The 144179-nt window shown below is 41.3% G+C and overlaps 3 protein-coding genes across 6 annotated transcripts; 2 read left to right on the top strand and 1 right to left on the bottom strand.

Moving 5' to 3' along the window:
• Positions 1-34989: 34989 nt before the first annotated feature.
• Positions 34990-37256, bottom strand: LOC132895553 (pro-neuregulin-2, membrane-bound isoform-like). Its single transcript, XM_060936288.1, has 2 exons — positions 35944-37256; positions 34990-35260 (listed from the first exon to the last, which is right to left on the bottom strand). Exons 1-2 carry the CDS (start codon positions 36446-36448, stop codon positions 35172-35174), a joined length of 594 nt encoding a protein of 197 aa, XP_060792271.1. The 5' UTR covers positions 36449-37256; the 3' UTR covers positions 34990-35171.
• Positions 37257-39242: 1986 nt separating this feature from the next.
• On the top strand, positions 39243-49628 carry puraa (purine-rich element binding protein Aa). Of its 3 annotated transcripts, none has more exons than XR_009655769.1 (4): positions 39243-39268; positions 44305-44352; positions 44570-45764; positions 46926-49628. XR_009655769.1 is itself a non-coding variant. In XM_060936281.1 (3 exons), exon 3 carries the CDS (start codon positions 44650-44652, stop codon positions 45508-45510), a length of 861 nt encoding a protein of 286 aa, XP_060792264.1. In that variant the 5' UTR covers positions 39243-39268; positions 44305-44352; positions 44570-44649; the 3' UTR covers positions 45511-49628. The 3 variants fall into 3 exon arrangements, 1 of the variants encoding a protein (XP_060792264.1); XR_009655768.1 differs by having other exon boundaries at positions 44570-46476; XM_060936281.1 differs by having other exon boundaries at positions 44570-49628.
• A 5488-nt stretch (positions 49629-55116) lies between these two features.
• On the top strand, positions 55117-105767 carry zgc:100829 (uncharacterized protein LOC445149 homolog). 2 transcript variants are annotated; one of them, XM_060936280.1, is made up of 8 exons: positions 55117-55250; positions 55856-56198; positions 74217-74364; positions 79080-79197; positions 80508-80543; positions 82304-82345; positions 90152-90356; positions 101651-105767. In XM_060936280.1, exons 2-8 carry the CDS (start codon positions 56024-56026, stop codon positions 101863-101865), a joined length of 939 nt encoding a protein of 312 aa, XP_060792263.1. In that variant the 5' UTR covers positions 55117-55250; positions 55856-56023; the 3' UTR covers positions 101866-105767. The 2 variants fall into 2 exon arrangements, with proteins under 2 accessions (XP_060792263.1, XP_060792262.1); XM_060936279.1 differs by lacking the exon at positions 55117-55250 and adding an exon at positions 55372-55699.
• The last annotated feature ends 38412 nt before the right edge of the window (positions 105768-144179 follow it).

The raw sequence follows: 144179 nt of genomic DNA, 5'->3' as shown, positions 1-144179 counted from the left end.
TTCTACTGTTTTTCTCTACTCACGGCATATGAGCTGATAGCCTCGTAGAAGAGTAGCCAATCAGAGCACGAAATTGCTCATATCTAGTGAATCTGGATAGAATATATATATATATATATATATATATATATATATATATATATATATATATATATACACACATGCACACACACACACAGTGGATATAAAAAGTGTACACACCCTGTTAAAATGATCGGTTTTTCTGATGTAAAAAATGAGACCACAATAAATCATTTCAAAACTTTTCCCACCTTTAATGTGACCTATAATCTGTACAATTCAATTGAAAAACAAACAAATCTGTTAGGGGAAAAAACAAAAAATTTAAAATGTACAATAAGCTGGTCGCATAAGTGTGCACACCCTTAAACTAATACTTTGTTGAAGCACCTTTTGATTTAATTAAAGCATTTAGTCTTTTTGGCTCGGAGTCTATCAGCCTGCCACATCTACACTTGGTGATATTTGCCCGCTCTTCCTTGCAAAGGCACTCCAAACCTGTCAGATTGCGAGGGCGTCTCTTGTGCACAGCCCTCTTCAGGTCACCCCACAGATTTTCAATTGGATTTAGGTCTGGGCTCTGGCTGGGCCGTTCCAAAACTTTTTTTGGGGTCATTGTCGTGCTGAAAGATGAAATTCCTCTTCAGCTTTCTAGCAGACACCTGAAGGTTTTGGGCCAAAATTGACTGTTATTTAGAACTGTTCATAATTCCCTCTACCTTGACTAAAGCCCCTGTTCCAGCTGAAGAAAAACAACCCCAAAACATGATGCTGCCACCACCATGCTTCACCGTGGGTATGGTGTTCTTTTGGTGATGCACAGTGTTGTTTTTGCGCCAAACATCCATCCATTATCTGTAGCCGCTTATCCTGTCCTACAGGGTCGCAGGCAAGCTGGAGCCTATCCCAGCTGACTATGGGCAAGAGGCGGGGTACACCCTGGACAAGTTGCCAGATCATCGCAGGACTGACACAGACAACCATTCACACTCACACCTACAGTCAATTTAGAGCCACCAATTAGCCTAACCTGCATGCCTTTGGACTGTGGGGGAAACCAGAGCACCCGGAGAAAACCCATGTGGACACAGGGAGAGCATGTAAACTCCACACAGAAAGGCCCTCGTCGGCCACTGGGCTCGAACCCAGGACCTTCTTGCTGTGAGGTGACAGTACTAACCACTACACCACCGTGCTGCCCTTCGCCAAACATACCTTTTGGAATTGTGACCAAAATGTTCAACCGTGGTTTCATCAGACCATAACACATTTTCCCACATGCTTTTGGGAGAGTTAATGTACTTTTTTTGAAAAATTTAGCCAAGCCTGGATGTTTTTCTTTGACCCTACCTCATAGTCCAGACATATGGAGAATACGGGAGATTGTTGTCACATGTAGTACACAACTAGTACTTGCCAAAAATTCCTGCAGCTCCTTCAGTGTTGCTGTAGGCCTCTTGGCAGCCTCCCTGACCAGTTTTCATCTTGTCTTTTCATCAATTTTGGAGGGACATCCAGTTCTCAGTAATGTCACTGTTGTCCCATATTTTCTCCACTTCTTGATGACTGTCTTCACTGTGCTCCATGGTATATCTAATGCCATGGAAATGTTTTTGTACCCTTCTCCTGACTGATACCGTTCAACAATGAGATCCCTTTGATGCTTTGTAAGCTCTCTGTGAACGCTGGCTTTTGCTGGAGGATGCAACGGAGTAAATGTCTGAGTTAATCAGAGTCATTTTAATTGACGGCAGGTGTGAACCCAAAAAGACTGAATGCTGTAATTAAATCAAAAGGTGATTCAACAAAGTATCAGTTTAAGGGTGTGCACACTTATTCAACCAGCTTATTGTACATTTTTTATTTTTTATGCTTTTCCCCTGAACAGATTTGTTTGTTTTTTAATTGAATTGTACAGGTTATAGGTCACATTAAAGGTGGGAAAAGTTTTGAAATTATTTATTGTAGTCTCATTTTTTTTACATCATATATATATATCAGCTGGATAGTACAGTGGTAATGCTCACATGATGCAAAACATCATCCAGCAAGACCCCTCATGATATATCAGCCTACCTCAGGAATGAGTGAAGACATAACTGATAGAGTCATACCGGCTCAGACGTCGCCCGGGTCAACAAGGTCTGCGTCAGTTGCTAGGGAACCAGGGCAAACTGATGAGAAATGGGCTACTGGAACAAGACATCGATGGACGAGGACAGAAAATATGGATTTGCTGGAATGCTACTATACAAGCAATCCCAGAGAGAGGGGATACATGCAGCGAATGTGGGACCATTGGATACTTCGAAACCCACAATCAAGGCTAACAAAGAAACAGCTATTAGCCCAGTGTTCCAACATCCATAATCGAAATCTACTATCACAACTAGAGATTAATGAAATACAACAACGATGCTACGGCAAGGGGGAACCAGGAAGACAGGTCAGCGGGGAGATGTCATCATCATCCCCACAACCAGAGATTGGGTACCAGGCCCCAACAGCTAACAGCCTCAACACAAGAGCTGCTGACCTGAGAAGGAAGATCGTGACCCAACTGGAAACCTGGAGCCCCGACGAATACCGAAGCTGAGTTGCCAAGTACCTTCAGAAGATCTACTAGTAGATGTGAATGCTGCTCTGAAGACAATCTTCACAAGAACCATCACTGAGACCAACAAGCTGATACACAGTACAGCAACAGTAATCATGGAGATGCTTGGACACAAGGTGGGCTCGGGACATAACAAACAGTATCCACCATGGAAGAGATGATTAGAGGCCAAGATAAAGGCAGCATGGAGAGAAGTTAGCCAGCTAGCTGAACTACAGAAAGGGAACATGGTGAATAAAGGGGCACCCAGGAAGTACAACTCACTCTCCATACCAGAGGCACTCGAAACTGCCAAACAGCAACTAACAGCTCTGGCCACCCGGAGGGAGGGAGAGGCCAGGAGAATAAACAAGCTGTTCTCCACTGAACCAGCCAAGGTGTACTCTCAGTGGCAGGGGAACAACAACCGGTCAGACCCACCAAGAGCTGAGGTGGAAAAATACTGGAAAGACATATGGGAAAGAAAGGCATCACACAACACCGATGCCCAATGGTTAGTGGACCTAAGAGCTGACCACAGCAACCTCCCAGAACAAGAACCAGTAACCATCTCAATGGCAGATGTCCAAGAAAGAGTGTCAAAGAGCTGGACAGCACCAGGCCCCGATATGATCCATACGTACTGGCTGAAGAAGCTAACTTCACTCTATGAACACCTAGCAGCACAGATGAACCAGCTGCTGAGGGAGGAGACCCACCCAGAATGGCTAACCCAAGGCAGGACAGTCCTAATCATGAAGGACCCCCAGAAGGGACCCATCCCATCCAACTACCGGCCAATTACCTGTCTCTGCACAACATGGAAGGCCCTGTCAGGCATCATTGCGGCAAAAATGAGTAAGCATGTGGCTCAATACATGAGCGAGGCACAGAAAGGGATTGGCAGTAACACCAGAGGAGCCAAGCACCAGCTACTGGTCGATAGAACAGTCGCCCGAGACTGTAAGAAGAGACAGACCAACCTGTGCACTGCCTGGATTGACTACAAGAAAGCCTACGACTCAATGCCACACACATGGATACTGGAATGTCTGGAACTGTATAAGATCAACAGGAACCTAAGGACCTTCATCCAGAACTCAATGGAAATGTGGAAGACAACCCTAGAGGCCAACTCAAAACCCATTGCCCAAGTCAACGTCAAGTGCGGCATATACCAAGGAGACGCGCTATCACCACTGCTGTTCTGCATAGGCCTGAACCCCCTCAGTCGGATCATCATGAAGAGCGGCTACGGGTACCGATTCCGTAGTGGGGCAACAATCAGCCACCTGCTCTACATGGATGACATCAAGCTGTATGCCAGGAACGAGCGAGAAATAGACTCGCTGATCCACACCACCCGGATCTACAGCGATGACATAGGGATGTCATTCGGATTGGACAAGTGTGGCCGGATGGTCTCAAAGAGAGGCAAGATGATCCGGACTGAGGGGATTGACCTACCAGAGGGCAACATAGGTGATATCCAAGACAGCTACCAGTACCTTGGCATCCCACTGGCTAATGGAAGCCATGAAGAGGCCACAAGGAAGTCAACCACAGCCAAATACCTCCAGAGAGTAAGGCAGGTCCTGAAAAGTAAGCTGAATGGTAAGAACAAGGTCCGAGCCATCAACATGTACGCACTACCAGTCATCAGATACCCCGCTGGTATCATAAACTGGCCAAAGGAGGAGATAGAAGCCACAGATATCAAGACTAGAAAGCTCCTCACCATGCATGGAGGGTTCCACCCCAAGTCCAGCACCCAGAGACTATACACTAAGCGGAAAGAGGGAGGCCGAGGGCTAGTGAGCGTCAAGACCACGGTCCAGGATGAAACATCGAAAATCTGAGAATACATCAGAAAGATGGCCCCAAAGGATGAACTGCTAAGTGAATGTCTCAGGCAGCAGAACCCTGATGAGAGCGCAGAGGAGGAGGAGGAACAGACAACCTGGAGGGACAAACCCCTACATGGCATGTACCACCGTCAGATAGAGGAAGTGGCTGATATCAAGAAATCCTACCAGTGGCTGGATAATGCAGGACTGACAGACAGCACAGAGGCACTAATCATGGCAGCACAAGAACAGGCCATAAGCACAAGAGCCATAGAGGCCAGGATCTACCAGAGTAGATCAGACCCAAGATGCAGACTGTGCAAAGAAGCCCCTGAAACAGTCCAGCACATAGTAGCAGGGTGTAAGATGCTAGCTGGATCAGCGTACATGGAGAGGCACAACCAAGTGGCTGGGATAGTATACAGGAACATCTGCAACCAGTATGGAATAGAAGTACCCAAGTCCCAATGGGCCATACCACAGAAGGTGGCTGAGAACAACAGGGCCAAGGTTCTGTGGGACTTCAGCTTCCAGACTGACAAACAGATCCTGGCTAACCAACCGGACATAGTGGTGGTGGACAAAGAGCAGAAGAGGGTGGTGGTGATAGATGTGACAATCCCAGCTGACGCCAACATCAGGAAGAAGGAACATGAGAAACTTGAGAAGTATCAAGGGTTGAAAGAGCAGCTGGAACGGATGTGGAAGGTCAAGGGTTGTGTGGTCCCCGTGGTATTGGAGGCACTTGGGGCAGTAACCCCCAAACTGGGAGAGTGGCTCCAGCAAATCCCAGGAACAACATCTGAAGCCTCAGTCCAGAAGAGCGCAGTACTAGGAACATCGAAGATACTGCGCAGAACCCTCAAACTCCCAGGCCTCTGGTAGAGGACCCGAGCTTGAGGATGACATGGATACCACCCCCCCACCGGGGGTGAGAAGGAGATTTTTTTTTTATATATATATAAATTTTAAAAATCTGATACGACATGCTTAAAAAGCAATGCTGCCACAGCATTATCTCAATTACCAAACAAGCTGCATGTAAAGTGTACACACTGTGCTGATATTTGACTGATCTGAAAATTTACAACTTCTAACTGATCATTAGCATTACTGGTGTCAGTCATATATCATTACTGTTGTGAAATACACGATATATAAAACAAAGACTTTTTTTGTAAAGAGTGCAGCCACTGTTTTGGCATCATTATCAAAAAGGCTATCATTTATCTCTTAAAACCACTAAATGTCTAAAGTGTATGAAATGTGCTTTCTTTTTATGAAAAAGTACATAAATTGACGAGTCAGGATTCAATTTATGCACCAGTAAATTACAGGCTAGATGTGTGCTATACTCTGTACTGACATGTAGAGAGGGAGAGAGAGGGGAGGAGAGAGAGAAGACAGAAAGCAGAGCAACAGAGGCATATACAGAGAGATAGCAGGGTACAAGTGTGAGATATAGTAAAAGAGATAATGCAGAACACTTTGAGAAGGGCTGATGGTCATGTTGATAGTGTTGGGGGTCTGTGGTGGTGATGATGCTGTTGATGATGGTGTTACTGGTTTGTAGTAGTAATGATTGCACTGGTCTTTCCTGGGGTGATAAAGTTGCTGATGAATGGTCTAAGATGAGGTGATAATACTGGTGATGGTGTTAGTCTGTAGCGATGGCTGTGGTGGCAACTGTGGTGGTGATAGTATGGTGTAGCTGATTATATTGAGGGATCTGTGTTTTTTAGGATGGGGTGATTGTGTTAGTGATGACATTAGGGGCTGCGGTGTTAATTATGCCATTATTGTTCTGTAATGGTAGTAATGGGGTTAACAATAGTAGTCTGTGGTGGCCATTGTGGGGTTAAGGGTCTGTGGTGCTGGTAATGAGTTTGTTGATAAGTCATGGTGTTGGTGATGGAGTCTGTGGTGGTGGTGGTGATGAAGATGGTGTTAACAAAAGTTTTAGTGCCATGTGGTGCTGGTACTGGTCTTGGTGGTGTGTTAGTGGCATGCAGTGGTGATAATGGTGTTAGAGTTGTGGTCTTGGTCTATGGTGGTGGTAATGATGTTACTGGTGATGGTGTTAATGGTGTACAGTGTCGGTCATCGTGTTGGTAGTGTTGTAGTCAAGACCACCTAAACCAACACCAAGTCATGACCAAGACCAACATAAATCGAGACCAAGACAAGACCAAGACTTTGAGGGATTGAGACCAAGTCAAGACCAGGATCAGACCAGTGAGTATGAAGAGGGCAGGGAGGGGTGACAACCATTAACAGTAATGAAAATTTCGAATTTGCAATGACGTTATTGGTTACATTTGAACAGGAAGTTTTACATCCAATCACAGTAACAACGTTAATAAATAAATAAATCAGACAATGCATAGACAATTTAGTGATATCCCCACAGTTGTGGTCTTGACCCGTCTTGCAATAAAATCCCGAGTCTCTATGTCCGAGACTGAAATTCCAAGATTCTGATTCTGATTCCGAGATGAAACCGATCCTGAGACCAAAACCAGTCTCAAGTACTACAACACTAGGTGCTGGTAACGTTGATGAGGAGGTATGTGGTACTGGTGATGTGTTGATGGTGTTGGAGATCGTGTTGTTTGAGAGTGGTGGTGGTAATGGTGTTGATGATGTTTTGGTGAACTGTGGTTGTGCTGATGGTGTTCGAAATAGCATTGTTGCACATTTATGGTCTGTGGTCTTAGCAATGATGTTATCAGTCTGTGCTGTTAAGTGAAGGGTCTGTGAAAGTTGTGTTCGGAGTCTGTGGAGGTTGCTCTGATTGCAATGATGGTGTTGATGGGATTTGAGGTGGTGATGGTGTTATAGAGGTCTGTGTTGTAAGCAATATCAGTGGTTTAGTATGGCATGATTGTGATGGTAATCTTATTTGTGTTCAGTGGTGGTGATGGTGTTGTGTTAGTGGTTTGTGGTGTTCTATGGTGATAGTAATGATGTTGAGAATCTTTGGTGGCACTGGCGTTGGTGATGCTGCTGAGAGAGTCTTTGGAAGCAACTGCAGAAAGACGCCACACCTTTTTAAGGCCCAAGTATACTTCCACGGACTTGGCTTCATGCAACAAGGACACACGCATGGGTGTCTCCAAAGTATACTCGATTCTGTGAACACATCAGTGCATAAGCTGAATGCCTGTGCACTTCAACTACTGGATTGGTGTATTACCGTATGATCAGTTTCACATATGCGCGGTCAACGTGTACAGTCTACATGGACACAAAATCTGTGTGCTCTGCAGATGAAGTTTGAAGTATCCTAATACTTGGGCCTTTAGTCTTGCAATGCTTGCCAATCTGTTTGCTTCCGGAATGGCAGCTTCAGTGCACATAGTGTACCGCAGTGGGTAAGTGCAGTGGTGTCTTGATGAATAGTTGATAAGGCGCTTCCAGGCAAAAAGCAATGCATCTATTCACTCACCCACCATCCAACTCCCACTCATCTCCGCCCTCTCTTTATTTCACCTATACTTCTATATTACAATTTAATTCCTTTCTTTTTTTTTCTAGGCTGTAAAGACACCACATCTAATGAGAAGGCTGAGCGCCCATCGTAATGGATGTAATGGATGAGAGGATTGGGCTGAGAAAACTGTAATTCACAAAACAGACTTATAGTAGACTCAGCCAAAATGAACATCCACGTACAGTCCAACAACCCTGGATGGACATGATCCATGTTAAGGATCTTAGGCACCCTGCTCACGCACGTGAGCTCATTATGGTCAGTGATTCTTCCCTGAGAATGAAAACAGAGTCTAGAGATGAGATTGGACTCAGCAAAGGAATAGTATGCCTCTTTTCCACCAAATCAGTTCCAGGGCTGGTTCGGGGCCAGTGCTGGTGCTGGTTCACAACTCGTTCAACTCGCGAGCCAGCTGAGAACCAGTTTGCTTTTCCATAGCTCGCGGTGCTAAGGGAAGACACGTCATTACGTCGCTGTATACATCAGTTACGTCGCCATATATGTCATTACGTTGCTGTATACGTCAGTTACGTCGCTACGTTTGCATAAACCTTGGCGCGAATATCGAAGCAAAAACAACACGGAAGAAGCAGCAGCAGCAACAACAACAATAACAATAATAATAATGGATGACTTCGCGCTTGTACAGCTGCTGCTTCTCATCGCTTAAAAATGGCGATCTTTCATGGTCTTGTTATTGTTGTTGGTCTTAACAACTCCGCCCCCCCGCTGACGTAAGCGGTTCTTTCCTTTGGCCCAGCAGAGAGTTGGTGCTCGCCTGGAACCGGTTTTTCTGGTCCCAGAGCCAGTTCTTTGTCAGTGGAAACAGAAAACCCGGTTCCAAACTAAGCACTGGCCCCGAACCAGCCCTGGAACTGCTTTGGTGGAAAAGGGGCAGTAGAGATGATAGTCAAGGTAGTTACTGAAAACACTGGAGCCACAATAATTACTATTCCAAAATGCAGGCAATTCCAATTGGAGATATGAAGCACTCAGGGAGACAGATGAAACAAGATATTACAATGATGCAAAAAAAAAGTAGCAGTAAGAACAATAAGGCACGACCCCAAATAGACACAATGGACTTGGAAAACAGTTAAGAATCTTCCTACAACAATCCCATTGCAGCAGGATTAAAGTGTGGTGGTTTGTACTGGAGTGATTAGCATAGTAATTTTATAGGGGTGAATTAGAATTCTACATCCATTTTGTTTCCTTTGGAGCTTGTTCAGTCAGCTAGAAGGAAACAGGAAACATGGATAGCACGAGTAAACAGGAAAGACGAACATGAAATTCTGCTTCGGAAAACCACCTCCTCAGCCTTTCGGCAAAACATTTGCATGCCGTGTCCGATTACTTCAATTTCCAGGCTCTGTCATAACGAATATCTGCTCATATAGTTGTTAATCTAGTGTTACATAAGACAGTCATGCTAACCGGGCTTAAGTACAATATGCAACAGGTTTCAACTGTTAAAACAAGAAAACTTCAATCCTGCCTGAGATTTAGTGAGAAAGTGAACAACTGAACCTTGCTGTTTATTTCTTCACTATTATTCATTAAGCTAGTTAAACTAGCCCTAAGGGTCTTTCGGTTTGATCACAGAGATATCGTGATAGAATAAAACGTGCGTGCTACATTGCAATTTTCTCTGTCGCAAGATTTCTAAACATGGTCCATCTGGAGAGTAGAACAGTTTCATCTCCAGCCTTGTGCTTTATTACAAGTGGTTCGAACGGATTAAACGGAAAGTAAATCAATCTGATGAAACTGTCACTCGATTTCAGCATGCCTCACACGCACTTTCTTTTTTGGAATGTTTTGGGGCTGGCCAAAATCCTGTTCATATACTGCCTCTATGTGGTCAATGCGATGCATTCCTCTATTGTTTTATCAAGCCAGAAAAAGAAAACGTACCAACAATAAAAAAAAATAGAGTATAAATTCATTACAATACAATCTTTTTTTTTTTGAAAGGCATTATCACATTCCAAAAGAACATACAGAACCAAATAAATTGTTTTGCACACAAAGAGTTTTGATATAGCTCTACAAATAGATGACTATTTATTAAAATAGAAGATTTATTGGATTATGTAGAAAAAAATTGAAAGCCAGTTTGCATAAATATGTTTTATTCTCTGGCCAGCCACTCACACAAATGGATACATATGACTAGCTTGATTGATTGATTGATTGATTTCATTGATATATATATAAAGAAATGAGCTCATGAGTGGGAATAAGAAGTACATTCCCGAAGGAGGTATTGTGTATGTGCTTGTATGCGAACGCTCCATCAGCCTAATAGTTAATGGTGAAAATTTACAGCTTGTCAATTACAGGGTATTATGCAGGCTTGCCCGAGTATAGCGTCTAATCCCTTATGACCCTTATATAGCTGCTCCACTCCCCACAGACCCAGCCACAGATTTATTACACAACTAAGAGACAAGCACTTTGCTGCTATTGTACTGTAATTCAACAAGGTCATATCCAATAGACCTTCCAATAGACCAATAAAATGGCTCCTTTCTGATTCTTGGTTAAACCAAGATCCTTTGAGAGATATGGACTTTGGAGTTCTCATTGTCCAGGAAAGCTAACATTTGACTTTTGATTTGAGTGATTAAAGATGGACAGCAGTGCATCATTACAAATCTATGATGGCTAGTAAATAAGCCTGGAAATGACTTCTTAATTGTACTATGTTAATATACATATGTTCATTTTTTGCCATATTTATACAATATTTGATTATTACCTCATCCGGCTGACAGGCGATGAGTTTATGCCATCATGTGTTGTCTGTTGTCCATCTGGCGTCGTCTACATTTCATGAAAATCGCTTCTCTCTCCAATTCTTCACAGATTTTTATTCTTTTTGGCAGGAAGGTGGGTCTGCCTGGGGTGCATATACTGTAGCGTCTACCCAAATTTGCCTAATTGCAATTAAAGCTAGACGGCCTTTCGATTTCATAAAATCACTCAAATTTAGTTCCTTCTGAAATTTGGTCATTGTGATATATATTTATTTCTGTAATATCTCAGAAAATATCAGGCCATTCTGTGGCTAGGAAGTTATTTAATTTGAGGGGATTCCTGAGCAAATAATGTCCATGAAATTGCTCGCTTCGCGCAGTCAAGCAGACAGAGGAAGTCCGTATGAGTGTGCATGCGCTGGTTTACCTTTGACCATGCGCTGACAGTTCCATCATTCTGTTGCTAAACAAACAGCTGATCACACCGGGGTGCTCGCTGACCGCCGATATTCATAAGTTTGGTCCTGCGTTTCTTTTCCTTCACAACATAACGTTTTTTCTTCTCGCTTTCCGTTACTGTAGTCGGTCTTTCACGTTTCATTCGCACACTCACGTCCTCCATTTTTCTCTCCTGTTTCAAATTTGTATTCCACAATGACTTGAGCGAACGGGGAAAGCCCACCACGTGATGCATGACGTAGTATCTTGAAATCGGGTCACGGTGAAGCAGGAAAAAATAGCAGAGAATTTAGGGCCACATGGCCCTAAATTCATTAATTGTTCTATTAAAAAAAACGAATAAAATTGGAAGTCTGTGATTCGAATTCAGTAGCTTTCGGTCCACTAAACAAAAATGACTGGGTGTCAGGGAAAACTCTTTTTATGACCTACACTTGAAAAATTTGAAAGGCAGTACAGCTAATAATGAAGATATGGAGTAATTAAGCCCTAACGAGCAGTTTCCACACAAATCGCTTCTTCTCCTTCAATTCTTCACTGATTTTGATTCTTTCTGGCATGAAGGTAGGGGGACCTAGGGTGCATATAACTCCTACCCAGATTTGCTTAATGACAATTATTAATGAAGTTATGGACTAATTAAGCCTTAATAAGCAGTTCAACAAAAATCGCTTCTTCTCGGTCAATTCCTTGCCATTTTGGACTCTTTCTGGCAAATAGGTCGGTATTCCTAGGGTGGATATCGCTTCTATATATAGCTTGTATATAGTGTATATAGCTTGCAACATTTATTGCGCATGGTGGCCCACTTTAGATCGTTCCTTCTGGACTAGACAGGGCTGGAGTGAGCCACGCCATCATTGATGGTCTCATTATTAAAATGGAATAATTGTACACTTTCTTAATTATATTTCTAATTTAAAAAACTATTCTAACTCCTTACATTTTTATTTAGACCTTCAAAGTACTCGTTACAAATCTTCTCTCATCCAGCCAATAGTTATTCTATGCTCTACATCAATCAAACAAACTCATTTTAGCATCCAAATCATTTCCGTTATTATCCCATCAGGTTCATAAACCATCATGAAATGTGCTAATTTGTTATAGCTATCCCTGTGCATTTGAATATGGATAAGCCACTGGATTGCAGTGTTGAATTTGAGGATGGGCACCCCAACCCTACCTCAGTAAAATGTTTCAATATGCTGGAGTAAGCAAAGACTCATATAAAATGAGGATCTCTTTTGCCACCATACAAAGCATACAAAGCATAAACTCCAACTAATTTGAAAAAGCTTGATGTCAGTTTCTCTAATTTGCTAATGTTAACTATTTATATTTAGCTAAGTTTGCCTGTTTTCTTTGCTAATACCAGGTTAGGCATTGATTCCAGTCGCGAACATAATTGGCTCGGCAACAAATCAAATTCTAGTTAATTGGTAAAAACTCATCTTCGACAGCTTTAGATAAGTCATAAAAGTTACATTTATATAAAAATCATCACATTAACTTAATGTCATCAGTTAAAAATTTCTTATTTCATTTCTTGAATACATTTATAAGTAGCAACTTTTTAACATTCACTTGAGGACACATTATCTATGTTGCCACTTAAGGCAACACTACATAGGAATTTTAGCTTAAAATATCAGCTTCAAAATCATTTTGATGGAACATTGACTTGTAATATGGAGAATAGCTTGTCTTCCATGCCAAGTCCCTGTCCGGTTCACCAATTACAGCACTATGTACGTCTGGTGGAGAACTGCGTAAAGCTTTATGGCCAGCTTCCAAAATCAGCCAGCAACACTACCGATAAAAATAAGCTAAACTGGTATTCTCAGGATGGACATCATGGAAGTTGAGGTGAAAAGACCAAAGACGATGCTGCCTGAGGAGGCCAGAAAGACAAAAAGAGAGCGTGACCAAGCAAGAGACTGGACAAGAGTAAATTTTGGACTGGATTTTACTCATTGCTGATTGATAAAAGGCTGCAAGACAGACTCCGAGCTGGGCTAGGTAGTATTATGCTAGCTGCCTTGCTATGTGTTGTGTTGTTGTACTTGCTTGATGTTTGGTTGTGTTAGCAAAGTTGTATCTTTTGATCATAAGCTATCAGCCCATTTTGACAGAGGTTTAGCTCCTAGCTACATCTCAAGGTGATGTTAGCAAACTTCCTCAATATTGGTAATAATTGCTCTTGTGTTGGTTGCTGTTTAGCATTGTTGGCTTGCCACCCAAGTTTGCATCATTTTGTGTCAGGAACTTCCAAGGAGTTTTGTAAGGTTAATTTAGATGACTAGCTGTTCTTTGTCTGTTAGCGTCCCCAAGAATTAGATATGTCTGTGTTAGTATGGTGCTGGATATGTTAGATTAGGGTGACCAGACGTCCCGGTTTTACCGGGACAGTCCCGATTTTACCGGGACAGTCCCGATTTGGGGTTGTGTGTCCCGAGTCCCGACAAAAGTCTGTCGGGACACGGACATGTCCCGGTTTTCGCCACTCGCAATGTTTGCGACTGAGCAGCGTGGGAATCATTAGCGGAGAAATGTCTGCATTTACTATTTTGATGAATTGACAGGAATCGCAAACTTTCCTGGTTACTGCCCCCTGGCCCTGTGGCATGGGTGTTTATTTAGCCACATTATTCCAGACAACAGAACATGTTGCCATGCAACAATAAAATAAACATTAACTGGCGCGAATGTTCTTTGTCTAGCAGCTAGCAGCAGTAATGCCGCAGCAATTATGCCGAAAAGAAAATGTACCTTTTCCAAAGATTTACAGGGCACCTACCCCTTCCTCCGAGAGGTGCAGAACAATGCGCACGAAGCCGACTGCACACACTGTAAGTGTTCCTTCTCTGTAGCCCACGGTGGTAACGCCAATATACAGGATCACATTAAAACCCTACTGGAAAAGATTCACTCTTCTTGTAAATATACGTAGGCTAATGCATTTTGTTTAGGGTGGGTGGACTGACAGTCGCCTTAGCTTTGTTCCTGTGCTTTGTTCTTGTACTGAGTTGGGTAGCCTATGCTGCAAATGCTGTGCGCTCCTGTGGGGGCTTTCCTCGGGCTGTTGCCCCTCTCCTCCTTTACTGCTGTTTTGTTTGAGTGTATATTTATGGAAGCCGCGAGAGGCCCTTCATATATTCTTTTTTTTATTCACCTTATTATCCCGAGATAACGACATAATTAATTCGAGATCTCGAGAAAACAAAATTATTTCATGATCTCAACTGGATCACTGTATCTCCGTCGGTAGAGATGAAGCCGGGGCAGTCTTCTGCGGAGGTGCCGCGGACTAATTTTGAAATTATCCCTTATTAAAAGACTTAATGCAATCTCTCCCTGTGTCAACCCCTGATCAAAATATTGCCTTATTAGGTGATTGATTATTCCAGACATTCTAATGACCAAAGTTGCGTCTATACAGAATGAGAAATAGCCCCAAAGTCAGCATACCACAAGTCTCTTGGCGCACCTGAATGAACCATTTCTCAGCTGTTTTCTCGAGATCATGACATAATTGCTTTGTTTTCTCGAGATCACGGAATAATTGTTTTGTTTTCTCAAGCTCTCGAATTAGTTGTGTTGTTTTCTCGAGATCCTGAATTAATTATGTCGTTATCTCGGGATAACAAGGTGAATAAAAAAAAAGGATTATATCCTCTCTCGGCTTCCATAGTATATATTCTCAAATCACTTGTCTCTTTTTTGTTTCTGTTTAACATACCATTCTGAGTTTATTACTGTGTTGAACAGCTTGTTGCACCTTCCATTAAAGTGTTCACTTTTGTACATATCTTCTTGCTTTATTCATTCAGTTGTGGGGAATGGTTAGTAAGGTTGATTCTGACCTAGGCTATGTTGAGGTCACATATCTACTTTTTAAGTTCATGCTATAGTGCATACAATTTTAGAGATATAGCCTACATGTGCATATGCATTCTTCTTGGTGTTCTCACAAACAGGTGAAATAAATCAGTTTAAATTTGGCCAATGGACATAGCCTGGCCTATTCTCAGCCATTACAAAATCTGGTGTCTGACCATAATTTAACTGATCTGTATACCACTATGCTACTAGATAACAAAATGCTTGTTTGTTTTATTTCATGTGAGATGTTGATAAATGTGAGCTTCAACAAAATGATAAGAGCACCTCTCTGAGTATCACGTTTACGTAAAAAAAAAGGTGTGCGTGCACGAGCATGGTCGCGCGCAAAAGTGTCCCGGTTTCAGACTAGGGAAATCTGGTCACCCTATGTTAGATAAGATTAGATAAAACTTTATGCTACTATTATGTTAGCTTAGTATGCTAGTCATGTGTAATGCAAATAAATTAATTGCATGACAAAATGTTTGGTCAGTCTTTGTCAATCTCATGTCAAATAAGCCTTGAAAGCTTGCAATTTTGCAAACCTATCTCAGCTAGCTTGTAATAGATTACACTCAGTCAAGTTAAAGTCCCTCTCATGCCAGAATCTGGTCTTTCCAGGCAGTCTCCTGTCCCAGTACTAATCAACTCTTTGAGGCGTATGGGTGCGTTGCCGATCTCCGTTTCGACAGCCCTCAGCCTCTTGTCTATGCGACTAGGGTTACAGCAGGGGGCTAGTCCTCTGGTAACCATGAGAGTTTGACTTCCCCACTCGCATCTGTATTGCAGCATGCCTTGCCAGACGGTAGTAGGTACCATGATCTTTGGTATGACCCAACCACGAGTAGAACTCGCAATCTCCCAATCGAGAGGCGGACATGCTAACCACTAGGCCAACTCGCGGTCCAGTAGCTTACACTGCTCAATGTGTAATGTATCATGTCGATTACACACACACTCCACATTCAAACACTTACCAAACAATGTATATGGCCTGAAAATGCAAATACGGTATTTAAGCAAAACTAAAACATTGTTATTCTTTTTGTTATGCTAGTTTTCATCAATGATGTCACAATAAATAAAACTATCCAGTCATATAAACAAAGTGGGCGGCACGGTGGTGTAGTGGTTAGCGCTGTCGCCTCACAGCAAGAAGGTCCTGGGTTCGAGCCCCGGGGCCGGCGAGGGCCTTTCTGTGTGGAGTTTGCATGTTCTCCCCGTGTCCGCGTGGGTTTCCTCCGGGTGCTCCGGTTTCCCCCACAGTCCAAAGACATGCAGGTTAGGTTAACTGGTGACTCTAAATTGACTGTAGGTGTGAATGTGAGTGTGAATGGTTGTCTGTGTCTATGTGTCAGCCCTGTGATGACCTGGCGACTTGTCCAGGGTGTACCCCGCCTTTCGCCCGTAGTCAGCTGGGATAGGCTCCAGCTTGCCTGCGACCCTGTAGAAGGATAAAGCGGCTAGAGATAATGAGATGAGATGAGATAAACAAAGTAAAAAAGTAAACAAATGCACATGCATAGCTATACATGAGGCGAGCTCAAAGTGCGACTTGTATTTAAGTCAGTGGCGTACAAGTGAATTACACTCCGCAACTGTAGGGGGAGCCGGATGGAGCATTAAGTATCATTTCTCAGTACTTTGTCCAGTCTTGCCCATGAAGTCAAAGTCAATGTCAAAGTCCTTCCCGTGCCAGGACCTGGTCTTCCCAGGCAGTCTTCCGTCCCAGTACTAACCAGGTCCTTAATGTGCATTGGACAGCGCCAGTCTCCGCTTCTATAACCCTCGGCCTCTCACTTATACAGCTAGGGTTACAGTGGAGGGCCGGTCCTCTGGTAGCCACGAGAGTTTGACTCCCCACTCGCATCTGTATTGCAGTGTGCCTTGCCAGACGGTCGTAGGTACCATTTTTATGATGGTCTTTGGTATGATCTGACTGTGAGTAGAACTCACGCCTTGTCCATAGATGCAAAACAAATTAACAAACCAAAAAGACAACAACAAACATGCTTGTTGCTGATTGGCTACAGCCCACATCAGTCTGTGAGACCACGTTTGGAGGATGATTTCCATGTGTGTCTGTTGTGTTTTCTGATTTGCTATCATGTTTTTTTTGGTTTGCTAATGTGTTTTGCACTTACAGACCACCATAAAAAGAACACATGGTGCTTTCAATGGTGGCCATCTTCAGTATCAAACTCAGCACTCTCATTCAGTCGTGTCTTTTCATACTGTAACACCACTTCTCATTCCAGATACCCGGTTTCCTCTTGCCCATGTCACTCAACGGAGCCCCACAGTGTTAAATGCTATCACGACGTAGATAGATCATTCCCACACTGCAGAGTACAGATCATCACCCTTGTCGCCAATAAATTACAAATTGTGAGTCTAGACTTCCAGGGGCTGCAGCACCATTAACTCCACTGGATCTTTCCAGTATGGATAATTTAATGCTATTGTTTCAATAGGCATTATTTTCAGGAAATCTCTTTGACCAGTTAGTCATCAGTTCAGCAGTCAGCTGCGTTCCACTTGAAAATGCGTTCTCATTGTGTAGATTCATTATAGAGGTGAGAAATGTTCCTGACTATCGTGGTAGTCACCATGATTCATAGATTTGGAGTAGCGTTAGATTGCATGCTATTATGCTCTGCTGCTTGCTTAAATGGAAACATTATTGTCTTTTAAAGGTGCAATAACACACCGAATTAGATGGAATGCCATTTGGAAATAAAACGTGCAATTAATAACAGTACCCATTATCTGTGTGTGGTGTTTGGACAATGTAATACGGCTCTGTTCCAGCTCAGTCAGATAAACCGAGAGGTCATTGTTGACCAATGAGGTCTTTGGAGCGTGTGCTGGAATGGATCTTTTAAAACAGCACTCAGCCAGATCACACACGAGAAATGCTGACAAGAAAATCAATAGTCACAATTCAAACATGACACAGTGTTTAAAGCTAAAAATAATAGTGAACGTGCAAGTCGTTTCCAGCAGAAGTACTACGCATTTAGTTCCGGTGACAAAGGACCTTCCACATCATGAAACTAATTTACTGCCACTGCTACAAAACTTGTAAATGCTGGATTAAAACCACCCATTTTTAATCCAAGTAAAACCTTTGGTGCATGCCATCAAACACATGGCTCCCTGTCTTACCGTTCGCGTCTTCATTAGCTAATGCTGTGTGATAAAAGAGTACTGTACTTTTTGGAATAAAGAAGGTCAGGGATAGTTAGGTCGTTAAAGTGGCGGCTCGACTGAAGACTGAGTCAGCAACATCCAGACAGGGAGCAGGATATTTCATTCAAATAAAAGAGCTTGTCACCTGGCTCTGATCAGATCTCACTAAGGGTGTAACGATACACAAAATTCAAATTCAGTATAATCCCATACGAAAAAGAACAGTAAAGAACTTATAAGAATTTACCACTGTCTTAGTAATAAATCCTTATAAATATAAGGATAAATCCTTATAAGGATTTATAAATAAATATATATGCCATGTATGATTTACTCCTGAAAGTGGCCCATTTTGCATTTTCCTCATACAAATTTTTTTATGAAAATCTAGTATGTATGAAGTGAACATTGTGCATGGTTTTTACAGATAATGTGTATGATGAATTACACCGTCTTTGTATGCTTCATGTAATGTTTGTAGTTTTAAATTATATTTTACAGTTTAAAATGTACATGCCTTTTATATGTAAATCCAACACAAACATATGTGGATTTACATATAAAAGGCATATACATTTTAAACTGTAAAATATAATTTAAAACTACAAACATTACATGAAGCATACAAAGACGGTGTAATTCATCATACACATTATCTGTAAAAACCATGCACAATGTTCACTTCATACATACTAGATTTTCATAAAAAATTTATAAAAGGAAAATGCAAAATGGGCCACTTTCAGGAGTAAATCATACATGGCATATATATTTATTTATAAATCCTTATAAGGATGTATCCTTATATTTATAAGGATTTACTACTAAGACAGTGGTAAACTCTTATAAGTTCTTTACTGTTCTTTTTCGTATGGGATACGATATGATGGGGTCTCAAAACGATACATTTTTTAAGGGCAAAAATAACCTGAATGTATGTCTTAACACACGTAAATGTGTTTTTTGAGCTGTAAACTAAATGATATGACTGTACTGTAACGAAACACATCAATGTTAGTGTTAATATTGACCCAATTACAATTTTATAAAGGGCGCTATTTTATGGGTTGAAACTGGCTCAACACACCATCTACTGGTTAAAACCATCCTGAAGTTTGCAAGGCCTGTGCTGACGTAGAGTCAACAGCTTGGTACTTCTCTACATCATGAAATATTTATTAAAGCTAGACGGCCTTTCGATTTCATAAAATCTGTGAAATTTAGTTCCCGCTGAAATTTGGTCATTGTGATATATGTTTATTTCTGTAATATCTCACAAAATATCAGGCCATTCTGTGGCTGGGAAGTTATTTAATTTGAGGGGATTCCCGAGCAAATAATGTGCATGAAATCGCTCGCTTCACACAGTCAAGCAGACAGAGGAAGTCCGTGTGTGCACGCGCAGGTTTTCCTTCTTCTTTTGGGTTTTACGACAGCTGGCATCCACAGTGTTGCATTACTGCCATCTACAGGTTTACCTTGAGTGTGCACTGAGGGTTACATCATTCTGTCGCTAAACGAACAGCTGATCACACCGAGGTGCTCGTTGACCGCCGATATTTATTAGTTTGGTCCTGCATTTCCTTTCCTTCGCAACATAACGTCTTTTCTTCTCGCTCTTCGTTACTGTAGTCGGTCTTTCACGTTTCATTCGCACACTCACGTCCCCCATTTTTCTCTCCTGTTTCAAATTTGTATTCCACAATGCCTTGCGCGAACGGGGAAAGCCCACCATGTCATGCATGACGTAGTATCTTGAAATCGGGTCACGGTGAAGCAGGAAAAAATAGCAGAGAATTTAGGGCCACGTTGCCTTAAATTCATTAATTGTTATATTTTTTTAAAAAATGAATAAAATTGGAAGTATGTGATTCTAATTCAGTAGCTTTCGGTCCATTAAACAAAAATAATTGAGTGTCAGGGAAAATTATTTCTATGACCTACACTTGAAAAATATGAAAGGCAGTCTATCTTTAAAATTGTTTACGCCCTCTAACCAAAAGTGGGCAGCCCACCTCCTCCAGACCCTGCAATTGAGCCTTGAGTGGGAGTCTGTGAAGTATCCCTGTGAAATGATAGTGCCATTGCTGCCTTTCCTGAGCTATTATGCTAGCATGCCAGTGCACTGCCTTGGAAAAACAGCATGATTAAGAGAAGTGTGTGTTTTTTAAACCCTTGTAACCTCTCCTAATTGGAGGTAAAAAGGAAGCTACTTCTTCAGTGAAGGGAACATGGGGGAGCTTGATTAAGTTTAAATGTCACATAAAATTTTATAGTGAATAACCTACTTTATAATGCAATCTGATTAATATATTGTTTGATACAAAGGTATCAAATTAAAGCCTTTTACTGAACAACATGACGATACAGTACAATACGCTGTACCGTTATCCTAACCATTAGAGTTAGAACACAATACTTTTAAAGCAATTTATCATTTAGTAACTTCAAATAAGGGCGGCACGGTGGCGTAGTGGTTAGCGCTGTCGCCTCACAGCAAGAAGGCCCGGGTTTGAGCCCCGTGGCCGACGAGGGCCTTTCTGTGCAGTTTGCATGTTCTCCCCGTGTCTGCGTGGGTTTCCTCCGGGTGCTCCGGTTTCCCCCACAGTCCAAAGACATGCAGGTTAGGTTAACTGGTGACTCTAAATTGACCGTAGGTGTGAATGTGAGTGTGAATGGTTGTCTGTGTCTATGTGTCAGCCCTGTGATGACCTGGCGACTTGTCCAGGGTGTACCCCGCCTTTCACCCGTAGTCAGCTGGGATAGGCTCCAGCTTGCCTGCGACCCTGTAGAACAGGATAAAGCGGCTAGAGATAATGAGATGAGATGAGATGAGATGAGATGAACTTCAAATAACAGAAAACAGCCTTTTCTTTCACTTTGTGGACCATAAGGCTATCTACACTCACTGGCCACTTTATTAGGTATACCCATCCATCTGCAGTTCTCGAATCAGCCAATCCCTTAACAGCAGCACAATGCATAAAATCATACAGATACAAATCAAGAGCTTCAGTTAATGTTCACATCATTCAAACATCAGAATGGGAAAAATTGTCATCTCAAAGTGTGACTTTCTTTCACTGTGGTACGGGTGTTGGTTTGAGCCAGATGGACTGGTTTGAGTATTTCAGAAACTGCTGATCTCCTGGGGTTTTCACATACAACAGTCTCTCAAGTTTACACAGATAGAATGGTGCAAAAAACAAAAAACATTGAGTGAGTGAGTGAGTGAGTGAGTGAGAGAGAGAGAGAGAGAGAGAGAGAGAGAGAGAGAGAGAGAGTGAGTTCTCAATGTGGGTAGAAAAAAACGCCTTGTTGATAAGAGAGGCCAGAGGAAAATGGCCAGATTGGTTCAAGCTGCCAGGAAGGATATAATAACTCTTTATCACTCTTTACAACCGTGGTGAGCAGAAAAGTATCTCAGCATGCAATAACAGAAAACCACATTGGGTTCCACTCCTGCAGCCAAGAACAGGAATCTTAGGGCGTATTCACACCTACGTTGTTTGGTCCGGACCAAACGACCAAACGAACCAAATTTCCCTTGGTCCGGACCTTTTGGGTTGGTCTGAATACAAACCACTGAACTCTGGTCCGGACCAAACAAGCGGACCGAGACGGAGCTGCAAGGTCGGACTCGGTCCGGACCAAAGGAACTCTGGTGCGGACCTTTTGGAGGTGTGAAAGCAGACCGGACCTAATCCGACAGTTTTGCTTTTTTGTACCTCGGGAGCTTCCGTCGTTTGTCGAGCATTATGGGAAACAGAGTCTTGACACTCCACTGCAAAGTGCAAACACTGTTTCGGTTGTCAAGGGAACCTTACAACAGTTGTTCAGTCATTCAGACCAGTGGTAGGCTAGACTACAGAGTACAAAAAATGAGTAGGGGGCAAACGTGGGCCAAGGAAGAAACGCGTACCCTTGTGGATATATGGGCAGATGTCCACATATCTGAGCTTTTGGAGAGAACACACAAAAATGCCGACGTGTTTGCTGTATTCAGTGAGAAAATGAAGGAGAAGGGGTTCACGCGCTCCCCAGAACAATGTCGGCTAAAAGTGAAGAAACTCCGTCAGACCTATATTAAAATCAGGGACATTCTTTCAAAAAGTGGCAGTACTAGCGACGCAAAAAATAAATTCATCTATTACAATGGATAAGGTGAATATCCCGACACATACCTCCTCCATCTTGCGTGAAGAGCCAGAACTGTCACAACATGATGTGCGCTCATCAGCGCTATCCTCCGTAGCCTCCTTGCCCTTTGAAGTCGTCGTTGATAAATTACTTGTACAACAGCATAGTAATCGCACAATTGTGAAAACAGTAAAAACTGGAAAAAACATATAGCTTTGATGACATTAAAAAGAATAACAGTACGGAAAGCCTCCATGACTACTTTTGAACTTAACGCTTTGTGCGCGTGTCGTCTCTGACCAATAGCTGAACGACCTCAGGGCGCGTGGCTTTGTTGACAGATTTTGGTCCGCTTACTAAAATGTACAGTGTGAAAGCGAACCGCACCAAAATGAAAAAATAAAAAAAAAAACATTTGGTTCGGACCAAAGCAAGTGAACTATCGAACTATCCTGGTCTGAATACACCCTTAGACTCAAGAATAAGTTCCTATTAAAGTGGCCGGTGAGTGTATATTAAATGGTTGAAAATATGTTTATCTTATATAACGGGCTCTCACAAGGCCTTTAACCTTTAACAGCTCACCCTATCCACATCGGCCCCACATAGAAGTGGGAAAAAAGATGCAAGAAGAAGAAGAAGAAGAATATAATGGACTTTCAAGACGAACAGGAAAATCAGTTTATCAGAAATTTGCACCCTTGAGTGTATGACGCGTGTCCTGTTCTGTTGTACATCTTTTATCAGTGTGGCGATGCATTGAACAGCACAAGCACATCACCCGTGAGGGGATGCAGTGTATGAATCCATCTCCAGAGGAGGATAGTGAACAATCTCCACAAACATTCATCATCATGCATGAGCAGGATCAATACATAGCCCTTCTTGAGTATTCCACAGTTGAGCCACAGCAAAGCAGGAGTTCCAGGAACAGCATCTCAGGCCCCGTTTCAAAGAGAGCCATGGTATGCAAGACTGAACAGAAGCACATCCAAGATAGCCCCTGGGATAAAATAAGGTAGTTTGAGCTTTCCTTTCGAATAACGGTAGATGCAAAGTCAAGACGCATTACAGAATCACTCTGAGGTACACTGTACATCATGAATTACTCATCAAGGAGCGTCAGAGAAGTGCCATTACATCTCTGTAGGACACTGGCTTTGACTTGTACTCTTAATTGATCTTTGGATGACTCTGTGGTTAAAGACCTGGGATATGGGTCAGAAGGTCAGGAGTTCAAATACTTGCACTGACAAGCTGCCACTGGTGGGCGCTTTGGCTTAGCCTTTAACCCTGACCCTGCACTCTGAACCCAGCTTCCTAACAAGCTTGGATATGTAAAGAAAAGAATCTGTATTTATCTGTACTGTTCTTGTTTATGCAAGGAATACAGCACAACAGAGTGGGCTGTTATAGGAAAATTATTTCTTAAATTAAGTGTCTTCTTCTGGAACAACAGCAATTTGCCAATTACATTGTTTTTAAAATATATTTATAGTTACATTTAATGCTGTGTAACATCTGTGAGGCATGTTAGCTCCTGTTATCACTTATGTTATAGTTATACAAACATTCACTCACTCATCAGCTTCTTTTTTCCCTCAGTCTTTAAGTTAATAAGATTTTTTTTAACGCAGATTGTCATTTCACCAAGAAATAAAAAAGCAAACTCCTCTGTTTTGAAGACTTTTCTGTGGTGGAAAACCTAGTGATAGTTACAAAGCACTGACACTGGAGACTCCTTCCATAAAATAAACATCTCCTTAAGCTACAGTCACACTACAGCTCGCGATGCTTTGCGATGGGTTATCGATGACAATGAGGCGTTTTGGTGACAATGCATGGCGATATACAGGGGAGTTAAAAGGTGTGGTCACACAACAGGCGAACACTTAACTGTCACACCTTTGCGTGCTCGAGCGGCCGCGCTCGCTCACAGGACCCAGTTGTTTTTGGAAACACCTCATGCCAATTTGAACACGATCAGCACGTGCAGATAAGGACACAGAGGCTTTGCAAAGTATTATCATTATTGCTGTTACGTTTGTTTCTAGCCATGTTTATGACTCTGCTTTCAGTTTTGTTTGTGGTTTGTTTTTGTAAATGTCATGCCTGATAATAAACACTCTCCCTGCACTTAGATCCATCAACTGCTGTATACCTGACAGAATACTTGTATAAAAACTCTGTAAAAACAGCATCCTTATATGTGCATGCTAATTGCGCTCAAATCAGCATCAGGTGTTTCCCATAGTGACTGGGTCCCGAGAGTGTGCACAATATGTTCCAAAGGATCCCCAAATGTAAATGCACTTCAAGTCTCGGGGAAGGTGAGGCTATGCTGAGCCGCTGTGTTGAGGAGACTCCTGTGAGCATCAGGGACATGGATTCAAGACAAATACATCTCAAGAGGCTTAGCGAAGGTTCCTCAAGCTTCAGGAACTATTCCCAAACTCATCTGTGAGTATTCGCCGCTTAGTTTGCCGACAAAAACATCGCCACCAAATTTGAATGCATGCATTGAAATTTTTTGTGACATTTTTGGTCACTCACAAGGCAGAGACAAACCAAAAAACAACTCGCAAAGCTCAGAGAACGATTGCCGTGTATTGCACAATTGGTGGCGATGCTACCAATCTTTCATCGCCAAGTATTCACAAATCCATCACGAGCTGTAGTGTGACCAAGGCCTTACAGATTATAATTATCCATTAGCCTAAGAATATGAACATTTTCTGCTGGGCAACTCCCTGTGAATACGTTGTTACTATGGAAACAATAATGTATGAGAATAAGCACATTAATAGCGGTGCTCCAGCAGAGCACCATACCTAAGAAAAAATGGTAAACCCATCGAGTCGATTTTTTGTGGTTTGTCCGTGTACGTGTACCACCAGTCATACACACCGCCTAGTGGTCAGTGTTAGTAATTACCAGTCATACACACCGCCTAGTGGCCAGTGTTAGTAATTACCAGTCATACACGCCGCCTAGTGGCCAGTGCTAGCCAGTAAAGAAATAAAACAAAAGAGACTGGCTATGATATAAGAAAATTCTACGTCCCAGAAACAGATGGGAGCGCCGCTTTTAGGCAGTGCTTAAATCTATATATTATGAACCTGTGATTTGAATTCGAGCCATCCGAGCATTTCTTTCAGACCTGATGTTGTACAAAATTAATCATTCAACTTCTGACAAATCAGATTCAACAGTTCAACACCTACTGTGTTATAAATGACAGTAAGATCTGTTGATAATTATCTTCTCTTAGTATGAACTCTTCTTTGAAAGGAAAACTGTGTTGTAGGTTTCTAGATAAAACTTTTATGCATTCTTCTGAAGGACCAAACCCTTCCATAGCCTTCCAGGGTTCCATATTTGAGATTTTAAAAGTAAAATAAAAATGTAAAGAATACCTAGCAGAACTTACGCCCATGAAATTTGCTAATTGGACCTTTGAGAAGTAGATCAGTGGAACTTGAGAAGCATGTTGTTGTTGTTTTTGTCTGAGCCGAGTTGAGAAAAGTACCTTGTCCTGGATATTTGTCTCAACTTGTTCCTATTGACTGAATCAGTTTCACTCTGCGACTGCAATCTGTCTTATGATACACTCACCTGCCACTTTAATGCAATTATTCAATCAGCCAATCATGTGGCATGAGTAAAATGGATAAGATTATGCAGATACAAGTCACATCGTTCATCAAAATGGGAGAAAATAAATGTGATCTCTGTGACTTTAACCATGACTTGATTGGTGGTGCCAGATAGGCTGGTTTGAGTATTTAAGAATCTGCTGATCTCTTTGGATTTTAAACACACACACACACACACACACACACACACACACACACACACACACACACACACACACACACACACACCAGTCTCTAGAGTTTACACAGAATGGTGTGGAGGAAAAAAATGTCCAGTGAGCAGTAGTGCTACCTTGTTGATGAGAGAGGTCAGGCCAGACATGAAGGATATTGTAACTCAGATAAATATGAGTCCATCAATGACGGCGTAGCTCACTCCGCCCCCATCTAATCCAGAAGGAACAATCTAAAGTGGGCTGCCTTGCACAATAAATGTTACAAGCTATATACACTATACGTATATAAGCTACCGTATATATATAGACGCTACAGTGCTGAGCGTAAATGAGTACACCCCCTTTGAAAAGTAACATTTTAAACAATATCTCAATGAACACAAACAATTTCCAAAATGTTGACAAGACAAAGTTTAATATAACATCTGTTTAACTTATAACATGAAAGTAAGGTTAATAATATAAACTTAGATTACGCATTTTTTTCAGTTTTACTCAAATTAGGGTGGTGCAAAAATGAGTACACCCCACAACAAAAACTACTACATCTAGGACTTTGTATGGCCTCCATGATTTTTAATGACAGCACCAAGTCTTCTAGGCATGGAATGAACAAGTTGGCAACATTTTGCAACATCAATCTTTTTCCATTCTTCAACAATGATCTCTTTTAGTGACTGGATGCTGGATGGAGAGTGATGCTCAACTTCTCTCTTCAGAATTCCCCAAAGAAAATAATTTCTTTACACCACAAATGTGAAGGCTACAAGAAGAACATCAAAGCTTTACTTATCAGTCAGAATACTGTAGCAAAAGTGGTACAGAAATTTAAGAAAGATGGAACTGCAACCATCTCACAGAGACGTCCAGGTCGTCCACGGAAGTTAACACCTTGACAGGAGCGCCTTCTGATGAGAAGGGTTGAAGAAAATCGGCATGCAAGTTCACTGCAGTTATCTAAAGAAGTAGAAAGCCAAACTGGGGTGACTATTTCCTGTGACACAATACGGCGTACACTGCAGAGGAATGGCATGCATGGATGGCGTCCACGAAAGAAGCCTCTCCTAAAGCCCAGGCACAAAAAAGCCCGCCTAGAGTTTCCCAGGGCCCATGCTGACAAAGATGAAGACTACTGGGACTCTATACTCTGGAGTGATGAGACCGAGATAAATGTTTTTGGAACTGATGGCTTCAAAACTGCATGGCATTGCAAAGGTGAGGAATACAAAGAAAAATGCATGGTGCCTACAGTGAAACATGGCGGTGGCAGTGTCCTTATGTGGGGCTGCATGAGTGCTGCTGGTGTCGGGGAGCTGCATTTCATTGATGGCATCATGAATTCACAGATGTATTGCTCTATACTGAAAGAGAAGATACTACCATCACTCCGTGCCCTTGGTCATCGTGCACTTTTCCAGCATGACTAAACACACATCTAAGGCCACCGTTGGATTTCTGAAGAAGAACAGGGTGAAAGTGATTCAGTGACCAAGTATGTCTCCTGATCTGAACCCAATCGAACACCTATGGGGAATTCTGAAGAGAGAAGTTGAGCATCACTCTCCATCCAGCATCCAGTCACTAAAAGAGGTCGTTGTTGAAGAATGGAAAAAGATTGATGTTGCAAAATGTTGCCAACTTGTTCATTCCATGCCTAGAAGACTTGGTGCTGTCATTAAAAATCATGGAGGCCGTACAAAGTACTAGATGTAGTAGTTTTTGTTGTAGGGTGTACTCATTTTTGCACCACCCTAATTTGAGTAAAACTGAAAAAAATGTGTAATCTAAGTTATATTATTAACCTTACTTTCCCATTATAAGTTAAACAGATGTTATATTAAACTTTGTCTGGTCAACATTTTGGAAATTGTTTGTGTTCATTGAGATATTGTTTAAAATGTTACTTTTCAAAGGGGGTGTACTCATTTACGCTGAGCACTGTATATACACCCTAGGAATACCGACCTATTTGCCAGAAAGAATCCAAAATGGTGAGGAATTGACCAAGAAGAATGGATTTTTTGTTGAACTGCTCATTAAGGCTTAATTAGTCCATAATTTCATTAATAAGTGTAATAAAGCAAATCTGGGTAGAAGTCATATGCACCCTAGGTACCCTTACCTTCATGACAGAAAGAATCAAAATCAGTGAAGAACTGAGGGAAAAGAAGTGATTTGTATGGAAACTGCTCGTTAGGGCTTAATTACTCCATATCTTCATTATTAATTTTGGTTATGCAAATTTGGGTAGAAGCGATATGCAGCCCAGGCAAACCTACCTCCCTGCCAAAAATAATAAAAATTGGTGAAGGCTTGAGAGAGAAGAAGCGATTTTCGTGAAATGTGGATGACGACGAACGGATGACGGATGACACATGATGGCATAAACTCATCACCTGTTGGCCAGATGAGCTAATAACCACTCCTTACAAACATGGTGAGCAGAAAAGCATCTCAGAACGCACAACATGTTGAACCTTGAGGCAGATGAGCTCCAACTTCAGAAGATCACATCAAGTTCCACTCCTGTTAAAAAGCTAAGAACAGGAACCTGGACACTACACTGGACAGTTGAAGATTGTGAAAACGTCACCTGATCCTTTTTGAATTTTCAACTGTCCAGTTTCAGCCCCATTTCCAGATCTAACGACACCTTTGTGAGTTAACAACAATTAAGGGGGCACACACACAAAAAAACCCTTGCAACTTAAACATGTACATTTAGGACATGCTATAAAGCTCTACACAAATGGCACACTTAAAGGAGAACTGAAGTCATTTTTAAACTTGCTTTATTTCTTAATTAACGTGTTATTCAATTATGTTTTGGGTTTTAGTAACCTTATATCATGACTCGTATTGGCAACTACAGTAATTGCAATTAAATATTATATTTATTGGCCTATTCGGTTTTTAGCCATGTTGAATTTAGTTCGTTTGGTCCATGGCAGGCATCGCTGATCCGTGCAATCTTCACGAGACTTGTGCGAGACTTCGAAACGTGAAGTGTCAGCCAGGTGTCAGTGCTGCCATTTTGAAAACTGTTTTCCAAACGAAATATTGCACAAAAACGAGTTTAAGTGACGATTACTGCATACTTTTTACAAACTTTCCTGATTGGTATTAAAACAAACAAAACTTCCGGCTTGATTACGTCAGCATTCGAAAGAGGGCGCGCGCGTCTTTTGACAACGTTGGCAGATGTTGATCACTTTGATTTCCGCTGTATGTTTTACTTCCATCCTACATCCTACTTCCATCCTTCTCAACGAATCTTGTTTATGGCCACTGCTTTGACATATGGATTGATAGATTACATAGCATATTTCAAACACTCATAACTTGCTATAGCAGTGACAAAATAGCTATCAAAAATGCATTCCTATATTTAATAAAATGAGATAAATAGAATTTTGATAATAAAAAATTTGCCTTCAGTTCCCCTTTAAATCAGTTGCAGAAATCAGTTGCAGTCTAATTCAACAAGATAGTGCTCTTATACTGACAGAGCTCAGTCCTGATTAATTGCCTGCTGCATCTTCCAAAGCAGTCTTTGACGGCTCATGCTATCCATTAACTCTTTATACATTTCAATTCCTTACTGTAGGCAATGCATTATTGACTTTCCATGGAGTCTTTTTTTTAAATATCCTCCTCCAGCTGTATTCTCAAGACAGATTAATGCCATTTATTAGCAATTCCCCCAGGGACCTATCACTGCAATCTCAAGAGAATATATAGTAATTAGTTCATCATACACATTAGTCCCTCAGAGAACCTACGAAAAAGCTACACAAGCTCCTTGTCCTACAGCTTCCTTAAGTGATAAAAATAATTAAAACCAAGTAACCCAGACACAAGAAAATATGTCCTGCTCTGAGTGTATGTCAATCAACAGTTATTCTTGTCTTTGTGTCATGTAGATATGTCAGTGAGATCTTGCTACGGGGGAAACTGGGAATTCGTTACTTCAAAATAGCTGCAAGCTTTGTTAATATAGGTGAGGGTTTGGAGAATAACATGGAAGAAAGTCTCTTTTCTGCTACCATTCATGCCGTTCTAATACATCTATTCTTATATACAGTACTTTGATATGGTGAGACAATTAAAATAAACAGAGAAGGAGAATGAGACAGTGGATATCTAGTCTTCTCAATAATATCTACCATATGAGGAGAAAAAATACTTGAAAAATACTCCCAACCAGAAGAAGCCTTTATTTATCACATGCACACTTCAAGCACAGTGAGATTCATCCTCTGCATTTAACCCATCTGAAGCAGTGAACACACACACACACACACACACACACACACACACATGCAGCAGTGGGCAGCCATACTACAGTACCCAGGGAGCAGTCAGGGGTTCGGTACCTTGCTCAAGGGCACTTCAGCCCAAGGCCGCCCCATGTTAACCTAACTGCATGTCTTTGGATTGTAGGGGAAACCGGAGCACCCGGAGGAAACCCACACAGACATGGGGAGAACATGCAAACTCCACACAGAAAGGCCCTCGCCAGCCGCTGGGCTCGAACCCAGAGCCTTCTTGCTGTGAGGCGACAGTATTAACCATTATACCACCATGCCACCCCAACAGTGTCTATGGAATGTCATTATTATTTAAAAAAAAAAAAAAGCTATCCACAAAAACTAACCAGGATACAGAACAGAAAAACATCCACCCAGCATGTAAGGGATAGAACATAAAAGTTTCTCTATAGCCACCCCTGCTTGGACAATAACACCACGACCACTTAATAAATTATCTGATACTACAGCGTTTACAGAGAAAGATAAACTGAATTAAAATGACCACCTCCCACCATTCATTCATTCATTTGGCAGCTGCTTTTACCATGAAACAGAATCCAATCCCGTTATACACTCACCGGCCACTTTAACAACTTGTTCTTGATTCTAAGATTCCTGTTCTTGGCTGCAGGAGTAGAACGCAATGTGGTCTTCTGCTGTTGTATGCTGAAATGCTTTTCTGCTCACCACAGTTGTAAAGAATGATTATATGGTATGAGTTATTATTTCTATCCTTCCTGGCAGCTTGAACGAATCTGGCCATTTTCCTCTGACCTCTCTTATCAACAAGGCGTTTGTTTCCATCCACAGAATTGTCACTCACTCAACTCGATGTTTTTTGTTTTTTGTACCATTCTGTCCAAACTCCAGAAACTGCTGTGTGTGAAAACCCTAGGAGATACCCCAGCAGTTTCTGAAATACTCAGACCAGCCCATCTGGCTCAAACCAACACCCATGCCACAGTGAAAGTCACACTCTGAGATCACAATTTTTTCCATTCTGATGTTTGAAGAAAGTGAACATTAACTGAAGCTCTTGATTTGATTTGTATCTGCATGATTTTATGCATTGTGCTGCTGTTAAGAGATTGCCTGATTAAAGAACTGCATAAAAATGCAGGTGGATATGTGGGTGTTCCTAATAAAGTGGCCAGTGAGTGTGCAGTTTAGTAATACTGGTTTGGGGAAAATGGTGCTGTGTCAGGCTTTGTATATTAACACATCACCTTCCGGGCATGAGTGTAGAATTTTAACTATTGTACTACTACTTGATACCCAATTATACATACACATTAAATGATTGTCCAGCATCCAGAAACTGTATAGAAATAAATTAATTATGGCATAACATAAAAAAAAGGATTAAAAAAGCGGATGCTGAAGATGAATAAATAAATAAATAAACGTTATCATAAAGGGTGGCACAGTGGTGTAGTGGTTAACACTGTCACCTCACAGCAAGAAGGTCCTGGGTTCAAGCCCAGTGGCCGACGAGGGCCTTTCTGTGCGGAGTTTGCATGTTCTCCCCGTGTCCGCGTGGGTTTCCTCCGGGTGCTCCGGTTTCCCCCACAGTCCAAAGAAATGCAGGTTAGGTTAACTGGTGACTCTAAATTGACCGTAGGTGTGAATGTGAGTGTGAATGGTTGTCTGTGTCTATGTGTCAGCCCTGTGATGACCTGGCGACTTGTCCAGGGTGTACCCCGCCTTTCGCCCGTAGTCAGCTGGGATAGGCTCCAGCTTGCCTGCGACCCTGTAGAAGGATAAAGCGGCTAGAGATAATGAGATGAGATGAGATAAAGGGTGGCACAGTGGTGTAGTGGTTAACACTGTCACCTCACAGCAAGAAGGTCCTGGGTTCAAGCCCAGTGGCTGACGAGGGCCTTTCTGTGTGGAGTTTGCATGTTCTCCCTGTGTCTGCGTGGGTTTCCTCCGGGTGCTCTGGTTTCCTCCACAGTCCAAAGACATGCAGGTTAGACTAACTGGTGGCTCTAAATTAGTGGCTCTAAAATAGGTGTGAGTATGAATGGTTGTTTGTCTCTGTGTGTCAGCCCTGTGATGATCTGGCGACTTGTCCAAGGTGTACCAAACCTCTCGCTCATAGTCAGCAGGTATAGGCTCCAGCTTACCCGTGACCCTGCACAGGATAAGCGGTTACAGATAACGGATATTATCATAAATTGAATTATTGTTGCTGCTAGATGGTGGACAAACTTCAATCATCATGGAAGAAGAAGAGTGAAATATAAAGAAAATCCCATATATTGTCAGGGAACATGTGTCAAGTTTCCACAGAGATTGGAACAACAACAATTACATGTTTCGTTTGTGAGGAATGTAGCACATGGTCAAAGAATATAACCTCAGTTGGCTGTCTTCTACTGAATATGATAAATATATCAGCTTTTATGCTGAAGAGCCAGATGATCAAGCTTACAGACTAGCTGCTAGCTTACAGGCTCTACCTTTCTACAATATTTTCTTGCATAACAGCAAGCCACTTATGGTGGAATTACTTTTTGGAGGAAGAAATAGCCAATGTCGAAAATAGATACAGTATCTGAAAAAAAATTGTCGCATTCCTTTTTCCTTACTGTGAAAACTAAGCTGCTGTATAAAAGCAATGGGGGGGGGTCATTCATTCATCTACAGTAACCACTTTATTGTGATCAGGATCGCAGGAACACTAGGTATGGGGGATACACATGGATAGAATCCTACCATGATACACACTCTCACACCTAAGAGCAATTTTGCAGAGCCAGTCCAGCCACCTGCATATTTTCGGGAGGAAACCAGAGAACCCACATGGACACAGGAAGAACATGTAAAACTCTGTACAGCCAAAAACCCAAGCTCAGGCTCAAACTTGTGACCTTGGAGCTGTGAGGCTGCAACACTTCCTGTTGCACCACCTTAAGTGTTCTATTGCTTAAGGGCCATAAACATGGCCATAAATGAATTTTGAATTTTTTTTTTCAAAAACCACAAGCCACCTTTTCCTGACATCAACTCACATCCACAGTAAAGCATAACAAATATTCCAACTGTATAACAGAAAATGTACTCATCCCTTTGGGGGAAACCTTTAAAGGATCTATGTAGAACTCTCAAACAGTGTCAGAGCTGCAAGTCAAATCCCTTTCAGAAGCTAAGAACCTGTAACTATCTAAAGAGCCCTTGAGGAACACTTTTTGCTTCTAAGAGTGAGAGTATTAATTGGAACACCTTGATATCTGTCCAGACTTTTGAAATGTTAATTTTCATACATAACAAAAATACTGTCAGATTATTAGTCCGTTAGTCTGAATAATACATGGTTCATAATTAGTGTGGTTTGTATTTATGGTGTTCCAGATGTCATTGTTCCTCTGTACAGTATCCTAATACTTTACTGGGTGCAACCCGAATCTCAATTAAATATGTTTTATGCTGTATTGTGTTATGTTAATAAAACACGTTAAAATGTAACACTTTGTAATGTGATGTATGCTTTGCTTTTTATTGTCGGCATTTAAAATGTTCAGGGGTCTGATAGTAGATAGAGCTGATACAATTAGCTTCAATTTAGTGAATAAGAAAATGACACAACTTTCTGTTGTGAGCCAGCACATAACCTAACTTTAGTGTCAGTGTGAAGTTTTGCATGCTCTCCCCATGTCTGTGTGGCTTTCCTCTTGGTCTCTGGTGATGGATTGGCTATAACAGATTGCCCCTAGGGCGGCACGGTGGTGTAGTGGTTAGCGCTGTCGCCTCACAGCAAGAAGGTCCTGGGTCCGAGCCCCGGGGCTGGCGAGGGCCTTTCTGTGTGGAGTTTGCATGTTCTCCCCGTGTCCACGTGGGTTTCCTCCGGGTGCTCCGGTTTCCCCCACAGTCCAAAGACATGCAGGTTAGGTTAACTGGTGACTCTAAATTGACCGTAGATGTGAATGTGAGTGTGAATGGTTGTCTGTGTCTATGTGTCAGCCCTGTGATGACCTGGCGACTTGTCTAGGGTGTACCCCGCCTTTCACCCATAGTCAGCTGGGATAGGCTCCAGCTTGCCTGCGACCCTGTAGAAGGATAAAGCGGCTTGAGATAATGAGATGAGATGAGATGAGATTGCCCCTAGGTGTGAATGACTGTGTGAAAGTCTGTGTGCATGGTGAATTGCTATCCCATCCAGGGTGTATTCCTGCCTGGCATGCAGTGCTTCCAGGATAGACTCTGGATTCACTTTGACCCTGACCAGTTACTGAAGAGGAGTGAATGCATGAACATAATATTAGTTTACAGAAGTTTAATTGAGCCAACTAAAAGACAGATGCAACAAGTCAGTAGGAATGTATCCAGCAGTAACTTGTGAGCAGGCTGGACAGAAACTGCAAAGTCATTTACAGCAGGCTTTCATATGCACTTAATCTAGCACATTTTAACCATAACCTAGCCTATATGTGCTTTGAAAACTGGACTACACAATGTGTCTTGGAATATTTCCAAAATTATTTAATATTTTAACACACCACATTTGCCTCTTTAGTTTGAATCATTAGGATTGTGTACTCCTGTCAATCAGCCGTTAAGAGAAGGAAAGTGCGGTCAGATGTAGCACCCTGGACAGCGAAAACCAGGAAGTCCACTGTAATTGTCCAGGCCTAAAGGCTACACAGATAGAGCAGAGAGCGCATGGCCCAGAAATCCTTTCTGCAGAGGACCCGGCCCACCATCTGGGCAGATGAGACCACTGCAATGGAGAAAAATGCAGCTGTTTTTTTTTTTTTTTCCTCACCGGCACTGCAAGCAACATTTGAACCAAGCGAAATCTTAAAGTTGAAATGCGACAGGAAAGCCTTACACCTGCTAAGCATCCTTGTCACCGAAACAGAGACAGCGACAGCTTTAGTCATCAAAGGAGATGGTATACTTTCAGAAATCTGAATAGATAACAGTCAGGCTGGCTCAAATAATTACCAAATCCATCTCATTTATTATTACTATTATTATTTTTACTGTATTTAGTTCTACATTTCTTCAGAGCTTTGATATGACAGTGATGCCTGTGATTTTCTTTTCCAACTCTGACTTGAGGTTTACTTTGAATTCATGCTGTCAACAGTGAGATTTCACGTTTTCACTGACAGTCAAGTCTATCTATCTATCTATCTATCTATCTATCTATCTATCTATCTATCTATCTATCTATCTATCTATCTCAGAGTGTACATTTGCAGTGCGCAAGTGTGTGAGAATATATGTATGGACACTGGATGTCTAAGCGTCCAGCAATGCAGCAAAGATACTTCGGCATCCATCTGCGAGATATTTTGGCGAAACATGACCATACCCAGGCAAGGCACATGGACAGAGATGACACAGAAACATAATATACCAGGCGCGTATTAATTGGCTGGCTCGAGCCAAACTTACCGCAGTCCTCGCACAAGATCTTCCCAACGTCTTTTTTCAGATCCTTGCCGCTGGCTTCAAGGGGTGCGTACGACGCCCTGAACACCAAGGGCTCGTCGGTGGGGTCCATGAAGAAGATGTACCGGTGGTCATTGAGCACGCGCGCGCACGGCCCGCTCGTCGGGCCCAGCTCGCGCACGGTAACGAGCTGCTCGCGCTCCAGGCCGCCGCTGTGCCGCGGCCACACGTCCAGCACCTTGACGTCCACCCGGTAAGGCTCGGCACCCGAAGCGTTGTGGGGCGCCGACTGCACACGGCCCTCGATCACCACGGCGGAGTGGTGGGCGCGCTCCCGCAGCGAGCTCGGGCTCGGGGAGTGGCACGCGAACGCGACCCCGATGACCAGCATGGAGAAGGGCACCGGCTCGAGCCTCATGCCGCCTGCTTTGGCTCGGCGCGGGCTCGGGCGGGCTGCGAACGGGCTCCGGTAGCACGGCGGCGCGGCAGACCCTGCGGAAGTGTCCATGCCATCGGGGATGCGCTGTTGGGTTGTTTTTCCCCTCCCGATAATTTTGCAATTGGAGAGGAGACGGCAGATAGATGACTCTGGGCTAAAAAATTCCCAAGTGCATTCCGAGAAAACGCATTGTGAGAAAAAATACAACGAAATGAGGGGATTGGCCCTCCTCCATGGAAGCTACACAGCCATATATAGCAAGTATCCGCAGTCTATCTTTGCCCCCCAAAATGCAGTAGTGTAGTGTAATGAGCGCGCTTATCGGCACTGATGCCTCTTGTATCACTCACTGCAGGAAGAAAGCGAACGTGAAATGCTGCGGTGCACGATCGATGTCCGCTCAAAGTAAAACCATTAAATCCACTTCGTGAATGACAAAGCCCGGGTTATTAAACCCTCCAGCGGTAAACTGTTCCCGTCGTGTCCCTCTTGGCCCGTCTCTGTCCGCTTCTCCAGTGAGGGGGAAACGTGCAACAATCCTCCCCGCACCAACAACACATTCACTGCACAAGGAGCACCAACACACCACCGTGTGTGTGTGTGTGTGTGGTCTCCTAATGCCGCGGAAAAGAGCGTCAGTCCATGATCTCTACCATCACAAATCCATACAGTGAAAGAAACGGAAAACCAAAATGTCTGGTGTCGGAGGAATCGTTAATGATCGTCCCTCCACTAATATCCCGTTGCTTTATTGATGCGCGCCGACATGGTCGTTTCCAGCAGCTTGCGGCTGATCAGGCAATGAAACGCGTCACGGATTCTTCAGCAGTTTCTGAATGAGTTTTCGTCTCGTTCCATCGCTAAATCATGTGCTGCATTCAGGTCACATTCGCCACTCGGCCTCAGAGAAGGAAAAGAGAGAGAGAGAGAGAGAGAGAGAGAGAGAGAGAGAGAGATCGTGAGGCGTTGCATCAAATCCATACATCTGACATCCGCTGCATTGCTACAAGAAGGCAAGAAATGCATTATCCCAATGTTTCCAAGAGGACAAAACATACATTGCTACAGGCTGCATTAAACAGAGGGATAAAATACGCACATGGTAAAAGAGGAGATGATAAAAGCGGCTTGTGCAACCAGTGTTAGAGTTTATACAGTGAGCAGAAAAGCAATGAATGCAGATAACAATACTGTATATTCGATTTTCGCTTCACGTTTTATATGGATGCTCACTTAGAGCTAAGCAAGGATATGAAGATAGAGTACGAGGCATCTGAACCTGTAGAGCCGCATCAAAAGGATGCTGATAAATATTCACTAAGAGCGACCTCTGCTGTCCTTTTTACGTTCAACATCACACAGCAAAACTTGTTCTTAACTTAGTAACTAGGTTGAGTCATGTGAAAATAGTGAGGGGGAAAAAAACAATTAGTGCTTTCAACAAGCCATGTGGACATGCTGGGCTACTTGAACTACTACTATTACTACTACTACTACTTATTATTATTATTATTATTATTATTATTATTATTATTATTATTATATCTGTGTGGTATAGGACAGTGATTGAAAACAAACAAAGAGAGAAAACAGTTTCGGTACGTCTAATTCAAACTCAGTTTTCTTCTTTTTTCCTCATTTTTTTATACTCTGAAAACGGCAACGATTCTCCTGCAGCATTACTGTGCTTCATGAAGTTTATTAATTGCACGTTTTTACATCTTTTATGTCAAAACAGACTGTATCTACACAGAGCTGACCTCGACATCCAACTTAGTAAGTACTGTCCATGGTTCTGAAACATTTCAAATTAATTGAATTATTTTGCATTAGTTTATTAATTCTTCAGGTGATTTAAAAGATTTACAACAGCTGAGCCTATAGAACGCTTCAAAACCATGTCTGCAATGTAACCCTGATACTAACATTAGGAAAGGCAGATTTCCAGAAAGTAGAGTAATCTGGGCAAATTATGCGTGTGTTCGGGCACACAGGCTAAGGGACCGTAATGGCAATGTAGTAGTAAGTGTATTGGGGCCAAAAGTGGCCCAGTGCTGAGCAACCACATTTCAAGTTCATGGGATTTGGAGTGTGTGCTGAAAAGGCGTGTGCGGCATTTCAATTTAGGTCCCAAAGTGTTCTGGCTGTAAACACAGGCTACAGTCTTACCGAGCTGAGTTCACTGTCGTCATTCTAAGGCCATATGTCGGTCAGATTAAGTGGTAGCTCATTTGGCGTAATATTCCTAATAGTGCATTTACGCTTAGCGGCCTGTGAGCTGTATCTTTTAGGATTTTCAACTTGTAGAGCAGAAATTACACGGTCGCTTCTGACGTCAATCTAATAGCTCTGGGGTCGTGTTCCGGAAGGCCTGAGTGCTTAGAGGGGGTGGGTGATTACTTAGTGTCTGAATAGGGTATCTGTGTGTGCCCTCACTGGCCTTATTTATTCTCATAGACTAGGACTATCTCCTACCTGTAGACACACACACACACACACACCACTTTCCCTTTTTGCATCAAAGCAATATTCCTTTCTTACAGTTTTATTCATTCAATAATAGACATAATACTTTTTTATTTATTTTTTTAGCTGTGGCTTAAAGCGTGGCACTGACAGTGACGATGATGCAGTAAGTCTGTAGATGCATGCGCAGAAACCATTCTAACAGAGACGCAGGCTGTAGTAACACAAATACACCAGCAGAGGGCGTTCGATCGCACGGGTGTTTTTCTCTCTCTCTCTCTCTCTCTCTCTCTCCGGCAGCGTGCTGACATCAGACGGCAGCCGTACGCCGTGCAAGACTCGCGTGCGTCCGTCTCCATGCCACGACTCGCTCTTTCGTTCCATCTTGTGGAGCGGCGAAAGGGAGACGCGCTCGTATTCACGGTAGGCCTTTGCAGCTTGCTTTTTGCGTCTTTTCCCCCCTCCTTGCTGCACAGGAGCTTAAACGCACTTGCAGTAGACTAAGCTTGGTGGAAAGAAAAAACAAAAACCAAACGGAGCGCGTAGCTGCTTATGAGCTTCGCACTTTTTAAATGCACTGTGATCGTTTCTTCATCAACATGATGACATCACAAGGAATTTGTCCAACTCGCTCACTTTACAGAGGCAAACTCCATAAGGAGTTGCAAAATGTAACCGGGTGATGCATGTTGCAGGAAAACCAAAGTGTGTTTTGAGTTATTGTACCCCAAGTCACAACATTTTAAAAACCTGTTTTGTGGCCCGTGAGTTGCAACACAGTGACTGGTCATTTCTTTCTTTTCATCCTTGCACACTTTGCTTGGACACTGATATTTTCGGGCCCATTTTAGGGAGCCAGGTTTACAACTTCTGGCAGAATTTCACCGTTTCATGTGATCTCGATGGATGGCAAGACCCCCAGTAATGGGCCTACAACAGAACCCTTTGAGTTACAGTTGTCACTGAGTTCTTTGATTAGTTCACAAGTGAATGCTTACACAAAATTTACAAATACAGTGAACCCCCCCCCCAAAACAGTGCGACAGTGAGAAATGAACTCTCAGTGTTCACTTGGGTCCAGCTTGAATTATAGCAAAATTGCTGCATTTTTTGTTACTTTGTTGATGACTGTTTTATGATATTTATATGTATTTATAGCTATAAAAATTATCTAGTCATCAGTGAACAATTGCTGAAGCTGAAAATATTATTTTTGACAGGCTATATTTTATTCTCCGTCTTGAGTCAGTTCATCATATAATGACGGGGATGTTGCGCGAATTTTAAATGCAATTAAACAGAATTGGAAAGAGAATAACACAGGGGGAAATGAAGCGAAAACAATTTAATCAAATTTAACTGAAAAACACAACCCTCTGGAATCTATATTGTTAGCTGTTCAGGTGGTCCAAGTCATTGTTTTATCCTTTGATATATTATTTATAAATATTTTTTTCGAAGGTTGTGCTACATGTACAGCAAGTTCCGTGAATACTGAAGAGGTTTAGATCACTAGATTAAACCTGACTCACTGTATGAGTCCTTAAACGCCGTCTTAACGACATTGTAATCATTGCAAAGGCTTTGCCTCACCCGATTTCTGATTCATCCAGAAAACAGGTGGAGAATAAAACACAAACCTTTAAACCATTTGTAGATTTGTAGTAAACAATAGTTTAGACCGGTTATCAAGAGTCTGGAGTGTTTTTGAAACATCCCGACTTTTTAAACAACAAAAGAAAATGCTGTAGAGAAAAGATGCCTTCAGAAATAATGAAATTAAATATTTCTACATTAAAAAAATACTATAAACAGTAATCAGTAAACCATAATAAATTAAACAAAGTCAATATTTGGTTTGACACGACCCTTTGCTTTAAAATAATAGTAGTTTCAGGTACAATGAGTGCAGGTTTATAAGGCAATGAGCTGTAGGTTTTACTGAGCATCTTCCAGAACCAGCCACAGTTCTTCTGGACACTTTGACTGTCATACTTGCTTCTTAATTTTGCACCAAAACCCAGTAGCCTTCATTGTTTTTTTTTCTTGTTGGTTTGTTTGTTTGTTTGTTTGTTTTTGGTCTCTTATGTAACATGCTGCTTTCTTTACTGACCTACAAGCAAACAGCAAAAATGTGTCCCTCTGCTATTATTTTTATAATCCTTATTATTACAAATGTGTGAGCAAAACAATTTTAATTCAGTCAGTGCTTCTGTATTCATCTGCCTTACTCATCTTTTAAAAAATATTTATTACTCACTCCCATTCTATTCCTGTTCACCGAAACAATAAATGATTCCAGAATAAATACTTCTTCATTTTGCTTATCAAATGATATCAGCAAACTTTTACATCAATTTGACCCCAAGTATATACACTGGCAGAATGGAAGTGTATAATAAAATAAACATAACAAAATATCTCTAGTTGATAGATTTTGTTTTGCCCCAGTTAGGCTGACATTCTATCTATCTATCTATCTATCTATCTATCTATCTATCTATCTATCTATCTATCTATCTATCTATCTATCTATCTATCTATCTATCGAGGATCATTTTTAGAAGATAGGATTAAAGGCATTTGGAATTTAGTCAGTGTCTAAGAGCGCAAGAGCTTTCAGACAACTCTACAACTGAGATTTCTAATAATCTCGATTCAATTCTGATTTTAAATGACATTCTTTGATCATTTTATTTTATTTTAAATATTACAATAAATATTCACATATTCACATGCCAATTTTTATACTAAAATAATAATAATAAATGTTTTTTGAGCAAGTGTTATTATATATATATATATATATATATATATATATATATATATATATATATATATATATATATATATATTCCTTGACCAATCCATTTGACAGAGATGCTGAAACAGATGGAACCACAAAATAATGGGAGTGTCTAATTGATACACAACAAACAAGCTGCTGAATATTCTCTTTAAAACTATTATTATTATTATTATTATTATTATTATTATTATAGCACCTGGCAACCTTACAGCCAGTGGTGTCAATTTCACAAAATATTTCAATTCATATATATATATAAAATTTATTTATTTCTCCTGATTGCATTTGATTTGTATTTATTTTTCCCACTTAAAAAAAACAACTTCTACTTCATTCAATGTCTCTGTTCTTAGAGCTTCTTAGAAATGCTACTGACATTTTTTTATTGCCTGTTATAATTTTATACGAACAACCAGCTTTGTTGATACTTGTTATTTTTCGTGTTAATAAAAGGAGGTTAAAAGTCTGTCTTTCCACAAACACAGACAAAATAAACTCAGACTCCTGTCTGGGTCCAATGTGCCATCTATTTATTAGATTATTATAATATATACTGTATTATTAATTCCACCCGTAACTCTACCTTCAGCTGTTAGCCTGTGTTCCGCTTTTTAAGGAAACACTTCTACTGTTTTAAGGAAATAATGTCCTTTATATAGAACAATTTGAAGGGAAGTTCATTCCCTTTAATTTTATTCACACTTCTGTTTATTTAACGCTTCACAAAATACATGGAAACTACAGCGTTTCTGTTATAAACAATATATTTTCAAACATGCACCTGATTAGTAAATTCATTTTAAACTCTATAAATAAGGATTTGTATCATGCATATCATCAAGATAGGCTAGATTTCTGCAAATAACCTGCAAAGACATGAAACTCAACTGAGCGGCGTGGCGGTGCAGCGGGTCGTCGGTTCGATCTGTACGGAGATGCGCTTGTTCTTCCTCGTGTCCTCGTGTTTTTTCCCCCCCAAAAAACACGCCGGTAGTTGGACTGGCGAACTTCCCGTTTGATGGGAATGTGTGCGCGTGGCGTCGCACCCACGGTGTATTCCCTGTTCCCGCCTCGCGCCCGGTATTCCCAGGATGTGCTCCGGATCCAACACGACCAACATCCTGACTAGGACTAACTGAAGATGAAAATGATGACAAAACTCAACTGTTTGATCATGGATACACGGATATTTAAATATAACAAACAAACAACTAAGGCTTGTATTTAATAACTTATATTTCACAATGTCAAACAGTAAAATGTTTGTTTGGGGATTGTTTTTTGTTGCGTTGTAATAATACAGAATAGGAATGTCGGGTTGAATTCTGGTATCATAGAAGAAATGACTACAGTTCTACTGTGCAAAAGTTTTAGCACACACAGAGAAATGCTATAGACCAAAGATGCCTTCAAAAATAATGAAATTATTATTATTATTATTATTATTATTATTATCTTTTTTACATTTAAGAAATACTGTAAATAGCAGTAAACAGTAATTAATGAAATAAAGCAAATATTTGATAGGACGACACTTCAAAATAAATAAATAAATAAACCTCTGAGAAACAATGAGTGCAGTTTCATAAGGGAATATAAGGAGCTGTAGGTTTTACTGAGCATCTTCCAGAACCAGCTACAGTTCTTCTGGACACTTTGTCACACTCGCTTCTTCATTTTGCACCAAAACCCAGTAGCCTTCATTATGGGTGGATTTTTTTCCCCCCGCTGCTTTCCTTACTGACCTAGAAACATTTCCTACCCCCTATACCATTTCATGTTGTGCTGGAAAACTAATGTTTGGAAAGCTTAAACGTTTTTGTAGCCCTGTGATGACCTGGCGACTTGTCCAGGGTGTACCCCGCCTTTCGCCCGTAGTCAGCTGGGATAGGCTCCAGCTTGCCTGCGACCCTGTAGAACAGGATAAAGCGGCTAGAGATAATGAGATGAAACGTTTTTGTTCTGACTCAGGAGCGCAGAAGACATAAAATCAAAACCTATCACAAAGTTTGGACTGAAAATAAACAGGGTGCTTAAGACTTTTGCACAGTGCTGGATGTAACGGCTTGCAGGTCATTTCGAAGACCACATTTGAAATAAGTGTTTTCACTTTCATGTGTTATCCTGGTTCTTAATGTCTTTGTTATATGGTTTACATTATTTACCGAATAAATCAAATCAAATAAAAAAAAATTCTCTGCATGCTTGGAGCATTATGAATGAGATTTCTGATATGAGTTGTTTTTGTTGTGTGTGTGTGTGTGTGTGTGTGTGTGTGTGTGTGTGTACTTGACTCTCAAAGGAAAAATAACTCCACAGAATACAATACAACAGATGAAAACGCGTTCAAGGACTTTACAAAACACGAGTTATGAGGTTTAAAACAAGCTGCATAAATGATAATTGTATGTATTTTTGGACACCTTGATCCTCATGGTACCGCCTGGCCATGCTGCATGTTTACTCGAACCTTGACCAAAGCAAGCTGTAAAATCAAACTTCACATCTAAGGAAAAAAAAAAAAAGATTAAAAATGAACTGGTCAGGAAATTTGCAAAGATGTATAGTCTGCGAACTTGTATATATACTTTTGTCACGATGACAAATAAATAAGTCATAAATGGGCTGGATTTTTTCATTTTAACCTCAGGTTGCTGATTAAGTGCAGGACTGAAAGACAGGACACAGAGGATATCAGGTGGGTGTTTATCCGAAATTGATATCAAATATAGCGTTAGATTGTGAGTGCATGCGGTTATTTGTGCATGGAATTTTAGGCGAAACAAAAGCAAAATGTAGTGGTTTTTTTTGGAGGGGGGGGTGTTTGGTTGTTTTTTTTTTTTTTTTTTCATGCGCGTTATCGTGGATTGGGTGAAACTAGGTGCTTTAAATCCAACCTGTCTGTCTGTTTGCAGAGATCTCGCGAGAGCGGCCGCGTGGCTGGCTGGCTGGCTGTGAGGTTGCAGCAGACGGAGGGAGAAGGCAGGCAGGCATCATGGCGGACAGAGACAGTGGAAGTGAGCAGGGAGGAGCGGCTACGGGCCCGGCTCTGAGCTCCATGCACGCGGTGGCAGGAGGGGCGGGCTCGGCTTCCGGCCTGCAGCACGACACGCAGGAGCTCGCGTCCAAGCGCGTCGACATCCAGAACAAGCGCTTCTACCTGGACGTGAAGCAGAACGCGAAAGGCCGCTTCTTAAAGATCGCTGAAGTGGGGGCCGGTGGCAATAAGAGCCGCCTGACGCTCTCCATGTCGGTGGCCGTCGAGTTCCGAGACTACCTCGGGGACTTCATCGAGCATTACGCGCAGCTGGGGCCCAGCAACCCGGACGCGGTACAAGACGAACCGAGGCGCGCACTCAAGAGCGAGTTCCTGGTGCGCGAGAATCGGAAGTATTACATGGATCTGAAGGAGAACCAGCGCGGCCGCTTCCTGCGGATCCGACAGACGGTAAACCGGGGGCCTGGCTTGGGCTCGGCGCAGGGCCAGACCATCGCACTCCCGGCGCAAGGGCTCATCGAGTTCCGTGACGCGCTCGCCAAACTTATCGACGACTACGGCGTAGAGGACGAGCCGGCCGAGCTGCCCGAAGGCACGTCGCTCACTGTGGACAACAAGCGCTTCTTCTTCGACGTGGGCTCCAACAAGTACGGCGTGTTCATGCGCGTGAGCGAAGTGAAGCCCACGTACCGCAACTCGATCACGGTGCCGTACAAAGTGTGGGCCAAGTTCGGCAGCACGTTCTGTAAATACGCCGACGAGATGAAAAAGATCCAAGACAAGCAACGGGAGAGGAGGGTCTGTGAGCAGCAGCAACAACCGGGAGAGATGCACCCGGACGACGGGGATGAGGATTGATAATGACCGGGGTGTTGGGAGGGAGGATAACAAACAACATGCAAAAAAAAAAAAAAAAAGGAAAAAAATATTTACGATCAAAACGACGCGTAAAAACGAACTTTACTGTACAAATGAAAAGTTAAAGATTTAACTGTAACGGTTTAACTCCAAGGGGCAGTAAGTATCCACAAACATACAACAAACCTCCACAAGATGACAGGTGCAACTCGTACCCATCACTGGATGTGATCCACTTACCCACCATTAATACAGTAAGCGGCTGCTAAACAGAGTAATAACATTATATATGAACTGTTTCCTACTTGACTACAGATAAAGAACTGAGTGGTTTATTTCCCTTATTAACCAAGAACTTTTATACACATCAAAGATATTATAAAAGTGTTTGCAATGTTCAAATGGAATTATTGAAACATGAAGCAGGGGGGAAGTCCTTTACATGTAAGCTAATAACTTCAGCACAAATCGGATTGTTTTTTTTTTGTTTTATTTTATGTTGTCTCCTTTTTTTTAAAAAAGAAAAACGCAAAAAAATTCTATTACGAGGCTGTCATGGTAACCATGCCACTCCTATGTTAAAAGCATCACCTGAAGGTTAATCAGACGTCAGTGAGCGAGCGTACAAAGCCGTGGGGACGGGTTAACTCTGGCAAGTGCTCACGGGATAACTGCAGGTTATTCGTAGACCTGTTCGACTGGACTGTGGTCCTTGACGTGGAGATCTGCGGCCTATCTAACCCCTTTTTTTTGTTGTTGTTGTTGTTGTTTTTCCCTCCCAATGAAATAACTGTCCTGCAGATGAGTATACTATGTACTTGTTGTCATGCGAAGCGTGTAGACGGATTTATAAAAGGTACTTTAAACAAAGAGAAGCCGTGACGGCAGACAGTTTTGTAATGGAAACTTTTCCCCGAAACTACCAGGCCCTTGGATGAAGGTGCAAAGAAACATGAAAATGCTAATGTAAGAAAAAAAAAAGAATTTTTTTTATATATATATAAATATATATGTAGAGAGAATTATGATTTTGTGAGTCAGCTGTATTTCAGTGCTTACAGAGAAGATAATACCCCACGTTTTTAGTGGGGGAATTAAATAACAATCTCTAGAAGGATTTAAATATTATATAAGTCTACCAATGAGAGTATGAGTGGCGCCAAGGAATGCTGTTGTTGCATGTTAACCTATACACAGCTACATTGAGGTGGATTTCTCAATGTGTGTCCTCGAGGACCTTCTATTTAGTGATTTCATAGACGGCGTCCTGTCAGTGATGTTTGGTCACTTAGTTGATCTCTGTTCTAGCTGTAAATACAGTATCCGATCCTTGACTGTTTGATCATACATGAACGACAGGTCTGTTGCAATGAAATCTCCCCCTCTCTCTCTCTCTCTCTCTCTCTCTCTCTCAGGGGTCCTTTAGGACCTGTGTTGGGGAGAGCCCTAGTCGGACATACAAGGGTCCACAACGAAGCTCGATAATGTTGGTACGTTTCCCGTTTTGAGAAATGTAGCAGGACGAACTTGGAATGGAGTGCGTTTGTGGGTATGGTGCATCTCCAGACATCTCAGAATCCACACACTTATTGAAAAGAGGTGCCTCTGAAATGAAAAGTTGACCATATTATTTGCTCATGAAGGAAACCAAGCAGTATCAGCACATTTTATATTTACTCATTCAGCTTTCTTTTACTCACGTTGAGTCTTCAGGCCTCGGCACATATTTAAAGTGCTCGTTTTAAGAGACTTAATCCTGTATGTTGACGTAATTCCTTCTGAAACACAAAGTCGGCATGACGTCACGTCGATTTATACAGCAGCCATTAGATCTGTCACTCTCCTGCCGAATGTAAACGCACATAACGGGAGCTTGGAGAATTAATTAAAAATGGAGAAGCAAAGAGTTTAATCAGAACCGGGGAGGATTCAATCACACCATTTGACTCTTTATTAATCTTCAATGATGACGGCTTGTTTCTGGAGGTATGCTGCTGCACGTTTTAGCCGAGGTCCACCATCTTTATAGAGTCGAATGGTAATAGAGGTATCCCGTGATGAGTGGTAGGATCATAGCTAAATAACGATCAATATTTATACATAATTTTGTGTAAGCTGTTGCACAGTATAGAGCAAGACCTGCCTCCTGGAATGAGACCTGTATACTGTTTTAGACAGCGTTTAGTTGCATGATCATCAGTAAATTCAAGACGTCTGTAATCGTGCCAAAATTTAGAAAATCTTCCCGTGTTTTTGCAGGCTATTTTTAGATATAGTATCATTTGACGTCCATAACATTTTAAGAGACGGGCACAGCGAGCTCTGAAATGGCAATTTTGACTTGATGGGCACTTTAAACACAAAACAACAAGCTCTGTTACGCGCTTACAAGCTCTGTTTCGTATAGGCTGTTACGTATGCAGTTCACCCAGTTACCATTGGCGTGAATGGCAAATGAACAGTAAGCGAAGCGTCAGTAGCCTACAATATCCATTTGCTTCTCATGTACATAGTGGAAACCAGCCTAATATCATCCTTTAAGGGCATAAAGTATTTGATCGAAGGACAGTGAAACGGTGCAAAACAGTAACAATGACCGCTTGAACGTTCCTCTGAGCTGCTCGGTCCGATAGTAACTGAAGAACTCAGTTTGTAAGATGTAGCTCTGCAGGTTGGCCATACCCACAAGCAGAAACTTCTATTTCAGCAAGCTGCAAGGCTCAAAATCAGCAGGACGTGCAACAGGTTGTAAAGCTTGACCTTCGGCCATTGTGTGCCCGACTAGGAAAGCCGACTTTAATGTTACTTGTTGGGGAGCATACTCTTCAGCATTGGTGCCTTATACTCCACATGCTTACACGCTGGCTGGTGCTTTGGATCAAAGTTTGGGTTCTTGTCGTTCCTTTTTTTTTTTTTTTTTAAACTTGTTGGGCATGCTTTCCTCACACACCATTGCCTAACTCCTCTCTTTTTTTTTTGACTTGCTTAGTGTCCTAAAGATAATATGGGCGTTTCGCACATTTGTAAAGCTCCTGACCCTCAGCCTTTCCCTGACTACTGACTCAGTCTCTCCCTTCCCACGCTGTCATTGAAACGCATCTAAGCGTCAGCCCACATGTAAACTCCGACATGGGTTGGTAGCCTTGAAAATGCAGTACAGTCTTTGCACTGCTCTTTACATGTCAGACTTGGGGAAGCGGCACACGGGAGAACGGTTTGTGGGCTAGGTTTGGCTCCAGGTGCCCAATTTTGACCTATTATGAGATCGTCTGCTCACAGCTCTTAATCTTGGCAGCAGTTTGTCAGTGGCTGAATTCCTCATTTACAGGGTATGACCAGCATGTCCTGCCCCTCCCCTCCATTCTTTGACTTTCCACAGCACTTGTCTTTTTGGCTTTTTTGTTTTCTTTCCATTATTTCATTACTGTGTGCAATATAAAATGTGCCAATGGTGGCATTATTATGATGTATATCAATTAAAAGACATGGGTTAATATTTGAGAGCATGTGGCTGAATTCCACATTTTATTTTCCTGAGGTTTGAAAAGCCTTTATCTGCACTTCTAATGAAAAGGTCTGGGTTTAGAAGAGAAGAAAACAAGCTTAATGAGCAAACTTCACCCAACCTGGTCAAACTAACCTAGAGCAGTTAACTAGCACTTTTAGAGATCATCCATATGCTCCATGTAATCTTTCCATTTCTCTGAACGCGAGAAGGGAGGTGGAGCGGGAATGATGATGATTTATGATTGGTTGGTTATAAAAGTGGAACTTGTGTTTGGGCCTCAGGGCCAAGGCATTACACGTGTATTCGTGCTCCTCAATTGGTTTTTTAATCTATGGGAAAGCTTGGATGAAGGTGTCTGGTGGACTTGCTTGTCGTCAGTGGTTGATGTCAGTAGCACATCACTTTCCCAACTGGGGGGGAGTTCTGACCAATCTTTGTTTGAAAATTCTCTGAACAAGGAATGTCTAGTGCAATTTCTCTTTATTTTCCTTTTCTCTTCTGTTCCTTCCCTTTGCAAGAATGATTACTGAGCAACACGTTTGGTGGTGATGCGTCAAATATAATTTATGTACATTTTACAAATTTTAAAATAAAAGAAATGTTAATTTAACCACGTCACTAAAAAGAGTTTAATTTTCAACAAATACGTCTTGTGGTGTTTCTTTCTCCTCCCATACATGTTCTGATGGATCATACCAGATTACTGACTTCAGTGAAGTTTCCTGTGTGTAAAAACAAGTTGTTTTATTTTATATAGATATATTATTTTTTTCTTAAAATAATTTATCAAGTCTAGCCAGTCATATTACATTGTAACACGTGTGTCAAAATGTTATTTCAAACATTTATTTGGTTTCTGTTGAAGTTTTGACGCCTTGGTTGGTGCATTTAAACAAATGGTATAATATAAAGATATATTAAAATGGAAATGCTCACTTTGCTTAAATTTCTTGACTGGATGCGAGTGCTTCCTCAGCAAAGATAAGAATAATTTACATAATGCAGAGAGGATAATTTAGATATTTATTTAGGAACAAAATTGAAATGTAATATTTTCTGATTGAATTCAACTTTATTTAATATTTTATAATTTATTTCATATTTTTAATATATTTTAATAAGTTTAAAAACTTTTTATTATCAGCATCAAACTCCTGGGGGGGGGGGAGAAGCTCGAACTACTTGGCATATGCTTAAACTTAGGCTTGTTTTTGTTTTGTGGTTTTTTTTTTTTTTTTTTTTTAAATTATTTAACTAATTTTTTTAAAGAGATGACTGTTTTTCATGTCTCATTTTCCATTTTAAACTAAATATTGCTCAGGAAATTTTGCCATGAGTGAGGTTTAACCTTCCTTTTTGTCTCAGCATGTTAAAGGTATAGAGAACATTTTGAAGGAAAGAACCGTTTCAAGATCCTGAAAATAGTCCATTATTATTATAAATGGCACAATACCCCTTTTTTTTCCCCCAAAATACTGAGACCAATAACAAAGCCTTGAATATCAGTCGATGCTGATACCCATCCATTGTCTTCTTTAAAAACTACAAAAAAATTTTTAAATGTTCATTTATTTTAATGAAGGCACTTCCCAGTTCTTCCATACAATACTTACGTTGTAAATATAATAAAGTATAAATATAAGTCAAGATAAAAAAGTCGTCTCTTTTTATATGTAAGCATTTTCCAGTTTCAAAAATAAATTTTTCCAAATCCAGTTCCAAAGTTTGCCTTTTGTTATAGGATCTGATCTAGCATTTATTATTATTATTATTATTATTATTATTATTATTGTAAAATCTTTAAGGCCAGTGAACTGAAATTTGACAAGGACAAATTTATTTTCGAAGTATTTCCAGTGCACTCTCCTATATCAAAATGTTTCAAATGTTTAGTTGTCCTGTGGTTTTGAAGGATTTATAGTTGATGATGAAGTGCTCTGCTACGACCAGGGTTTTCCTCCCACATCTCTGAATTCTGTGTCATTTGTCATTAAAAAATCTACCTACCGATTATTATTTATTTATTTACTTACTTACTTACTTTACTCAAGTCTTACTGGCTTAAGTGATTTTAAGCGTATTTTAAGGATACAGGATCATAAATGTCCTTTTGAAATGTTTACTTCATGTGAATTGGCTTCCAAACAAAAATAAGAAACAACAATTCATGTATGTTTAACAGTTATTCCACGAAATCGAGTCGTATATGGCTTATAGCCGACTCAGTGCTACGCGCCTCGTCGACTATAAGCCATGTACGACTCGATTTCGTGGAATAACTGTTTTATTCTATCCGCATTCACTGGATTTTGAGAAATTGAGTTTTTTTGCAAATTCGATAAATGACTTTATACAAAACGTCCGACAAAATCATTTCCGCTTAGACAGACTTCTTAACCTATTGATGGCTGCATGAATTGACTTTTAGTGTTTTGTTTTTTTGTGTAGAAAAGTGTCATCTTGCTGTCGTGCCAAGGTATATAATAGCTTTAGATATTTATTTAAATTAAAATTTAATTTTAATTTTATTTCAGTGATTTTTTTTTTTTGCCCAAACTTCTTTGAGCTTTTGAACCAGTCTAAAAATATTCAACAAGTTTTAATTCTTAAAGATGAAGAATGTAAACAAGCTGGTGGAATGACAGAAGTAATTTGTGAAAAATGCGATAATTCTTGAAAAATAAGAGAAACGTTCTTACCATCAAATACTTTTTTTTTTTCTTTTTTGGGGTTTTGTTTTCGAGTAGTTTTTATTTCATCCTCAGTTGGTTCAGCAATGCATGCCACCATTTTGTTTTTCTCTACTCATGGTATATGAGCTGATATCCTAGTAGTAGAGTAGCTAATCAGAGCACGCGATTGCTCATATCCAGTGAATGTGGACAGAATCTGATCTAATATTCTGTACATTTTCTTTACAAGCGTTTTAATCATCTGTGGCTCATTTACTTTTGAAAAGTAATTGCAGTTGTGGTGTAATTTTTACTTTTTGTTAATGTATTAAAACGTCTCGGAATTACGAACTTTAGTTACACAAAATGTTTTCTTTATTATTAAAAGAAAACAAGGTGATAAGAAAATTTGGTTTATATTTGTGCTCTTTCTGCTGCTGTATGAATAACATGCCCTGCTTGCTTCTAAGTCACATGATGAGAATGACAGGCATTTAATGAATGGGTCTCAGTCACATGTTTATATTACTCGGTTCTCCAGCAAGTCCGTCCACCAGCTGGGAGTTTCGTTATACCGAAAAGACTTGCAGTGTCTTGTTGTGTCGTATTTTATTAAAGTGTCTGTGGTGGTATCAGTGCCGTGGGGTTGCCACACCATAATGAGAATAAACCAAATACTGAAACCGAAGCTGTGTGACATCAAATCAATGAACCAAATCAAGATTGTTTCTTCAGTAGTGTTGAAGTAGACCATCTAGTGGACAACAGCTATTCCTGCTGCTGTTGTTTTTTTTTTCTTTCAAGGTCAGCATTACAGCAGATCCAAAGTTCTTCTGACTCCTTTATCTTATAATGAAACATCTCTGTCCTGATGGGAGTGGTCTCTTCCAGGATGACTCCGCCCCACTGACAGGGCAGGAGGGCTCACGGAATGGTTGGATGAAGATGATGGAAATTATATGCCGTGGCCTTCGCCGTCACCAGATCTCAACCCAGCTGAAGATCCATGGGAGATGTTTGACACTGATTTGATGACTCCACCTTCGTCAAAACACCAATATATACACTTACTACCCACTTTATTAGGAACACTATACTAATACTGGGTAGGGCCCTTGTTTTGTTCCAGAGCAGCGCAGAAGTATTCCTTTGAGTTTCTGCGCCATGTTGACATGAATGCATCACATTGCTCCAGATTTGTCAGCTGTCGGAATCTTCCATTCTACCAATAAATATCCCAAAGGTGGTGTTTAGATCTCGATTCTAGATCTAATGTTCATTAGATTTAGCTCTGGTGACTGGGGAGGCCATCAAAGTACTCTGAACTCACTGTTTATAGAACCAGTTTAAGACGACTTCTGAAATGATGCTTTGTGCAATGGTGCGTTATCATACTGGATGTAGCCAGTATAAGGTGTGATAGTTGATGCCATAAATGAATGCATGTGGTCAGCAAAAACACTCATAGTATGTTGCATTCAAGTAATGCTGGATTGGTCCAGTATTAAGGGGCTCATGTGTGCCAAGAAAGCATTCCCCACACCACTACACCACCACCACCAGTCTGAACTGGTGAACCTCATGCAGTCTTCTGCTCTTGTAGCCCACTTACCTTAGGGTTTAGCGTGTTATGTATTTGTTGATGCCTTTCTGCTCAGCACAGTTGTAAAGAGTTATCATCCGAGTTCTTGGAGCCTTCCAGTCAGCTTGAACTGGTCTTTACTTTTACACACCTTTTACTCCAATGGCTATTATTTTTATTAACCGTCCATGTGTGAAGTGATCTGACTGTTCTGCTGTTCTACAGGTAGGTTACTGCATTAGATTTTTCCTGTAAATATGAATTCGACCAACATTTTTAGACACAGGTAGATCCTTTAATTAATTAATTAATTAATTAATTAGCTTTATTATGCATTTGCAAAATAATTTTTGGAAAGTGGAAATGGTACAATAGTCTGAAAAAAGGAACTGCATGAATACACTTCACCAGCAGATGGAGCTGTTGCTTAAAAATAAAATGGTCAGGGTGCATCCTTGGAAAAATGGTACTGAACTGGACCTTTTATTGTTGCTTCGGTGGTACCTTTATCAGACCTCAATCACCTTTTAGAGTAAAGCCTTAACTGCATCACTCGATGCCCTTTTCTAGGAAACAAAAGGGATGGATACTAAAGGTATCAAAGGTGTAGCACTGAGGGTACAACCTCAACAATAAGGAACAGTCCAGTAATGGAACCATTATCCTGATTTCTGTTGCTCTTGAGACGTTTAAGAACAACTCTTGTTGACCAAAATCTAAAGATTACTGAGATCTAATCTTAAACAAACAAACAAACGAAGTAATAGCAGCATGTCTCTAGCTTATCTTTATAAAATTTAATCCCTAATCCTAAACAGAATCAAATAAACAAGCAAATAAAATTTCGTTGCAGACTCTAATTAATAGCTTGGCTTTTTTAAAAAAAAAATACCCCCACTTTTTTAATTCAAGATGTATAATTTTTCCACTTCCTAAATCAGCTGCATCATGCAACAGCCTTAAATTATTAATATTTACATTTTTAAATATCAAGAATATTTGTATACTTTGTTAAAAATATTTTCTCTAGTTTTGTTTTAGTCAAATATTTTAGACCTTATTTTTTTAATAAACATATTTGAAGATTTCTTTTGCATATATTATATTTCTTTATTTTGTTGTTTTATTGATCTGTCCTATTTTATTCAGGATATTCCTACACACAGATAATCCATTTACTTTGAAATGTAAATGATACTCAGGAGGGGGGAAAAACAATAATCAAAATTCATTAGAACATGCTATTTGAAGTTTTATGAAGTACAAATAATGAAATAAGGCTCAAAACTGGATATACATTTATGCATGAAAGAATTAAAAAGAGAAGAAATATATGGGCATCTGGGGCTCTAGATTAAGCAAATACAATATTAAAGTTAAATTCAGTTCAATAAAAAAGCAAAATTATATAAAACTTGTATAACTTTTTCTAGGAAATTCTGTCATTATTTGGAAAAGTAGAAAACTGATCTTCAGTGCCCCCTGCTGTTTGATTTTGGAAACGCACCCTGGTCAGACAAGTTCAACAACTCTTGTTCTGAGTTGATCTTTAATTGTCTAGATTAAATCATGTATCTGCTTGTCTGTGATTTTTAAAAAGCAGAAAATACTTAAATAATTAAAGATGCATGTAAAATAATTTCAGAAGTCAGTGTATATATACATTCTAGTTGACTGTCATTCACTCTTCCTGTGTCACTTTCTCACTAATCCAGCTTTATTCAGCAGGATGCTGCAACTTTGTTTAGTGCACCAGCAACCTGCCCTGACTTTCTGCTTTCTAATGAACTGCACAAGGCAGAGAGGAAATGTGTGTTTATGCATTTTTTGAGAAAGCAGAAGCGTGGGTGGGAGAGAGAGAGAGAGAGAGTATGGAATGTTGTGATGTCACTAGCTAAGTCATACACAAAGGCAAGGAGGACAGCAGCACTCATTCTCCCAATCTGTATTGCCTGCTGTACAGCGTCCGCACCCAACTGTGAGTATTGTAGTCTTTCTCCAAGACTGTAGTCTTTCTTCTTCCACTCATCTTTCCCACACTGATTTTTGCTTTCTATCTCTTCTCCCATCACCCTTCTAGTTTCTGCACTCAAACTGCCTGACAGTCCTCTTTTGTCTATCTTTCTCCATCTATCTTACTCCTTCTTCTCTTGTAAATGTTTGTTCTTAAGGGACATCTGAAAGAAACGCATGCTCTTCTCTTTGTAGTCACAGCTCTTGAAGTTCAATTTCAGCCACAAAAAAAAAAGAGGCTAAAATAGCACTCAAGTAAGAGGGTGGGGGATTTTTTTGAGGAATCTCCTCCCATTGAGGCAAAAGAAACAGCATGTTTGACGACACTCCGGAGTCTCACACTGCTTTAGAGAAAAGGAATCTGGAATCTGGCAGGGCAAATTAACAACGACGGCGAGAAAGAGAGTGAAAAAGGTAAAGTTAGGACTGTAGTTACACAAGAAAATCTGACTTGATCCAAAGCTATAAACTGACAATGTAAGCGAGCAAACGGAGCTATAAAATCACCAGAGTGAAGGCAGATTGTTTCCAGATGTTGTAACTTGTCATTTTTTTTTTTTACCCCCACAGCCTGTCCAGCTGCTGGCTGCTGCTCAGTGATGAAAGTGTGTGTGTGGTGAGCGAGCAAACGAGCAGCAGGGCTCAGGAGCAGGGCCGGCACTCAGGCGCAGACTCCAACGCACTTTTTACATCTAAAGGATTGGACATACACATATATACACACACACACACGCAGCCATGTTGCAGCAGATCCTGAAGGAAATGTACATTGACCCAGATGTCTTGAATGCTCTGAACGAAGAGCAGAAGAAGACATTGTTCCTGAAGATGCGACAGGAGCAGGTCCGGCGCTGGAAGGAACGTGAGGAGAAGATGGAGCGGGAAGAACCACGCAAACCCAAACTGAGGCCAGGTACGCCATCTTCACCTCGCACACGTTTTTATATATTATACACACACATAATCTATCCAGAGTCAATCCACAAAATGGATGCATATTATAGGTATTCTCATTTAAAATGTACAGGAATGCAGCGACCGATGATTCATCCTGTACTCAACCAATTTGTGTCCAATCAAATGCTTTCGAACACATTTGTCCCACCCTGTGACCAAAATGCTCTCCATTCGTGGCAAAATGCAATCAGACATGGTGTGTTTGTGTAGATGTACGCTTATTTCACTTCCTGCATGTCATTCTCCTTCCAAACAACCCCTTGTGTGTTGAAAAGATGATTGTGTGTGTCTGTACTCATTCCTGATGAACTAACTGTGACACACAAATATATACCGGCCACTTTAATAGGAACTTGTTCTAAAGTCTAAGAATTCCTGTTCTTGGCTGCAGGAGTGGAACCCAATGTGGTCTTCTGCTGTTGCATGCTGAGATGCTTTTCTGCTCACCACGGGTGCACAGAGTGATTATATGGGTTACTATAATCCTTCCTTGAACCAATCTGACCTCTCATCATCAAATCGTTTCCACCCACAGAACTGTCGCTCACTCAGTCACTCAGTATTTTTTGGGTTTTTTTGCACCGTTCTATCTGTGTAAACTCTAGAGACTGTTATGTGTGAAAACCCCAGGAGACACCCCAGCAGTTTCTGAAATACTCATCCATCTGACTCAAACCAACACCCATGCCACAGTAAAAGTTACACTTTGAGATCACAATTTTTCCCATCCTGATGTTTGAATGACGTGAACATTAACTGAAGCTCTTGATTTGTATCTATGATTCTATGCACTGTGCTGCTGTCAAGGGATCGGCTGATTCAAAAACAGCAGATGGATGGGTGTTCCTAATAAAGTGGCCGATATACACGTTAACTAACAGCTAGCGTGTGTATGAAACATTGAGTGAGTGAGCATTGGGATCCAAAAGCTTGGTGGCTGGGCATCTTCGCTTTAGGATACGATAAATGACAAGGACACAGTGGACCAATGGGCAGTCAGGAATCCTACACAGATCAATTTTAAACTTGTGGCCTCTTATTTAGCTGTTTTTTTTTTAAGCCAAGTATCAGAAAAGTCTGTCTTTTGGTTAAAGATATGGAGTATGTCGTGTCAAGCCCTTTGACACGTCCTGTCCCTGTTTACCTGACTTCCAAAGGAAACATGTCAACATTTCAGAATCAAATTAAAGCTCCTATACTATTTCATGGCTGCTTTAAGCTGGGGTCTTTAACAAACCGATCTGTAAGCCACATGTCCGTAATCATGCAATGAATCCAAATATACAATAAAGCATAAGCAATATGACTGTCAAGTTCATCCATCCATCATCCGTAGCCGCTTATCCCGTGCAGGGTCACGGGTGAGCTGGAACCTATCCCAGCTGACTGTGGGCGAGAGGTGGGGTACACCCTGGACAAGTTGCCAGGCTGATACATAAAGACAAACAACCACTTACATTCACACCGACGGTCCATTTAGAGCCACCCGTTAACCTAACCTGCATGTGTTTGGACTATGGGGGAAACCGGAGCACCCGGAGGAAACCCACGGGGAGAACGTGCAAACTCCACACAGAAAGGCCCTCGCAAGCCGCTGGGCTCGAACCCAGGACCTTCTTGCTGTGAGGCGACAGTGCTAACCACTACACCATCATGCCACCTGTCTGTTAAGTTAACAAGCCATAACGACCGTAAACATCTCGGGGTTTCATTTCATTAAGTTTCAGATCTTGTTAAAGCCATGTCCTTCTCCCCTAATTCAGTTCAGTAGCTGGTGGAAAAAAAATTCAAACTGGCACTTTCAGTTCTCTAAAGCTAGAAGAAATAAAATGGGCTATCTTGATGATAAAATTTTATACATGCATCACTACATGTACAATAATTTTATTTATATATACACAGTGCTGTGCAAAAGTCTTGGCACCCTTTTTTCCCATACATGCTTTGCTATAAATTTCTATTTTATGACTTCTACGTTATCGAGTCAGTACAAAAACATTTTAGAGTTCCAAACATTCTTTTTTTTTTTCCAGCACAAAATTAAATCTTACAGGAAAAAATGTCTGTATCAAAGCAGCATGTTACATAAGAGAGCACTTTTCAAATTAAAAAAAAAAAAAACATGATGAAGGCGACTGGGTTTTGCTTCAAAATTAAGAAGCAAGTGTGACAAAGTGTCCAGAAGTACTGTGGCTGGTTCTGGAAGATGCTCAGTAAAACCTACAGCTCACTTCCTTATCAAACTGCACTCATTGTAACTGAAACTACCATTTTTTATTTTTTAAAGCAAAGGGTCGTCTTACACCAAATTTTGACTTTGTTTCATTTATTATGGTTGACTGTTTATGGTATTTTTTTTTATTTTAAATAATGTTGAAACATTAAATTTCATTATTTTTTTAAAGCCATTTTGGTCTACAGTATTTCTTTACATGTGCCTAAGACTTTTGCATAGTACTCTCTGTGTGTGTGTGTGTGTGTGTGTGTGTGTGTGTGTGTGTGAGAGATATATCTACTAGGATATCAGCTCACATACTGTGAGTAGAGAAAAACAAAATGACGGCTTTGTTATCTAGTATTTAAAATAAACAAATGGCTAAAATAATTTTATCCCCCCCCTCCCATATCTCCTGTTCCACACTCCAGCCCAGTCAGTGGTGGTAATGAACCTTTAAGTTGGTTTACCAACCACAAAAAACCCTAAAGAAGAAAAACAAAATGGTGACGCGTTGCTGAACCAACCGAGGACAAAATAAAAACTCTACTCAAATACAACCCCCCCCCCAAAAAAAAACAAAAAAAGCAACAAAATATTGAATAAAAGTATTTGATGGTAAGACCATATATATAATACAACCCCGATTCCAAAAAAGTTGGGACAAAGTACAAATTGTAAATAAAAACGGAATGCAATAATTTACAAATATCAAAAACTGATATTGTATTCACAATAGAACATAGACAACATATCAAATGTCGAAAGTGAGACATTTTGAAATTTCATGCCAAATATTGGCTCATTTGAAATTTCATGACAGCAACACATCTCAAAAAAGTTGGGACAGGGGCAATAAGAGGCTGGAAAAGTTAAAGGTACAAAAAAGGAACAGCTGGAGGACCAAATTGCAACCCATTAGGTCAATTGGCAAAGGTCATTAACATGACTGGGTGTAAAAAGAGCATCTTGGAGTGGCAGCGGCTCTCAGAAGTAAAGATGGGAAGAGGATCACCAATCCCCCTAATTCTGCGCCGACAAATAGTGGAGCAATATCAGAAAGGAGTTCGACAGTGTAAAATTGCAAAGAGTTTGAACATATCATCATCTACAGTGCATAATATCATCAAAAGATTCAGAGAATCTGGAAGAATCTCTGTGCGTAAGGGTCAAGGCCGGAAAACCATACTGGGTGCCCGTGATCTTCGGGCCCTTAGATGGCACTGCATCACATACAGGCATGCTTCTGTATTGGAAATCACAAAATGGGCTCAGGAATATTTCCAGAGAACATTATCTGTGAACACAATTCATCGTGCCATCTGCCGTTGCCAGCTAAAAAACTATAGTTCAAAGAAGAAGCCGTATCTAAACATGATCCAGAAGCGCAGACGTCTTCTCTGGGCCAAGGCTCATTTAAAATGGACTGTGGCAAAGTGGAAAATTGTTCTGTGGTCAGACGAATCAAAATTTGAAGTTCTTTATGGAAATCAGGGACGCCGTGTCATTCGGACTAAAGAGGAGAAGGACGACCCAAGTTGTTATCAGCGCTCAGTTCAGAAGCCTGCATCTCTGATGGTGTGGGGTTGCATTAGTGTGTGTGGCATGGGCAGCTTACACATCTGGAAAAACACCATCAATGCTGAAAGGTATATCCAGGTTCTAGAGCAACATATGCTCCCATCCAGACGATGTCTCTTTCAGGGAAGACCTTGCATTTTCCAACATGACAATGCCAAACCACATACTGCATCAATTCAGCATCATGGCTGCGTAGAAGAAGGGTCCGGGTACTGAACTGGCCAGCCTGCAGTCCAGATCTTTCACCCATAGAAAACAATTTGCGCATCATAAAACGGAAGATACGACAAAAAAGACCTAAGACAGTTGAGCAACTAGAATCCTACATTAGACAAGAATGGGTTAACATTCCTATCCCTAAACTTGAGCAACTTGTCTCCTCAGTCCCCAGACGTTTACAGACTGTTGTAAAGAGAAAAGGGGATGTCTCACGGTGGTAAACATGGCCTTGTCCCAACTTTTTTGAAATGTGTTGTTGTTGTGAAATTTAAAATCGCCTAACTTTTCTCTTTAAATGATGCATTTTCTCAGTTTAAACATTTGATATGCCATCTATGGTATGTTCTATCCTGAATAAAATATGGAATTTTGAAACTTCCACATCATTGCATTCCGTTTTTATTATTTACAATTTGTACTTTGTCCCAACTTTATCGAATTTGCAAAAAAATAAAAATGTTTTCTCAAAATCCAGTGAATGTGAATAGAATAACAGTTATTCCACTCAATCTCTCATCATACATGGCTTACGTATAGCCAACTCAATGCTACGCGCCTCGTCAGCTATCAGCTCATGTACAATGAGGATTTTCGTGGAATAACTTGTATATAATGAGAGAGAGAGAGAGAGTGACAACTCCTACCAAATGTTCTAATTAGACTGAGAAACTTTTGCCAAGATATTACACACGCCCAAACTTTCTCGTCACAACACGCCTTAAGAACGTCACTGTCTGAATGATAGTCAGTACATACAAATATAACCTTTACTGTACTGGTCTGCTCATCTTTTCAAGCCTGTCAGGGCTAAATATGGTATGATTCAGAGATGAAATGTTCAGCTGATCATGTGGTAGATACATCCTGTGTTTTTGGCAATGAGTAGCAATGAAAGTTCACCAGAAGCATCTCAGCAGAGAAACCACAGAAAGGAGTGAAAGGTGTTTTCAACCTAGAAACAGGTTTATACATGCTATGATTTCTGGGTGAGAAGGTATGAGAAAAGAACACAAGGGCGAAAAACGTATAGGTTTCAGACTTTTATCTTGGGATTGACATAACTGACTTTCCTGTTGCAGTTTAGATTTCTGCCCTTGTCTAAGATTTTATCAAACAAAGTTTATCCAAGTCAAATTAGGTAGCAAGTCACATTAGTTAGTCCAGTAACAAGTGGGTAAGGCCAAAGGGGGGGATAAAAAGGTTAGTCGACCAAGGACATATTAACAACTCTGTATAAATGTGTTACTTTATCTGCATTTCTCTAAGAACTACGTTCTGAAGATACTAATGAAGATATATAAAGTATAGTCAGTATGTACCATACACGAGTAATATTCACATATTACTTTAAAAAAATTGCATACACTATCCTGCAAAAAAAAAAAAAAATCCAAATTACGGTTTTACCATACAGTGTCATTCACCCCTCTTGAACTTTTCCCCATTTTTTAGCGTTACAACCTGAAACTGAAATGAATTTCATTTGCATTATATATGGCATGGTGCAGGGCGGCACGGTGGTGTAGTGGTTAGCACTGTCACCTCACAGTAAGAAGGTTCTGGGTTCAGGCCCAGTGGCCAACAGGGGCCTTTCTTTTCTGTGCAGAGTTTGCATGTTCTCCCCGTGTCTGCGTAGGTTTTCTCCGGGTGCTCCAGTTTCCCCCACAGTCCAAAAACATGCAGGTTAGGCTAACTGGTGGCTCTAAATTGACCGTAGGTGTGAATGCAAGTGTGAATGGTTGTTTGGTCCGGTAACTTGTCCAGGGTGTACCCTACCTCTCACCCGTAGTCAGCTGGGATGGGCTCCAGCTTGTCTGAGACCCTGCACCAGATAAGTGGTTATGGGTGATGGATGGATGGCATGGAACTAACTGAGAAATGGTTTTGGGTTTATACAGTATATCAGATGTGGGTTTTTTAAAAAAATTTTATTTTTTGAGCTTGCTGGGTCTTGAGTGGCGCAATAGAAAAGCAATCGCCCTATTGAAACTCGATTGCAAGTTTGAATCTTGACAATTTGATACCCATTCACGTCCAGGAGTACTACAAGCAGCACTAGGTAATCCCAGGTGTCTTTGAGCTCATGTATGTGGAAGAGGGTAGACAGCACTTTGGTTTGAGTGTGTGATGCCATATGAGCTGATTTAAAAAAAAAAACGCGTGCGCACACACGTCGGCTGGCTTCACTGGTTGATTTTGGAGAAGAAATATGTTCATCCTTCATTTTTACTGGTTGGTAGTAGTCATATTGGAAGAGCAAATTGGGAATTGGCCGCTGACTAACTTGGGGAGAAATTGCTTGCTAATGAAGATTAGCACATTTTGTCAGTAGTTGACTTTATGATCCTGAGTTTATTGCTATAATTTTTTTTTCATACAAATAAAAACCTCACTCTAATTTCCCATCCTTCAATCCAATTACAATCCAAAAGACAATTTTGATTCAGACCACGGATTCAAAATTCATTTGGAGGCGCAGATTAAGATGTTTATTGGTCAGCTGTATGTTTGACACCTCCGTAAGCCATATTGAAGACATCCATGAAAAGAGAGAGCTGTTGAAAACAGGAGGCACAAGGCCTAAGCATGTTAAAGATCCAAGTGTAATGAATCTGACTGACCACAGATTAGCAAACCTTAAATTGGAGCATATTAAGTATTTTAAGCTTCAAGTATACAAGTTCACAAGACTGCTTTGACACTAGAAGAATTGTTCCAGTCAGCATTTTCATGAAAGAAGCGTGGGCTTTTTGAGAGAACTTGCAATAAAGGGTATGACTCAGGGGAGTGCAGGCTGCCTCAGCAGCGGAACTCATCATGAGAAGTTCAAACAGGAGCGTTCTGATAACTATAGGTCACGTGTAGGCTGGCAGTGCATCAACTTGTGCGTCGGTCCAACCTTTTCTCGGCCACACCAAAGACAAAGCTGTTATTATCAAGTGCCTTTCAGGGCTCACTGGCGAACAGAGAGGCCTCTTTCTTCTTCAGACATACGCAGCTGTTCCTCAGCTGTTTCTCTACACCACGTTGATACAATATCCTCAAACACAGTGGACAATACCGCAGCAGACTCTTAAACTAGATTCTATTCTCTGTGTTCAGAAAAAAACCCAACTCTGTTCATGCTATACGACTTGAGGAATATCAATTTCTGCTTGTGTCTGCTGTCCTGAGCGAGGGTTTGGTGGTTGCTTTAGTTTTAAAAGCAAGACAGGAAATATCTGGCAAGCCATGTTCCATTCCCACAAACAATTAACTGCCAACAAAGCAGGAAGTCTACAGGAAGTGCTAGTGCTCAGAACAGACAGCAGAGAAAGGGGGTTGACGAGAGAAAGCAAGAGAGTGAATAAAGATTTGAAAGTCAACAGCGGTGAATCTTGTGTAATCTGTACAACTAAATGAGTGTCTAGGGATGTGTGTGTATATCTCCGGAAATGGCTGGTAATAATAAGTCAGACTGGGGGAGTTCAAATATTTAGTTTTATAATGAAGAAGTGTGACAAGATTGTAGGGTTTGAGTTACTGAGAACCAGGAAGTCTGTAAGCAAAAGTGGCTTAGAGACAGCACAACATTTTACACCTGGTACAATCTGACACGATAGAACACGTAATTTTTCAAATTATGTTTTATACACCATAAATCTGTTCTCTATCTCTTATTTTGTATGTAAAGAATAAAAGAAAACAGGGCTTGCTGTTATTTAACAATTATTTGCTGAAGGCAAAGTGAAATATCGGGAATTATTATACATACAGGACGCTTTTTCAATGGAATAAAAACGTGTTCTATTCCCTCCTAGCAGGTTTCATTCATTTAGTTTGATAGCATGCAATATTGTTAGCATATCGCGTATCCTACGTGTATTACATCACTCTACCCAATGGAGAATGAGCGTTGAATATGGTTTACGATATTGCATGGTTGTCAAGACAACATGATGGCACACGTCAGAGCTCATGCGAATATCCGATGACAACTTTTCTGCTCCGCATGAACAAGCATTTCTTTGTCCACCAGGAAGGGGAAAAAATGAGGCTAATCCAGTGCTACTGCAAGGATTAGCTATGCTATAATTGAGCACTAAATAAATAAACTGAAAACTTAAATTGAAGACGCGCTGAACACCTGAAAGGCTACCAAAACTTCATTAGATATTCTTCACGCATATTTACAAGAGAAAAACATACCAATGGACATTGAAAAACTGGAAAAGGGACACGTCAGAGACATAAAACTTCCATGTTAGTGACCAACTGTAACAATTTGTAAGCAAATATGGCTGCCACATTTGGGTTCAGTAAATACGGAAGATTTACAGGGAATTTTGGCTGCCAGGTCGCGCCATTGTATATAGTTGTCTATGCTCATTTTAAAAGTAACGAAGTAAATTACATAGGGAATTGAATACTGAAGTATGAATGAAAAATACAGTGGTGAGCGTATATGGAAGAGGAGTCTGGAGACAGAAACCCTAGTTTCTCGGTCGTTAGCCTGTGCTACTAGCTCTCGATAGCACTGGCTTGACTGCACTAGCATTGGCCTTCACTGACACTACTGCTGAACGCTACACCGGCTGGAAGGTAACTGGACTGCCACACTAACAACACCGAGTCGCGGGTAAGCTAGCATTGGCCTTCAAGAATGCTGATCTGAAGTGAGTGTGTAGGAATAATAATAATAATAATAATAATAATAATATTGGCTGGCTTTTTTGTGGTATCAGATGTATTTCATTCAGTTACTCGTCTTTGACTCGTTCAAGATCGTGCTAGCTGAATGGAATATATCTGATGGACCACGAAAAAAAAAGCCAGCCAATATTATTTAAATAAGATCCAAGATGAAGTTGAGGTTATTATTCACTGATATCACTGGTCAACAATTTTTCAGAACTGCTTCAGAGATTAAATTGGCTGTTTGTTATGAAATTTGGTGTGTTGAATTCAAATATAACAAAACAGCTGACTGGCTACGGCTTCCAAGATATTTCAGATTTTACATTTTATACTTATGTGCATTGTGTAGATAGTAACATTTTAAGTATAAATTGTAAAGCTAGGTCTCATGTGTTTATGGTTTGGTTTACATGACATTTCGCCTGTTCTCTTTACGTAACACTAGAAAATCAGCAAAAAGTTTATAGAAATAAAATGGATTATGAACCAAATGGCAAAAAACAATTATGTATAAGTACTGAATAGGTTTAGTCCTTATTCAGTGTGTACTCAGTGCTTTTTGGCAGCTTGTCTCTTGTATTCATGAAACGGAGCATCTCTTGTCAAGCAAAGACTTGATCTTGAGCGCATAACACTGTATGATTTTTTTTTTTGAACTGATATAGGGCAATTTGTTCAGCAGAGTGATGTAAGTTGACTTATGATTGCATCATCAGTGACTTCTAGGAATAACACAATATCATGCATGATGCAATACCAACGTCATTCATTGTTTTGGCAGAAAAGTAAGTACTATCCAAACCCAATCATAGATTTATTCACAGAGCCAATCTTGAAAACTCGAGCCAATGAACAATTTTAAGTTTCATTTTCGGTCTCAGTGACCCAGAATTAGTAAAGTTTGACGATATTTATTTCGGAAGCCTTTTGGCTGTAGACCAGTGTATTCACTGAGCCTGAGGCAGATAATTGTTTTAATATAAATGCACAGGTGATTATTTAAAAAAATCATATTAAAAACTAGAAAAGCACTGAGTGCAAACCTCCGCCAAGAATCCTTTAAAAAATTCCAGGATCCAGAAGGTGATCCGGATCACCGCCAAAATTTAATGGATTGTTACTTGTGCCCAGTCACACCTTTTGAAAAAAATTTCAGAGCAATCCGTTCATAACTTTTTCCGTAATGTTGCTAACAGACAAACCAACAAACAAACCAACGCTACCAAAAACATAACCTCCTTGGCGGAGGTAATAATTTATTTCAAATTTCAAAAGCAGCATGCAAATGTACTAATGGTGCGGCGCAGACTTGTCACTTATCTATGCAGAGTCACATAAAATACTTTTTGTTTTGAAATCGATAAAATAAATCACAATTCCACCTTACCTTTGAATAGTTTTAGACCAAACTTCATAGCATCTTTAGTGCTTTTAGGAACAGCATTTTTGTTCATAAGTTGTAATTCTTCCTCCCTTACGGTGACAAAGCACTTGGCCGCCATTTTGCTGAGGCACTCAAGGTGATTATCGAGAAATACTCTGAATTTCCTTACCAATCAGCATGTGCGACTTATACTAATATAAAATGATCAATAACAGTATGACGTGAGGGGCGGCACGGTGGTGTAGTGGTTAGCGCTGTCGCCTCACAGCAAGAAGGTCCTGGGTTCGAGCCCCGGGGCCGGCGAGGGCCTTTCTGTGCGGAGTTTGCATGTTCTCCCCGTGTCCGCGTGGGTTTCCTCTGGGTGCTCCGGTTTCCCCCACAGTCCAAAGACATGCAGGTTAGGTTAACTGGTGACTCTAAATTGAGCGTAGGTGTGAATGTGAGTGTGAATGGTTGTCTGTGTCTATGTGTCAGCCCTGTGATGACCTGGCGACTTGTCTAGGGTGTGCCCTGCCTTTCGCCCATAGTCAGCTGGGATAGGCTCCAGCTTGCCTGCGACCCTGTAGAAGGATAAAGCGGCTAGAGATAATGAGATGAGAATGAGATGAGTATGACGTGACATGACGGTGACACAAAGCAGATTTATTTTCCAATACAGCACGTCCTGAAGTGTTTTATTTCTTTCATTCTACAGCAATTTCCCCTAAACTACAATTATTTATTTGTTAAAGAACAGCACATCATCCATATTATACGTGTACAGTTATGGCTAATGTTCTGGAAGAATAAAACAAGTTAGTTCCTGTTTTCTAATTTGCAGCTTGTCATGATGCCAAGAAAGCACAAACCCCTCCATCCTGATGTTCCAGGTTTACCCCTGATTGTTAAAAGCTCTCACACTGGAGACTCCTTCCAAAATGATTTCTCCTCACAGAAAACGTCACTATATACAGTATGTAAGTTGTGACTGTAGAAATAACAGATTAATATAAAACCTGCAGCCAGAAACACTACCAAACCTGCTATTATTGAAAATTAACCTTTTGATCAATCAGAATCAGGTGTTCAATAGAGCTATGGGGAGAATGTATAGTAATTTACATCATTTAAAAACGGACAATAAACATATCTTACTATAAGCCATTTTATTCACTTAAACTATCTAACATTCTGAACTGTTTTATTACAAATATTAAGAAATTAACCATTCTTAGGATTTTTTTTAAACATCTGGATGAATTATTTCCAAGAGACACAACTACAGTAACTGTCTGTAAGCCCTAATTCCTAATACTGTTTTTAACTAAACATTTTAAACTCAACCATCATTACTTATGAAAAAGATTTTATAAAAAGAAACCTTCATCACAACCGATCCTAAATTGCTCTCTTTAAAAAAAAAAAAGGAGTAGCTGGTCATTATGCTAAATATACTGTAAATTTAAGATCTATTTATGCTGTGTATTTTTAGGAGTATATTTTCATATGACAAAATATCAGTGAAGGTATAGGTGCTATAATGAGGCAGTGTCTCAACTGTAAAAAGAAACCACCTTAAAAAAACGGAGCTAGTTTAGAAGAAAAGGAAAAACATAATTGCTAAATGTTTGTTAGCACTGACTAACCGTTGGGCCCTTCTGAATTCGGAGTCCTGCGACCTCAACGCCCACAAGGGGGTGATTCCTGGAATCACTGGTGGAAGGGTGAACACAAGCTGAAAGCCAGGAGGTCCAAATGCTCTGGCAAGTCCTGTGGCCAACGCAGACACGTACTCCCATCCTCCTGGGAACCATCATTGGAGGTGCAGCCTCCTGTCAGCCCTGGTCGTCCTGCTCCCTTGCTTTCCACCTGGATCCCTGGTGTGGATGAGGACTGTGCACCCTCATAACCACTGTCAACAACAAATCCTTTGCGCAGGCTGTGTCCTGTAAGGAACAGTTGGGGTGACATGGTGGTGCAGTGGTTAGTGCTGTTGCCTCACAGCAAGCAGGTTCTGGGTTCAAACTACTGGTCAACTAGGGCCTGTCTGTGTGGTGTTTGCATGCTCTCCCCATGCCTGTGTGGGTTTCCTCTGGGTGCTGTGGTTTCCCCCCATAGTCCAAAGACGTGAATTAGGCCAACTGGCTACTCTAAATTGCCTGTAGATATGCGTGTGTGTGAATGGCTGTCTATCTCTCTGTGTTAGTCCATGATAGATTAGTGACCTATCCAGGGCCTATCCCCGCCTCTCACCCAATGTCACCCAACTTAATCACTTAAGTCAAAGTACAGATCCCACTGATCAAGTGTTACTCCGATACAAGTGAAAGTTGTACAGTCAAATTTTTACTTAAGTACTGAAGTATTTGCTTTTAAAAATACTTAAGTATTAAAAGTACATTTTCTGTCAGCGCGTCGTTGTATTATTGCACCAACACTTACAAAACCTAATGCTGTTACCAAAGACAAAAATGTGAATTCACAAAATGAACGCATGCTGTGACATCATGGTGGTTTAACATTAAGGTGGGGTTTACATTAGACCGTATCAGCGGATCATCAGATTAACGTTTTTAAAACGATTCGCGTGCACACAGCAACGCCAATACACGATTCGCGTGCACACAGCAATGCCAATACACGGATACGCTCGGCTCCGCAGGCATCCTGCGCTCCAAATCACTCCGCCCTGAACAGCGAGTGCCCTCTGGAGGGTGCGCACTCCGGCCCTGCGCAGCTCACAGAGCGCGCGAGTGAAGCGCACGAGCAGTGATTTCGGGACTGAGCCGCTGTGTGTGTGATCCCAGTGCATATCGGGCATGCGCGTCACTTACCACTTGCAAGTGGAAGGATGGCAAGCCTAAAGACAATCATAACTACACAATGGGCAGTATTTGCATCAGTATTTGCAGTATTTTCATACTTTTATACTCTTTAACGAAAGGTGATACAAGGCGGAAGTCCGCGCCGTTTTTCAGCAGTCGCGTCACATGACCAACGCCAGCGAATCAGGAAGGTGGATGTCACAGTGACGTTGTCCAATGACGACGCCAGCTAGAGCTCAGCACAGCGTATCCACGTATTCTCAATGTTTACACAGCACCGGACCAGACATGATCTGGATTGAATACGTGGACCCTGGCGGATTCCCGTTTCCCGGCGTTTTAATGTAAACGGACAGTGCATCCGCAAAGAAAACGAGACAGATACGGTCTAATGTAAACTTGGCCTAAGCTAGCTAGTCAGTGAAATGTGGGTGGTAAAAGATGACTGGATGTGGATGACTGAGAATCTTCACAGACTAGTCAGTGAAACTCCACCTGACATGCTAGCAAACTCTTTTCAAACTTTGAATCAGCCTAACGCTAAATGAGCCTAACGCTAGTAGAAAAGAAACATTTCTACATTCTGTTTATTTGGCAAGATTATGGTAAAACATGGGCGGCACGGTGGTGTAGTGGTTAGCGCTGTTGCCTCACAGCAAGAAGGTCCTGGGTTTGAGCCCCATGGCCGGCGAGGGCCTTTCTGTGCGGAGTTTGCATGTTCTCCCCGTGTCCGCGTGGGTTTCCGCCGGGTGCTCCAGTTTCCCCCACAGTCCAAAGACATGCAGGTTAGGTTAACTGGTGACTCTAAATTGAGCGTAGGTGTGAATGTGAGTGTGAATGGTTGTCTGTGTCTATGTGTCAGCCCTGTGATGACCTGGCGACTTGTCCAGGGTGTACCCCGCCTTTCGCCCGTAGTCAGCTGGGATGGGCTCCGGCTTGCCTGCGACCCTGTAGAACAGGATAAAGTGGCTAGAGATAATGAGATGAGATGCGATGGTAAAACATTTCTGAAAGGACTTCAGATAAGTTAGCATTATTCATGTTAGCATAACTCCGTTTTTAGATGCTAGCTAACAGTGTCCAAGTTAACTAGCTATGTGTTAACGTTAGCCGTGGACAAGGCTATGGCAGCTTGGCGAGCAAATCCATAGAAAGTCATTTGACTAACCAGACTACATAGCTATTGTAATGTTATCGCTAGCTCTAAAAGTACAGACAACTTCACTGCAAGCTTTCTCTTGGAATAAAATGTTTACATCCCTCAATATGCTTCCACATGTTGGATGGCAAGTTTTTGTAGGCTGTGATGTGGTTCATTTTCGTCAAACAAAGCAAACATTTAAAATGAAAGGAATATTTAATCCTTTCAGAAAACTGAAACATGGGTTCTAGCTATAGCCATGAGCGCGTGCATTCCCCAGAAAAAACTGTCTCCTTCCATTCTGCCATCAACTGATTGCGTTAAATAATGCTGCTGAGAAATCATTGAACTTGATTTTATACAGTCTATGGACATGACGTGACCCTAGTGATTACTGATGGGCTGTCTCAGTGTCACCTGTGAAAAATATTTTGAAGTAAAAAAAAAAAAAAAATCCAAAACATTATTTACATCTGTGTTTGTGTTATGGTCCAGATACTTTGGTAATTGGAACCGTGTCAGTGTTTATTACCATGTTGTTATTACCATACAGTCCAAAATACAGTTGGCATTATATTTTTTTAGCAGTGTAAATATTTATAAATTTTATTGAGTACAATTAAGATTTTTATGGAAAAAGTTACGTTTTTAAGGAACAATTAGATTTTACATCACTTTTCACCATTGCGCATTGTTGCCATAGTACCAACTAACCACCCCTTTCTTTCTTTCTTTCTTTCTTTCTTTCTTTCTTTCTTTCTTTCTTTCTTTCTTTCTTTCTTTTTTAAAAAAATCTATTTTATCCCTTATTTAAGTAATATTAAGTAAGAAAAAAACCTAATTTTTATGTATAGGTAATAAATCATGCAGTAGAGGGTTAATAAATTCTTGAGAACTTGTACTGATGCTTGTTAGATGGTGTGTAGGCTATGTGTTGAGATGTATGAAAAAATACTTGCATTATTTTAATTTCAAATTCAATCAATGGTTTTACACATGTAGTTGCTTTCGTTTTAAGAAAATATGACAAGCACATAAAGAAGAGGTTTAGCAGGAAACAAGGGAAGGCTGTTGGAATGAACTGGTTCTTCTTGCACAGTCTAGAAGTTGTTTTTTTTTTCTTCTTTTTTTAGCACTGGAGTAATTTTTAGTAACAGTAATAATGATGTGCGAGTCCTTCATTAATTGGCTAGTATAGAAAAGTAGGGAGGCAGCATGGTGGTTTAATGGTTAGCACTGTTGTCTCACAGCAAGGAGGTTCTGGGTTCGAGCCCAGTGGCCAACAGGGGGCCTTTCTGTGTGGAGTTTGCACGTTCTCCCCATGTCCATGTGGGTTTCCTTCAGGTGCTCCGGTTGCCCCCACAGTCTAAAGACATGCGGTTAGGTTAACATAGGGTGGCCTTGGGTCCTTGAGCAAGGCACGCAACCCCCAACTGCTCTCCTGGCACTGTAGCATAGCTGCCCACTGCTCTGGGTATGTGTGTGTGCTCAAATGGGTTCAATGCAGAGGACAAATTTCACTGTGCCTGAGTGTACATGTGACAAATAAAGGCTTCTTCATCAAAAACGATGTGCTCAGGACATCTAAAACAAACTAGCGTTACCCTGTGCTGTTGAAAAATCCAGCTAAGTCTGACTTAAACACAGGACAGGATGGTCATACGGGTAGACCATTACTGCCTTTGCCACATTTTTGCTCCATCACAGAAGATAAATTTGCCTTTCCAGGAAACCCGATAGTGAGGTACAGTGGTGCTTGAAAGTTTGTGAACCTTTAGAATTTTCTATATTTCTGCATAAATGTGATCTAAAACATCATCAGATTTTCACACAAGTCCTAAAAATAGATAAAGAGGAACCCAGTTAAACAAATGAGACAAAAATATTATACTTGGTCGTTTACTTATTGAGGAAAATGATCCAATATTACATATCTGTGAGTGGCAAAAATATGTGAACCTCTAGGATTAGCAGTTAATTTGAAGGTGAAATTAGAGTCAGGTGTTTTCAATCAATGGGATGACAATCAGGTGTGAGTGGGCACCCTGTTTTATTTAAAGAACAGGGATCTATTAAAGTCTGATCTTCACAACACGTTTGTGGAAGTGTATCATGGCATAAACAAAGGAGATTTCTGAGGACCTCAGAAACAGCATTGTTGATGCTCATCAGGCTGGAAAAGGTTACAAAAGCATCTCTTGGACTCCACCAATCCACAGTCAGACAGATTGTGTACAAATGGAGGAAATTCAAAACCACTGTTACCCTCCCCAGGAGTGGTCGACCAACAAAGATCACTCCAAGAGCAAGGCGTGCAATAGTCGGCAAGGTCACAAAGGACCCCAGGGTAACTTCTAAGCAACTGAAGGCCTCTCACATTGGCTAATGTTAATGTTCATGAGTCCACCATCAGGAGAACACTGAACAACAATGGTGTGCATGGCAGGGTTGCAAGGAGAAAGCCACTGCTCTCCAAAAAGAACATTGCTGCTTGTCTGCAGTTTGCTAAAGATCACATGGACAAGCCAGAAGGCTATTGGAAAAATGTTTTGTGGACAGATGAGACCAAAATAGAACATTTTGATTTCAGTGAGAAGCGTTATGTTTGGAGAAAGGAAAACACTGCATTCCAGCATAAGAACCTGATCCCATCTGTGAAACATGGTGGTGGTAGTATCATGGTTTGGGCCTGTTTTGCTGCATCTGGGCCAGGACAGCTTGCCATCATTGATGGAACGATGAATTCTGAATTATACCAGCGAATTCTCAAGAAAAATGTCAGGACATCTGTCCATGAAGTGAATCTCAAGAGAAGGTGGATCATGCAGCATGACGACAACAACCCTAAGCACACAAGTCGCTCTACCAAAGAATGGTTAAAGAAGTTAATGTTTTGGAATGGCCAAGTCAAAGTCCTGACCTTAATTCAATCAAAATGTTGTGGAAGGACCTGAAGTGAGCAGTTCATGTGAGGAAACCCACCAACATCCCAGAGTTGAAGCTGTTCTGTACGGAGGAATGGGCTAAAGTTCCTCCAAGCCGGTGTGCAGGACTGATCAACAGTTACCAGAAACGTTTAGTTGCAGTTATTGCTGCACAAAGGGGTCACACCAGATACTGAAAGCAAAGGTTCACATACTTTTGCCACTCACAGATATGTAATATTGCATCATTTTCCTCAATAAATAAATGACCAAGTATAATATTTTTATCTCATTTGTTTAACTGGGTTCTCTCTATCCACTTTTTAGGACTTGTGTGAAAATCTGATGATGTTTTAGGTCATATTTATGTAGAAATATAGAAAATTCTAAAGGATTCACAAACCTTCAAGCACCACTGTAGTTAGAAAATCTGAAACATTTATTGAAGTATGAAGTAATTAAGAAGCTAAGAAAATAATTAACCAGCTGGTAAACATGGTCTACCAGCTTGACCAGCTTGGTGTGTGTTTTTGCAGCTGGGAGCTGGTCAGATGAAGATTTTCCAGCACAGTCAGTCAGTAGAATGCAAAACTAATCAATTTAATGCAGATTAAACCATTAACCAATAGCATGGTGGCCTGTTCAAGGAAATTCATAATAAACTCACTACTTCGTTGTTTCATAGCTAGACTATTTGTTCCATCGTGTCTTGATCATCAAGTCAAGGGCATGTCTGCCTGTTAAACTGGAATGCTGTGCTTTTGCCACACGGTGTGCAAGAAGAACCAGTTCATTCCGACAGCCTTCTCTTGTTTGCTGCCAAGCATCTTCATTATGTACCTGTCACTTTTTCTGAAACGAAAGCAATTACATGTGTAAAACCACTGATTTACACCCTGTTCTTTTCCCAGTATATTATTTCTTTCTCCTCTTTTTTTTTTTTTTTTAGCCAGTAACAAATGTGCATTTATATGTAACGAAAGCCTATTCTTAGTAACCTTGTGTCTTTTTCTGTTTCTCATTATGTAGCTCACAGTAAGAGTGTGAGTTGGCTGTTGGGCTGCGATGGTGACGTGCAAGTCATCGTCATTGGAGAGGTGGATGAGTTCAAGTCCTCCAAGATCCTCCGCTCAGGGCTTGGCGAGAGAAAAGCTGCTAGTCTTCATAACCATTCCCAGTATGGAAACATTTTCCTTTTGTTTAACTGCAACACAGTCAGTACTCATGTATTACACTTCAAGTCATATTTGAAATGTCATGGTTTACATTAAACACGTGCACAATTATGAATTTTTGGAATAAACCACCGTTGTATTTTGGCAATCAAATTTGAACTCCGTTAGTTCTGGTGTGTGAATAGAGATCATTTGGACATGGGTCAATTTGTGCATTGAGCATGAAGGGCCAGGAGTAGGCACAATAATGATATCAATTTTGTGCTGAATTACATCACAATACATTTAGGGTATCTCCCGCTGCACTGTTACTCTCAGTATCAAGTATGCAACTGGTTGTTGTAACAAGTATGCAACTAAAGTATTCATTTTCTGGAGTCTCTCAGAGGAACTTTGGGTGCAAGGTGCGAATAAAACCTATATGGGACTCCATACACACCTCTTTACACACTGGGGGCATGATTGGGAGATTGCCAGTTTGAATCCCAATGATCAGCAACAATCTGTGGGAGGGATGCGATAGAGGTCTTTCACTGACGCCACAGATTTTTGTGTATCACGCATTATTCATCCGCCATATTGCCTGGCAAACAAAGAAACATGGTTGCAACAGTTAATAATGAAAATCGACATGAATGCAGTCAGTACAATCTCTCTGAAATGATTAAAAATGTATTTTATACCAGCAGAATGCATTGCATCCAAAAGCTGAAACATGCAGGCACCACAGATCCATATAATTTACCCACAAACATATGTTTATTTATTCTGCCCGCTGTACTTGCACTCTCTCTTTCTTTCTCTGTGCACACGTGTCTTTACCATTTCAGATGGGTTAAATGCAGAGGAGGAATTTCACTGTGCTTGAGCATACATGTGACAAAAATAAAGGCTGCTTCTTCTTAATTTACCCACAAATGTATTTATTCCACTTGTAAAATGTTCGGCAAACCAGCTACCGGATTTGAGACACTATGACATCCTGAACTATTTAGTATTTGGGACTTCTAAATACACCAGAGGTGCTAAAGGTGGACAAAAGTACAGATGCCTACCAATATTTTGAGGCAAGTTTTGTGCCAGAATGTTATTGGAAATTCCTGATAAAGAAAAATACCTTATTATGACAAAGGTACAGTAAGGACAAAATTGGATTTATAATACTAATAAACAAACCAAGGCCTAGATCTAGCATATTTTATGGTGTTTAGCATTATGACTACATTATCAGTATACAACCCGGATTCCAAAAAAGTTGGGACAAAGTACAAATTGTAAATAAAAATGGAATGCAATAATTTACAAATCTCAAAAACTGATATTGTATTCACAATAGAACATAGACAACATATCAAATGTCAAAAGTGAGACATTTTGAAATTTCATGCCAAATATTGGCTCATTTGAAATTTCATGACAGCAACACATCTCAAAAAAGTTGGGACAGGGGCAATAAGAGGCTGGAAAAGTTAAAGGTACAAAAAAGGAACAGCTGGAGGACCAAATTGCAACTCATTAGGTCAATTGGCAATAGGTCATTAACATGACTGGGTATAAAAAGAGCATCTTGGAGTGGCAGTGGCTCTCAGAAGTAAAGATGGGAAGAGGATCACCAATCCCCCTAATTCTGCGCTGACAAATAGTGGAGCAATATCAGAAAGGAGTTCGACAGTGTAAAATTGCAAAGAGTTTGAACATATCATCTACAGTGCATAATATCATCAAAAGATTCAGAGAATCTGGAAGAATCTGTGCGTAAGGGTCAAGGCCAGAAAACCATACTGGGTGCCCGTGATCTTCGGGTCCTTAGACCGCACTGCGTCACATACAGGCATGTTTCTGTATTGGAAATCACAAAATGGGCTCAGGAATATTTCCAGAGAACATTATCTGTGAACACAATTCACCGTGCCATCCGCCGTTGCCAGCTAAAACTCTATAGTTCAAAGAAGAAGCCGTATCTAAACATGATCCAGAAGTGCAGACGTCTTCTCTGGGCCAAGGCTCATTTAAAATGGACTGTGGCAAAGTGGAAAACTGTTCTGTGGTCAGACGAATCAAAATTTGAAGTTCTTTATGGAAATCAGGGATGTCGTGTCATTCGGACTAAAGAGGAGAAGGACGACCCAAGTTGTTATCAGTGCTCAGTTCAGAAGCCTGCATCTCTGATGGTATGGGGTTGCATTAGTGAGCGCGGCATGGGCAGCTTACACATCTGGAAAAACACCATCAATGCGGAAAGGTATATCCAGGTTCTAGAGCAACATATGCTCCCATCCAGACAATGTCTCTTTCAGGGAAGACCTTGCATTTTCCAACATGACAATGCCAAACCACATACTGCATCAGTTACAGCATCATGGCTGCATAGGAGAAGGGTCCGGGTACTGAACTGGCCAGCCTGCAGTCCAGATCTTTCACCCATAGAAAACATTTGGCGCATCATAAAACGGAAGATACGACAAAAAAGACCTAAGACAGTTGAGCAACTAGAATCCTACATTAGACAAGAATGGGTTAACATTCCTATCCCTAAACTTGAGCAACTTGTCTCCTCAGTCCCCAGACGTTTACAGACTGTTGTAAAGAGAAAAGGGGATGTCTCACAGTGGTAAACATGGCCTTGTCCCAACTTTTTTGAAATGTGGTGGTGTTGTGAAATTTAAAATCACCTAATTTTTCTCTTTAAATGATACATTTTCTCAGTTTAAACATTTGATATGCCATCTATGGTATGTTCTATCCTGAATAAAATATGGAATTTTGAAACTTCCACATCATTGCATTCCGTTTTTATTTACAATTTGTACTTTGTCCCAACTTTTTTGGAATCAGGGTTGTATAACGAGCATGCCGCTAGTCAAGGCAAGTATTAAGTCTAATAAAATATATCGTTCAAAGCCCACATCTAGGTATATGTTTTAACGTTCATGCATTTGCCATTTGGCATGTGTTTTGTAGTGCAGTAGAGTTACTAAGTATGACATGATTACCAAAGTTCTGTCCATCTTATGCCAACTTATGAACTTGTTGAATGTTAACTTGAGTACGCCGAGGCTAGATCTGTGGGATTTTTATAACTGAATGAATGGCTTTGAGCCAGAAAAAGTGTTAGAAGAAATAACAGGTGTACAGAGATTTTATACTATCCTGAGATAAAATGTTTTCCATGCATGCACACGGGAATACTTTTTATTGGCATCCAGTCTTCCTGTTTAACCGCCATTTTTCCTCATCTTTCTGGGTTCACCAGGAAGCAGTGAAAAGTTAAACTGGGCTTATCTCCACGTCTCTTATTACATCCAAAAGCACTACAGGTCTCTGGTATCAGTCTTTTAGATGCAACTTCGATAAGTTTATCTGTAGATATTTACTGAATTGGGCTTACAATCACTCGTGTACACTTGTGCCGGTCCTTATCAAACACAAAGCTCGCCTGGCAATATAGCTGCATTAACAAATCCTCAGTTACGATGACGTCATGTGAAAGGCATCTATACTTTCTCTTTTCTGTCGATCACAGTGATAGGAGCCATTCATTGGCGTCTCTCAGATCATGTATGCAGAAGAGGGTAGAGAGTGCTTTCCTCCAAGGGTTTTATACTGCAGTATGAGTGCCAGTTTGGTAAAGATGTTGTGGATGTCCCAAAGGAAGCATGGTATCACATTGTCATGTGATATGCACACGTTAGCTAGTGGGTAGGAACTGTCAAGACTAAACTCGGGAGCAAATGAGGGAAAAAAATAAAAAAATATTTTTTAATGTGTCAAATATCTTCTTTTTGCAGGTGATACAAGACTATTTTTGTAGGTTTGTCGTAGTATATTTTCTGTTTTATATTTCCAGAAGCCTTAATACCTGGATATACTGTATATGTATACTTATTCTAACCACATTCACTGGATATGAGCAATTGCATGCTCTGATAGCCTAGTAGTAGAGTAGCCAATCAGCTCATATACCGTGAGTAGAAAAAAAACAAAATAGCGGTGCATATCGAGTCGGATATATCACTTTATCTCTCATCTCATCTCATGATCTCTAGCCGCTTTATCCTGTTCTATCAAGTATTTAAAAGAAACAGAAATGGCAAAAAGAATAGTCCCCCCCCAAAAAAAAAAAAAAAAAAAACTCCTGTTCCTCACTCCAGCCCAGTTGGTGGCAGTTAATGCACCTTTTAAGTTGGTTTGCCAACTGCCCAAAAAAAAAAAAAACCTAAAGAAGAAAATGGCAGCGCGTGTTACTGAAACAACTGAGGGCAAAATACAACTCTACTTGAAAACAAAACCCCCAAAATACAAATAAGGCAACAAAATATAGAATAAAAGTATTTGATGGTAAGAAATATAATTTTTTTTATTTTTCAAGAATTATTATTAACATTTTTCACAAATTGCTACTGTCATTTCGCCAGTTTGTTGACATTCTAAGCGGAAATGATTTTGTTGGACGTTTTGTATAAAGTTTTTATTTATCGAATTTGTAAAAAATATGAATAAAAATGCTCTGTTTCTCAAAATCCAGTGACTGTGGATAGAATAAAACAGTTATTACACTCAATTTCATCATACATGGGTTATAGCCAACTTGGCTACGTGCCTCGTCAGCTATTGGTTCATGTACGACTCGATTTTGTGGAATAACTTGCATATAGTGTGTTGTATCTTGTGTGTTCTTAATTTTTCTGTTATTATATAACACAACTTTTTTTCACAGCAACCAGGAAGCAAGTTTGAAGAGTAACCTTGTAAACCGAACATCCACAGAACCTGTGCGATCAGGCAGAGAGAATCTCCCACCCAAAACGTTGTCCGGAGTACAACTTAATTTAAAGGTACATCAAAGACAAACCTGTATTCAGACACTTCATTGACACATTGTGGAACGTTTATCCACAAGAAAAACGAATGAAAGAATAATGCTATTTTTTTCTGAAGAAACAGTATTAAAATGGATATCGAACATACATAAACAAGGTGTTTAATAGGAGCTCACCTTATTCATCATCTGCTGCAATGATTCTTGAGTTTTCTTGAAATCTTGCCTGAATCTCGGTATCTTGTAGATGAGGGAAAGAAGGCAGGTGCACATGTGCTTGGTTTTACTGCATCAATGTGGGTTTGTGTGCATTTTTTCTCCGTTTGGGGGATTTGTTTGTCTGTCTTTGGGCCTGGTGTGAGTGTATGCTTGTGCTTGTGTTTAGGTGCTGGATTACGCATTTGTGTGTGTGTGTGTTTGTGTGTGTCGGAGTGTGTAGGTGACCTTCCTGTTGCTGTCATTAATCTGGGACAGAGCCGTGGGGCAGAGAGACGGACTTTCTCCATGGGGAGAGCCATCACTGCTCAACAGCCAAATAAATCACAACCTCTGTCTTTCCACTCCATTCTCTCTCCTTTCCTCTCTTTCTTTTCCACTATTCCCTTCTTTATATTTGCCAAACCCCTCCACTCCTTGTCGCCTGCATCTTTCTACCCATCACAGCTCGCCTCTTCTCTTCTTTCGAGCTCGCTCACTATCTTTATTGCGGCTCAGCATCAGACTGTACGCGTGTATGTGTGGTCTTGTTACACACAGTCTGGGACAAATTCGGTTCTGTGCTCCTGGTTTCGGTTCCACCTCTGGAGAATGTCTGAGGGAGGTCAAAGCACTGCGACTGCTATGATCTGTGCTTGAGGCAAGATGTGAGTGTGTCATTGGAAAAAAAAAAAGCGAGACAGAGCAAGAGGAGAGCACAAGAGAATGTGGTAAAAATCTGCAGTCCAGGAGGACAAGGGCGAATTCTCATGCTCGTCCCCTTCTCTTTCACGCTATACTAATGCGAGAGGGAAGAAGGCGGCTCGCACATCATCGTGGGGTTGCCATGGCAACACCGTGTGCAGCCGGGGCTCAATAAGATGGACGTAGGCTGGTCGCTTGGCCACTGCGTAATCCTTCAGGCTTCTCACATCTTCCAAATGGAAAAAATGATGTAAACATGCACTTCATCCTTTTCTCCGATTTATTAAATACAGTCACGAATGTTCCCGTGTACCATTTTCCAGCTGTGTTTTGATTTTGACTTTTTAATATGTATGATAACTGGTCATCTAATTAAACAGACTCAGAAGTGGTACTCTGTGTGATTCAGGTCTTGTGTTTTGACAGGAGAACAGTGAAGTGAGGATGCTGCCCCCTCCACAGGTAGGCTTTGGTATTGCTGTGTGTGTGTGTGTGTGTGTGTGTGTGTGTGTGTGTGTGTGTGTGTGTGTGTGTGTGTGTGTGTGTGAGAGAGAGAGAGAGGTTTTTCTGTATTTTGACTATTTTCTACATTGTAGAACAATACTGAAGGCCTCACAACTATGAAATAACACATGGAACATATATGGAATTATGTGTTAAACAAAAAGGTGTTAAAAACCCTAATACTTTTCATATTTTAGATTCTTTAAAGTAGCCACCTATAATAATTATCTTCACCAGCTTCATGAGGTCGTCACCTGGAATACTTTTCAGTTAACAGGTGTGCCTCGGCAAAAGTTAGTGTTTGTTAGGGTTGTTTTAAAACTTTTTGTTTATCACATAATTCCATATGTTTCAGAGTTTTGGTGTCTTCAGTATTATTCTGCAGTGTAGGAAATGGTCAGAATACAGAAAAACCTATGAATGAGTAGGGGTGTACAAACTTTTGACTCGTACAGTATATACTGCAAATCACTGATGCTGTATAAATCACTTAAGGATTTATTTTGCACTTTAAAAATCTACCTCGTCCCTTTTCATTACACACATCTTGTATTCACTGTCTATGCACGATTGTCTGTTGTCTTTTGTTTTGTTATATCGTACAGCCTTTGTGTTGGTATCATAAAGTTAATTACTGCAATTTCTTGCCTCCTTAATGCGTTTCAGATCAAACAGCAAATAGTAAATAATAAACATACAGTAAATAGCCCTATTCCACAACTGTAGTAATCCATACAGTATTATATCAAGAACCGCTCAACTAAGGAAAGAGAAACAACATCCATCATTACTTTAAGACATGAAGTGACTTTTAATTCATAAAAATAAAGAAAAAAACATTGAATTAGGAGGCATGTCAAAACTTTCAGCTGAGACTAATATATAGATATATATCACCCCAAATTTTTATGATCTCCCTCAGTCCCAGTTCCTATAGTGTTAATTATTTGAAATGATATTAATACTATTTAAACCCTTCCCAGTGCATTGCTGTACAAATGCACAATTGACAGAATCATACATAACTTTGATTCATAGATTAAATAAGGGCTAACAAATGCTTTGGTTTGGTCGATTTGTTTAACCGGGAACATGTATTGCATTTAACATAATATTGTCATGAGACTAAAGCCTATTTTCCAGCAAGTGCATTGCTGGCTGTGTGCATTGGGCCATAAAGCCTTCATGTGTCTGCTTTCTTGCATTGCTTTGGTAAAAAAAAAAATCTATAAATATTCTAAAAACGCTCTCCCACTGTATATGATAACATGCAATACGATTCTCCCTTTCCCACTCTTTGACAGGTGCACTTTCACTAAATTTGGATTTTTAGCACCGTCAGACTATGTGCTGCTACAGTAGACTACAGACTGAAACTTGCTCAGCCATGTGCTACTTAGATTATGTTTAGCTCGAAAACACAATTGATTACCACGATAGCGTTTTGGACACAGTGCAACATGTGCTTAAGATGAGCTCAAAACTGAATGGAAGTTAATCGAGTTTTAAAGATAATCTGACAATTTTAATTATTATTACAGTATATTCCATACATCAGGTTCATGTGCATGGAACTTCATTAGAAACGGTGGTTAGGAAAAATCTACTGTGACCCCATCCACATCTCATAGTCGTGACTCCAAGGTTGAAAACTTGTGCTTCAGAATTTAGGAAATTTGGTTTCAGTGACCTGTCTCTGCTCTCTACTTTGTCCCTAGGTATCAGCATGTGAGCAAAAACCTACATCTCCTATTGAGAGTGTAAGTACGATGCAAGGAATATTTAATAAATTATGACGTTCATGTGCTACTTTCCATTTCCAAACTCTAAGGCTCTAATTCAGGAACTACTGGACATGGAAAAATGCATAATTATTCATGTTAATGTTAATATTCCATATTAACACTTTACAACTAGCACTGTTCAATAACTTAGAATTAAGTATGCATGGACAAACAGGCTTGAATGAATAGGATTAGATTTACACTGCTAGTAATATGATACTACTAATGAATATTGATTTAATAATAAAGTAATTGTTTGGTAGTTCATTCTGAGCAAAATTATGTAAAGAACAGAATAATCCACTCCAGGGAGGTGTGACGTGGCACGACGCAAAACCAGCCCAAAGTGGATTATTTTCAATCAATCAGTCAATCAATCAATCATCTTTATTTAACCAGGTAAAAAACTAATTGAGATTAAAATCTCTTTTCCAAGAGTGACCTGGCCAAGAGGGCAGCATAAGCAATATTACAATAAAAAAAATTATAGCAAACAAACCTGGTGTAACATTAGAAATGATTACAGATGAAACAAAATTCAGTTAAAATGCTAAAAGCTCAAAGTTAAAATTTTCATGTTGCAGCTAGGTCCGTCCTGTGTTTTCTGCTTATAGCGCAGCAATTTCACAAAGATTACAATATTTAATTTATTAATGAACAAAACATCACACCTTTTTAATGATTTATATTTAAGATGTCATGTTGTGGAACGTCTGCAAGACAAGTTACAGTAGTTCCTGTTAACATCTTGTGTCATAGCCACAATAACCAATGAGCAACATCTCTTCCTCGGAAGCTTGCAAGCAGAAAGTGTGAACAACCCTGTTAACAAGGAAGTCATAAAAAAAATCAGCAAGACGTCTCCTAAGGACAAATTTCACCACAATAACAATGGTGTGGTTGTCACTGTTGAACAGCAACATGTTCTTTTAGTCAGTTTGTTCGATTATTTGGATCATTCATCATACAAGTCCCTGTGTATGAGCTGTTAATATAGAAACAATAACATGCTAGAATTAGAACATTAATATACTCCTGTTACAGCCAGTGTGTCGTTATACAAAAGTAATAGACGTCTTCTGACCAATCAGATTACTAGCGCATCAATTATTAATCTCATTATCTCCTCACATACATGCTTTAAAACCATTAAAGAACTAGTAGCTGATGCAGAGTAACTTCAGAAACTGCAATATAATTTTTCTTTATCCTTTATCACTATAACTATAATAACCAGAGCGTCAGTGACGCAGTAGCTCACATGGCCGTACCATGAGAAACCAGACTCGTTTATACAACCACGATTCCAAAAAAGTTGGGACAAAGTACAAATTGTAAATAAAAACGGAATGCAATAATTTACAAATCTCAAAAACTGATATTGTATTCACAATAGAACATAGACAACATATCAAATGTTGAAAGTGAGACATTTTGAAATTTCATGCCAAATATTGGCTCATTTGAAATTTCATGACAGCAACACATCTCAAAAAAGTTGGGACAGGGGCAATAAGAGGCTGGAAAAGTTAAAGGTACAAAAAAGGAACAGCTGGAGGACCAAATTGCAACTCATTAAGTCAATTGGCAATAGGTCATTAACATGACTGGGTATAAAAAGAGCATCTTGGAGTGGCAGCGGCTCTCAGAAGTAAAGATGGGAAGAGGATCACCAATCCCCCGAATTCTGCGCTGACAAATAGTGGAGCAATATCAGAAAGGAGTTCGACAGTGTAAAATTGCAAAGAGTTTGAACATATCATCATCTACCAGTGCATAATATCATCAAAAGATTCAGAGAATCTGGAAGAATCTCTGTGCGTAAGGGTCAAGGCCAGAAAACCATACTGGGTGCCCGTGATCTTCGGGCCCTTAGACGGCACTGCATCACATACAGGCATGCTTCTCTATTGGAAATCACAAAATGGGCTCAGGAATATTTCCAGAGAACATTATCTGTGAACACAGTTCACTGTGCCATCCGCCGTTGCCAGCTAAAACTCTATAGTTCAAAGAAGAAGCCGTATCTAAACATGATCCAGAAGCGCAGACGTCTTCTCTGGGCCAAGGCTCATTTAAAATGGACTGTGGCAAAGTGGAAAACTGTTCTGTGGTCAGACGAATCAAAATTTGAAGTTCTTTATGGAAATCAGGGACGCCGTGTCATTCGGACTAAGGAGGAGAAGGACGACCCAAGTTGTTATCAGCGCTCAGTTCAGAAGCCTGCATCTCTGATGGTATGGGGTTGCATTAGTGCGTGTGGCATGGGCAGCTTACACATCTGGAAAGATACCATCAATGCTGAAAGGTATATCCAGGTTCTAGAGCAACATATGCTCCCATCCAGACGATGTCTCTTTCAGGGAAGACATTGCATTTTCCAACATGACAATGCCAAACCACATACTGCATCAATTACAGCATCATGGCTGCGTAGAAGAAGGGTCCGGGTACTGAACTGGCCAGCCTGCAGTCCAGATCTTTCACCCATAGAAAACATTTGGCACATCATAAAACGGAAGATACGACAAAAAAAGACCTAAGACAGTTGAACAACTAGAATCCTACATTAGACAAGAATGGGTTAACATTCCTATCCCTAAACTTGAGCAACTTGTCTCCTCAGTCCCCAGACGTTTACAGACTGTTGTAAAGAGAAAAGGGGATGTCTCACAGTGGTAAACATGGCCTTGTCCCAACTTTTTTGAGATGTGTTGTTGTCATGAAATTTAAAATCACCTAATTTTTCTCTTTAAATGATACATTTTCTCAGTTTAAACATTTGATATGTCATCTGTGTTCTATTCTGAATAAAATATGGAATTTTGAAACTTCCACATCATTGCATTCCGTTTTTATTTACAATTTGTACTTTGTCCCAACTTTTTTTGGAATCGGGGTTGTAATTAGCTCAGTTGTTATTCATGAGAACAATTAGATCTTCCAAACAAAACAATCAGAATCGAAATCCATTGAAAACTGATGGATTGAGTCATTTGTATAGCTTAGATAATGACTGAAGTGTTACTGTGTCCTTAACTAGGAGAGGATATGGAACAATATTATAACATGAAACATGTGAGAACTCCTTAATAATGTCTACTTCACTAGTAGGTCTCCAGGAGATATAAAAGATTCAGTAATAGATGCTTAGTTCATAATGAATAGTTCTATAGCTCATCAGTAATTACCCAGGATTCATTAGTAGTAAGAATGTAACCAAATACACACATTATTCGGAATAAACAGATTTTTCTAAATGGATTCAAATACAAATATGCTTAGCAGAGATGTCCACAAGCGCCGGCGACCGGTGGTTTTTCTCCGCCCACACAGATGGTTTGCGCCGGCTACTCGATCCCAGAAAAAAATTAAAACTTGCCTTTCAATGTTCAAGTGATTTATATGGTCTCCACTGTCCATAATTTAGTGAAAATCCAATTATTTCACCATGAAATTGTCTTCGATTCAAGCCTAGCATGACCGGACGTGACGCCATATTTGCTGATAGATTCTCGCGTTCTGATTGGTTGAGCTGGACCAAGTGACCACGCTGTAGTGTATGTAGTTATGTTACAGAGCCAGGCAGCGTACGACAGAGGGTAACTGAGAAAGCCAAGCACACACACATCTGGAGGGAAATTTCATACATATTTTGCAGATGTTTGACAGGGAAATGGTTAGTAATTTATTAGCTGAGAATGCACCAGAAGCCACCAAGAGGCATGTAAATTTAAACGTTTTCTGGGGGCATGCCCCCAGACCCTCCTTGCATTAACAGACCATCGGTGCACTACGGCAGCTTCACCACTGCAAATTCCAGAGTTTTTTTTTTTTTTTTAAGCCAGCTACTTCAGATTTTCTGGAGAAACCTGGCTTAGGAAATTAAATATTCTTCTTATTTTTTTGTGTACTATCTATCAGTGGTTTGGTGTAGTAGCCTCCGAAACATTGCCTTACTGAGCTCCAAAGTAAAACCTTCTGCTCCATACCTTGCTACCTTGGTCCTCCAGCTTGATGGCAATGGGCCACCATATTCTTCCATTTCTGTTTATCTTTGGCCAAGGTGGGAGCTTGATACCAGTTTGTACCACACTGTCGTAGATCTTCCATTAAAGTTGCTCCCTTCTCATTACAGTTGGTCTTTTTTGGTCTCCCGTGCTGTTTTTTCCTTCCAGCAGGTATCCAGTTCCAAAACTTCTGCTCCATATGGCTCCATAAAAAATTTGCTGAATCAGTATAAAATAGACTAACTTGTGCATGTTTTTTGTTGTTCTTCATTGTTAATTTTATCTCCAAATGTAAATCCCTAGGTTTAAGAAAGACAGACAGTTCCCAAGCTTACTCAGTCATATTAGATTGAAAACTTTCCAGAACGTTCCACAGGGCATCTGATTTTGACCAATTATGAACTTGAGTGAAGTAGCTGAAATTGAGATAATGTAGACATTCAGAAGTTGACACAAATTGTTTTGCAAATTCTATTTATGATTTGTGAATGATTTCTTTTTCGAACAGCACTGTTTTTTATAGGGTTGGGTTCATATTTAGATCACACCCACTTCTCGATCAAATCCGAATACAGATGCATATCTGTATCTGGAGCACTAAACAGAGATTGATGCAGATATGGAGAATGGCATTGTGTTACAGTCCTAATGAATAGCTTATAGTTGTGATTCTGGTTTTAATATAATGCTACTCTTTTATAGTACTGCATTTACGACATATATAATTGGGAAAAATGTCAGTCTGATTATGATCAGTGTTTTTCAGGACATCAGTCTAATACACAATACTGATACAGATATTTTGGATTAATGCATCCTTTCTTAGAATATTATAGGACCAATACTGGTTCCGTGAATATTCGCAGCTCTTCCTTATTTTCTATTATAATATTGTTAATGATGGTTTATTGTCATGGTGATGAGATTAAAAAGGTCATAATAAGAATATTCTTCAACTGCATGACGTTCCAGTGCAACATCTGGATGGTAGATGCATCTTAAAAAAAAAAAAAAAGCACTATTTAGGGAAATTGTGTTTTCAGTCTTTATTAGTGCATAGTTTATTCTTGGGTCCATACGGAGTCAAAAATTATATTAAATTCTATGCTGGTATATACGCCTCTATTGTGCAATATCTGATGTAATTTGTGAGAGTCTGGGTCTGTAAACAAAAAGATAAATACACCCGCTGATTAATTACAGACTGTACGCTCTTGAGTGCTGGCTTGACTTCAACTCTCTTGATGTTTCCTGTGTGGAAAGTCCCTGAACGTCATAGCAAACTGGCATAGCGTTCTGTCTCTGTTTGTCTCTTTCACACTCTGTACATGTCCGTCTCTCTCATAGGCTCTGTAGGTTTGTGTGTGTGTCTCTCTCTCATATGTCTTTGTCTGTCTCTGTCTCATGCTCTGTCTGTCGACCTCTTTCCAACTGGACACACAAGTCTCTCTCTCTGTAGGCATGTCTCTGTGTCTATCTCTGTTTCAGGCTCTGTAGAGTGTGCTGCATGTCTGTGGTCTTTCCTGGCTCTTCTCTCTGATGCCTGCGAGGGCTGAGGAGGTCACAACACCAGCTGTCCTCTGGCACTTCTCTTCAGATCTGTCCTCTCACACCTGTCTCTGTCCTTACTTCAGCACTGCGTCCTAAATCTCCCGTAGAAGTTTGTGTTTGTGCGTCACAACAAGACTTTTCTCTATCCTGAGTTTCTGTCTTTTTAGGAATCTTTGTGCAGGCAGGTGCCTGTGTTATTTCCAAGAGGTGACGTGTTGAAGTTGAAGTGAGTTCAGGGGAGCAGGACAATAACGATCACATGGGCACAGTGTGAGGAGGGAAAGGGAAAGAGCCAGGCCCTCGGGTTTCCCCGGAGCAGATGGTTGATAAAGTTGATGCGGGAATTAAAGTGTCAGAGACGGAGGACGTGTCAGTCGCAGATGGATGGAATTGTGTGATCGTCTCTGGAGGCAAGGGCAGGGGCAGCGGCCTTTTTTCTCGGTGCCATGCACGCACGCGCGTACACACACACACACACACACACACACACACACACACACACACACACACAGCTCCATCCTCACATGGCTCTGAGCAGAGCTATTTCTTGCCCCCACCCTCGCCCCCCTGGTGTCACTGAATATCTGTTTACACCTCAGATCCAATGAAGACCCACATGTTTCATGCTTTTTTTTTTTTTTTAATTCATTGTGCCTGATTTAACACTGCATTTAAACATCACAAGTTAAAAGTTAATAAGCATGAAAAGAAAAGCGAAGAAGGAGGGTAAGAGAAGTAGTAATGGCGGAAGGTGTAATAAACACTGTCTTAAATGACACACTTTGCAGTATTTTCTTTAAAATGTTTCCTTAAGCATCCTTTGGATAGTTAATTGTTCTTTGCTTCCTAAATGGGTTCTACTTGGATCCCCTCAATACACTAAACTCTTTCCAAGTCCCAAAATGTTGTTTTCCTCCAAAACCTATCATTTTACAAATAGATTTTGTCCATTTTTAAAGGAATACTACTATACAGACCTAGTAATCCAAGTATCTACTGTAATCTCTACAGTATCTATCGGCTCTGTAACACGTATGCAAATACCACTAACAATAATGCAGTTTCATTTCTCTGTATTAAAAGAACATTACTTTACTCAGCTCACTTTTAATGTAAGTCGAACAGCTGGAGTTTGAGCAGCAATAAACACTTATACATACAATATCTCATCTCATCTCATCTCATTATCTGTAGCCGCTTTATCCTGTTCTACAGGGTCGCAGGCAAGCTGGAGCCTATCCCAGCTGACTACGGGCGAAAGGCGGGGTACACCCTGGACAAGTCACCAGGTCATCACAGGGTTGACACATAGACACAGACAACCATTCACACTCACACCTACGGTCAATTTAGAGCCACCAGTTAACCTAACCTGCATGTCTTTGGACTGTGGGGGAAACCGGAGCACCCGGAGGTAACCCACGCGGACACGGGGAGAACATGCAAACTCTGCACAGAAAGGCCCTCGCCAGCCACGGGGCTCGAACCCGGACCTTCTTGCTGTGAGGCGACAGCGCTAACCACTACACCACCGTGCCGCCTACATACAATATACTGTTAGTAATTTGTCTTTTCTTAGATGGGGGAACAATTTGTCATTCTTACTAATTAAGACTCTTAAACATTGGAAGTAGTTTATTTTCTGTCTGATTGCATGTTATGATAATCTTTGGGCCGTTTGTCATACTGCAGCTTTAGTAAAACTTTCTGTCATGTCGGTTTCATTAGACCAATATTATTGAAGTACAGTGGCGGTAGTTTTGAATACACTTACAGTATATTAAATATGTCCTGCCTGATCAATCTACCTTTCAACTTCTATTATAAGTCAGTTTCCTGGAAATGTGTCCAAATTCTTCACAATAATCACATGTACCTCAGACACATGAGGTGGACAGAGATTCGGTTCATAAAACACTAAAGCCCTGCTATCTGCTACCTTATGACACTATTCTGTTTATTTTTTGTATGACCATTGGTGGTGCTGTTGCGCTTTATTTCCACCAAAATCCAAAATAATCTTACTGACAGTAAATAATCTGACATGGACGATAAAAATGAAATTTTAATGATCATCTTTGAAAGACATTGGGGGGTTTAACCCTGATATCACATTCGTACCAGCAATCCCTGTTTCCTACAAATAATTCTGCTTTTTTTGCTCTGCTTCATCATGTTGTGCTATATCTGAGGAGCTAAACTCACTGTACCACCTCGTTAGGTTAAAGAGTCAGAAGAGGAAGATGACACAGATGACCCTGTGGTTGACACACTTTCTCTGTCCTCCATTTGCTACCGACCCCACCTGATGCCAGCCAGCATCCTGCACAGCCTCCCACCCCAGGACACACAGCAGAAGACCTCGCCGCTGTCAATCACAAGCAGGCTATCCTCATCTGAAGCTAGCGAGCCTCATATTAGCAGAGGTGAGGATGTACAGTATATGTATAGTGCAAATGGTTTGATTTTAATTGAAAATGTGCTAGTTTAGAGGAGTTTGAAGCACTGCAGCCATGTCTCCTTCACTGAGGTGAAAGAGTGAGAGAGAAACACACACACACACACACACACACACACTGTGAAAGATAATCCACTTGATACTAGCTAGCTTAATCTACATAAATCTATAGTATATCTATCAGTTTAATAAATTATCCCCTCAGTGTTACGATTAAAGCTAGCCATTTGACCTAAATGAAGTAATGTGCTAAAATTAGCCAGACAGCCAAGCTAGCTAACATTACCCCTCTAGCAGCAACAGCTTTCTTCCCTTCACTAGCAAGCTAGCTAACCTGAGGTAAACTATTTTAATAACATGACTGGAATAACATAAGTGAAAAAAAATGATAGCCATTACAATATCCTATTTGGTTTTCTTTTTATTTTGTGTATTAAATGAGATGATGTCATTGCCATTAAGTGAATATCCATTAATATAACACATTAATTTTTCACGTTCCGGTTTCCATCAAATCCTGCGCTCTGATTGGCTGGTGAGCAGGTCCGTATCCTACGGTACGGACCCCGGTTACGGACCTCTGGCGAATCGCTCGTTCACAACAACAAACAAACATAGTAGCAATTTTTGTCAACATTTATCTTTTTATAAGATTTATTTATAAGATTTTTATCAAAAATCTTATAAATTTTTGCCAGCATTTCTCAGCATAATAGCATTAATTTTACATTATGGATAGCGATAACGATAGTCTTCACAGTGAAAGCGAGTTTTACTACCCTGAGGAAGAAGAAATAAAAGAAAACATTTCAGGAGAAAGCTAAAAACCTGTAACTTGCTAACGCTGAGCAAAAACATGGCTGAATCCTGAATGACTCCTTTTTGTATAAATAGGGGACTACATAGGTGGCAAAATGTAGTTTTTTTCCCCTGCCATGGAGGTGCACTTGAATACCGAGGAGAAAGCAATTTGCATTAGAGCCGTGAATGAGGATTCAGAATAGCATTAATTTTACAGCATGGATAGCGATAACGACAGTGTTCACAGCGAAAGCGAGTTTTACTACCCTGAGGAAGACAAAATAAAAGAAAACATTTCAGGAGAAAGCTAAAAACCTGTAACTTGCTAATGCTGAGCAAAAACATGGCTGAATCCTGAATGACTCAATTTTGTATAAATAGGGGACTACATAGGCGGCAAAATATAGTTTGGTTTTTTTTCCTGCCATGGAAGTGCACTTGTATACCAAAGAGGAAGCAATTTGCATTACAGCCGTGAATGAGGATTCATAATGGCGGCTCACCTCGGCTTGGTTTTCCCTTTCGGGCGTTCTCGTTTTCTGTTAGAATTTGGTAAAGAAAAAAGTTAATATATTATTTACCAGCTTAAGGTCGGTCCATATGGTGAAATACCGTGACCTCAGCCTTGAATACTGACCTCGGCCTAGAGGGCCTTGGTCAGTGCTTTCAAGACCTCGGTCACGGTATTTCACGAAACGGACCTCCCAGCTGGTAAATAACATATTTTTTTTTTTTTTTCGCGGTCCAAATCCTGCACTCTGATTGGCTGGTGAGTGGGTCCGTATCCTACGGTACGGACCCCGGTTACAGACCTCTGGCGACTCGCTCGTTCACAACAACAAACATGGTAGCATTTTTTTGTCAACGTTTATCTTTTTTTTTTCTAAGATTTATTTATAAGATTATCAAAAATCTTATAAATTTTTGCCAGCATTTCTCAGGAAAATAGCATTAATTTTACAGCATGGATGGCGATAACGACAGTGTTCACAGCGAAAGGAAGTTTTACTACCCTGAGGAAGACGAAATAAAAGAAAACATTTCAGGAGAAAGCTAAAAACCTGTAACTTGCTAATGCCAAGCAAAAACATGGCTGAATCCTGAATGACTCCTATTTGTATAAATAGGGGACTACATAGGTGGCAAAATGTAGTTTTTTTTCCCTCCCATGGAAGTGCACTTGAATACCGAGGAGAAAGCAATTTGCATTACAGCCGTGAATGAGGATTCAAAATGGCGGCTCACCTCGGCTTGGTTTTCCCTTTCGGGCGCTCTCGTTTTCTGTTAGAATTTGGTAAAGAAAAAAATAAATATATTATTTACCAGCTTAAGGTCGGTCTGTATGGTGAAATACCGTGACCTCGGCCTCGGTCAGTACCGTACTTTCAAGACCTCGGTCACGGTATTTCAGCATACGGACCTCCCAGCTGGTAAATAACACATGTATTTCTAATGTTTTAAGAGAATAAGTGTTATATTATGTAAAATAAAGAGCTAGCATGATTGCTAACATTTCCTTAATCATGTTAGCTCTTTGTTTTACACAATGTAATACAGTATTCCTAATGTTTTAAGAGGATAAGTGTTATATTGTGTAAAACAAAGAGCTAGCATGATTGCTACCCTTCAGTAATCTCTTGTGGTGACATCAGTTGATCAAGTTTTCAACTGGTTAATCACATCTATCTTCTAAATCTACTGTTGTTCACTGAGAAACACCTGTGACTCAGCAAAATCAGGCTGTACCAGCTGAATCAGCACATCCATTTTGGAAATATTAAGGCTGATGCACAGATGCTAATCACACCCTTAATGTGTATGTGCATCTTTTTTTGCTAGCATAGTCAACTGTTTAATTTAGGCAGTTTGTCTATTGTTTTCACCTTATTTGACATTACCTTCCTACTGCAGTTTTGCTCTTTGGTTAACCTCCTCTCGTTTTACACAAACGGTCCCAGACTGTAGGAATCTTTATGACCTTGCCCAGACCACGGTAGTAAAAGCAAGACTTTATCCTCCCCCCCCCCCCCCCCACACCTTTGAAAGCCTAGTTTCTTTTACAGGTCATCGGTTAACGCAGTTGAAGGGAATCTGTCTGCGTTTTTTTAAAAATTATTTTTTAAAGTTACTTCTTGTTTTTCGCAGTTTTAACATTCTATACTAATTGTACAACGCCAAATCAGAAAAAGTTGAGAGTACGCAAAGTGCAAGAAAACAACCACCAGAACACAGTGATTTCTAAATTTACTTCGACCTGTATTTCATTACAGACAGAATGAACCAAAGATATTTCATGTTTTGTCTCGTAAACTTCATTTCATTTGTTAATATACATCCATTCCTGCTTTTCAGGCCTGCAACACATTCCAAAAAAAGTTGGGGCGATTTAGTGCTAGTAATGAGGTAAAACAATTTAAATAAAGATGTGATTTGAAATAAGTGATTTGTAATCATGATTTGGTACAAAGTCTGTATCCAGGAAAGGCCTAGTGTTTGAGGAGCAAAGATGGGCTGAGGATCTCCAGCTTGTCAACAAATACATGAGAAAATAATTGAAGTGTTTAAAAACAATGTTCCTCCAAGAAAGATAGGAAGGGGTTTGGATATTTCACCCTCTATGGTGAATAATATCATTAAACCATTCAAGGAATCTGGAGGAATTTCAGTGCATAAAGGGCAAGGGCGCAAGCCTAAGCTGAACACCTGTGAACTCTGATCTCTCAGATGGCACTGTATCAAGAACTGGCATTCATCTATAGATGATATAACCACATGGGGTTGGGATTACTTTGGCAAACCTTTGTCAAGCACTACAATACAGATTTACATCCATGAATGCCAGTTAAAACTGTACTGTGCAAAAAGGATGCCTGATATTAACTGTGTCCAGAAGCGCCGTCGACTTCTCTAGGTTCTGAGACATCTGGGATGGACCATCAGACAGTGGAAATGTGTATTGTGGTCAGACAAATCAGTATTCCAGTTCTTTTTTTGTAAGAAACGGATGCCATGTGCTCTAGACTGTTACCAACAACAAATGCTGTTGTATTGTTTGGAGTGCAGTACAGGTCCAATATTATTTACAAATCATTGTTTTTGGTTTTAATTTCAATTTCAACATACCGTCCCAACTATTTCTGATTTGGGGTTGTATTTTAGCTTCCTACATTGCCATTCTACACCACGTTTTTACCAAACCCTAAGGTTTTAATCCTCTGTTTCTGTGATTTCGATGCACAAAAGATGACAGCCAAACTAGACCTCTCTCTAAAAGCTGAACCAGCACCATCCAGTGTGTGTTATTATACACTACAATTCATTTATTAGTGTTTCTATAAATGCCCCCTTCTGGACATATCGATACACTGCAACTACAACAGATTCACACACACCTGGCTCAGGTACAGCAAACAAGCACTTTATCCATATACGAGTCAACATTTTAGAAACACAGATGTATTATTTGTGGTTGTGCTCAATAATAATTAGAATAGAAGTACAATAGCTGCTTCTTTGCCTTAGAGTCATGAAAAACAGAGCCTACGTACTATTTGCCAGTGACGTGTATATGAGTGTATGAGAAATGTGTATGTGTATATGGGTATTTTCAATGTGCGTGAGATCTGTGAAGCTGAGTAGCTCAGAGTTTGGCTGAGATTGTGTGTGTGTGTGTTTCCGCGTGTTCGTTCCTGTGGGTGCACGTGTGCGTGCGAGCGTAACAGCCTCCCGCAGCTGCTGCCTCCATCTCTGAGCGCATGCATGCGTATGTGGAAGCTTGTGTGTGTGTGTGTGTGTGTGTGTGTGTGCAAGAGAGGGAGAGTGAGTGCGTGCGAGTTGCGTCTCCTCTCTTCACCTTCAGAGGACAGGACGCACATTCCTGTACTGCTTCCCAACTCTGGCCCTGGGCGACGCTCGGCCATAGCTGATAAGTGACATGGCCCCCAGCCTCGGCTCTGCTTAAAGCCCTTCTCTCTCTCTCTCTCTCTCTCTCTCTCTCTCTCTCTCTCTCTCTCTCTCTCTCTTTCTCTCCCTCTCTCTCACACACACACACACACACACACACACCTCCTGGCAGCCGTGACCCCCCCACGGCCTGGCTCAGCGCATAGACGTGCCGCTCCGGAATTCTGCCCTCCACCCCATTTCTACCCCCCCCTCCCTCTGGGGCGGGGGTTTTTAAAGAGATAGCACACTTTTCTTTCTTTTTTTTGTCTTTTTACACAGACTCAGTGTGTTTTTGAAGATGATGTAGCCACATCCAAATTTAGGAGGAGGAAGTACATGTATCTTTGCCAGCAATTGCCAATGTCTCGATTTCAGCTCCAGTGAAAAATTTTCATTCATTTCTTCATTCATCTTCAGTAACCACTTTTTCCTGGTCAGGGTTATGGTGTATCTGAAGCCTATTGCAGGAACACTTGGTGTGAAGTGGGAATACACCCTGGATGGGATGATAACCCATCCCAGGACACCATACACACACATCCACACACTCATTCACATCTAGGGACACTTTAGTGTAGCCAGTCTACCTACTGAGGGGTGGGAGGAAACTGGAGAACCCAGAAGAAACCCACACAGACTCGGGGGCACGACGGGAATCAGTGACCCTGAAGATGTGAAGCAATAACGCTACCTGCTGACCATTGTGGCACCCTAGTTGAGTATAATGTCTGATTTAGCCCTGTGAAGGTTGTAAAACAGCGCCCCTTTCTGTTTGAGTGATTTAATCTACAAATTGTCAAATGGCTATTTGTTCATCAAAATTAATTTAAATTCCCGTCAAACAAATTTGCTCCTGTGATTAATCAGCATTAACCTACGATTTTGTGTTGTCGTTTACCTGGACAGCTAACTTTTTTTTTTATTTCAAGTTGTTGAACGTTATATAAAAAAGTGCAATATTGTCAACATCCACTGGCAGTGATCAAAAACGACATGGTGTTGATGTCTTCCAAAATGAGCCAATGAGCTTCAGATGACGTTATCACGCCAACACTGGCTAGATATGTAACTAATCAGCGATGTCAAAAATCTAACTGTTCATAAAGACACTGTCCTTTCCACTCCTTTATGTTAATTATAATGCAGCTTTGATTCCAAGTACTGGCTGCTAAATATAGTCTGTTATATGAGAAAATCCTACTAATCTAGCTAGTTATGCTAGTTATCACTAACATACTACTGTTCTCAAGGCTGTAGCATTACCCTATGTTTACACCAGCAAGCAATAAGTCAGTTGCGTTGCTTGTAGATTGTGTAGCGGCCACTAAAGTTGTTTGCTGTGGGCATTCACTGTCCAGTGTTCAGTGTTAACAGTATTAGCTCAGTGTACACCTTCCAGGCTTGTAGTACTCGAGTCCTAGTCTGGCTAACGCAACTTCAAAACTCTGCGAGCATTGGTCTGGCATAACCCCCCCCCCCCCCCCCCCCCCCCCCCCCCGTAAATTTTCAGTCAAATAATTTTTTTTTTGCTTTAATCCATGTGTTGTAATGGAGAAACTCGCGTGACTGAGTCAGGTTAGTATGGAGCCCCTGAAGTAGCCTGGCTAACGCGACTTCAAAGCTCTCCGAGCATTTGGTCTGGCCAAGCTATTAAGCCCAACCGTTTTCCAAAGCGCGTGGTTGACCCGCCTCCCTGAAATGCCTCAGTTTGCTACTGGTCGAAGCCAGAAAAGGCTGTGATGAAGCTTAAACCAATCACATCACTCTTTCCTCTGACGTATGTGACGTGACGGAAACTGCTTGAGTAACAGGAAGAAGAAGGAGGAGCTGAAGAGGAAGAGGACGATAATAGCGCGATCATAGGCGAGACGACCACAACGATAGGATTCTCGCTGAGCCCCATTGATTTGGCTACCAGCGGGGCTAACTGGGAGATTAAACTCTTACCGAAGCCGGTTGGGAGCAAGGCAAAAACGTCCTTCCTTTCAACAAATACCTCCAGGGCTGCTCTTTGCTCCATTTTCAATGAGAACTTCCCGTTGAATGCTTTCAATACAGCATCTACCGCTGTGTCAAAGGCTTGCCGCTGCTCCATGTTCGTAATGTTTCTAGTGAATGAAGCGCTTCCGGCATAGATTCTGTAAACGATCTATGGCTTCCGGTCGCAGTTCTACTACGTCACTGCCTTGAACACGCCTCTACCCAGGGCCGTTGGAGATACTCAAAGTTGATTGGCTCCCGATTTTTCGGGAGCTTGGAAGAGCTGGAGATAGCTTGCCTTGCCAGACTAAGTTCGCAACAGCCCCCCGTATTGCGTCACACTTAGGATGGGCGGGCCCGGGCTACTCGAGTCCAGGACTCTGACTCGAGTCCAACTTGTGCCCTAATTTTAAGGACTTGTGAATTGGACTTGAGCACTGATGACTTGGACTCGGACTCGTGCATTAACTGCATTCAGACTTGTAAACTGGAGACAAGCACTCGGATTTTTTCTTTATTTTTTGTAAGATGCCATAATAATTTGACATAAGAGATTTCTATCTACATTAATTTTTATACTAATTTTGTGCAAGAGAATGCACATTCACCTGTTCATATGTCATGTTTAGGAACAAACTAACATTAATGGCGCTAAAATGCCTGGAGAGAACGCCCCAGGATTGTCTGCTTTGCTTATACAGACTTCTCGTGCAGTGGGAAAAAATGCACTGCAATGTGTTCCATATGTAGAAGAACTATCGAGGAGACAACGAGGACAACCTCGAACTTCAATCATCATTTGGTTAGACTCCACCCAGAGAAGGAAGTGACACGCTATGTTCATTGCTCTGTTGATAGCGGGGCTTGCTGACTGATGAACTAGCTAGTGTTAACCCTCTCTCATGTTATTTGCCCTGTTGATAGTGGGCAGGGCTTGCTGAGCGATGAACAAGCTCTTTATCTGTAGCCTATTAACTGAAATGGGGCCATCAAGCAGTAATGTTAGTCCAACACAGTAGCAGAGACGGTTTCACATAAAGGCAGCAACAGCCAATGTCAAATGGTGCGGTTGGAGTTTTGTTCTTGGACTCAACTCCGACTCGACTTGGATCAATAATGGACTCGACTCGAAATTTTCTTTAATGACTTGGACTCGAGACTGGATTCAGACTCCAGGTTTAGTGACTCAACTACAACACTGATACTTTGTAAAGATAATTAGTTAAAACAAATTAAATAACACAGATCAGTTTGATTTACATGTTAAGGCCAATTTATGCTGACAACCCAGTCCTCGCAGATAGCGTCGCAGATAGCGTCTGCGTAGCCCCCCCACCTTTGCAGACGCTCTGCGCGCACCTCCCAAAAATTGTGACCACCGCAGAAGCCTCGCAGACAGCGTCGCAGACAAGAGGGCTCTGATTGGTCCACTCTGCATCCGCTGTACATGCACTTCCGCTTCCCTACTTTCCCGGTTTGGTTTGTTTTCACGACCGCCATTTTTAAAAACACGAGCAAAGATGGAGCAGCACGAAGAGTGGTTGATCGAGGAAGTGAGGAAGTACATACATCTATACGACTCCAGTTCTAGTCATTATAAGTAACCGGAGGATAAACACTCCACTAACCACACCCACCAACTACTCCTAGTGATTTTGCGACTTCGCGCCCCCTTGCGTTGTGGCGGTGAATAAAATCGCGCACGCCTATTACTCCCCGCTCAACGATAAATTACAACTGTCTGCGAAAAGCTGTCTGCGAAAGCCTTGTCGCAAGAGCATGCAGAGGCCCTTCATACTAGCTTCTTTTGGCAGATTAGCAAAGCAAGATAACTGTACTAGCTATGCATTCTTACCAGAGGCACCAGTCATCCTTGCTGCACCAAATACGCCATTGGATTAGTCCTGGGGAACCGTTCAAGCCAATTGTTTGAATTTGCCACTTTACCACATCATACCATAATTTGCATAAATTCAAATGAGTTTTAGCCTATGAATTTAAATTTTGGAAAAATGTATCAAAACATCAACAACTAGTAAGTGAAGAGCAGACATGGTGAAGAGGGCAATTCACTCGCTTACAAACACTGGGAAAGATCACGGTCCTGTTCCAAATCTGCAACACACACACACACACACACACATACACACACTGATTATTAACAGCAGGAGAGGAAAGCTGCAGGTTTGCAATGTGGTGATCAGGTGTTTCTAAGCTTTGATTGAATGGTTAAGACAGTGGGTGGAGACTGGACATGTGTGTGTGTGTCCTCAGTCTCAGGTTCCACAGCTTCTCTCATATCGGGTTGTGCCGGGTGGGAGGAAGCGCAGTGGTTATGGGAGGATGGCGAATGCCACGCCGGGGCAAGTAGCGTGCCGCTCTTTATGCTGGTGTCAGCTAACAGGAGGGAGTGGTGCACAGGACGCTAACGTGTTTGAACACACAAACGCACGCACACATATGGGATGTGTTTGCAAGGCTCAGCACAAGCTATTAGTGGGGCGTGGAGAACGTGGCGGATCAGCCAGCTTTGGACGCCGTGTGTGTGTGTGTCCGCTGAGGTCGCTGGAGCCTGTCCAGGGTTTCCGTGGAGACCGCACAACACACAGAGACAATCAGAGCAGGCCCACGCAGTGCGGCGAGAGGACGTTAACACAGGAACCACGGGTCAGAAAGTGGGGGGGGGGGAGAGGAAGGATAAGAAGGGGAAAAACAGAGAAGAGGAAGAGGAGGAGAAGACAACAAACACAGCAGGGCGGTCAAGACACATTCTTTCAGAACTGGTCAGGGTGTTCATGACAAAAGTCATTTGTTTTTGTTATTCATTAGCAAGACAGCTAACATGACGTCACTCTCAATGTCGAGCTCACTCGTTTAGTGTGTAACACTCGTGAAATTTGTAATAAAAATCCCGAAACCTCTTGTCGGGGTGTAATGCAGTACTGCCACTATCTGTATCTGTTCAGTGTTCCAAATATCCATAACTGTATCTGTATTTGGATTTACACCAAAAGTGGGTGTGGCCTAAACCTGAAGGATTCTGACTACATCATATGGTTACATCATAATTAGCCTCAACTAGCTATAAAATTAAAGGACTGTTCTTTAAAACCCAGTAAGACAGGTATTCTACTTCTAAAGTATAAAGAAATAAGACATTTTCTAGTATTTTAAACATAACGTTTATAAATTTCCATACATTTTTTTTTTTTTTTAGTTGCTGGAATTGTACCTTTCCAAACTGTTACTTTGGGAACATTGGATGAACAACATTCTAATAACTTAGTCCAGCACATGTGTTTAGAATGTTGCTGGAACGTTGCAGCATCTAACCTTCTCCAAACCTGTTGAATACTTACTAAACATTCTAAGAACGTTGGTTAAACGTTCATTTATTCATTCATCTTCAGGAAATACTTAATCATGGTCATGGTCGCAGTGGAACCGGAGCCTTTACTGGGAATACACTCTAGATGAGACACTGTTCCACCACACACACACACACACACACACACACTGAGAGGTCATTTGGAGTAGCCAGTCCACCTACTGGTATGTTTTTGCAAGATGGAAGAAAACCCATATGGACAGATACTTGGAGTTTCGTAAAGACTCCGAGCTCAGGATCGATCCAGGGATCTGGAAGCTGTGAGAAAGGGTCGATATTAATTCAAAAATAATTGGAGTAATCCTGAAACTTTTATCTTGCGTTCAGCAATGCTATTTTATCAACAGGGGGATAACAGCTGAGAAGAAAAAGCACCACATGAGGGCCCCTTCACCCTACCAGGGCCCTACTAAGTCCCATGTCCGTCCTAATTTATGAGGCGTCCCTGCGTCCCCTGTACTCCTGCTCATGACTCAGAGAGAGGAATATTGGGCCACTTCTCTCGGTAGGGTGTGCCTGAGACAGTGTGAGGCTGTGTTTGGAGGAGACAGAGTTTGCGTGTAGAAAAAAAATAAGCGTGTCAGAGTTTGTGCGTGAAAGCAAGAAGGGGTAAGTGTGTGTATGTGTGTGCGTGTGAGAGAGAGAGTGAGAGCAGGCTTACACATCTGGGTCCCCCGGGGATGTGGCTAAAAATATGTGGTTCCTCAAGCCTTCTGGTGTCTGAGCAGCGTCTGTCTGCTCTGCACCGCCATCCCTGCGGCCCTCCTTTCCTCATCTCCCGTCCCTCCGTCCCTCAATTACACACACACACACACCCACACCAACTATACCCAGCTGCGTCCCTGCTCTACTTCCTCTGCCAACGACCTCCGGTCTGGCAGTCTGCAGCCCTGGAAGAGAGAGCCAGGGACAGAGGGGGAGGAAAAAAAAAGGGATGTGAACAGAGGGCGGAAGAAGACCAAGGATAGACGGGAAATGTGTGAGAATAGATTCACGGCCTTTGTTTCTGAACTATAATGAGAAATGTCAAGACGACATCAGTGGAAATGTCCCACTTTTGCTCAAGGCCTTGTGAATTTGTAGTTCATACTGTATGTCGTCCTTTTATTTCCTCTTTCTCCCCTTCTTTCTGTCTTTCTACCTCTCAGGGAAAGATTTCCGAGTGATGTCCGCCTCCAAACGCACAGAAACTGGAGTAGGCGGGGAAAACCGTGTGGGGCGTGGCCGCGTGGCTGAGCTTATGAAGACCTTTAGTGTGTCCAGTGACTCCACCTGCTCACAACCTCCACCCAGATCCAACAAGCCACCTGTCCCCAATAAACCCACCCACTTGCAGCATCTCCCCTCAAACTCGTTCAGGTAATCAGCGGAGATCATAGGACGCTCAGACCGCCTCTCAGGAACGCTGCTCTAATTGCACAAGCAACACAGCAGGACGAGGGGTTCTAGCAATTTTTGAATTACAATATTTTGTATAATTGTGCTCTCAGGAGGCACGAAATGCAAAAAAAAAAAAATCATTGTGTAAAGTTTTTACACATTTATTACAGACTGTTTGTTTTATACTGTTGTTTTATTGACTATTGCAAATCTGTATTCCATTCTTATCCTAAAATCTGTATCAGTGTATTTTATATTGTATTCTTACAAATTGTGCAACATTTGGAGGGGAATTCCGCAGTAAGATAATTTTCCCACAGTTGAAGCAATTGGCAATCTGTGTTAGGATGAGAGAAAATGCAGCCTCTCTGCATGAGCTGCTTTGTGATTTTTCCACGTTTTTGAAATGGAACAGCCAGCAGGACTAATGAGATGATGCATGTTGACGGGTTTATTGAGCAAAAAACCGGCAACGTTTCCTGTCTCAAAGCATGTTACATTTCCAAATGCTTTTTCTCCCATCATTACTGACAAATTACTTCAATTACTTCAGTTTTTGGACAGAACGTCTCAGTAAAGCCACGCTGTTTACGTCAATTTTGCAGTGTATGAAAGTTTATTGAAGATGTTTCTTGAGTTCTTCTGTCCCGACACATTTATGGAGCCATAAACCAACACATTAAGCAATATTGATTACATGGTTTACAACAAAAATGGAGCAATTACACACTTTTTTTCACTTATTGGCTATTAATTCCTGCATTCAGACCTTGGACCCAAGGAGAAGACCGCATGTCCCCTCAGCTTTATAGCAAATGAAGTGGGAACATGCAGCGTTGCTATTCTTCAGTTACGGAGTGTACCTTCAAGGAGCCATGCATGTGCTGATTCACCAGTACAGAGAGCTATTTCCTCAGTTTAGGCACCATCACATTGGCAAAGTAAGTCATTTTGCAACAGTCAGCGCTCCTCACCTGACGTGTGTGTGTATACCGCCTGAGAGCCAAGCCATCAGTACGGGTTGAGCTCGGCCTTCACGTTCATTAACGCTGACGAAACCCTTCCTTACAGTGCTCTATCGCATGGCTAAGAGGGTTGATCAAGCACTTCTGGGAGCTGTGGCCTCAGATTGCACTTTTAAATAAAGGTTCTTAAAAGGTTCTTGATGCTGTTCTGGGATTTCTGAATGAAATGGGCACTTATCAGCCTGGGCCATGTCAAGATGGTACCTTAAATAAAGCTCAGTGATAAAAACAACATTACAGATTCATGGTGCATCAAAGATCCATGGAATCCACCAATGATATAAAATCTTTGATCTTTTATTGGTTTACTTGAAGAAAATATAAGGGAGAGCTGGTAGAATTGTAACATTTTTGGAGGTTAAATTATTCTGCTTTCAGTTATATATAAACCTACGTCAGGAAGTTCAACGTTAAACCGTCATACAATACCAGTCTAAAATTTGGATACGCCTTCTAATTCAATGTTTTATTTATTTATTTATTTTTATTAATTAAACAAAACTCTTCATGTGCTAAAGTAATGATGGATGTCATTTCTCTTTACTTAGTTCAGCTGTTCTTGACATAATATGGATTACTACAGTTGTGGAATAGGCCTATTTACTGTATTTTTATTATTTACTGTTTGATCTCGTGCATTAAGAAGGCAAGAAATTCCACTAACTAACTTTTGATGAGGCACATCTGTTAATCGAAAAGCATTCCGGGTGACAACCATCCATTATCTATATTGTTTATCCATCAGGGTCGCAGGTGAGCTGTAGCCAATCCCACCTGATTTCAGGTAAAGGGAGGGGTTCACTGTGGGCAGGTTGCCAATCTATGATGGTGCTAACGCAGAGATAACCAACCATTCATACTCACGTTTACATTACGTTAATGGCATGTAGCAGACGCTCTTATCCAGAGCGACGTACAACACCCCCAGGGAGCAGTTGGGGGATTAGGTGCCTTGCTCAAGGGCACTTCAGCCATTCCTGCTGGTCCTGGGAATCAAACCAGTGACCTTTTGGTCCCAAAGCTGCTTCTCTAATCATTAGGCCATGGCTTCCCCAGCCTGGGCCATGTCAAGATGGTACCTTAAATAAAGCTCAGTGATGATAACAACATTGCAGATTCATGATGCACCAAAGATATAAACTTGCGTTCACACCTATGAGTAATTTAGAGTAGCCAGTTGACCTAATCTGCACATCTTTGGATTGTGGGAGGAAACCAGAGCACCTGGTGGTAACCCATACAGGCATGGGGAGGACGTGCAAACCCTACACATAAGGGCTCTGGGCAGCCATGAAGTTTGAACCCAGAACCTTCTTGCTGTGAGGTGACTGCTAAATAGTGCACCCCACCGTGTCCCCCAATGGTTTGTTTTCCATTTGTTTTTGTTTAATTCAGTTTTTTGTTAAATGATCGTTACCATGATTTCTGTAGTACGGTATATCATTACAAACGTATAGCCATATTTTATTTTATGGCTTTAAATTTGACGTCTTTGTGCCGTCTGCACAAATTACAATTCATTCTCATGAGAACAGATATCGGTGTGTCCATCATTTCTGGCTCAGTGCTGCAACCATTGAGAGCCTCTGAGGCAAAATACTGTACTGATAACTAGTGTTACAATTGTACTGCAGGTCGCACCATCCTGCAAAATAAAAAAAAAAGGATCATGTACGAAATCTGAAATGTGTGCTAACAAGGAGCGCACAGCAAAGTGTCCATAATGACACAGATTTACATTTTTTTGCACTACTTCCAGTTTCATTTTTTGCTTATCAGGCATTTGGGGGAAGCCATGGCCTAATGAAGTAGCTTTGAAACCAAAAGGTCACTGGTTTGATTCCCTGGACCAGCAAGAATGGCTGAAGTGCCCTTGAGCAAGGGACCTAACCCCTAACTGCTCCCCAGGCTGCTCTGGGTATGTTGTACGTCGCTCTGGATAAGAGCATCTGCTAAATGCCGTTAATGTAATGTACAACAAGAGTGGATGAATCACAGCAGGGTTCCCCTCCCTTTTTCAAAGGAACAAGTGACAAAGAGAAGTGATGTATATGCATGTAAAGAAGTCACAGGTGCATGCTTGCACTTGGAGTAAACAAGCATGATACACTGTGCCATGTTACAATGGTCCCAGCTCTCCCATATATCCAGTAGCTATATATAGTGAATTAGCATAGCAGGTCACTAGTATGACCACCATAATGGATGCAAGAGCATGCATGCAAGAGCGTGCATGGTCATTAAGATTTCCTGCTTCCTCGGTTTACAGCATGAATTCCATGTTGGTCCAAAGAAATCATGGAATTCGTCATCTTTAATGGCCAAGCTAGTTTATGCCCAGTTTGGACCATCATGCTGGTATTGACTTTTTTTAATAGCACTGTGGTACTTTATACCATGAAGATCCTCCAAGGTCAAAGTTTTGAAACTCCTTTACTATACGACACCAATAATTGTTTTTCTTTTTTTAACATAAAGAGTGCAAGAACTATATTGTTTTAGTGGCTGACTTCTTTTTTTATTCTGTGCAATCCTGTTTGTGTACAAAGTTAACTTCTACCTACATATGGCAAGCCAAGCGCCTTTTCTTCTAGCTTTTATAATCGAATTATTCGCCATTCAGATGTCAGCCATCTTTGATATGTTCCCCCACAATTACGCGTTTACTGTGGGAGTATAATATTTGATTGCACTTGTTTTTCTGCTGTGTTACGTTTGCACCATTGAGAGGGTTGTTGTTTATTGTTTCTCTGTATGGATTGATGACTTGAGTGATTTTATGTGAGGATGAGTGTTAGATATTGTCTCTGCTGTGAGCAATGCTCACAGTTCAGCAATAAAATCATCAAGAATTCTCCAAGGTATCTGAGGTTTTTTTTTTAAACCAGACTGGTAAATTTGGTGAGTGGGCATGTTTTTATATCTTGGTGAGGAGCAAGCAAATGACCCTACACGGATAGGAATATCTGATGGTTTTGACAGTGTGGGGACCTTTGGCTGGTCCCCAAGAGAAAAATTAGTTGCTTCAAAAAAAAAAAAAAAAACAGAGGGGGAGAGAGATTTTGCCTTGGGGTATACGGGAGTAATTTCTGATTCCCTTTATATCCATATTAAAGGAAATCTCTCCATTTCTGTGCATTGTCTGAGCTACCAAATCTGTTATTGTCTCTTTTTGTTTGAAATATTTCATAAAAATTATGGTAGGGGTCACTAAACCCATGAACAAACCTACCTTTACTTGCCTTAAGTTGTCTGTCCTCTTGGTTGCCCCCTGCTTGCTGTACTCAAAAATACATGGAAAGGGAAAAAAAAAAAGGGAGTGAGAGATCGGAGGCAAGACAATCAGATAAATTGGCAGCCGAAACATTATTTCTGAGGTACTGATCATATGCACGTTTGCTTATAGTGTGCTTCACAGAACACTCTCTACCCAAACCCCCCCCAAAAATCTCATCTCATTATCTCTAGCCGCTTTATCCTGTTCTACAGGGTCGCAGGCAAGCTGGAGCCTATCCCAGCTGACTACGGGCGAAAGGCGGGGTACACCCTGGACAAGTCGCCAGGTCATCACAGGGCTGACACATAGACAATCATTCACACTCACATTCACACCTACGGTCAATTTAGTCACCAGTTAACCTAACCTGCATGTCTTTGGACTGTGGGGGAAACCGGAGCACCTGGAGGAAACCCACGCGGACACGGGGAGAACATGCAAACTCCACACAGAAAGGCTCTTGCCGGCCACGGGGCTTGAATTCGGACCTTCTTGCTGTGAGGCGACAGCGCTAACCACTACACCACCATGCCGCCCCACCCCAAAAATCAAATAAAAATAAAATTGATACATCTGTAGGCCTACTTGCCTCCTACACAGCTATCATGGCACGTAGAGCAGAGCCCAACCATATACAGTATATCAACCATTCAACAAATACTAATCATTCACGGCAATTGATATACTAGTTACAGTTCCTCTTATATACTTTCCACTGATTTGGCAACCTTTCTCGAAGTTGCACAGATGTGAAATGTATTGCTGCCACACCAGAAAAAGAACAGATCAGTATCACATAACATCAAAAATTTAGTGTTATAGTGATTTTACACTTTTTAACAAGGTATTTTATTATCATCACATACAAACATCACATAACAAGAAACTTTTCTAGTTACAACAATATACAGTACTATCATGTTATAACACGATAAATTATTGTTATAACAAAATGTTTCATGTTATAATGATATGTTTTAATATGAAAATGAATGTTCTACCAATATACTATTTATGTTGAATTAACAAGAAAAAATTTCTTGTTATACACTCTCAGGAAAATAAAGTACATTACCTTTAGGGGTACAATGGTTTATCACTGGGCGGCACGGTGGTGTAGTGGTTAGCGCTGTCGCCTCACAGCAAGAAGGTCCTGGGTTCGAGCCCCGGGGCCGGCGAGGGCCTTTCTGCGCGGAGTTTGCATGTTCTCCCCGTGTCCGCGTGGGTTTCCTCCGGGTGCTCCAGTTTCCCCCACAGTCCAAAGACATGCAGGTTAGGTTAACTGGTGACTCTAAATTGACCGTAGGTGTGAGTGTGAATGGTTGTCTGTGTCTATGTGTCAGCCCTGTGATGACCTGGCGACTTGTCCAGGGTGTACCCTGCCTTTCGGCCGTAGTCAGCTGGGATAGGCTCCAGCTTGCCTGCGACCCTGTAGAAGGATAAAGTGGCTAGAGATAATGAGATGAGATGGTTTGTCACTGGGGCAAGTACTTATTTGTACTCTTTTTATATACTATTTGGGAACATATATGGGTAGTTCTTCGGTAACAGAATTAAATTCACAGCAAAATGTGGTAACTTTTTTTTTTTTAGTTGCAGTACTCAAGATAATGGCATTAAATAAAGATTTCACACTGTATGGGGTACCCTAAAAAAAAAGCATAGAAATATTGGCTATGTTTAACTCTGAACACAAAATCTTCTGAGGAAAGAAAAGTCAGTAATGGAATTACATCAGAAAAAAATGAACTTTGATTTCTTAAAATTCAAACCAAGATTTCTCTGAAGCGACATTGCTATAATTGGGGTGATGATTTTTAAAGATGGTTTTTGGTGCATTTTTGCCTTGGATTCCATAATTTAACAATATCACTGAGCTGACAAGTTAAGGTAATCTTAATAATTTCATAATTTTGGCCTCTCTGCTGAAGAATTGCCCATATGTACCTTTTCGGCCCTAAAAAGGCACACCTTGAGGTCTAAATAATGAGTCCCAGGGGTACATATTACTGTAGATTGTACCTTGGGGGACAGAAATGGACTCCTACTGTAACTGTACCCCTATTTCTGACAGTGTAATGTGATAAGTTTGTATGGTGTAGTAGTGAAAAAAATGATCTGCTTTTCTGCCATGGCAGCCAAATGTTTCCACAGCTCATCTCAACAACAACAAAATCAAGTTTAATTTATATAGCACCTTTCACCAACCCAAGGACAATTTATAAAGTAATGGCACTATAGAAAGAGAAGCAACTAAACCAAATAAACCAAAAGAAAGCATGATCTCTCCCCATCTAGCTTAGTATACTTACAGCAGGGTTGAAACTTGGCAGTCGCATGGTCACCAGTGGCAACTAAAAACTGACCATGGCCACTAAAAGTTGAGGTTTGGTCGCCCAAATCATGGCAACTATGATTTGAGAAGTATGAAAAAATGACAATTAAAATTAAATAAAATGTTTCTTCCTTCATATACCATTCTTTTCTTTGCTTTCCTTTCCTCAACTCTAAGTTTGTGAATTCTAGTAAAAGTTTAGTTCTAAAGTGCAAAATTTAAAGCCATTCTTGAGTTTTCAGATCACGCCACGATATCCAAAACTTTCCTGACCTTTCCTATGATTCATTGCTGCATCATAGTGGAGGCCGGGATCTTTCTTTGGCTCCACTGTGTTGGCGTTTGTAGCTACTGCTAACTGCTAGGTGTAGCAGTTAAGATCAAAGATGACTAAAAGATGGTTTCATGGGTCTGATTTTCTGATGTGCTCTGGGGATAATATGATTAACAGCATAAGAGAGGTCTGGGAAGGTGTGAAAACCATCACAGGCCACAACACAAAGACCAGAGTCGTTGAGGGGACAGTGGAGAGGGCGAACGAGCTGAATGACTTCTTTAACCGGTTCAACCAGCCCATGTCCCCCCACCACCACCCTCCCCCTCACTGCAGCCAGCTCTCCTTCTTCCCTCAACATACCTCCCCCCAGTCATCGCAGCAGCCCCCTCCTCCCCCACCTCAACACAGACTCCTCCATGCATCACTGCAGACCAATTCAGGGGTCAACTGAGCAAGCTTCACCCCAGGAAAGCAGCAGGCCTGGACAAAGTGTGTCCCCAACTACTGAAGACCTGCGCTGCTGAACTGGGTGAACCACTCCAATGCATCTTCAACCTCAGCCTGCAGCTGGGGAGAGTGCCCACCCTCTGGAAGACATCATGCATCATTCCAGTTCCCAAGAAGAACCAGCCCAACGAGCTGAACAACTTCCGACCGGTGGCACTCACTTCACTTCTGATGAAGACGTTTGAGCAGCTCTTCCTCAGCCTCCTCAGACCCCAGGTGCAACATGCCCAAGACTGTCTGCAGTTTGCATACCGGGCAGGTGTTGGTGTGGAAGATGCCATCCTCTACCTGCTACACCGAGCCCACTCACATCTGGATAATGGAAATGGCACAGTGAGGATCCTCTTCTTGGACTTCTCGAGTGCCTTCAACACCATCCAGCCCCTTATGCTTCAGGACAAACTGAACAGGATGCAAGTGGACCCCTGCCTGATCACCTGGATCTCCAGCTACCTCACCGACAGGCCGCAGTACGTCAGGCTGAAGGACATCACATCTGACACTGTGATTAGCAGCATCGGAGCACCCCAGGGCTGGCCCCTCTTCTCTTCACCCTGTACACTGTGCACTTCTGCTACAACTCGGAGCTGTGTCACATTCAGAAGTTCACCGATGACGCAGCCATCATGGGGTGTATCAGGGACAACAGAGAGGAGGAGTATAGGAGCCTGGTGAGGGACTTTGCTGTGTGGTGCAACAGGAACCATCTGCAGCTCAACACCTCGAAGACCAAGGAGCTGGTCATTGACTTTGGGAGGTTCAGACCAAGGTCATGACCAGTTCTGATCAAGGGAGTTGAGATGGAGGCTGCAGATTCCTACAAGTACCTCAGGCTGTGGCTGGACAGCAAGCTGGACTGGGCTTGCAACACCAACCACTTGTACAGGAAGGGACAGCGCAGGCTATGCTTCCTGAGGAGGCTGCGGTCCTTTAACATCCGCAGGAAACTCCTGTGGATGTTCTATCAGTCCGTGGTCACCAGTGTCCTGTTTTACACCGTGGTATGCTGGGGGGGCAGCACATCCAAGAAGGACACATCCAGGCTGGACAAACTGATCAGGCGGGCCGGCTCTGTGGTCGACATGAAGCTGGACTCTCTGGTGACGGTGGCAGAGAAGAGGACTATGGACAAACTACTGAACATCATGGACGATGCCCGTCACCCTCTGCACACCATCATCAGCAACCAGAGGAGCCTGTTCAATGACAGAATGCTCTTCCCAAGTGCAGGACTAACAGATTTAAAAACTCCTTTGTCCCTCATGCCATCAGACTGTACAACTCCTATCTGGGGGGGGAGGAGGGGTAACAGAAGGACAGAGGATGGGAAGGAGCAGTAGCCTAGCCTGACAAAAAGCAATACTGGACAATGTGCAATATAATGTGCAATACCTCTCCTGCTGGACTTTTTTTTTCCTCTCATATCTTATTCATTATTTGTATATGTAAATACTTAATTTAATTTATCTAGAAGTTCTCTCTATTTTCTATTCTCTGTTTATCCTGTAATGATGCTGCTGGAATTTTAATTTCCCTGAGGGAACCCTCCCAAAGGGATCAATAAAGTTCTATCTAATCTAATCTAATTAAAGTGCCCATCCGTCTATCCTCACGGAATGGATAGACGACATGAAGTTGTGGCCCAACGTCAGCTATGTTGACGTTGTCAATTATTTTATTTTTAGTGAAGGCGTTGATGGTGATGAGCTAAGGAACTACAAAAGCATGGAGGTGTACAATTACCTACACAGTAATAAAATTGGCAAAATTATGTGTAAAAGAGATGGCGAGTTTGTTTGCTTAAAGGCTGAGGTTGAGCCTAGCCAGAGCAAAAAAAGGGAAATAAATTCTGTAGTCATGCAGCAGCTATCATCCTGAAGGTAGGCTATGTCAGAGTAGAGTAGAGTAGAGTAGAGCGACTGGATTATTGCATTGGTTTACTAATAATGTCGTGTTTATACAGTATACTGCAAGTTGCTTTGGACAAAAGCGTCTGCCAAATACCATAACTATAACCATATTAACCATAAGCACCTAATATAACTCTATCAGTCTACCATGATGTCTCTTGTACAGGCTCAAGCAGCAAAAGCTAGGAGAGAAGCATAGGCTAAGCATTTTAATGCAGATGCTTTCAAACTTTGGAAACAGTAAACATACCAGAGTTAAATAATTCCTTGTCTATGCATTTGTCCAAGCTTCTTCTTCTTAAAAGGATAGTTCGGGATTTTTGACATGAATCTGTATGGCATCCCCATCAACAGTGTCGTGCAAACACACTGACTTACCCCTGACAGCATCCTGTGAGTCCAGTTCTTGTCCAGTTTTGGTCCAGACGAAAGTAGTCTGGCAAGTTTGTTGGGGTCACGAAAGTAAAACGTTTTTCATCTCAAAACAGTATGTGTTCAAAAGAGTGATATATTTGCATCACAAAACCGTTGCCAAATAAAACGTCAGACCTCGAAATCGCTTGGCACTATTTTCTCTCCCTTCTTATCACTGCGCGCTGCCGCCAGGTGACAGCCACGGCTGTTTCATTCATTGTTTACTAGTGATGGGAATTTCGGCTCTTTTTCGGGAGCCGGCTCTTTTGGCTCTTCTTACTATAAGGAGCCGGCTCTTTCGGCTCCCAAACAGCTCCTGAGATTTTATTTTTGATTTAAAGGAATATGCCAGCGCTGTCGCCTCACAGCAAGAAGGTCCTGGGTTCGAGCCCCGGGGCCGGCGAGGGCCTTTCTGTGCGGAGTTTGCATGTTCTCCTCGTGTCCGCGTGGGTTTCCTCCGGGTGCTCCAGTTTCCCCCACAGTCCAAAGACATGCAGGTTAGGTTAACTGGTGGCTCTAAATTGACCGTAGGTGTGAATGTGAGTGTGAATGGTTGTGTGTCTATGTGTCAGCCCTGTGATGACCTGGCGACTTGTCCAGGGTGTACCCCGCCTTTCGCCCGTAGTCAGCTGGGATAGGCTCCAGCTTGCCTGCGACCCTGTAGAAGGATAAAGCGGCTTGAGATAATGAGATGAGATGAGATGAGGAATACGCCACCCCCAGATGAAATTGAGTCAGTCCCTGCAGTCCCTAGAGTTGGATGAGTGAGCCAAAGCGTTTTGTAGCCGACCCAGCCATTGTCCTGATCTATAAACGCCCAGGTTAGCTTAGCTTAGCGTAGTCGCTGTAATCCGGCGTGTCCAGCTAGCATTGTCGTTGCAAAAGTGAATTAAATAACTCAAGATTTTTTATAATTATTTCTCATGACTTGTACATTCATATCGAGTACACATATCAATGCAAATTAACACAAAGGGATTTACTAGACCAATTTATATCTGGAACTATTTTCAGCCACAGCACAGGCAAAGCACCGCTGCAGGCGCAAAGACACCGCGCAGCGCCTGAAAACGGGTGCGCAGCGCCTGAAAACCCGTTTTCAGGCGCTGCGCAGTGTCTTTGCGCCTTCCTTTTCCTACCTATTCCTTTAATTGCTGCAATTAACTAGTTAATTCTGATTCTATTTCTCCTCTCAGTTATAATCTGTCCTGCTTTTGAAAAGATCCTCTCTGGGGGGACAGATGCTGCCACTATACACATCCTCCATGCCATCATGTGTGTAAGCCGTGGATAGAGTGCAGCCTTGGTCTCCCACCAGCTTAGTGGGTCTGCGTTTCGCTGTCACCTGGCGGCAGCGCGCAGTGATAAGAAGGGAGAGAAAATAGTGCCAAGCGATTTCGAGGTCTGACGTTTTATTTGGCAACGGTTTTGTGATGCAAATATATCACTCTTTTGAACACATACTGTTTTGAGACGAAAAACGTTTTACTTTCGTGACCCCAACAAACTTGCCGGACTACTTTCGTCTGGACCAAAACTGGACAAGAACTGGACTCACAGGATGCTGTCAGGGGTAAGTCAGTGTGTTTGCACGACACTGTTGATGGGGATGCCATACAGATTCATGTCAAAAATCCCGAACTATCCCTTTAACTCCCCTGATCATTCCAGATATTGGATGGTATTTGTAGGCTATTTGTTTACACTAGGACTTCAGCACGGGTCGCTCTTGGCTACATGCACTTATTGTTAGTCGCTTTGAATAAAAACGGCAGATAAATGACTGTAATGTTTGAATAATGGACAATATCTGAACAAAAATTACACAATGTTGTTGATTAATCAATTTCTGGGGGCATAAGTTAAACACTGTAGGGTGTTATTCAAGTAAAAATGGTTTAAATTTTTTTGTGTTTGACTATCGAAATTTAAGGGCCACTTTATTTTGGCCTGGGTCACTAAGAATTCAGGGATACAGGCCCGAGTAGTTACCAAGCACTGAAGTTACCGTAATTTTTAGCCCTGTTACAGTGTTATTGCACCTAGTGGCCAGAAATGGGAACTGTTCATCTTAAACACTGTGACAATGGCAATCATATCGACTTTCTCAAACACAGTTGGATTTCTTTCAAATATATATACAATATATTCTAACACATTATCAAAATGACTACTGCCATCTTTTTAGATGAGAGAGGATTTGATTAACAAATTTGATGTAACTAGCTACATAATTACTTAAGTTGTTAAAGGAGAACCGAAGGCAAATTTTTATGATAAATTCTATTTCTCATTTTATTAAATATAGGAATGCATTTTTGATAGCTATTTTGTCACTGCTATAGCAAGGTATGAGTGTTTGAAATATGCTCTGTAATATATCAGTCCGTATGTCAAAGCAATGGCCGTAAATGAGATTTGCTGAGACCTGTGCGAGACATCAGAGGATGGAAGTAAAACGTACAGCGGAAATCAAAGTGACCAACATCTGCCAACGCTGTCAAAAGACACGCATGCCCTCTTTCGTGTAATCAAGCCGGAAGTTTTGTTTGTTTTGATAGCCATGAGGAAAGTTTGGAAAAAGTAGGCAGGAATCGTCATTTAAACTCATTTTTGTGCAATATTTAGTTTGGAAAACAGTTTTCAAAATGGCGGCACTGACACCTGGCTGACACTTCACGTTTCAAAGTCTCGCACAAGTATTGTGAAGATCGCGCGGATAAGCGACGCCTGCCATGGACCAAGCGAACTAAAAACCAAATAAGTATAATATTTAATTGCAATTAGTTGCCAATATGAGTCATGATTATAAGGTTACTAAAACCCAAAATGTAATTGAATAACACGTTAATTAAGAAATAAAGCAAGTTTAAAAATGACTTCAGTTCTCCTTTAATGTGTCTTTGGACTTCCATCCACCCATTATCTCTAGCCGCTTTATCCTGTTCTACAGGGTCGCAGGCAAGCTGGAGCCTATCCCAGCTGACTATGGGCAAAAGGCGGGGTACACCCTGGACAAGTCGCCAGGTTATCGCAGGGCTGACACAGAGACAAGCAACCATTCACACTCTCATTCAAACCTACGGTCAATTTAGAGTCACCAGTTAACCTAACCTGCATGTCTTTGGACTGTGGGGGAAACCGGAGCACCCAGAGGAAACTCACGCAAACACGGGGAGAACATGCAAACTCCGCACAGAAAGGCCCTCACCAGCTGCTGGGCTCGAACCCAGGACCTTCTTGCTGTGAGGCGACAATGCTAACCACTACACCACCGTGCCGGTCTTTGGACTTGCAAATTTCAATTATCAGCTACAGGAAACCATCATAACTACACCAATAAAATTATAATGTTTGGTTTCATTAAAGCTATGATTAAAAGATCAATGAGCTAAATTTCTTTACAAATGAGAACTTAAACAGTGAGACGGCAGTGGTATGTCAGAAATGTTCAGTTTGATCAACTAAGCAAACTGTAGCCTATTGTTTTGACTTTTTCTTATGTTCTTTGTCTGTGCTGGCAGTGCAGGCTATTACATTGTATCTTTCTGTTCTCTTGTTGAGAATTAGTGTAAAGTTCTGCAAAGATCAGACTACATGATATTTTAGTCTGTCACGATGGTCACCGTGTCGGATTAGGTGATCATAGTGCTGTAAATTCTTGCCGTGACTCTGTTGAAAGACTGGCAACACTACAAGTTTGAATCTGACCAATCATTGTTCACGTCCTTGCGTGTCACTGGGGAGGAGGATCAAAAAATTGTCAATCACGGCTACAGAAGAAACGTCAAGGAACACATCATGTGAGTTGTCAAATGAGATGAGAGAATACAAAAAAAAAAATTTCTGAACTGCTGGATTTATATCAGACATGTTTGAGCCATGACAAAATTGTGTCAAAATTGGGCTGAATTTGTGTAGTCCGATCCACAGATTAGTTTGTTCAATTTCATTCAAGTCCTGCTGATTCTCAACTTCCTATTATGAGGTTCCTCTAAAAATTCACTAGATAGTAGTAGGAAGAAGACTTTGTCACATGCACACCCAAGGACAGTGAAATTCATCCTCTGCATTTAACCCATCTGAAGCAGTGAACATACACACACAGAGCAGTGGGCAGCCATACTGCAGTGCCTGGGGAGCAGTTAGGGGTTGGGTACCTTGCTCAAGTGCACTTCAGCCCAAGGCCGCCCCATGTTAACCTAACTGCATGTCTTTGGACTGTAGGGGAAACCGGAGCACCCAGAGGAAACCCATGCAGACACGGAGAGAACACGCAAACTCCACACAGAAAGGCCCTTTGTCAGCCACTGGGCTTGAACCCAGAACCTTCTTGCTGTGAGGTGACAGTACTAACCACTACACCACCATGCTGCCTGTCTGTCAAGTGTACAAGCCATAATGACAGTAAACTTCTCAAGGTTTCATTTCATTGAGCATCAGATCTTGTTAAAGACGTGTCCTTCTCCTATAATTCAGTTCAGTAGCTTGTGGAAAAATATTCAAGGTGTAGTAGCCCAATCTAAGTCAAATGTGTTAGCCTGTTGACTTACTTGTTTTTGAGGCTATATCATTATTAATATTGTCCATGGTCATGATCCATGACTACTCTTACAGCTGTAGTCTCTCAGACGAGGTTTTTGAACACTGAGCAACAATCCCTCCCAGTCATGCAAAGGAAATATGTTTTGCAAGACTACTGTCACTTTACCGTACATCCTTTTTTCTCTAGTTGGCTCACAAGCTAATAATAGTAGAAGTCAATTATCCAATGCTACACAGCAAATTCCTCAGTGTTGAATTAACACTTTCAGAGTTAATTTGGGTCCAACTGGACCTATATAAACACTCTGGGTGTTAATTCAACACTGGGGATTTTGCTGTGTAGGATGCTGAATATAGTATGACATTAGTATAACTTTAAATGCCACATTCTATGTAGAATATAGATTAACCAAGTGACAAACATAACTAATCAGATGAGGGTTTCTTAAGAATAGAAATAAGCAGTATATACTGTACATGTTTGGACCTACATTTGTGTAGACCAAAGAAGACCTCCACTACAGAGAAAAGAAAAGAGCTGAAATTCAAAATGAAGTGCATTTTAAGATTGTTGGGGTCATTTTAAACATTTTTGCTAACTATTTATTGCAAAGTTTATATAAAATATGTGGGAAATACGCCACTCGTATTTTTCATACGAGCTACATCCGGGACCTGGAGATTCAAAACCGTGACATAAATCTTTATATGTCAGTTGTGAGGAAATCAATGAATTGTTTTGATAAATTTGGGTGCTTTTTGTTTGTGAATGTGTCAATATAATAAAAAGAAAATTATACGTTGGCTTGAAGATATGAAGTTTATCTTCTCATGTTGCAAAACTCGCATTTTTCATACAAAATACATTGCAGATCTGAGTGGTATATTTCCTGATATTTCACTCCAATGACATCACTCCTAGTGTTTTCTTGCTGACTGGATGCACACTGTCAACATGGCGAACTGGTTCAAAATTAAACTTCTTTTGATTAACTTGCATTTTTTTTGTGAATGTGTTCATATCATATAAAGAGCATTACACGGTGGTGCAAAGATATGAAATTTATCTTCTCGTGTTAAAAATATTTTCACTTGTTCGCTTCACTCACTCGTGAATATGTTCACCACTCGAAGATAAACTTCATATCTTCACGCAACCGTGTAATATCCAGAGGTGGACAGTAATGAAGTACATTTACTTGAGTACTGTACTTAAGTACACTTTTTGAGTATCTGTAGTTTACTTGAGTATTATTTTCCTTGGAAACTTATGACTTTAACTTCACGACATTTGAAAGACAAATATCGTACTTTTTACTCCACTACATTTCTATCAAGGTCCTCGTTACTCGTTACTATGAAGCAGCTTTGAAAGTGGATGCTTTTTTCTATTCTAAAACGTGATTGTTTTTTTCACAGGTGACAGTGAGACAGACTATCAGTAATCACTATGGTTACATAACATCCATAGACTGTATAAAATCAAGTTCAGTGATTTGTCAGCAGCATTATTTAACATGATCAGTTGATGGCAGAATGGAAGGAGGCGGTTCTTCTGGAGAATGCACGCACCCATGGCCCATGAATCCATGTTTCAGTTTTCTGAAAGGGTTAAAGATTCGTTTTGTTTAAAATGTTTGCTTTGTTTGCCTAAAATGAACCACATCACAGCCTACAAAAACTCGCCGTCCAACCTGCGGAAGCATATTGAGGTATGTAAATGTTTCTTTCCAAGAGAAAGCTTGCAAATATATAAAGTTGTCTGTACTTTTAGAGCTAGCGATAATGTTGCAGTAGCTATGCAGTCTGGTTAGTCAAATGACTTTCTATGGATTTGCCTGGCAAGTTGCCACAGCCTTGTCCACGACTAACATTAACACATAGTTAACTTGGATACTCTTAGTTAGCATGTAAAAATGGAATTACGCTAACATGAGTAACGTTAACTTATCTGAAGTCCATTCAGAAATATCTCATCTCATTATCTGTAGCCGCTTTATCCTGTTCTACAGGGTCGCAGGCAAGCTGGAGCCTATCCCAGCTGATTATGGGCGAAAGGCGGGGTACACCCTGGACAAGTCACCAGGTCATCACAGGGCTGACACATAGACACAGACAACCATTCACACTCACATTCACACCTACGGTCAATTTAGAGTCACCAGTTAACCTAACCTGCATGTCTTTGGACTGTGGGGGAAACCGGAGCACCCGGAGGAAACCCACGCGAACACGGGGAGAACATGCAAACTCTGCACAGAAAGGCCCTCGCTGGCCACGGGGCTCGAACCCAGGACCTTCTTGCTGTGAGGCGACAGTGCTAACCACTACACCACCGTGACGCCCCCATTCAGAAATATGTTTTAGCATAATCTTGCCAAATAAACAATGTAGAAATCTTTTTTTTTCTAGTAACGTTAGCTACCCAATATGATTTTGAGTTTGAAAAGAGTTTGCTAGTGTCAGGTGGAGCTTCACTGACTAGCTAGCTTAATGTTAAACCAACCATGATGTCATAGCATGCGTTCATTTTGTAAATCTAGTAGGTTGCTTCAGAGGCATTCGGTACTGTAAGCATTGTGGCAATAATACAACAATGCACTGACAGAAAATGTACTTTTAATACTTAAGTATTTTTAAAAGCAAGTACTTTAACTTAAGTAATGAAGTTGGGTACTTTGTCCACCTCTGGTAATATCCCCCCCATACACACAAATATATAAAATACACGGGTGATTATAGAAAACTGCATGCACTGATTTGAGAAATTCTGACTATTTCTCAATAATCACCTTGAGCGACTCGGCTAAATGGCGGCCAATCGCTTTGTCACCGTAAGTGAGAAAGAATTACAAATTATGAAAGAAAATACTGTTCTTAAAAGCACCAAAGATGCTAAAGAGTTTGGTCTAAACCATTCAAAGGTAAAGTGGCATTGTGATTTATTTTATCTATTTCAAAACAAAGTATTTTATGTGACTCGGCATGTAGATAAGAGACACAAGTCTGCACCATGCCTTTATTACATTTGCATGCTGCTTTTGAAGTTTGAATTGAATTATTTTTAATACTTTTTTTTTGCAATAATCACCTGTATTTATAATAAACAATTATCAGGCTCAGTGAATATTGGTGAATAATAACCTCGATGAGGTCATTATTCACTGATATTCACTTCGTCTTCAGTGAATAATTGTTTATACGGTATATATATATATATCCACCCGGGAATGCAGTCTTCAAATTGCTATGGATTCAATACAGACTAAAGTTATCTTGTTGCATGTGTGTATGTTTGTTGACTAAAGTGACCTATTACACTATATATCAGTTGCTAGCAGTCAAGGCTGAGTGATTGCATAGGGATTTCCAAAAGTTCCCTGACAAACAGTATTTGCATAATACATGCTGGGTTGTGGTCCCTGGACATTGCTACATGGGGGGGAGAAAAAGAAAAAAAAACCCTGTCAAAACGCTGAGGCTGAAAAACAGAGTACTGTATTACAGTATATGATATCATATGACATGTGGTAGTCTGGGAAAACCCACTGAACATCACTATGGCTGAATTCTGGTCAAGCAGGTGGGAAAAAAAAAGATGAATTTTCTACCTATAGCACACTGTTAAAGCTCAAGAAAACATAAATATATTTTACCAAAACAAGATGGAAATGTTTTATTTACTTTATAACCTTACGTAGGTTTTCCTATAAAGATCATTGTTAGCAAGGAACCAGTTTTATAAAATATGGTACTAAAAACTGTCAGTCTGCCTACAGGTATCTTAAATCTTCCTAGCGGAGTGTGATGTCCTCACATAGTGAATGCTACACATTGATCAAGTTGTTGGATAGCTACATGATGTAATGTGAGAAACAGATATACGGCAAATCAATTCAGTTTGTAAACAGATACCAGCTGTCAAAATGTCCATGAGTCTCCTGCCCCCTAACTTTACTCTTTAGTAAAACTTTAATAGACAAACATATTTCAGGTAACTATGTAAGTGAAAATGCCAAAATTTCCCCATGTGAAGCATTTTCTCAGGCTGCAATACACATACACATATGCTAGTTTTATTCCGGAGTGTTCCTTTAAAGGGGTACCAAATATAATATATACAGTTGCTGATGTGACAAAGTAACGTATTCTTAAGTATTCTATCAAATTTATATACTAGAAAACAACGAAATATCTTGGTAATTGTAAATATAATAGTCGGTACGCTAAACGGCACAAGAGTCGCCATTTTTAAAAGACCGTGACGTCAGGCCTACCCACTGCACTAGGAGAGAAGCGTGTAATCATGGCGTCGGGCGCATCAAGTGAAAGTGACAGCTCTGTCGAATCATACGAAGAGATCCCGCAAGACACACTGCAAGCAGGCTATGGCTTAGAAGGGTCCCTTATGAAAATCTACCATGGTTTACTATGGTTTTACCATGTTTTTTATGTAGTAACCATGATTCTACCATGGTATCTCATGGTTATTCTAAGTACTATGAACCAACCATAGTATTACTATGGTTCATCCATGGTAGTAACCATGGTTCTACTATGGTATTTCATGGTGATTCTAAGTACTATGAACCAACCGTAGCATTGCTATGGTTCATCCATGGTAGTAACCATGGTTCTACTATGGTATTTCATGGTGATTCTAAGTACTATGAACCAACCATAGCATTACTGTGGTTTATCCATAGTACTGCAGTAGCTGTGGTAGCATCATAGTTGTATGTGTAATAGGTCATAGTAACTACGAAATTAGTGTAAAAAGGGATAGTATGGTTTTTAAAAGGATGCACTAACTGTAGTATTACCATGCTTTCGTCCAACAGTCAATGCTGTAGAGAAGGATCTCGATTAACAGCCCAGATACATTAACATTTACTTAGAACCTAAAAATTTAAGTGAACATTGAGGTAAAATGCACCATGGTTTTCATGGTTACCCAAAAAACCATGAAAACCATGAATAACTATAAACCATAGTAAAACCATGGTTAGTTTTCATAGTAAAACCATGGTTAATTTTTGTAAGGGGTACCAGTTTGAACCTAGGAGAGGTACTCTCGACTCCGGTGATGACGAAAGAAGAGAAGAAAGCTCGAACTCGCTTGGTGTTTTTCAGCAGAAACGAGTGAAAAGACACGTCTGGAGGATCGTTATGCTTTCCATCGGTCCTGTTATTACACCGGAAAGCAACACACTGTGGCATTGTGTAGCCGATCACTTACAATTCATCCTACACACGTGCTAGTCCCAACCTCAATGAGCCAACACAACTGGGCACATACATACGTCATGAGTGTTACGCAGAGAAAATGAACGTGCATTCTGACTGGATAAAATTAATATCATGGCGGGCTGTTCAAACTGCGGAAATAGTTTGCTCGAGCTACTTTCAAAACACTATAACTTTCCAACCTTAGAACAAAAAACTTTTGTAAGTCTTGAATAAGGTTCGTTAATGTGTGTTTTATTGTTATATTTACTCTATATATTGCCCTCTGGGCGGCACGGTGGTGCAGTGGTTAGCGCTGTCGCCTCACAGCAAGAAGGTCCTGGGTTCGAGCCCCGGGGCCGGCGAGGGCCTTTCTGTGCGGAGTTTGCATGTTCTCCCCGTGTCCGCATGGGTTTCCTCCGGGTGCTCCGGTTTCCCCCACAGTCCAAAGATATGCAGGTTAGGTTAACTGGTGACTCTAAATTGACCGTAGGTGTGAATGTGAGTGTGAATGGTTGTCTGTGTCTATGTGTCAGCCCTGTGATGACCTGGCGACTTGTCCAGGGTGTACCCTGCCTTTCGCCCATAGTCAGCTGGGATAGGCTCCAGCTTGCCTGCGACCCTGTAGAAGGATAAAGCGGCTAGAGATAATGAGATGAGATGAGATATTGCCCTCTGTTCCCCTTTAATAGCAATTGTGAGTGTGTGATATCAGATGTTTATAGTGTGATTATTTTCATAATCATTGTGACACACTAAACATAATGTAATGTTTAGATCAGTAAGGCTAATTACAACTGATCTCGGCATCATTAGCATTATCGCTTGTTGCTCATGATTTAAGCTTGTTTATCTGATTATTCATCTGTAATTAGTCATCTGTTTATTGTTTATGCAAAAGGAATGACTGTTACCAGGTATGAACCAGTTTGCACTACATGTACTCATGTTGCTGAGAAATGCAAGATTCACAAGGTTTAGCGGACTAAAGTGAAATGTGACAACTCCCTGATCATCAAAACCATCCTTCAGTCCACCATCATTACACACACACACACACGCACACGCACGCTTGAATGAGAGTTGGATCTGAGTCCCGTGCTTGGGAGAGCAACAATGACAGCGGCTGTTCTCTGACGCACGGAGACGTTGGCGAGCTGTTTCCAGAAGAGTACGGGAGGCCGTTGGCAGCCCCCTTCATCCCCCCCTTACTCCTCCTCCTCCTCCTCCTTCTCTCAGCCTGGCCATCACTGACTGTGCCGTCCGATGAGAGATAAAAAGGGGCTGTTGTTGTTGTCGGCACGCATGGGAGATGGACGCCTCTGTTTTTCTCCGCCTGCCTCTATCTCCTGACGCCCACAGACGGAGGAAAAAAGGGACAAGAGAAATTGGGAAAGAGAGGAAAGAAAAAATGCCTGGCATTCTGAGGGCTGTTGCTCTTATTCTCATCCCTGGATAGAGGAAAGAGAAACGTGAAAAGAGAAGGCCTGGGCCATGTGATAGGGGAAGCATGCGGTCCCGGCTCGGCCCCCAGGCGGAAAGAACGAGGCCTGCTGCGTCTCTCCTGCATGATTAATCTGGCTGAGGGGCAGGATGGCTGCCTCAGACCTGCCGCATTAACTCCCTGCTCACCAGCCAAATACACACAGGCACACACACACACACACACACACACACACACACAAGTGCGTCTTCATGAATCCACACACCAAAAATCTGGGTTGATGGCTGCTATGCGTGCCAGAGTGTCCACCTGCAGCAGGAATGGCGTGGTTGGATTGGGAAAGTAGAGCAAGCCATTGTGCCTTTGTTCTCCCCACAGGCTCCGTCTCAGCCGAGTCACATGAGAGGCAGAACGTAAGTGGTCACGCTGCTTGGACATAGTCAATGGACACTGACTTTCTGCTTGATCTTGGGAGGAAAGTCCCACGTGACTGGTGCGCAGTCAACACAAGTAGTTCAAAAGCCCTAAACAACCCATTAATCATGTTTTGGCGAGACTAGTCCAGACTCGACCAGTCCTGTAGTTGTCATAGTTTAAAGCTGAGGTTTTTTTTTTATAGGTATTTTCAAATTACTAGTAGTATTAAGTAAGCACAAGCAGACTTCTACTCTAATGTAGCGTAATTTTGAAGACATCTGTGCACTCATCAATAATCTTTATGGATTCAAACATCTGCAATGAACTACCATTCAAAAGTTATTTTACGCATGATGTATTTGTTTTCAATCACTTTAACAGGCACCTGAAGATGTCTCCTGCCCACAGTAACAAATAAAGTTCTTGTCCAGGCCTGCGTGTTTTTCAGAGTCTGCAGTAAGTCTTTATATATCCCAGCAGTACAGAAGTTACCTGGTCCTCTGCCTAAGGCCAGGCAAAAAGACCAAGCCCTGACTCTCAGGCTCCCAGGAAGGTGGAGGGTTAACTGCCCTCAGTCCGCACCACATTAACTGGAAAGGAATGAAGTGTCAAGCGTGTTCTCACCACCGTGAGACGCCTGAAACCCTGCCTCCTCCACCAACCCCCCCACCCCAGCAACCTCCCACAGCCGTGACCAAATTATTTTCTAGCCTCCAGAGATTCGCCTCGCCAGACAAAAATCTGCAGCGCAGCCCTGATTCAGTGCACAAACACGCAGCCTCCCTCCTCTCTCAACGCCTCTCCGCCGCCACTTTGAAGAAAATGGGCCTGCCGTTTTTTTTTCTCCTTTCTTTAACGGGCCTCCGTTAGGACAGCTCCGTCTGTTTACACTCGACAGATTTAAATGCTCCCAAAAACAGTGTCCACAAAACAACTTGGCTTCCTCTGTGAGCGAGGGCCAATCCAAGAGGCTGCTCTTTGTTCACGGTTCCTCTTTCTACTTTTCTCATCTCTTTTTCTCTCTCTTTGTTCTTCCGTCAGGTTTTTACTTTGCACTTAGTAAAATAAAGTTTTTAAAAAAGTAATCTTGTTTAATAAGTACTCATCAAGCTTTTTGGACATTCAGAAAATGGTGGCAAAATTGGTGGAAGTCATTTACAGTGGCAAAAAAATAATGCTGAGAAATAGCTAATAGACTGAAGGGAATATAACAGAGAGAGAGAGAGAGAGAGAGAGAGTGGGGGGGGAAGTTGGGTGGGAGAAAATAAACCCCACCAGTGAGCAAGCTGCCCAGCCCTGCCAAACTGCTTTAAAAAGCCCTCTGTTTTATTTATAGTGCGCTGTATCCATGGTAACCGGAGGGGTCAGGCAAGCCGGGCCTGTGCTTCACCCTGCTCAAGGGATTAGGATTTCACCGAGCTTCTCACATGTGCCCAAGGTGGGCTAGAGCTTCTCACTGATGCTGTTACACAGCTCAGGGAATAGAGTAGAGGAGCAGGGAGGGCTGGGGGGACTTTCACACTCACCAAAATGGAGAGCAGTGCCATATGAGTCTTAATGAGCTAGCCAACACTCCAGAGGCAGCAGCAGTTTGGGTTTGTTTACACTAATTGTCAAAGTTCTCAAACTGAGTTTAAGCCCATTAAAGTGATAAGAGCAGCAGATATTCCAGCGCTCAGTAAGGTCAGACTGGGTCAGCAGGAAGCATAGTGGTCCTGCATATGACGATCTCACCCTTGGAGGAAGGCGAAACCATGACAATGAATTTGTGAGAAGTCCTGTTAGCTGTGAGCTGAAGAGTGAAAGGGGAAAAAGAGCTCCCAGTTCTTGAGGCATTAAGGAGCAAAAAAAGTGGACAACATTTTCAAGACAATCTTGGGTTATAGTAAGGTTCAGAGCACATGGATTTATGGATTTTTACTGGAAGAGGCCGAATGGTCAGAGGTCATTAGGCCATCCTTTATAACGTACAGAGAGAGATGTGCTCAGCCACGCAAAAAGGACGGCTCCGCAAAAGTGTGAGATTTTTGTGGCCTTGTTATTTTCCACTCAGGCACTGTGTGTGAGCTGTTCCAAATCCTTGCGTGGGAGCCTGTTGGAGGAGACCAGAGAATGAGAGAGAGAGGGAGAGATGGAGAAAGGGAGGGGTAGAGTGAGAGGAAGGCATTGACATGCACTCCAAGAACGGCGCCGTGTGAGAATGTGGACTTCCGGATCCCTCCCAGGGAGAACGCAGTCAGCGTTGCTAGGAAACAGATTGCTATGGGGGTTAGTGGAGCCATGCATGGAAGATGACGTCTGACTTGGTTGGAGGTGGAGAGAGACTGGCCTTCAGAGGTGGGGGTGGAGTGGCACTGGGCTTCTTGAGGTGGTGTTGGAGATGAAGAATAACTGGACTTGAGATGTGAAAAGAGACTCTAGTTCCAGAGGTTGAAAGAGTGGGACCCTCAAAATAGAGGTGGAGAGAAAGTGGCTCCCTTGAAGTGGAGGTAAACAGAACCCAGAATCAAGGAATAGAATTGATGATGGAGATAGAGTGAGACTAGCTGGAGGTAGATACAGAGATCCTGCACTTTTTTTAGATGGAGGGAGATGGGCATCCTATGATGAAAGTGTAGATTGTGATAGGTGGGCCCCCAGATGTAGAAATGCATGTGGAGAGAAACTGGCCTACTGATGTCTTCAGGGACGGAACTGGGGAAAGCGGTAGAGCGAGACTGGCCTTCCAAGATGGAAGTGGATATAAAGGCCTCCAGAGATGTAGATGCAGGTGGAATAAGATTGGACACCACTTTTTCTTTGGGTTCTTCTCAAAATGGTGAGAAAACAGCCCTTCTGAATCCATGACTTCCAAAAAGCAGGAGCATTTCTTTGATAGCTAAGTGGAGTTACTACTTGAAGCCACACCAACTTCCACAGCAGCATGCACTATGGGCTACGATTACCACAGTATACGTAGTTGCCAAGCGACAAGAAGCCTCTGGTGTATGATGCTCAGTCCTGTTGCCAAGTGATGGGGCTCAGTGGGAGCTGGTGGTGGCACTCAGGGACTGGCGTCGCCACTGGGACCAAGGGCACCGTTGCTAAGAGATGCCACCAGCAAGTCAGAGTTGTGGGTAGGAGACATGGAGGAAGGGAGGGAAGAGGTGTTCATCACGGAAAGTCAAGGACAAAGGGCTTTCTGAGTCAGTGGGCTCACACAGGGAACAAGAGCAGGTCATGTCTAGCTGATACAACCATCCTCGGCATTACAATCTGTACACACAGAAGGAGATACATCTCCCCTTGATATACTCTATTATTGTGCAGTAGGTCAAATTGTGGTCCACAATACAACATTGAAATACTAATGTAACATGCTGCATAACAGCACTGACCACAACAGGAGACGAACATTTAATTTAACAGTGTTGATGTTAGTGCTTCATTAGATGCAACAGTGAAAGTTGGAAACATAAGTGACAGATTTGGCAAAGATTATGGCAGGTGAGTGTGATGAAATCAGCAGGAAGTCTTCATTTAGATTCTTCTCTATACCCAGAGCAGGAGACTGAACACGAGAACATGAATGAATCACACACAGTAGAATGGTACCATGCCTATTCAAATATAGCTGTTGACGAGCTGAATTTAAAGACAAACCTCATGACACCTACTGCTATGAAGAACATACATGTATTGTTTGCAGGGAAGCCTTTTTTGTTCTATTGTGTGCGTATATTACAGCTGATTGATCAAAAACCAATGTGAATCTTTAGAAGATATGAAAATGTTTCAAATTTTAGATGGATAACAGCCACAAAAATGATGGCACTGTAGTGCAGAGGGTTGCTCCAGGGTTTGATCCTGAGCTCAGGTTACTATCTATGTGGAGTTTTGCATGTTCTCTGTGGTTCTCCAGTTTCCTCCACCTTCCAAAAACTGGACTGGCAACTCTAAATTGCCCCTGGTGTGAAAGCATGTTTGAATAGGTGTGTTTTGATGGCATCCCATCCAAGGTGTCTTCCGTCCTCGTAGTAAGGGTTTCTACAGAGACGGATCCAGCCCACGAATCTCACAGATGCACATTTGCAGAAATATTTTCACCAATTTTACCAGATCGCTGTGGATTTACACAGGGGTGTAGAGAAACATCAAGCCTTTTCTGAAGAGGGCAGCCATGGCCTTTTGCGACTGTGGATCGGCCTGTTATTCGCCTCCGAAGCCCCACATAAGCGTGACTTGCCGAAAACTTTAATATGAGCCCTGGTTCCAGCCGCACGCGTACACGGGGATTTAAAAATTAATAACTCAGCGACCGAAAGACCTAGCCCCACCAAATTTTACAGGCACCTCCCTCTCCACGAGACCTTTTAAAAGCGCCCAGGGACAGCCTGCTACAATCGCGGCTTGGCCCATTATTCGCGGTGAATTTCGATCTCTTTCTGAAGCATTTTATTCGTTTGACCTAGATTCTTTGTCTCAGGCCACACTATATAAAGCATCATGAGGATACAGGTGATTAGGTCAGGTGAGCATCACCGCTTACCACAGGTGGTTGGATCCTTAACCATTGGTCTGTTGGTTGAGTGTGGCTACAGCCCATGTAGCCGGCTAGTGGTAAAGTAAACAAACACCCCATGACATATGTATATTTCTGACTAATGCACATGAATCGGTTGCATCAGTCTAGATCCGTCCCTGGTTTCTGGGATAGAGTCTGTGTCTATCGCAACCTTGACCAAAATAAAGCAGTAATTGAAGACGAATGAAGCAATAAAGCGCCAAAAAAAGTGAACGAAGCAAAGATGGTGAAAGAATATGATCATTTAAATAGTTGAGCAGGTGGGCTGTTTGAAATATTACCAGGGACATTGTTACACTGTTTTCACTGGAAGACTAGAACTTTGTAAGTTATTTTACTACATATTAACTACCATGATTGTGTCATGTTTCACAGAAGATCATCCACAGTTTTCATTTCAGTTGATTAGTAGCTGAACAGCTTGGTTTTTGTACTAAACCAAATAAATGAGATGAAAATAAACATTGTAGTAAGCTTAGCCTGCTAAGTTAACAATTAGCTATTACTAAGTAGCTAGCAGGCAGTGTTGTGTGTGTGGGGGGGCTAATCTGCAATATATAACTACTCAAAGAACATTCAAATCAAATAACTTGTAAGTACTTGGGACATTTCACTCGACATTTCTGCTCACGTAATGTGTTTGTCACATCATGTACTGTATCATTTGCATGACTGCTATCATCAAAACTGTTCAACAAACTAGTTATATTTGTTAAAAAAAACAGGGGCACTTACACTGGCCCTTAATGCGTCCGTCCACATGCTGTGCTGTTTGTTTAATTAACGAGTAAGCTATGCTTGGATGGAGGCCTCAGGTTGTAGTCCTCCATCCACTGAGGTACCTCCTTAGAAAGTTCTCCTAAAATCACTCCTCACTTGGAGTGCACTCCACTGTACATGCATCTAGATAGTGTTGTGCTGTATATCATAGTGCTATAGGGGGCTGTGCAGCGGGGATGGTATAGAGCACGACTCATTCTGGCCAGAGACCTGGCTCACGGCTCCATTTATCAGCGAGGACGCACGCACAAAGGCCTCAGTGTGGGGGCCGGTAATTGGATCTGCGACACGCCAGTGCCCCTAAGACCTGACTTCCCCCTCCTTCCCCAAATTCCCCCTTCCTTCTTTTCCTTTCTCTCTTCCTTTGCTGTTACTCACTCACTCCTTCTTTCATCTCACCATTATCTCCGCTGGCTCAGTGCGTCAGGAAACACGCTGCATGAGCACACGCAGACATGCCCTGACTCACACACAAGCATGGAGACTTGAGCGGATATGTTGCCCATGGTCAGGCGCTGACTTCTCCACTTTGTAATATTAACATTTAACTACAGTTTGAGATAATGAGCTTGGTACAGGTCATCCCTTATATGGACTTTGTTTAATTTTGTTGTTTGTATCTATTATTGCGTCTCTGTTGAAGTCGGAAAGAAACAGCTGACAATGTGAAAAGGTGCTGCATTACACTTAAGCTTAAAGGAGATATGCAGAACCTTTATTTTTAAATAAATTTCTGAGTGGATAGTATCTCCATCCTTGACTCTTGTATGCTGCATAAATGGGAATAAAAAAAATATATTTTTGAGAGTTAAAATCGACTGCAAAGTTGGCATTCGAGCTGCCCTGCTGAGCCAGCCAGCCCTGAGTGCGTGACGTCACAGCAGGAACTGGTTTTAAGGCTGAGGCTTTTGACAGCTATAGACCAAAGTCATATAAATAAAAATTTATGGTGAAAGTAAGAAATACCGTTACCGACTTCCTCAACTAAGACTGATTTGACTTCACTGATTGTGGGTTGGCTCTCATTAAAACAGGATAGGTGTTATAACTTATGCAACATACATGTACATGCATGCATTTTCACTGATAAAACATAAAAGGCTAATTAAATAATCAGATGAACTGAGACAATCACATTCTGAAGCAAATTAAATAATCTTATACCGCTAACTTAAATGCACAATACAAGTTACATGTGTTAATTTAAATGCAGGCAAACAACGTGTTGTTGTTTTTGTTGTTTTGTATCCAAATGAGAGTCACTTCTTACCCGTCTGTGTTCTCGCTTCTTGAAGGCCGATCTTGTGGCCAATTGTTTTGAAACAATCTGACTTTCAGTTATTCGTTCAGTTCTCCGTTCATTTGCTTCTTCCACGTAAGGGTGAGATATTGCTGCTGAGACAAGCATATCCAGCGGAGAAATCAGACGGCCGGTCCACTCTTTCTCCATTTTCTCCATACTGAGTACTCCGCCATTACTGCTCAGCTCAGGCAATTACTAAAACCCAGGACGGGACGTCACCGGTTTTAGCAACAACCACAGGGAGGATAATATGTCATATCCCGTTCCATCCTGGGTTTTACCCACAACCCTCGGCTTACACTCCGGGAGAACTGGTGCAACTGAACTTACTTTCCTTTAAAAAAAATTAAATAAATACTTTCCTTTTCTTGTAGTTTTCTTTTCCTTTAATTGTTGGTACTGCACCCTCTTTCAATATGGGCTTATAGCCAACACTCCTTAACAGATCAGAGGTTTCATACGAGTCTTCAGTAAAATGTGCAGAGCAGAGGAGAAACCACTTTCTAGGCACCCAATGTGCCTGTGAACAACTCGCAAAACGCATCCAAATTTTTGCAGTTTGAACATTCTTGGGCTATGAATGCAACGTAAATCCACCTTCTGTCATGTTGCTGCACCGGCCAGCATCACATCTACGTGGCATGGTGGTAAATTAGCTCAAAATGGAGGATCGGAGTTGCAGTCAGCTCTGTGTTTTAGTATAGCGGAAATAGCGGTGAGACCGATAGACTTCCTGCTGTGACATTATGGACGTCAAGGTCATTCACTCAGACCGCTACCTATATGAATCACTTTAATCATAAAAATTACGATATTAGATTTATTGTTAATGCTTAAAACTATTCCTGTGCCATTCTTGAGGTCTCAAGGCATTTATAAACAAAAAGTGAGGCCATGGTTCTGTGTATATGCTTTAAGCTGTACATATGTTTGATCGTATACAATGTACTCTGTGGAGCAATGCATTCAAAAAAATGTAGCTCACAGCAAACCTTAAAATAGGACTTTTGACGATAAAGTTTCTAAAAATGTTTCATTTAACATAGTTACCCGTAGTTAAACATACACTGTCTGGCCAAAAAGTTTTCCATATGGACTTAAATACACAAACACTTTAGAGTCTTTGGTTGGATTATTACTGCAGCCAACAATTTTTTTTTAACCCTAACTGATGCAGTGAGTAGCTTCTCATTTCCTTAACACCCTTGTTGGAAGATGTATCCTACGGTCACGTTAAAGATGTTACTGTCTTGCAGAAGGGTCAAATTATTGGCAAGCAAAGAAAACAACTAAGAAGGTTGCTGGAATGACTGGAAATGGGTTAAGAACTGTCCAGCACATTATTAAAACCTGGAAGGATAGTGTTGAACTGTCAACTTGGCAGAAGAAATGTGGTCAGAAAAAAATCGTGAAAGGGAGAGATCAGAGAAAAAATTGACAGTAGAACTAACGGCTATGTTTAATAGTGAAAATAAGAGCATTTCCACATGTACAATGCAACGAGAACTCACAGGATTGGGACTAAACAGCTGTGTGGACACAAGAGAACCTCTTGTTAGTGAGGATAATCGGGGGGGGGGGGGGGGGGGGGGGTAGGCTTCAATTTGCTAGGGAGCATAAAGATTGGACTGTGGAGCAATGGAAAAAGGTCATGTGATCTGATGAGTCCAGTCCAGATTTACCCTATTCCAGAGCGATGAGTGTGTCAGGGTAAGAAGGGAAGCACATGAAGCGATGCATCCATCATGCATAGTGTCCACTGTACAAGCCTCTGGAGACAGTGTTATGATCTGGGGTTGCTTCAGTTGGTCAGGTCGAGGCTCAGCAACATTATGTGGCAATAAAATGAAGTCAGCTGACAACCTGAATTTACTGAATGACCAGGTTATCATCACATCAATGGATTTTTTTTCTTCCCTGATGGCACAAGTATAAAATTAGGGCTCAAATAGTGAAAGAGTGGCTCAGGAAGCATAAGGAATCATTTTCACACATGAATTGGCCACCACAGAGTCCTGACCTTAACCCCCATTGGAAGTCTGTGGGATGTGCTGGAGAAGACTTTACAGAGAGTTTTGACTCCCCCATCGTCAATACAAGATCTCAGCGAAAAATTAATACTACTCTGTCTGGAAATAAATGTTGTGATGTTGCATAAGATTGCTGAAATAATGCCATGGTGAATGTGTGCCATAATCAAAGTCAAAAGTGGGCCAATGAAATGTTAGTGCGCAACTCTAACTTTTTTTTTTTTTGGCTGGGCAGTGTACACTGCAGAAAAGCTGGGGCTATGACTGATGTGACCATTTTACCTAATGTGTAAGGAATATAATGCAGTGGGCATGTTGTTAAAGGAAAATAATCAACGCTGGGTTGTGTTGGGATACAGCGTGATGTGACGAGGAGGACCGATACCACCCAGAAGTTGAATATTTTCCAATAACAGCACGTCCTGAAGTGTGTTATTGCTTTTACACCACAACAATGTATTACCTTTTTTTAATTTACTAGAACAACATGCCATAGATTTAACCATTTATAGTTATATCTAACTGTATTTTGCAGAACATGCATAACAAATAGAATTAAAAAAACATTTAATACCTGCTGTCACTTATCTTCTCATTTAAATTTTATTTGTTTAAAATAATTACACAAAAAAATGCAGCTTGTCATGTTACCAAGAAACCCAAAAGAGCAAAGTGCAATATCTTGAAAATATCCTGACCAATCAGATTTGAGAAAAAATAATCAGTGCTGTGGTATAACAAATAGTAACTACTTTTGATTAGCTCCTGAAACAATTAATTCTTTAAAGGTCCCATGGCATGAAATTTTCACTTTCTGAGGTTTTTTAACGTTAAAATGAGTTCCTCTGACCTTCTTAAGTCACCCCAGTGGCTAGAAATTTCATAATGTGTAAACCAAACTATGCCCAACATTTGAGAATGGCGCGTCAAAACGGCGCGTTGATAAGCTCTTCCCTTTACTACGTCAGCAAGGGAGATGATCCCCACGCCCCCCCTCTGGATTCCCACCCACTGTATGGATTGCCCCGCCCAGTTGTAGTGAGGAGACCATAGAGGACACAACAACATGGCATCACCTAAGCGAGCGAAACATGGAAATTGCGCTGTACATGGATGTGACAACACAGAAAAGAGTCTGTTTTTACTGCCGACGGGAAAGCCCCTGAAGACGCAGTGGCTTAATTTTATTTACTTCAATAATACGCCGTCGAGTCTACCTAAGACGGTGTATGTTTGTCGGAAGCATTTTCCTGAGGAATGTTTCCACAACTTGGGACAGTACAGGGCAGGTTTTGCACATCAACTGTCACTGAAGCCTGGGTCCGTACCAAGCATCCCTGCCGCATCAGCAACAAACACTGAACAAGTAAGTGTATAACTGGTCGTTTTGACGTGTTTTAAAATCGGTGCGTTAGCCTAGCAATGGCTACATTAGCTGTGCAGCTAACCGCTTCCTGCAGTTAGCCAGGTAATCTGCGCTACAAAACTAAAGAGCATGCAGCATGCTCTGTTAAACTGAGTTTAGTCTGGAAATTGACTGTAACTTATGAGCTTATGTTTGACTATTGCTCCGCAATGCATGTCTTCTGTTGGATAAGCGATATGTTGTTGTAGTTGCTGCTTCTATCCTCTTTGGTTATGGAGTGCGTGTTCAAGCCTAGGGTATTATACGTTCGTAAACTACCACTCCGAACACTCTCACTCTCTGTTCTCTGTGTCACGTTGAGTTTACGAAAGGAGTCCGAGGGAGAACGGGGTTTTGTCTTAGCAGCGTGGCTACAGGTGCTGATAGCAGCGAGTATGTGTGTGCGCAGCTTGGTCAAGCCCCTCCCCCTCCCCCCATGGCCCGCCCCCACCCTCTACCCTTCCCCGCCTCCTGCTTCTCATTAGCAAAAGGACGCACTGGGAAAAGCGCTGAAATGGGGCTTTCTCCCAGGAGGCTATATTTACGTGCCGAGGGTTCATTTCGAGAAAGGCTGCGGATATAACATCCGGAAGCCTCCACGAGCCCGTTTAAAGCATCAACAAACCACCATGCCATGGGACCTTTAAAACTGTTTTTAGGTACCAGTAACCTCATAAGATGCTATTTATAATCAACAAACAAGGATCAGCAATATAATATAAATAGAATACTGTATATAGATTGTGTGTGTTATGAAAATTAGATATAGCATTTATCAGCATTTATCTCATTTATTCAGTTAATTTGCTATTGGGTGAAACAATGTTTTATATAATTATAGGCTGGTTGATTTATCAGTAACAACATAACCAAGTTATTACTGGACAACAATGTTTAGTTAATCTATTTGCATTATTTTGAACACTGAGACACAGTTAACACTTTACAATGTCTACTTCGGGCATCATTTCACCTGTACACATTAAAATATCATCTACCGATGGAATAAAATGAATCAAATAAAACAAATTGATTCAGTAAGTTATTATGTAAAGCTGTAATCACGTCCAAAAAAAAAGTGATCTGCATTGACATATCTCAGAAACACCAATCCAGGACTTGCCCACATCCCTTACATCAAAGTCATGTTTTTCTGGTCAGATGTTTAATTATTTTATTTTTTATCTTTTCTTTTTGTTATATCCAATTTAATAATTAAACCTGTTATTTCCTACCTATTGTACTCACTCCAGCTGTCAAGCTAAGAACCTGAGACACATTTATCCAAAGAAATACAAACTGACTTGTCCATTCCCATGACTCATTCTTAACCGTTCAGCAATCAGCTCGGTTATGTCATCAAATTTCTAGGGACCATGATCACACAGGGCCTCAAGTCTTCCATTAATAAGACGGCTCAGCAAAGAACAGCTGGCAATGTTCGATCTACTCCAGGCAATACTGGTGCAATTCTACACTGCCACCATTGAAAGCATCCTTATTTCAGCCATTACCATCTGGTTTGGTGCGGCTTCCTCACAGGGAATAAGGAAATTACAACGTGCTGTCAAGATGGCTAAGAACATCATTGGCTCTGATCTGCCTTCAGTACATGACCTGTATATCTCTGGAATGCGAAGGCAAGAAAGAAAAATCACTGGTGACACTTCTCACCTCTCACTGCAAGCAGTGTGCTCCAAAAACTGACGTCAGGAAGGTGTTTCAGATCACTGATTACAAAAACAGCATGACACTGGAATGCTTTAGTTCCCTTAGCAGTCTCTTTTGCCAAACAACCTGGTGAGAACAGCGTTATGGGAGACTGTACCAATGTAGGATGAACATTTAACTACTGTACAGCTGTTATACTTAAAACCATCAACTACCACTTATCAAACTGCTACTTTTGCAACATCAACCTGCAGATGAATGCACCTTCTTTTGTTGATGTATGTGCAGACAGGCTCCAACAACTGGCCAGTGGAAAGTTGGAATGGCATCATTCCCATCCAGAGACCAGGACCAAATACACCATCTTGGTCTCCTGGAGTTTGATGGCTATGGATTGATTGAGATTTGAACTCACCATGTCCTAATAACAACATGAACAAGATACAGTAGTATTGCTGGGTTTCAGTCACATGACTTTTCATAGCAGTTTTACCGGAAGTGAAATAGCTGGTGGTCTAAACGGCTGCCGTAGTGCAAACAACTAGCGATAACTTATCAGAGTATGCTCGTAATCTAGAAGCCACTGCTCGCTTTAGATATATTCAGAAGATTGCTATGTGTAATGGAATCGACCCTTACAGTCTGGGAAAGAAGGATTTGTCATATGATCTCAAAAACTACCCTTCAGTCGAGTTCCCCGACATCTCAAACTATCTAGTGTTGCAGACGTCCTTCTTCACCACAAAACAGATGAAAGTGTGAAACAGTATGGAGGCTTACAACTTTTTTGTATGTGGCTGGGTAAAGGGCCTAGTATCAAGTCGCTGCCGAATGAATCCTGTATTGTTTTTGCCCGTGTAAGTATGTTTTTTTTTAAAGCTTTTTGTTCGCGTCTTTACAACGAAGCACTGCAAGTTGAAGTGCAAACAAGGAACAATTCGCTTGATTCTCACTTGTGTTGGCTCTTATCTCTCAGGTAAATCATTCACAAAGATCATCAGAAACCCCTATAAAGACCTGGATCTTAGTTAAACAAGACGGAGAAGTGATCACGGCGCATTGTAACTGTATGGCTGGGGAAGAATTTTGTCATGACCTTAATGCAAATGGACTTTGTGAGGAGGAAACAAAGAAGCAGCTGGGTACTTTAGCGCTTCATGACTAAAAAAAGTACCGTAAAATAATGACACACAGCAAGAAAAGTACTTGGAAAACACTAAGGACATAGCTGAGAGGGAAATACAAACCTTTCACCAAGTGATCATTGCAAACTCGAGCATGCTTCGACTCGGCTCCCTTCGATTTCAGTCAGAGGTTCAAAAGCCACCTTTCTCGACGCCTTTTTGTGAAATCCTGTGTTCGTTCACGCTTTTTTATTAGTTCACGGGGAACCCTGAAGAAACTTTTATCAGTTTCACGGTTTGATCGACTCGAACAACCTAAAACAGTGCAAGCGTAAGGCATTTTTGATACAAGCAATGCACCTTCTCTGTACAAACGCTTTGTCAACTGAGCTTTAGTAGACCACCAGCTAAAGTTTTGAATAACTAATGAGGCGGATGTGACGTCACGTGAAACCCAGCAATAATACCATTTGGGAGCCTGGTTCATTTATTTAGTTTTATTAGTTGCATTAAGAAATAGGTATGAGTCAATGTTTGCTTCTTGAATTAAAGGTCAGCATTCCTTCCAGTGTAATTGTCAACACAACTCATCAGCAACAGAATAAATATGCCGAGTGATAATTCTACTACACTTCTAGAGAACTACAGACCAGTTGGAGTACACTTATTCACCTTTCAGTGACCGATTCAACCTGGTCAGAACCAATCCTGGAACCACTGGGCTGTGAGGCAGGAATACGCCCTGGACGGGTCACCCAATTCAGTTCAATTCATTTTTTTCTTTGTATAGTGCTTGTATAGTTCACAATGGATACGCTTTACAGTGTTTCTCCTTAGTTTATTGGTGGTGGTGGTGGTGGTGGGGGGGGGGGGGTGTTGCTGGATGAGGATAGTTGCCTACAGGACCCCTCCTTGTGGCTCCTATTACAGAGCATTTGGACCTGAACAAACAGTTAAAGGAGTGATATGTAAGTATTCACATTTATTTTAGAACAATAATTAAAACAATTTTTGCAATAGAACTGCACTCCTTTTTTTTTTTTTGGGTGGGGGGGGATTGGACCTTGCTTTACATGTTCCATGATCTTATGTTGTTCAACTAGTAGTTATTGCCCATGAACCTGATTTCTTCTGAATGGTGTTCTTCACAAGGGCTGTTGGTCCTTGGGTTTGGTCATACAACTGCTTGGAATCGAGCAGTCTACCCGATGAGTCAGGGGTCACATGATATATGTTTTCACTGTGTTCTGTCAAAATGACGTAAATCACTCCCCGCGTCTCCTCAGTGATGTATACTCAGTCCTAACGGAAGTCTCTGGTGAAGAGGGATGATTGTGAGGTCCCATACAATCGAAACTCTCAGGTGAGTCGGGGAGGGGCTTCCCTGCCGAGGCTGCGCGCAGTGTGTTAGCATGAGCATGTAGCCTATGGGAAATTATAGTGTCTTGGATTAGCACAGTGTGTTAGCATGAGCATGTAGCCTAGGGGAAATGATAGTGTCTTGGATTAGCACAGTGTGTTAGCATGAGCATGTAGCCTAGGGGAAATGAATAGTGTTGGATTAGCACTAATCCCATGTTTTGGAAAATTGAAAATGTTGTCTTGGGCCCCTCTGGGGTGTCACCAGTCCATGTGCAAAGTATGGAGTATGTGCATCCAGCCGTGTTGATTTCCACAGGTGAACAGGTAGAGAGACAGACAGCCTTCCTTTAGTAGTATAGATGGCTCGATATTAACCTCATTATGCAGAATGTTTTGAAGCTATATTTTAGCCAAAAATGAAATGTTAATCCTACCTACTGTACCTACCTACCTACCCACCCACCCACCCACCCCAAATGTAGTGACTCATTCAGGTCAAGATTGGAGTGCTGCTAATGTTATACATTATGCAAACTACATATCTAAATCATCACACATTTTGCACCAAGATATAGCAGAATATATATATTTTAAAGTAAATAAACATGACACAGAATGATGCAAACAAAATGTTCAAGAATCCTTCCTAACTGGGCCCCTTACCTACTGCATGTACGAAAGGAAAACGCTGATATTGCTTCAAGATGGCCGCTACAATTTTATACTAAAAAACCTCTTTAATTTCAGCATTTCTGAATTCCAACAAGGAAAAAGCAAAGAAAACGACCACATGTAACTGGAATTCCAGTCTGAGACGTTAAAAAAGTGGCATCATGATTGAGTTCAGCGTATGGCATTCAGCCAGATCAAGATGGCTGCTCACACTGTAAAGTCCAACTTCTCTAGTTTTATATGAGATGAATGTAATGTCACAACATACAACAACATACAGTCAGTAGTTAATTCAACCTATAACATTAGCTATGCTGTTCGCTGGTTTGGGAAGGTAAATACATGTGTTTTGTTAGCTTGTTGCTATTAACAAAACAAAACAAGCATCCATGTTTTTTTTCTTACTTTTAAAAATGATGTAATTCCAGTTTCCCCAATTCTGAGTTGCAGCGTTTAACCCTGTGATTTTTTTCTGTGCGTGTGCGCGCTTATTTTCATATTAGCTATGCTAGCTATACATGTCTCTTATTTTCTAGCAATTAGCTTGCAGCTCCAGTGCCAAAATGGCCAATTAAATTTTCGAAGCAAATATATCTACATTTGAATTAAAGGAATAAATGATGTACATTTCATTTTTGTCTCCATAGTCACCAGATCATTCAGCAGAATGGAAACTATTTTGCAAAATCATAAAATGCTCAGCAAATGCCTCTCGCAGAACAACAAACACTGCAACCCTGCGATAACAAACTCCTTGGGGGACGTCCAAATAGTTCACTATACCGAAAGGTCTGTAATACTGAAATGGACCCACCTGTCATACCAAACACTCACTCTTACGTAAAACAAGATCAACTGTGTTTAATTTATATTTACGCTGAATTCACTTAGATATTTACGACGTAAATGGAATAAGTCACTCTTATGTGCCGTCGCTTGCTTGCCGCATCTTCTTTCTTTTCAGCCCATCATGTTGATTGCAGTTATGGACAAAGTCTCAGAGCTCTTTTTCTTTAAAAGATGAAATTGAATTTTTTTCCAGATACAATATTCTTTAGACAAATTTGTTGCTTTCTCACCATGCTTTAGATGGTCCAGGTGAGACGGTGTCACATCTGTGCACAGTGGCTCACCTCGAACTGCTACTCACGTGCACGTGTGGCGCGCCATTAGGACTAATTACCTTGCACCTGTTCCGGAATAGAGCATAATCACAGCGCACACTTATAAGGACTCTGACTACACACTGACTTTGCAAAGTATACACGCTGTCCCTTGTATCTCACATTACTAAGCCTTTTGTAGCACTGTACTGCTATTCTGGTTTCCGATTTTGTTTTGCATTTTGCCCTTTGTCTCCGCTTTTGATATCTTGCCTGTGCCTTGCTTGACCATTATTGTTTCTCGACTCTGATTTTTAATCACTGATTTGGATCTGTTTGCTCATGTATTTTTAAATGAAACTCTTCCAGCGATTACATCCATCTATCACCTGCATTTTCTGACAGACGGAGAGTATCTTACGATTATCTTACAAGTAGCCATGATAACTATACTTATGGAGTAAAAGCTCAAGTAAAACTGCTTTTAGCTCGTAAAATAAAGTGCTTTTAAGTGATTTTTTTGAAGCCAGTGATTGCTGTTCTTGATAATTGTCAGTGATTGACACCTATGCTAGGCTCGTTAAGCCTTTGTTTTATGGCATCAATTCGTATAGTTGACTTGACTGCGGATTTGATTACTTATTGTTTGTCACCAGGGGAAGAGGAGCACATTGATCAGTGACTTTTTTTTTTTGAAGACTCAAACTTAATTTGTTATATGCAAAAGTTTGTAGTCAAAGAGTTCGTTAAACCAGGATTGCAGTGTACCACAAATCATGTAACAAAAAAGCCGAACAAGGATTCTAATTAATTCTTAATGTGTTACTGTTTTAATTTCAGTGTGAAAGCTGCAATAAGTTTTATTGAGGGAACAGAGTGCAGCTGCGTGAATCGTGCTTCGGCACCCCCAAACCACAATGGTGCTAAGCTAATGGCTCCTAGCATGCTTATTTATAGCATCTCCTCCATGACTAATGCTTTCAACATCCACCTTCGTCCTTGCCTGCGCTGCCTAATCCTTCTTCTGCCATGTCTGTTTCTGCTTCTTGTTTGTTTCTGGTGCTGCCGCAGTGGCATCGGTGCCGGCTTTCGGTTTGGTTTGGGTTTGGGCTGTTGCTGCTGCTGGCTCCTGCACACTCGGCCAGGCCCCCGCGGCCTGGGCCTTCTTCCAGCATGGGCGGCAGCAGAGCGGACAAAGGAGCTCAGTCTGTGTGTGTGTGTGAGTGAGAGAGAGAGAGAGAGAGAGAGCGAGAGAGAGAGAGCGAGTGAGCATGGGCTTGGAGAGAGACCCTGGCGAGCCCAGCGCGACGGTCTTATCCTCACGGCTCAAGCACACGCCACCAGCTGCTGCCCTCTTCCTGTGCTTTCATTAAAGCAGTCTCCGTCCTGCTCCACGGGGTATAACACACATATTACCACACCACAGTTATATCACACCTCTGCCTCGCACTCCTGTCTCTAAGTCTGCCTCATTCACTCTTCCTTTTCCTTTGTCTCTCAGTCTTTATGTATCTACACAACTGACTTTGTTGGCTCTGACTTTGCTCTCTTCCTTGCATCCCCCCCCATCCAGGCCAAAGCAGCCAGCTCCGGCACACAGCCACTGCAGCATTCACAGCACCATGAAATATTGTTGTGTCTTGAGCCTGGTGTCTGGTCAACGCTGGCCTGCTTTTGCATCTTTGAATATTCAAGCGTGCTTTAGTTTGCGCATGTGATCTCCTGTGCTTACCTCAGTATGTGTCATTATGTGTTTGTACTCACGCGTGTTCATGTGAGTGTAGGTGCATGTGCCCGCATGTGGAGAGGCTGTATCAAGAACATCGAGCCCAGAGCCAAGTCAGGCATTGCCAGAGGGAGCGCCTGCTATGTAGGGCGCCTGGCGAGCCGGACGCCAGTAGAATATCAACGCAGAGTGCACACCACTCCTTCCCACAGCCCACCTGCCCTGAGAGAGAGAGAAATAGAGAGAGAGAGAGGTGGGTAGGGGGGTGGAGGTTTGCAGGAAATTGCCAGGTAGTGCCCAGACCCAATTCCCTGTGTTGTGCCCAATTAATCAGTATCACAATCCATGCTGGACTCTCCCTCATCATTAACAGGAGGTGTGTTTTTTAAGGAATACTAAGAACCTCGACACCAAGAAACAGACAATCGGCACTAGAGGGCTTTATGAAACTAAACAGCTCTGTGGTGTGTCACATTAACGTGCCAGCAGGAATTGAATTAGTTTCCAATAACACCAGGTGCTGTAGTGCTTTAATTTTTTTAACCTATACAGTGAAACATAATATTGTGATTTATTCTATCCACATTCACTGGATATGAGCAATCGCACAATCTGATTGGCTACTCTACTACAAGGATATCAGCTCATATACCATAAGTAGAGAAAAACAAAATGACAGAGCGCATCAAATCAGATATATCATCAGATATATACTTTTATCAAGTATTTAAAAGAAACAGAAATACCTGAAAGAATATATCCCCCCCAATATCTCCTGTTCCACACTCCAACCCAGTCGGTGGCGGTAATGCACCTTTAAGTTGGTTTGCCAACCGCCAAAAAACCCTAAAGGAGAAGAAAATGGCAGAGCGTGTTGTTGAACCAACTGAGGACGAAATAAAAACTCAACTCGAAAACAAAAGCCCAAAAAATACAAAAAAAGCAACAAAATATGAAAAGAAAGTATTGCATGGTAAGAACGTACCTTTAAAAAAAAAAAATTCAAGCATTATTACCTCACCCAGAATGGAGTCCACCAGGGGGTGAGGTATTGTTTTTGGTCGGGTTTCTTTGTTTGTTTGTTTGTTTTTTGTTAACGATATTACGGGAAAATGGCTGGACCAATCTTCATGAAACTTTCAGGATAGACGGGCATTGGTCTCAAATAGAACCTCCAACATTTTGAGGGTCATCCAGTCAAGTTCAAGGTTTTTGTAGCTACTGCCTCATATAGAGCCACTATGTCATTGTGCTGTAAGAATGTAAGAGTGTAACAGTCACGCACTGTGCATGTGCATACACGTATTCAGATTAAAATGGCCGGTGAGTGTATACAATTCAGTTCATCATTCGAAATAAATGGACTAGACTAAAGAAATCACTTTCAGACATGTTTATGCTTATTACAGAGGGAAAATGCATTCCATTGAGCTCTAGCGCCGGGCCATTTCCAGGAAATAAGAGTTTTGGTCATGGCGACAGCATGTGTATGCCAGCCTCAGTTCGGAGGTTTCAGTTTCGAAAACTGTAAGAGGTAAGAGTAGAATAATATAAAGTACAAACACTTGGTATATTTTACTTCTGTGATTTTTAAATTGTTCATTTTTGGATTACGCTTCATTTTTGTGGCTACTGACTCATAGAGTGTATATATATATATACACACACACACCGGTATTTACTGTATGGACATGGGATCAGAAACAATTTTATTTATAAGCAGTAGCCACATGTACCCATAGGGTACCTATTTCTTTCATGATATCTTCCTTCATGTTCATCATAAGTGCTACCGGACGAGGTTTGTTTTGCCTGGCAACACTTGTTGTTATTATTATGATAGCATTTTTCACAAATTGCTACTGTCATTTCGCAGGTTTGTTTACATTCTAAGTGGAAATTATTTGTTGGACGTTTTGTATAAAGTTTTTATTTAGCAAATTTGCAAAAAATAAAAATAAAAATGCTCTGTTTCTCAAAATCCAGTGAATGTGGATCGAATAAAATAGTGATTCTACTCAACCTCGTCGTACATGACTTATAGCTGACTCGATGCTTCGTGCCTCGTTGGCTATCAACTCATGTACAACTTGATTTCGTGGAATAACTGTTAATTATTTATCACTCACACATCCATGAAACAATGACGAAGAAGAAGAAGAAGAAGCCACGCCAAGAAGCCTTTATTTGTCATATGGACACTTAAGCATGGACTTAAGCACAGAGTGAAATTCCTCCTCTACATTTAACCCATCTGAAGCAATGAACACACACATGCACACACAAGTGAGCAATGAGCACACACACACATACCCAGAGCAGTGGGCAGCTATGCTACAGCACCCGGGGAGCAGTTGGGGGTTAGGTGCCTTGCTCAAGGGCATTTCAGCCCAACCTCAGGCCATGGCTGCCCCATGTTAACCTAGCCTATATGACTCTTCTTATAGTAGCTATAATCAACGGTACCCTCATGAGGCTCTCTTTTTTTCTGAAGACAAAAAAAATCAGCTTAATTTTAAAGACTTTTTGTATCATTTGAAGTGCAATCAAAAAGGTCCAAGACTGTTCCTGTTGTGAACAAACAGAGCGTGGTATGGTCATGCGTATACAGCAGGAACGAGCAGTAACTCTCGTGACGTCGTACTGTCAACCTTGGGACCTGTGTTACACGTGTTTTTGTGACAATATGCACATGTTTATTTGCAATTTTTCTCTGGAACTCAAAGTTGTCAAACCCGGGAAATCATCAGCGGAGACTCTTGAAATGCTTCAGCAAGCCTACAGCAATCGAGCACTGAGTCAGGCGAGGTGTTTTGAGTGGCATTCGCAGTTCTACAGTAGATAGGCAGAATGTCACTGGAGGATGATGAGAAGTCAGGGCGAGCCAACAATCCTGACGCACAATGCGCTCGATTTCTTGGACGTTTTCAAATGTTGTACTCATGAAGCATTTCAAGGGTTTCCATTCCATTCAGTTTGAGACAGAAGTTTGAGATCCTGTAGTAAAATCGCAAATGTGGACTTCGTCGCAAAAATGCATGTAACATGTGTCTTAATGTTCCATCCGTTATCCATAACCGCTTCTCCTGTGCAGGGTCGCAGGCAAGCTGGAGCCTATCCCAGCTGACTATGGGCAAGACACCCTGGACAAGTCGCCAGGTCATCGCAGGGCTGACACAT

The sequence above is a fragment of the Neoarius graeffei genome, chromosome 12, assembly GCF_027579695.1.
Source record: "Neoarius graeffei isolate fNeoGra1 chromosome 12, fNeoGra1.pri, whole genome shotgun sequence".
Classification (NCBI taxonomy): domain Eukaryota; kingdom Metazoa; phylum Chordata; class Actinopteri; order Siluriformes; family Ariidae; genus Neoarius; species Neoarius graeffei.
Note: the sequence above shows the minus strand (reverse complement) of the source record. Positions and strands in the feature narration are given on the sequence as shown.

What these genes read in the sequence shown, in the direction of transcription:
- LOC132895553 (XM_060936288.1), bottom strand. Translation starts at nt 36,448, where the DNA reads ATGGACACTTCCGCAGGGTCTGCCGCGCCGCCGTGCTACCGGAGCCCG. An exon ending in GATCTTGTGCGAGGACTGCG is followed by an intron (nt 35,261 to 35,943) that starts GTAAGTTTGGCT and finishes TCTCCATTGCAG; the next exon opens with TGGTCTCATCTGCCCAGATG.
- puraa (XM_060936281.1), top strand. Translation starts at nt 44,650, where the DNA reads ATGGCGGACAGAGACAGTGGAAGTGAGCAGGGAGGAGCGGCTACGGGC.
- zgc:100829 (XM_060936280.1), top strand. Translation starts at nt 56,024, where the DNA reads ATGTTGCAGCAGATCCTGAAGGAAATGTACATTGACCCAGATGTCTTG. An exon ending in CAAACCCAAACTGAGGCCAG is followed by an intron (nt 56,199 to 74,216) that starts GTACGCCATCTT and finishes CTCATTATGTAG; the next exon opens with CTCACAGTAAGAGTGTGAGT. An exon ending in CTACATCTCCTATTGAGAGT is followed by an intron (nt 82,346 to 90,151) that starts GTAAGTACGATG and finishes CCACCTCGTTAG; the next exon opens with GTTAAAGAGTCAGAAGAGGA.